Below are 144,179 nucleotides of genomic sequence, written 5' to 3'. Positions count from 1 at the left end.
CGTTCGACTTCCGAAAAAAGTTCACAAACCGGAACACCTAAGGGTTTGCAGTGTTTGGGTTTCAAGTTGTTTGAGTACCAAGGTACCACTGTATAGATCTTTATTCCCACCTCATTCCATTGTAAGATTTCATTATTATTATTTGCCCCCATAATACAGTAAAATTTGAAACAGGAAAAGGAGTGAAAGGGACAACAGAAATAAAGAAAGGAAAGAGAGAAAGATGAATAAGATAAAGAAAGGAAAAGAAACATCAGCAAAAGATGCAAGAGAAGGACTTCGGATTTTCTATCGGCCGGTTATATATATAAAAAGACAATTATTCAAAACCTTCCGTCCATGTGAACATCCGTCTTCTCCTCTTTCTGTTAAACAATATTTCTTTTAAGCCAAGGTGTCTCGGAATCATTCATTTCTTTTTCCTACAAAAAGTCCAAGACAGGTTCCCAAATTGTTAGTATAAATGCTAACCATATTTTATCTTTTAACTTTACCTCTATTAATCCCCACCACCACCATTATTCCATACTGGATAATACTAAATTCTTCCACCCATATCCACATCAAAGCCTCTCCATTGTGATCACGCATTGCGCCAGTATTCCATTTTTGTTTCGTATTACAATCTGCTAGTTCATGTCCAGTTCCGTACGTTCCGTTCCATTTCCTGTTCTATTTCATTTCATAAAGTCATAAAATCATAGAGTTGGAAGGGACCCTGAGGGTCATCTAGTCCAACCCCCTATGATGCAGAAATCTCAACTAAAGCATCCATGACAGATGGCCATCCAACCTTCAAGGAAGGAGAAGCCACAACCTCCTGAGGGTCTGGTTTCACTGTCCAACAGCTCTTGCCATCAGAAAATTCTTCCTGTCGTTTAGCCAGAATCTCCTTTCCTGTTGTGTTTATGATAGCATCCCAATCTCCTCCTCTGGGACTTTTCGTTTTCAATTCCCCCCCCAGTCTCTTTCCAAAGAGAGCACCATCACCTTAAGAGCATCATTCTCTCCAATCCAATCCAATTTGAAAGGAAATTATGTTCCAACCAAAGAAGAATAGCTGAATAAATTATGCGAATACTTGGAATTAGCAAAGTTGACTGATTTGATAAGACAAAAACCAAAAAATATAATCCAGAAACAATGGAAATTTTTAAATGATTATTTATGTAGACAAAGATTAAATGTAAAGTATTGGTTGTGTTTCGAATAGATTTATGAATGATTTAGAAAATTTATTGATTAGAATATTTGTGTGAGATCGTATGGGGAAAATACAGAATAACAGATACAATCTTGCTTAAAATGTATATAGGAAGTGCAGTGTAAGCGATGGAGGTCAATCAATGAAATTTTATTCATATTTTCATATTGAGATATTTGTAGAATAAATTTGGGAAAAATTCTTCCAACTTTCCTTCTTCTTTTTCTCTCCATTTTTTCTTTTTTCTTTTTTCCTTTCTTCTTTTTTCTCTTTTGTTCTTTTTTTATTTGTGTTCTTATCTGAAATATGTATGTATGTATGTATGTATGTATGTATGTATGTATGTATTTGCAATATTTTGCTTACATTTTGTAATAATTATGTTAAATAAATTAAATTAATATTTTTTTTAAAAAAAGAGCATCATTCTCTGAATCGACTCCGGATTGGGTGCAAAGTACTTCCTCTCTGCTAGAAGTAAAGAAAACCAGGACTGATTGAAAGGAGTTGGAGCTTAAAGTACAGTGGTGCCTTGGTTTTCAAACGTAATCCATTCTGGAAGACCATTCGAGTTCTGAAACTTTCAAAAACTGAAAACCCAATAGCCGACAGCTAGGCCTCAGGATCTTGCCCTCAGTGGAAGCCGTGTGGCATGTTTGACTTCCGAGGCGTGTTCGAAAACCGAAGCATGTACATCCAGGTTTATGACGTTCGAAAACCGAAATGTTCATCAACAGAGACGTTTGAAAAACGAGGTACCACTGTAACTGAGAATATGACTCTGCAGTCACTGTTATGAGTTACTAAGTCAGGGATGGGAAACCTGTAACTCTCCAGCTGTTGTTAAGGCTACAACAGCGTGGTGTAGTGGTTAAGAGCAGTAGACTCGTAATCTGGTGAACTGGGTTCGCATCCCCGCTCCTCCACATGCAGCTGCTGGGTGACCTTGGGCCAGTCACACTTCTTTGAAGTCTCTCAGCCCCACTCACCTCACAGAGTGTTTGTTGTGGGGGAGGAAGGGAAAGGAGAATGTTAGCCGCTTTGAGACTCCTTCGGGTAGTGAGAAAGCGGGATATCAAATCCAAACTACTACTACTACTACTACTACTACTACTACTTACTACTACTACTACTACTACTACTCTTCTACTTCTTCTTCAACTCCCATCGACTCGGCTCATCAACCATGCTGACTGGAAGCTGATGGGAATTGCAGTCCGACAACATCTGAAGGCTCCCCACCCCTTCTCCTAGTAGAAGAGGTTAAAAAAAGAGAAAAGAATATATAATGTATATTTTAAAAATCTATATTTAAAGGAATATATAATAATAAGTGAATAACAGTGGTGAGCCAGTCGTGGCTGCAGGGTCCTTGCTGGGAAGCACAGCACCAAAGCTGTTCTGGGCTAATTTCAGACCCCCCAAGTGTCCCTGTTTTCCAGGGACAGTCCTGGATTTGCAGAAGCTGTCCCAGTTTCTGAGTTGATCCTGGAATGTCCCCCTTTTCCTTAGGGTATTGTCAGGGAACTGCCATCAGTGCCGGAGGGAGAGAGCAAGCTCCAGAGGGATCCCAGAGAGCGTCCCGGGATTGGGAGAGGCAGCCCATCTTCTGGGGAAGGGAATCAGCTTAGCTCCAGTGGAGAAGGGGGGCAGATGGGGGAATCAGAGAGGCAGTCACATGATTCCTTGCCAGGGACCAGCGGGGAGAGGAAGGGTCCTCCGCTGCCTACGCCCTCCTTGTGCAGAAGGCTTCCGCGCAGGGAGAGTAGGAGGAGATTGGGCGTCAAAGAACTTCTTTGCTGGAAGAAGTTTAAGAAACGCCCACTGACGGATTCTGCCAGCGATTGAGACAGCCACGAGTGAGCGGTTGTCCGGACAGGAAAGGTTCACTCAGGCAACCCAGCCAAGTGTTGCCACAGGCTTACGCACGAGCAGCCCCTAGAACCATTACAGGTATCTCTGTTTTCATCGGAGAAATGCTGGAGGGAATGGAGTTGTGAAACCCCCAGCTAAGGAGATGAGTAACTATACCACCTTTTGAAGAAATCTGACGGCAGCCCTGGATAGGGAAGGTTTTTTAAAAATAATAATAATGTTTTATCGTGTTTTTATATACAATCGTATCTTGGATCCCGAACAAATTGGCTCCCGAACGATCAAAACCCAGAAGTGAGTATTTTGGTTTTTGAACGATTTTTGGAAGCCGAACATCCGGCGTGGCTTCCCTGGCTTCCGATTGGCTGCAGAAGCTTCCTGCAGCTAATCAGAAGCCGTGCTTTGGTTTTCGAACGTTTTGGACGTCGAACGGACTTCCGGAATTGATTGTGTTTGACTTCCAAGGTACCACTGTATTTTGGAAGCCGCCCAGAGTGGTTGGGGGTAATCCAGTCAGATGGGGGTGTGTGATAATAATAATAATAATAATAATAATAATAATAATAATAATAATAATGATGGAAGAGGGTGGCCCTATTTTCATCAGAGAAATGTGGAGGTGGGGTGTGCAATTTGCAACTTTAACCATGCAAGTGTTGGGTTTCTTAAAAAATTTTCCATCAACTTTGCCCATGAGAGGGCAGCACCATCTCAAGGAAAGTAGCGGCAGAGGAAGGAAAGGGGAGATTCAGAGGGAGAAAGGGAGATGGAGAGAGACAGGGAGGGAGAGAAAGAGAGACTTGGACACAGGTCAGACAAGCATGCCAAGCTCATTCTGCTGTAACTGGGGCAGCTCCAAAAGCATCCTTGGCCATTTGCTGCTGAGCCTTCAGTCATCATTTCCACTAATCTCAGCCTTCCTTCACTTTCTGTTTGCTCTCATCTCACTAATGTCTCAACAAATGAAACTGATACGTAACTTGGAAAAAGAGACATTGCACATACTTTTGTAAACCAAGAAATCTTTAGTAAAAAAAAATGTTTAAATTAAATTACAAAGCAGAGCCCTCCGAGAGCCAAGCAGAGAACACAGAGCAAGTCCTTGCAGAAGGGATGGTAGGGCGGAAGCCCTGTGCTGAGAGGTGCCACAACGTGGTGCCCGTGGGCACAGCATCACCCTCGAGGCCTCTGACTGGTGCCTGTGAAGCCCCTGAGCTCCCCATATGTGCTGCCCCCCTTGTTCGTGAGGCGGTGAGGTCGGTGTTAAGTTGTGGGTGAACATATCAGACGACACAGCAACTCTTCAAACAGCTCTTGTTTATTCACAGGCCAGAACAGAACTGGGCTGAAGGGTTCAGCCAGCCTGCTTATATAGAGCTCCATTACAACGCAACAGTAACCACTTTCTGTAACTATCCAATCACTGAATGTCACTTCTATCCCTTTTTTGCATATGTGGACCTGACTGAAAACTATCTACAGTATCCCCCTGCTGGCCCAGAGTGAGAACTTCGGTACATAACAGGTGGGTACAATTTTCTCCTTTGAAAAGTGCATAGGAGGAGGAAGATGGAAAAGCGGCGCTCCGTCCCACTTCCCCTTTCAGCTCTATGTGCCTTTTGGGATTCGGATTAATTCTACCAGATGCAGGTTTTGCCAGGGAAAGCAGAGGGTGGGAACATGTGCTTTCTCTCTTTCTGCCTCTGGGAGGGAGGGTGAAGAGACTAGAAGGAGTGATACTCAAAAAATCCAAATGTGATCCCCGGGCATCAAAAAAGGTTGGTGATCCTGCACTAGATAAGCCTTGAACATCACAACTTGTCTTGGCTCTTGGCTTCATGATCCAATCTCAACATTATTTTGCCTCAAAACAGCCAGCCACTCTCTCAAGCCACAATTCCCAAAGTGCAATAAAACCAATGAACTTCAAGTTTTGTGTGTGTGTGTGTTGTGTGTGTGTGTGTGTTTTAATTGCATAACTTTCTGCAAATGTCACATGGTCAGGTTGGAAAGGAACCCACACGAGCCTCAAGGCAAGCAGTCCTTCTTCCCAGGGAATTCTGGGAATGGTAATTCTGTAGGGGGGTCTCCTAACCGCACCCAGCACCCTTAACAAGTTGCACTTCCCAGGATTCCTTGCGGTGGTGGTTGGGGGAGTCATGACTACAGTGGTACCTCAGGTTACAGACGCTTCTGGTTACAGACACTTCAGGTTACAGACTCCGCTAACCCAGAAATAGTACCTTGGGTTAAGAACTTTGCTTCAGGATGAGAACAGAAATTGTGCGGCGGCAGCAGGAGGCCCCATTTGCTAAAGTGGTACCTCAGGTTAAGAACAGTTTCAGGTTAAGAACAGACCTTCGGAACGAATTAAGTTCTTAACCCGAGGTACCACTGTATTTAAAGTGGTATAATACTGCTTTACGGGATTCTTGCCCACAGTAGTAGATAAGATCATCATCCAAACTGAATTCACCCATTCCCGTCCATTTTAGTTTGCTGATGCCCAGGATGTCAATATTTATTATTGCCATCGCATTTTTGACCACATCCAACTTACCAAGGTTCATGGTTCTTACATTCCAGGTTCCTATGCAATATTTTTCTTTACAGCATTGGACTTTCCTTTCGCTTCCAGGCATATCCTTTCGGCTTTGGCCCAGCCGCTTCATCAGCTCTGAATCTACTTGTACTTGTCCTCCACTCTTCCTCAGTAACATGTTTGATGCCTTCCGACCTGAGGGGCTCATCTTCATAACTTTTATATGCCTGTTGCTTTATATGTCCATGGAGTTTTCTTGGCAGGGATACTGGAGTGGCTTGCCAGTTCCTGCTCCAGGTGGATCACATTTAGTCAAAACTCTAACTATGACCTGTCCATCTTGGGTGGCCCTGCACGGCATAGCTCATAGCTTCTCTGAGTTGTTCAAGCCCCTTCACCACAGCAAGGCAGGAGGCAGTGGAAGACAGAAGTGCCTGGCGTGCTCTGGTCCATGGGGTCATGAAGAGTCGGACACGACTAAACGACTAAACAACAACGACAACAACAACAATACTGCTTTAAATGCATAGTGCAGATGAGGCCTAAGACTCAATGGCTGACCCAGTTGGCTTCCTAATATGGAGCAGGAAGAGAACGCCATCTTCTTCTCCTTCAACTCAGGCAGCAAAACGTCTTGGGGCTGGATGACAAAGCAACTTGACTGATCCTGGGTGTTATACAATGTGGGACTGGGGAGGGGGCTGCCATTTGCTGCCTTGCTTCGACAACGAAATGTACTGGGGTACCCCTGCCAGCATGTTATCCCCAAACAGAGAGAGAACCGCCAACCCGACAACACTCTCCTCACCTTAACAAAACAGCACTCTGCGTGTGCTCATTAATAAATTTAAAAAGGAATCCTCTTATTACTCTGCATGCCTCAAGCAAGTTTTAGCACTCAGGCTGAGAGTACAAATTAGAAAAATTTTGAGAAGGGAGGGAGGAGGGAAAAGAGCTTTCATAATATCATATATTTCCAGCACAGTCTTAGAGGAAGGCTGAGGCTGCAAACACACCATTTCAAGCACATTTGACAACTCCCTCAAAGGTGCTGAGAATTGTAGTTCTGTAAACTAAAGTTCCCATGGCAAAGGAGGAGAGAGAGGCTTCAAACACACGTTGTGTATGCAGCCTTGTAAGAGTTGGGCTTCAGTCTTGAAATATGTTTCCAAAAGCATGGGCTCATTTCTGGCCATGTAGTAGGGTGCCCATCTGCCCTACTTTTACGGAGCCCAATCCTTTACTTGAAAGGCTGCCTAGTGCTAAAGAACAGGAGACATCAGGAGCCTTGAAGCTACTCATCAGCAACATCCAGGTAGCAGAATGAGCAGCCACAGAGGTCCAAGTCCTCTCCAGTAGGGAAAAGATGTCTCCCATTTCTATTTAGAGCAGGGGTAGGCAAACTAAGGCCCGGGGGCTGGATGTGGCCCAATCGCCTTCTCAATCCGGCCCACGGATGGTCCGGGAATCAGCGTGTTTTTACATGAGTAGAATGTGCCCTTTCATTTAAAATGCATCTCTGGGTTATTTGTGGGGCCTGCCTGGTGTTTTTACATGAGTATAATGTGTGCTTTTATTTAAAATGCATCTCTGGGTTATTTGTGGGGCACAGGAATTCATTCATATTTTTTTTCAAAATACAGTCCGGCTCCCCACAAGGTCTGAGGGACGGTAGACCGGCCCACGGCTGAAAAAGGTTGCTGACCCCTGATTTAGAGCAATTGCATCAGCATTTGCAGCTATTGGCACATGCAGAATTTTGCAAATCCTCTGGCCCACCGAGCCAAGCTTGTCCCCTCAGGGGATCCAAACAGGCCCATGAGGTCATTTCCTCTCCCCAAACTACGCTCACCTGCCAGTCAGCTGTTGTCACTGAGTTATGACAGCTGATGGGCAGGAGGGCAGAGTTCGGTCCTGCTGGGGTCTGTTTCCCTGCAGGGAACGCACTGCCAAAGCAGACCCCTGATGAGTGGAAGGTTCAATCCTGCTGGGTGGAGGGTTCAGTCTTTTCCCTGCATGGTACAGGCTGGCAGGAAGCCTCTCTCCTCCCAACCCCAACTTTGGCAAGCAGGCATGGCCACCTAGATGATTCACCCAGCTATCCAACTTGTCCGATGAGGCTGAGGAGGGGAGATAAATATCTGACCTGCCAGGCCAAAATCGTGCCCAATCCCTGAAGTAAGGAGTCTGCTGGACATCAAGTCTCTGTTCAGGGCATGGAGAGAAGATAGCAAGCTGTTCATTGGCGTGGGATGGGGTTAGTGTGCTGTCTGGATGCTTCTTTCCCTCATCCCTTCCCTCCGTGTTGTTGTGACACGTCTGATCTGGCTGCGGTGGGTGGGGCGGGTGTAGTTTAGATATCTTGTCCCCCAAAATAGGAGCAGCCACCCTGCCTCCATCTGAGCCACGAGCCTTTTTATTATTATTTATTATTATTATTATTATTATTATTATTATTATTATTATTATTAAATTTTGTATACCCACAGGTCTCAGGGCAGTAACAACATCACCACACAGTCAATTTCACAAACCTAGCCAGCTCTACTCAGAAGTAAGTCCTGTTGAATTCAGCGGGTCTTGTACCCAAATGAGTGGGGTTAGGACTGCAGAACGAAGCTCTTTTGTTCAGAAAATGAGGGAACGTGTGTGTGTGTGTGTGTGTGTGTGTGTGTGTGTGTGTGTGTGTGTGTGTGGAGTGTTTCTGAGCATGAGCAGAGTATCTCTGGTATACAGCTGAAAGCTACATACACAGAGAGAGAGCTGGGCTTCAGAGGCTTCAGGCTTTGTTGACTCCGTATGTTCTCATTAAGAACAGCCTCAGAATTAAGGAACGTCTCATTTCCTCTCTCATTTTGAAATTCGTTTTGAGAGGAATGAGTTAACCCTCCCCCTCCCCCATTTTCTGTTTACTATAAACCAGTCAAACCTGGTCATCGCTGAACGCTTCTCCGAGCTGAAGGGCTTTTGAAAATCTCTCTTAAGGCCACCCAACAGGTGAAATGGTTTGTGATGAAATATTGCACCAGCCGCCGTCGCTGGCTCCCTTTCCAAAGTCTATCTCTAGGGACCATCCATGGGGGAAAGAGCAGCAGGTGTAATAGGCCAGCTAAAAATGGCAGACAGGTATTTGTGTGTTATTTCTGTGACCGTGCTGACATAAAATTAAACCTTCCAGAAAAATAAATAAACCCTCGCCAGCTGATATTTGCCGGCAAAGACGGAAAGGCTCTGGTCAAGGCCAGTTTCGTCTTCACAATACTGCCTCCTTCTCTGCAGTCTCATTTCTAAATTGATGTTATAAATAGACTTGCCAACATTTAGCTGGTCCCTTTAGCACACGACCAACACCCATATCTTGATGGGGAACCTATACGTCCCCTAGACATCCCCATCAGACCTGACCATTGGTCATGCTGTCCGGGGCTGATGTGAACTGGAGTCGAACACCATTTTGAGGGCCACTGGTCCTCAGTTCCTGCACTAGAGTTCACCCCAAGCTTTTCCTTTTCCCAGTACTCAGCCTTGTAAGCTGTGATCTCAAACTGGAGACCCACCTCTAAGCATGTGCAGAGTATTTTCCAATCCTCGCCAAAGTAGCAGCGAGCAACTCACCGCTCCCTTCCTCCACTCCAATATCTGAGATTTACGGGCAAAACTCCCAAATCAGAAGGCAGAGGTTGAAAACGTCGAGAGCTTAAGCAACTGTGCGGTGCAGTCTGGTTTTTATTTGCGCAATTGATGTGCACGTCTCAAACCGAAAAGGGTTTCTGAGGCTTAGCGATGGGGCCGATTCGAAAACTCAATGAGCGCATTTATTGAAAAGCAAGAGTGATGAATTGGTTTGGATCTGGCGTAGGCCAAACCATTTGGGTTTGTATTACCGGTATATGCTTTTGACTGATTGTCTTTGTAGCGCCGCGAAGCCCTTGGCCATATAATAAAACTTGACTAAATTAAACAACAACAAAAATGTACTATCAAGCTGTGAAGTCATTTGTAATATTCAACGGTCTCTAGAGGTGCGACGCAATTAGGCTGCAGGTAGTTTGTTTGGCTGATCTAGGAATGCTCTCTCTCTCTCTGTATTCCTCTCCCAGAGAGTTGTGCATTTCACAGCTGCACTGCAGGCAGAAATTAAACAGGGGCATCTTTCTCTCTCCCCCCCCCCCCAATCTCCATGTAGGGAAAGGGTCCACCTTCTGAAATTTCACCTGGAATGCAGCTGGGAAGGAAACTAAAGCCTGTGCCATACAAACAGGAAGCTGAATAAGGTCGTTGGTCCATCCAGCAGAGCTTCCTCTGCACCAGGGATGGAGCACTGGTGGTCCTCTGGATACTGCTGACTACAACCCCCACCAGACCCTCCAAGTGTCCCTATTTTCCAGGGACAGTCCCGGATTTACGGAAGCCATCCCAGTTTCTAATTTGATCCCCAAATGTTCTGCTTCTCCTTAGGACGTCCCTGTTTTCATCAGAGAGATATTGGAGGGTGTGGAGTTATGCGACCCCCGAGCCAAGGAGAGAAATAACTCTACAACCTTTAGAAGACATCTGAAGGGCACACCTGTATAGGGAAGTCTTTTAATGTTTTATCATTTTATATATTTATAAGTTAGAAGCTGCCCAGAATGACTGGGGCAAGCCGGTTCAGATGGGTGGGGTATAAACAACAAAATTATTATTATCATTATGGAATAAAAGGTAAAGACCCCTGACAATTAAATCCAGTCGCAGACGACTCTGGGGTTGCAGCGCTCACCTCGCTTTACTGGCCGAGGGAGCCGGCGTTTGTCCGCAGACAGTTTTTCCGGGTCATGTGGCCAGCATGACCAAGCCACTTCTGGTGAAACCAGAGCAGCGGTACCTATTTATCTACTTGCATTTTGACGTGCTTTCGAGCTGCTAGGCTGGCAGGAGCTGGGATAGAGCAACAGGAGCTCACCCCATCCTGGGGATTCGAACCGCCGACCTTCTAATCAGCAAGCCCAAGAGGCTCAGTGGTTTAGACCACAGCGCCACCCGCGTCCCATCTATCATTATGGAATACGACATATCTATTTTCAACGGAGAAATGTTGGAAGATATGCCCCACCATCCCTGTCTGGGGTTGATGGAGACTGGAGTCCTGCAACATTTGGATGGCCACAGATTCCCTAATTTCCAATTTGTGCACTGTTTCGCAGCAACTCTTCAAGATTTCAGACTGAGGCCGTTCCCAGCCCTCCCGGAGGATGCCAGGGATTGAACCTAGGACTCCTGGCATGCAGAGCACGTGATGCACCTCTAGGCTGTGAGCCTTCTCGGCTACAGAACATCTGAGCCTGCCGTATACCTAGTCAAGACAGTCTCTTCATCTGATCCTGCCGATCCTAACCAAGTGGGCATTATGCTATGTGCTGCAACACTTTATGGCCTTAAAGGAGGATTAGACAAATTCATGGAGGCTATCAATGGATACGAGTCTTGACTGCTATGTTCTACTTCCTCTGTCAGAGGCAATTTGCCTCCAAATGACAGCTGCTGGGAATCACCAGTGGGTAGAGGCACTGCTGAACTCTGGCCCTTCATACAGGCATCTCATAAGCATGTGGTTGGTCACCATGAGAACAGGGAGCTGGACTAGGTAGGCTCTTCTCTGGAGGGCAGGACTCGAACCATTGACTTGGGATCCCTTCCAACTTTACAATTCTATGATTCTGATCTTACTGGGGTGTCTGTATCTCTGTAGATATACAAACTAATCAACACAGTTGCTGGCGGTTTGGGGTTTTCCCTTGGGACAAGTGGCTACGGGGACTTTCATGCTGAGCTTCTGAATTTTAAAAATGTACTACTCCACTGGGTTCAGGGCAGCCTTTGCCAAAGAACTGGAGATTGGCAAGTGAAGCTCTGGATCCAGCCCAAGGATTTACTTTTCCCTTCAGGCTGGCACAAGGCAAGCCTGGTCTCACACCTTCATATAAATTCTTTGAGAAAGTCCAAAGGTGGGCTTCCGAAGGAGGCAAGGTGAGGCAGCTAGAATCACAGTCTTGTACACAAGGGTCATCTAGTCTAACCCCCTGCAGTATAGGAATCATTTGCCCAACATGGGGCTCGAACCCATAACCCTGAGATTAAGAATCTCATGCTCTACAAGCTGCGCTATGGTGGATGCCCCCATCAAGCACGGCAGACAAAACTGATCTGACTCCCTATTATTTATGTGTATTAAAACATAGACACTTTGTCACTTGCAAAAGATGCTCAACCAGGCGTGGTGATGTGGAGGGGGGGAGACGAGGGACAAAAACACAATTAAAAATCAATGCAATTAAAAGCCAGCTTAAAACATTAAATGAGAATAGAGCAGAACCTTGAGCGGGAGGAGGACAGGAGCTCAATCAATACCAGATCAATCAATCTGGGGGAGCAATTAATACTGGAAGCACATCCCATATGGCCACAGCCCAGCGGGAAGTTCTCCTGTGCAAGCTCCATTGAAATGACTGGGAGCTGGGCAAGAGCACAATTTGCTCGGGTGAGGCTAACCTGGGAGATGGATGGGGACCCTCTGTTCAGAAGTGGGAGGCAGAAAGCAGTGCTCCGATTTTCCCTCCCAGATTCCAGGCGCTGCAGAAAGTCATCCTGGGATTCAAATGGGCAGGATGCAACCGGGATACATCATTTTAAAAATAAAAGACTGGATGTGGCAGATCTGAAGCCTGTTTGTGAGTCATACAGTCTGCCCCAAGGGCTCTTGTCTTTAACCTACACCCAGAGCAGCTTTGCACATTTGTAAAAGGTACTCCCCTTTCCTTCTTTTATCGTTGTTTTTAATCGAAAGGTTTTCACGGAGACAAAGGTATAGATAACGTCTCTGTTTTCAGGTCAGCTGCTTTGAACCTTCCCAGACCAAGGACACAGCCTTGTCCTTGAAAACAGCTTCTGGAGTCCGCCCCTGACTCAGATTAGGAACTTCTCTTTCCTCCTTGCCAAGCATCATCTTGGAACAACAACACGACTCCACCCCCCCCCCCCAGCTTTCACATCCTAAAAGCAAGCTCCGGCCACAAGACCCTGGGGACATCGGCACCCTCCTCGCTCCCGACCTACCTGCAGCCGTTCTTCCCAGGATGCTGGCCTAAACTGGGCAAGGCAGAGGCAGAGCGCAATCTTCTCTAGGACGCTGTTGCCAACTTTGGAGCTCTGCGCTGAGTTTCCAAGTTTGCCAGGCAGGCAGGCAAGGGGTTAAGGCAGGGCTCGTCGGCTCCAGTGGTGGCACCTGTCAGTGGGAGGGAGCTAGTGGAGAGAGGGAGAGAGGGAGAAAGAAAAGAGCGAGGGACTGGAGTGAGTTTTGCCAGAGTCTCCGGCAAAGCAGGGAGCAGACAGGAGGCAGCCCCATGGAGCTCTCCAACTGCAGAGGCTGAGACAGTGGGGCTGTTCCTGCTTCCCTTTTTCCTGTTTTGCCCATCCATGCCTGGCTGGATAGAGGCGGCCAGATGGAACCTGGAAAGGGGAGATCCTAGGAAGCCAGAGGCCAGATTATAAACAGCAGCAGCAGCAGCAGCAGCAAGGATCACAACAGATTTAGCCAGATATCGATAAGAGGAGGGGAAAGGAGGAGGAGAGGCTGAAAAGAAAATGCAGCTGACACGGTGCTGTTTCATATTCCTCATCCAAGGGAGCATCTATCTGCTGGTGAGTGAGCAACGGACAAGGGAAAGGGGAGGTTGCGGGGGGGGAGAGAATAAGGATAGTGGCATGCCCTTGGCGGTGCCTGAGAGCAAAGGGGCGGCTTGAGCAAAGCGCTGCTTGAAATTAGTATGTTCCAGCAGTTTTGCGGTCTGCTGCTTCCGCGTAGCACTTCTTAGCATGCACCGGGCTTTGCCTGGGCTTAACAATTGTCCTCGCATCAACTTTGCCAGGCAGGGTCGGGGCACAGGAGATTTGGGAGGGGGGATCCAAAGGACATCTAGTCCAACCCCACAAGGCAGGGCTACCCATCCATCTGCCTATCAATTAAGGTTGCCATTTTCCTTTTCTTTAAGGTCCTGATCTAGGGTTGTAAACAGGTGCCTGGTTAAGAAAAGCGTCACCTGCCAAATCTCTTCCTTAATTGCTTGTCTGTTTGAATCTCTCATTGCTTGTTTGTTTAAATTGGTTAACCACCCCGGAGGAGAGTTCTCCGGGCAACGTGCAATAAAAGTTCAAAACGAGTTATTAAAAAAAATGACAAGGAATGCAGTAAAAAATATACTGCAATAAAACACAAAACAGCGCAGATTTTTAAAGATGAGAAATAAATCCTAACTCCTCCATTTGAGCGTACCTAGTCATTCAGAATGCTTGAACAGTCTTATAAAGCTATCTGATCACTTTTTATCTCATTCTGGGATCGGATTCTGCTCAATAGCAGCTTTGTGGCTTTATGTCAGGATGTAGTTAAATGCACTACAGGGAGGAGAGACAGAAGAGAGAGAGAGAGACAGAAGAGAGAGAGAGAGAGAGAGAGAGAGAGAGAGAGAGAGAGAGAGAGAGAACAATTTGGCTACCCCTGGAACAAACACAAATACACCTTGAAGAGGCAAACAGGTTGCACCACCCAAATAAATAAGCAATTCTAGCTGGCTCAAATAGGCGAGCCAGGCTGCAAGTAAGGAAACCACAACAAGACAGGGGGAGAAAGCTGTATCACATATTCATTCACAGGCAACCTGGTCCTGGGGAGAGAGGTGCTTGCAAGTGGCAAGCTATCAGATCCTAAGTACAAACAAAATCCATCCTGCAAGTTTCCCCGAAGGAAACTGGAAGGCCACCAAACAAACTAGCTCTACTTATGGCAATCCCTTATGGGGCGAGAAGGCAGAACTCAAGGGAGTGAAGATTCCTCCCAAATCCAATGGGGACACAAAGGGAGGCAGATGAAGAGAAAATAATAAGAGATGGTTGAGGTCACCCAAGTGAGCTTTCCTGATGATGGAAAGATCTGAATACAGGTCCAGAGTCTCTGCCGCACCTAATCGACTCTGGGCTGGTAGCAAATGATCATTTCTGCCCCCCATCCCCTGCAAGATGGGCAGGTTCCCCACTGACCCCTGTTTAAAACGGTTGCCAAAACTTACAAAAACTAATTAGCAAATCAGGCCTTGAAAACGGCACGGGTTTTTAAAAATGCTGCAGCAGGCTTAAGAAGCTTTGTTTCCCTATCAAGCAGAGAAGAGGCTTTTTTTCCGGTCACGCTATCCCAATGCATGTCTGCAAGGTTCTGGTTGTTGTTGTTGTTTAATCCTTTGCCCGGGGCTCTGGAGCTGTGTATTCAAGAGGCACTGCTCACCCCTTGGTTGGCAGGAAGGGTCTAAGAGAAGACCTCTGCTTGGATGCCCAGAAGGTGACTTCTTAGATCATTGTTATCATCCCCCGGAGGAAAAAACAAACACGGATTCTGAGATTTCGCATGCAGCATTTATATTTAAGAACCTGGCAGGGTGGGTTGGCATAGAAGGGTGAATAACAATTGATTTCCAGCGGGGAGCGGCAAAGGTGCCGACACAGACACACCCTCCATTTACTCTCCGAGCCCATTGAAAAACAGAAGTTATCTCACTGGAATTGTGGGTGGCCCAGGTAGCAAACCTCATCTCCTGGAGAAGACACTAGGAACTCTTCCCACTGCCCTTTGGGGTACACAGAGCTCCTACCAGCTCCCCCACTAATCATTTTGTTGTTCTCTGAACAGAGGGGAGGGGGAAAACCCCCACACATTTCATGTCCACACGGAAACAAGCCCAGAGTTTTCTTTGGCAGCAGAGTGCCCTTAATCCCTGCCGAACTGGCGTAGAAACATCTTCCTCCAAATACTGTGGGCATGGGAGCTGGCAGCTGGTCTGAACCGGGTGGCTTTGTCACTGTGCTTGCTTCTCGCCTGGTTTCCTCCCCATCCAGCCACCCCACCCCTCATAATGTATTTTCCTTCCTCTCTTAAAAAAAATTAATAAATGGTTACTCCCTATGCCAGTCAATGGGGCACTTAAAAATCCGTCTGCATGTCAAGAAATCAAATTAGGATGGTTCTGCGGTCTTCTCCTCTCTACTTAAAAAGGCGGTTGTGTTTGTTTGCGTTAATTACAGAACTCAGAGTCAGCAGGCACCAGGGGAAGGTTGCCTATTACGGTGAAGCAGAGGTTGGAAAGCTTTGGCCCTCCAGCTGAGCTACAACTCCCATCAGCCCTGGCAAGCATAGCCAATGGCCAAGGATGTTGGGAGTTATAGTCCAACAATAGCCAAAGGGCCTAGAGGCTTCCCCATCCCTACAATAAACATACAAAGCCTGCCTTGTCCTCTGGTGCATTTGGTCCAGTATCATCTGTTCTGAGTAGCTCAGGGAGTGATGTTTCCTTTTCCCTGGGGAGGAATTGTGGTGATCCAAAATTCTTAGGCTACAATTCCCATCGCTCTCGATCATTGGCCGTGGTGCCGGGACCTGATGGGAGTTGTAGTCCAGCCATATCGGGGAGGGCCACTGGTTCCTCCCAATGCCTGTCCTGTACACCTTACCTGCCTCATATTGAACCTTAATCCAATTAGCAAAGTACCGTCTCTACCAACTAGCATTCGCTCTTCAGAATTTCAGGTGGGAGACATTCCCAGCCCAGTACCCTCCAGCATTCCTCAGATGAAAATAGGGACATATACGGCATGATGAATGAACTGTATTAGTTGATAAAGAGAGATTAACTCTACAGTGGCACCTCGGGTTACAAACACCTCGGGTTACAAACACTTCGGGTTACAGACTCCGCTAACCCCGAAGTCGTACTTTGGGTTAAGAACTTTACCTCAGGATGAGAACAGAAATCGCGCAGCGGGAGGCCCCATTAGCTAAAGTGGTACCTCAGGTTATGAACGGTTTCAGGTTAAGAACGGACCTCCGGAACGAATTAAGTACATAACCAGAGGTACCACTATATTTGATCAATTGGGAAATGGTTAAATAAAAGTCCAAGCAGGAATTGAACATGCGCAGTCAATGGAAAGAGACAATGGATGGGAAAGAATTAGAAATTAAGGAAATGTACTTTATTGCGAGCAGCAAAGGAGGGAGGGGAAAGAAGCATCTTGAAAGGGGGTGTGTGGAAAGTCCATTTTAAAATATGTGTTAAATTTGAATTGATTTCATGTTAATCTGTTTAAAAATTGGGAAATTAATAAAAATTAATAGGCAAAATCATGGAAAATAGGGACATGTTCTACATCAGTGTGCCCACTCCCTTGCATCTTCCCCCTCTGAGGCTGGGGCAGGGATGCAGTTGCAGCAGCTGAATGAAGGAAGCCGGAGTGAAGTGATCAGCAATCCCTTGGTGCCCCTCACAGTCATGGCGATGGCCTTGCAGACAGGCCCTGCCCACTCACCACTTTCTTGATGGGAGACTGACCAACTGAGTAATAATAATAATAATAATTTATTATTTATACCCCGCCCATCTGGCTGGGCTTCCCCAGCCACTCTGGGCGGCTTCCAACAAAATATTAAAATACAGTAATGCATCAAAGATTAAAAGCTTCCCTAAACAGGGCTGCCTTCAGATGTCTTCTAAAAGTCTGGTAGTTGTTGTTCTCTTTGACATCTGGTGGGAGGGCGTTCCACAGGGCAGGCGCCACTGTCGAGAAGGCCCGCTGCCTGTAGTAGTGGGGAAACAGCGGGAAACTTTCTTCAGGGCATTGGAGTGACCCGGATCTTGTTTTTTCATAAAAACAGGAAGTGACGCCATATTGAGTGTGGTAGGATGGGGGTGGGGAGCAGGAGGCATAGATCTAAGAGACATGTTAGAAGGATGTACAGATCTGAACTTCCAGTAACACGTTGAAATGTTGGACTGAAGGGAAGGCCCCTTGGGAATTCGGGCTCCACGTGAAACAAGTGAGAAGCAGGGTTTTCGTGACGGTCCTGACATTTTCAAGGAAGTTGGAGGGCATGCAGCCTTGCCTGGAGATACTAGGGACTGGACCGCAAGGCTTTCGGCATGCCCCCTTCCCTGATTCAGAAATACCCATGTAATAAGAGCTCCAGCTCCTAGTTTATATACAGTGGTACCTCGGGTTACAGACGCTTCAGGTTACAGACTCCGCTAACCCAGAAATAGTACCTCGGGTTAAGAACTTTGCTTCAGGATGAGAACAGAAATCCCGCTCCGGCGGCATGGCAGCAGCAGGAGACCCCATTAGCTAAGGTGGTGCTTCAGGTTAAGAACAGTTTCAGGTTAAGAACAGACCTCCAGAACGAATTAAGTTCTTAACCTGAGGTACCACTGTAGAGCCTTCTTACTTTCCCAGATCTCGGAGCGAGGCCCTATGTTTGGTGCCCTCTCTCATACAGGTGCAGTGAGTTACCACATAAAGGAGGATCTTTATAGGAGAGGACAGTCCTTTGCACTGGAATTTTCCCATCTTTGCCTGCTTCTAGAATTTAGAATCAGTTAGGAGGGATCTTGGAGGTGATCGAGGCCAACCCACCCTGATCAATGTTGGATCTACCACACAGGATCCCTTATAGGATGACCGCCTAGCCTCTGCTTAAATATTCTTGGTGAAGAAGAACCCGACGTCTCCTGCTCCACTGTCAAATAACTCTTACAACTAGGAAGCCTGACACTCCACGCCATGCAAAGAATCATGGGAACTGTAGTTTCCCCCCTTACAGAGCTTCAAATTCCCAGGAACCTTCGCAAACGACAGTTCCCAGGATTCTTGCGGGAAGTAATGTGCTTTAAATGTGCATCAAACAATCCTTCGAATTTATGGTGCATGTCTGCCCAATGTTTAGTTGAAATCTGCTTACCTGAAAGGTGATCTAATTCCAGAAGGCTGTTAGTTGTTATCATTTAATCTGGCACTTACGATTCTGTATTCTGGTTCATCTAAACAAACAGATACAAAGAAGCCTGAAGAGAGAGAGGTGTTGATCATTCTATAGTATTTTGTATGATTGTTCAGCAGTATTGATTCTTTGGGGGGGCAATTTCATGAAAATAAACCGACACCCCATGTGGTTGGCAGCTATAATTCCCATTTCCCAGCTGTGGACACTGAGGGCGTTGGATTTCCATCAGCCCCAGCTAACATGGCGAATGGTAAAGGATTATGTAGTCCCAACAACATCTGGAGGGCCATGCTGAGCAGAGCTTTTTTTAAGAAAAAGAAAAAAGGTTGGCTTTCTTTTCCCCCTAATGAAGTTAATTTTTTTAATGCATTTTCCAAAATTTGATACATACTTTTGCATTCTGGTCAGTGACCGAAATCAATCAATCAATTAAATTAAATTAAGATATATACCTCTTACAGTTACCTTTAAACATTTCATATCTCAAGACTTCCCAGTCCATCAGCTTCTCAGTCCAGTTAATTCTTTAAACTATGCAGCAGCAATTAAATTGCAGCAGCAATTAAAAGTGCCAGAGTGAGAAGCATTTCATCTCCTCACTTGGGCATGAAGCTGTTAAAATGCCCCTCTTCCTAGACACAATTACCTGGGAGTAATTTCCATTGAATTCAATGGGTCTACCTCCTGGGTTAGACATGCATAGCCCTGCGCCGTACCCACAAATAAATGAATTAGAAAACAAAGCTCAGATGGAGAGAATGAGTAATACAGCATTCCCACCATTTAGTCATCCTGACGACAGTGCCGCAGGCTTCTGCACACATCACCTTGCAAATATCCTGGGCCAACATTTCCCTAACCCTCACACTGTCCTTCCCCAACCCCAGGCAGAGCGGGGGGAAACTAAACTTTATGGCAGAGTAGAAACAGCGCAAATTGTTCCATACCAAAGGCCCCACAATCCAATACAGTGGTACCTCGGGTTACATACGCTTCAGGTTACAGACTCCGCTAACCTAGAAATAGTGCTTCAGGTTAAGAACTTAGCTTCAGGATAAGAACAGAAATCCCGCTCCGGCGGCATGGCAGCAGCAGGAGGCCCCATTAGCTAAAGTGGTGCTTCAGGTTAAGAAGAACAGTTTCAGGTTAAGTATGGACCTCCGGAACGAATTAAGTACTTAACCTGAGGTACCATTGTACCAATGTTGGGGCAAGCAGGCACTGGGTGGATTGTGACCTATTGAGAAGCTGTTTTCTGCCGTTGGACATTTTGCTGTGTCTGTTTATTATGGGTCATTGCGATGGTTGTATTGCAACATCGTTTTGTTTCTATGTGATGCTATTAGGGTTGCCATCTTTGTTCTGGCAAAATACAGGACAGGGTGGGCTGGTTTGGAGGCGATTTCTTTTACCCTTTCTGGTGCTGAAGTGACTTCAAAGCAATCCATTACAATCTTTAGAAAGGTAAAGGTAAAGGACCCCTGGATGGTTATGCCCAGTCAAAGGCAACTATGGGGTTGTGGCGCTCACCTTCTTTTCAGGCCGAGGGAGCCAGCGTTTGTCCACAGACAGCTTTCTGGGTCATGTAGCCTAATGGTCATGTGGCCAACTGGGTCATGTAGCCTAATGTTTCCTGCTTGGCAGGGGGTTGGACTCGATGGCCCTTGTGGTCTCTTCCAACTCTATGATTCTATGCTTCTAAGGTTACTAGATGTCTCAGTTTCCTGGGAACAGTCCCCGGATTTACAAATCAGTCCCCATACAAAATCCATTGAAGTTGTCCCTGGATTCATTGAAAAAAATCTGGTAACCTTAATGTAGCCAGTATGACTAAACCGCTTCTGGCGCAACAGGACACCGTGACGGAAACCAGAGCGCACGGAAATACCGTTTACCTTTACCTTTATTACAATCGACTGCGGCCTAACAGTATGGCCCCTTTGGAAGTTGTCACACACACACACACACACACACACACACACACGGACGCACACATGAATTCGTAAATCTGTCTGTGCTCGGCTACCCAGAGCTCAAATACATGACCTTTCTCGCATCCTTTCAAACACATGAATTGGAGAGCATCCCCAACTTGGCAGAGAGAGAAAGAGAAAAGACCTGAAATACAGGACTAAACCGTATCAATACAGGACGTAGCAATTTACACTGAAATACGGGACAATCCTGTATGGTACAGGACAGGTGGCAACCATGCCCTTAACTGTCGTTTGTGAGTCGCTTAGAGAGCCTTTTGCCATGAGCAATTAATACGTGAAATAAATGTGCATAGCTTGGACGGAGAAAACCAGCGTGGGGGACTGGTCAGTGTTGGACTAGGGCCTGGGAGAGCAGTTTCCAACTCTGCTGTGTAGCTCACTGGGTGACCTTGAGCCACTCCTTATCTCTCAGCTGGGTAAGACACCTCACAGGGTTAAAATGTGAGGGTTAAAATGGGCTGGTGGGCTTATCGCAGCTGTCTGGGGGAGCAACCATCGGAGCCAACTCCTAGAGCTGAGGTCCCTCCGTGCTGCGTCTTGCGATTGATTCTACAGGGCGGGGCTTATACTTGCCCCGCCTCCAACCTGTTATTCAAGTTGGCGCCCCTGGTGCCCACTGTGAGAACAGGATGCTGGAGTAGATGGGCCACTGGCGTGATCCATCTGGGCTCTTTTTTATGTTCTGATTGATTGATTGATTGATTGATTGATTGATTGATTTTCCCTGCATGCCGCTTTTCCACAACGGGCTGCACCCATGCGTTCAAAACTTCTAGAGAGCAGAGGAAATACAAACATACAAAAAAAATACAAAACAGGTCAGCCAATTCAAAGTAACAAAAACCAACAATTCAGCAAATGCAGAATAAAGTCAATATTAGGGGGGAAAATAAAAGCAATATAATAAAGTTCGCAGACAATAAAGTTTCTGATCCTGGTCTTCCTGCACTCCAAGGAGCCTGGCGTAAATGCAATTCGAGGAGGGGATGTTAGATGACATATTACAGCAGGGGTCAGCAAACTTTTTCAGCAGGGGGCCGGTCTACTGTCCCTTAGACCTTGTGGGGGGCCGTACTATATTTTTGGGGGGGAAATGAATGAATTCCTATGCCCCACAAATAACCCAGAGATGCATTTTAAATAAAAGGACACATTCTACTCATGTAAAAACATGCTGATTCCTAGACCATCAGCGGGCCGGATTTAGAAGGCGATTGGGCCAGATCCGGGCCCCGGGCCTTAGTTTGCCTACCCAATGTATTACAGTTTCCCAGAGGCGGCTGACACAGCACCAAAAGACTAATGTCAGGGAGAGCAATGATGGCAGGTCTCTTTCCCAGTCTCCTGGAAGTGTCAACTGTTGGTGCACGTCTTACTGTTCTTATTAGGAGGAAAACTATGCATGGCGCCTTGAGAGCCTTCCAGCAAAGGTGAGGTATAAATTTAATAATGGATGGATGGATGGATGGATGGATGGATGGATGGATGGATGGATGGAGAGGAAGCACAGTTCATTAGCAGAGCACCTTCTTTATCTGAAGAAGGTCTCAGGTTCAATCTGCCGAGTCTCCATTTAAAATGAAAAGGTCATGGGAAATGAACTTCTTCCTGGGTCCCTACAGAGCTGCTGCCAACCCGTCAGGACAGACAGTATAGGGCTGGATGGACTAGTGTAACTGGGTACAAGGCAAAATAAAAAAATTCCTTCCAGTAGCACCTTAAAGACCAACTAAGTTAGTTCTTGGTATGAGCTTTCGTGTGCATGCACACTTCTTCAGATACACTGAAACAGAAGTTGCCAGATCCTTCTATATAGTGAGAAGGTGGGGAGGGGTATTACTCAGAAGGGTGGTAGGAATGGGAGATTGGCAGATAGCTGAGATGAGCCTGTTGACGACTCTTAACGACTGCAATAGGTCTTACAGGAAAAGGCAAGGGGTGAGTACAAGGCAGCATCCTAGTACAGTGGTACCTCGGGTTACAGACTCTGCTAACCCAGAAATAGTACCTCAGGTTAAGAACTTTGTTTCAGGATGAGAACAGAAATCGCAGGGCAGCGGCAAGAGGCCCCATTAGCTAAAGTGGTGCTTCGGGTTAAGAACAGTTTCAGGTTAAGAATGGACCTCCAGAACGAATTAAGTTCTTAACCTGAGGTAGCACTGTATGGCATTAAGATAAAATATATACCAACTGGGAGATGTTAGAGGGCAGCTGGCCATGGGGCACATTTCGCAAAACTTTACAATATATCAGTTCTGGGGGGGAAACCTCTCAGATGAGACTATTTGAATATTTGCAATCTTTTACGTTTTCTTTTCCCTATATATATATATTACTCTGTTAAAAGAAAACCAGGCAGGTGGTCCCACCAGGCAGAAAATCGAAGACATTTTCACCAGAGGGGGTGGAGATATAGAAGAGGAATCTGAATCGGTGCAATGAGCCTTTTTAAAGGGTGTGTGTGTGTGTGTGTGTGTGTGTGTGTGTGTGTGTGTGTGTCCTATTTGAGTTCCATTCCAGGCAGGCAAATGTCTTCAGATGTATACGGTACAGTAAATGTCAAATGGGAAGGGTATGCCATCTCTGTTTTAAACATCGATGTTAAAAAGACTTTGAAAAGCCAACTGGGAAGTGTCAGAACCCTCTTGATGAGTATTGATCCTTTTCTTTCATCCTCTTTCTAAACTGGTCATCTTTTACTGGTTTAGATGATGATGGTGATGAAATTTGGTCCCTTACCAAGGGCACTGGCTTGTCCTTGAGACTTACCAGTAAATAGCAGCAAATTTCCTAATGGCGCAGCCCTGATCGTGCAAACAGCTGCACACAGAAGCAACATGTGGAGACACTGCAGCCACCAATCGGGAGAAATTGCATACTGTGTACGACTCATACACAGGAAGGCTCTGTTCTGACTACAGTATAGGATTGAGGCACAGAAGTTACATGTTGAGACTGGAGCGGGTATGTTCATGCTCTTTGTGTGTTGCGTCTATGCACATTTGCAACGAGACAAACCTGCCTGGTGGCTTCTCAAAAACAACCGAAAATCCCACGACCGGTAAATGTCAACATTTACCATAAGAAATACACTCAGCGTTACTACATGTGAGCGCCAGTGTGGTGTAGTGGTTAGAGTGTCAGACTAAAACCTGGGAGAGCCGGGTTCAAATCCCCACTCAGCCATGAAGCTCACTGGGTGATCTCGGGCCAGTCGCTGCCTCTTTGGCCCAAACTACCTCACAGGGTTGTTCTGGGAATCAGTGCCGGATTTACGTATAAGCTAAACAAGCTGTAGCTTAGTGTCAGGGAACTGACATCGGCGCTAGAGGCGGAGGGAAGGCTCTCAAATGATGCTGGAGAAGGGCCCAGCAGGGAGAGAGGCAGCTCCGCAGATGGGGAAGCAAATCAGCGCAACACCAGGGATATAGAGGGGCTGATGGGGGAATCGGCGAGAGGGCTCCAGGACTCTTCACCGGACACCAGCGGGGAGAGCACGGGTCCTCCGCTACCCACGCCCACCCTGCGCAGAAGACTTCCCCGCAGAGAGAGTAGGAGGAGACTGGGTGTCAAACAACTTTTATCTTGGAAAAGATTTAAGAAATGCCCACTGACGGATTCTGCTAGCGACTGAGGCAGCCACGAAGTGAAGGGCTGCCCAGACTGAAAGGTTTAGCAAGGCAACAAAGCCTGGAGAGGCGGCAACTTATGCACGAGCAACCCATACACATTACACTTAGGGCCCCACTCTCTTGGGAGCCCCCCAAAAAATTAAAGGAAAAAACTGGATGTACATTCCAAAATATAAGATATAAAACAAATAAAGTAAAACCTACATACAGCGACAGTGTTTTGTGTTGTGTAGGCACCTATGATGTAAGTCATGGGCCCCGCCTGCTCCCCAAAATATCACTGGTTTGCTCATTTCTATATATAGGGTGCCTACATTCTGCATGTGCAAATGGCTTTAGATACCTATGTGGCCCATAAATTACAATGTAGCAAATAATCAACACAAAAAACAGCGACAATTTGTTGTTGATAAAGGACAGCTGGACATATAAAGGGCTCCATTACCTTCAGTAGCTTAGGGCCTCATCAAACCTAAATCTGGCCCTGGTGGGAATAAAATGTAGGGAAGAGAAAAATGTATACCACCTCAAGCTACTTGGAGGAAAGATGGGGTAATAAATAAAAATAAAACAATTAAAAAATACATTTGTTATTGGCCTTAGTTAACATTATAATTTCTGGGACTAGTGGTTTAACGATAGCTAGCATGGGTGAGTGATTTCAGCTGAACATTGAGGTTCTGAAATTATGTTTCCCTCCCTTGGCATGATCTTGTAAAGACCCGGGAAACTATACTGAGCTAGCTGGACCACTGATCCAACTAGTTCAGCACTGTCACTGCTCTCCAGGGGAATGTGACAAAAAGTCTTTCCCAACTTTACCTTGAGATACCAGAGATTGAACCTGGGCACATTTGCACAGAGGTATATACAGAGCCTGACTTATTAATTTAAGCTTCTTGCACATAACACATTTATAGCCCATCTTCCCCAGGAGTATCCTGGAAACTGCAATTTGTGGAAGGTGCTGGGAACTGCAGTTCTGTGGGGGTAAACTAGAGTTCCTGGGAATCTTTTTTTTTTTTTAAAAGGGGGTGCTTTGAATGTGATTTACATGCGTGGTTTATTTGCAGCCCTGGAGAAAGGGAGGTCTGGGGCTCCAGGCAGTCTACCGACCTTGCTTTCTTGTGCAGAACCTCCCTATAATAATACTTAGGGAATGTTTAGGGAAGCTTTTAATGTTTGATGCATTACTGTATTTTAATATTTTGTTGGAAGCCACCCAGAGTGGCTGGGGAAGCCCAGCCAGATGGGCGGGGTATAAATAATAATTATTATTTCTACTTAGCACTGTATAGCAGTTTCTGGTACAGTCCTACCTTGGTTTTCGAACAGCTTAGTTCTCGAACATTTTGGCTCCTGAATGCCGCAAACCTGGAAGTGACCGTTCCGCTTTGCAAACTATTTTTGGAAGCCAAACGTCCGGCCGGGCTTCTGCGGCTTCCAATTGGTTGCAGGAGTTTCCTGCAACCAATCGGAAGCCGCACTTTGGTTTTCGAATGGTGAGGTATGTCTCTGCTATAAGGTGAGACTCTATTATCCTTCCCTCTCCCCCCAGTTGCAGATGGTAGGACAGAGACTGGGAGGGAAAGAGGGGAGATTGCAGGAGGCAACCCTGGTGAGTTCGTGGAAAAGGCAAGATTCAAACCAGGAGCTTCCAGATTCCCAGCTCAATCTCCTGGCCACTACACCAGCTCTTGGGGGGTGGGAGGGTATGTCCTTGAAACTAAACCTGGTGGGGGAATAGACACTAAGACTAAGAGGTTCTTCCTGCCAAACCTGCTGCAAGGGCAAAACACCAGAGACTGCAATGCCTTTTCCAGCTCAACAGATAAAGCAAATAAAGTGCAGTGACTAAGTTAAATACTCTCTACACTCAGGTGCAGTTTGTAAAATCCCAGAAGGAGCTAAATGCGCTCTTATTTCTCAGTGCATATGGAACTGAACTTCCAGGTTTCTAAAGATCCCATGATTTCATTCTGTTTAGTTCAGTATGGGAATGGCTCAATCCGTTTTGGTTTCTTTCAGTTTCTCATTGTTCCGTGCTTAAACGCAGTTCATATTTCTGCCACAATTTGTTTGGTAAAATCTTAATGATAATTTACAAGCATACTACTGCATCCTCACCCCACCCCCGGAGATTTTTTGCAAGCAATTTAATATAATCCATTTTTGGAAATTGTTTTCATGAATATACACACTTCTATGTATTCTTTTCTTTAACTGTATGCATTATGTACAGATTGCTTGGCTGGAGAACCACATTGCAAAATTCGGAGAAGTATGAATTTGTGAAACGATTGCTGTTTCGGTTCACGTATTGGTTTGAGCGTGTGAATTAGGCAGTTTCTCATTAAAACACAAACAAAACTGAATGTTTCCCTTAGCCCTAGTATTGATCCTGAACTGGCTGATTCTAGTAATAAAATAATTAAAAAGTTCATATGGAAACAGAATCATAGACAGAACCATTTCCCCCCAGGATTATACAGTGGTACCTCGGGTTAAGAACTTAATTCATTCTGGAGGTCCGTTCTTAACCTGAAACTGTTCTTAACCTGAGGTACCACTTTAGCTAATGGGGCCTCCCGCTGTCGCCACCCGATTTCTGTTCTCATCCTGAAGCAAAGTTCTTAACCCGAGGTACTATTTCTGAGTTAGTGGAGTCTGTAGCCTGAAGTATCCGTAACCTGACGTACCAATGTACAGCAATGGGGGTAGAGGACCTTGAAGATACCTGGGTCCTGCACATCATTTTAGGGTGTGCATGTTGTGGCTGATAAGTGATATTGAACATGTCCAAAGTACACTAATCTCCTTACAAGTTTTAGGGATGAGAGACTGATGCTGAACACACCCTGAGGCTCCTCACACTGAGCCCTGTTCAGAAGAGGATTCACAATCACATGCATAATACCCCTTCTTGGGACATACTAAAATGAACAGGAAAGAACAGCCATTGAAACAGAGTGGTTCCTTTAGGGTAGCCTTATTGAATTTCAAAAATAGCCACTGGAACATGTTAAACACAGTGTGGTTGGGTTCTTATATGGGGTGGGGACTAGGCAAGGTTTTTTGTTAATCCTGTGGATTTATTTGTGGGTTGGATATTCAACCCACCTTGATGCAGTTAGATGGCCATCCAAAATATGCCATACTATTTTGTGTGTGGGGAGGGGCTATTTGTGGACAGTTCCTAACAACTAGACCATTAAGGCAGAGCAAGACAGCTGTCTCTGGCAGATAATTTTAGTCATCACGAAAAGGCAGCAAATTGATAGTCATTTAATTTATTATGATGATATTTTTACTCCTGAGGAGAGGCGCTTGTGGGCTTTTCCACCTCTGGTGTTGAAGTAATTCATCTGGCCTTGGGTGCATATATACATAGAAATATTCTCTCTCTCTCTCTCTCTCTCTCTCTCTCTCTCTCTCTGTGTGTGTGTGTGTGTGTAGGGACTTACCATATTAATCTGATTGAAAATTGTTTTAATTGTATCTAGTATTATACTTCAGTACCTTATGGTGAAGGGCAAGTAAGAAATCCAGTAAATTATTATTATTATTATTCTATTGACGTAAGAAGGCAAATCCAGCTGCTTGGGCAGCAAAATGTCTTGGGGAGGCTGTGGCCACATACATTCAGGGTAGGCCCATTGAGATGAATTGACCTAAGCTAGTCATCTTTATGAAGTTCAATGGGTTGTATCCAATGTTAGTTCTAGTCAAAGTAAAGCCATTTTGCTGATGAGCTTTAGGGCCACAGATTTCAACAGCTCTGCTCTGGGTAGAATGTTGTTGGATATAACCCATTACGCAAGCAAGGAACCACTCTGGCTTTAATGAGTTCCCATGGCCATTCCCAAAGTAAATTTGAAAGGATTTCAACGGCACCATTATCTAGGGTGTGTGTGTCCTCTTGCCCTCCAGTTTGCTCTTCAGAAAACACACTCCTGAACCCCAAGGATGATGGTGATTGCCATTCCACCCCCATCGTTCAGCCCGCACACTGAGATCCAGCGCCGAGGGCCTTCTGGCAGTTCCCTCATTGCGAGAAGTGAGGTTACAGGGAACCAGACAGAGGGCCTTCTCGGTAGTGGTGCCCGCCCTGTGGAACGCCCTCCCATCAGATGTCAAGGAAATAAGCAGCTATCCTAATTTTAAGAGACATCTGAAGGCAGCCCTGTTTAGGGAAGTTTTTAATATTTAATGCTGTATCATTTTTAACACTCGATTGGGAGCCCCCCAGAGTGGCTGGGGAAGCTCAGCCAGATGGGCGGGGTATAAATAAATTTATTATTATTATTATTTTATTTTTATTTATTATTATTATTATTATTATTATTCCATGAGAAACATTCACATCGTACATTTAAAGCGGTATCATACCACTTTAAACAGTCATGGCTCGCCCCAAAGATATCTGGGCACTGGGAGTAAAATGACCTAAAACAGCAGAACCCGCTAAAACTCTGGGAGTTGAACCAGGAACCCCCAGTCGCTGAGGCTGGACTCTCTAACCTAATGAGACACCTACTTCAAGTACAAAAAGGAATATGATACGCACTTTAAAGAGTCATGACTTCTCCCAAAGATTTATGAGATTTGTATGTTGTTAAGGGTGCTCAGAGCTGTTAGGAGACCCCCTGTTCCCCTCACAGAACTACAGTTCACAGAATTCCCTGTGGGAAAAGGGTTGATTGCTAAGCCACTCTGCGAATTGTTATTTCTGTGAGGGGAAGGGGGGGTGTCCTCTGAACAACTCTCGGCCCCCTTAACAAACCACAGCTCCCAGAATTCTTTGGGGCAAGCCATGACTGTGGCACTGTTTTAAATGTATGGCATGACTGCGGCCATCAGCAGTGGTTTATGACACGCGCCGCGACCCATTATTTCTGTCGCTTCTCAGCTTTCAAGCCATTCACTGGAGCCGTCAAGCTATTAGAGGTCTTTCAATCAATTAACTGCCTGGCCTTTTACTGATTAATTGAATAAATGTTAGTGCGCCTGTGGCAAAAGCTCAGTGGTGCGCCTGTCTGAGGAAAAAGGCCGTTTCTCTTAACTGTGACAATTCAATAAACAAAAGTCGTGATCCGCCGTCAGAAGGAATGCTTCCTTTCCCTTTACAACGTGGAGGGTGGGCTGTGCCCGACTGCAGTGATATGTCAAAGCCAAAGGAGCAGCTTTAAAAGATAAAAGCAGAGAGACATATCCACAGAGAGGAGGATGTAAGCTTTATTTTATTTTTTTAAGGGAGATTGCTGCTTATTGTTTCACTAAGCATCTTCCAAGTGTCTTGTTGAGCTTCAGAAAAGAGTCACCCAGAGTGGCTGGGCAACCCAGTCAGATGGGTGGGGGACCATTATTATTATTATTATTATTATTATTATTATTATTATTATTATTATTATTATTACTTCTTGAAAAGAGGCCACAGTTGTTTCACCCTGAAAAACACCAGGGTTCAAGCCCCCAACTCAGCTATGAAGTTCACCAGGTGACTTTGGGCCGGTCACCACCTCTCAGTCGCAATTAATCTCCACAACAACCCTGTGAGGTGGGCTAGGCTAAAACTGGTTAATTGGGTGCGGTGTTGGGTGGGGGAGGGGGAAGGGAAGAGCATACAAGCTTTTAGCAAGGCTAGGCTCATTCCCAACACAATAAACCATAGTTTATCCTAATGTCTCTTTCCAAATGCATTCTATGTGACTTTTAGCACAGTCTTCCATCTCCCATCCAAAGTGAAGTCTAGGTAGGTTCGATTCACTTGCTAATTGTTCTTCCATGTCCTTTAGCTCTCCCTTTTGTAAGTTTCTTGAGGCAGGGACCTGTCTGCCTATATATATACAGTGGTACCTTGGATTGGGACGCGGGTGGCGCTGTGGGTTAAACCACAGCGCCTAGGACTTGCCGATCGGAAGGTCGGCGGTTCAAATCCCCGCGACGGGGTGAGCTCCCGTTGCTCGGTCCCAGCTCCTGCCAAGCTAGCACTTCGAAAGCACGTCAAAGTGCAAGTAGATAAATAGGTACCGCTCCGGCGGGAAGGTAAACGGCGTTTCCGTGCGCTGCTCTGGTTTGCCAGAAGCGGCTTAGTCATGCTGGCCACGACCCGGAAGCTGTTCGCCGGCTCCCTCGGCCAATAAAGCGAGATGAGCGCAGCGACCCCAGAGTCGGTCACGACTGGACCTAATGGTCAGGGGTCCCTTTACCTATACCTCGGGTTGCATACGCTTCAGGTTACATACGCTTCAGGTTACAGACTCCGCTAACCCAGAAATAGTACCTTGGGTTAAGAACTTTGCTTCAGGTTAAGAACAGAAATCACACAGAAGCAGCGCAGTGGCAGCAGGAGGCCCCATTAGCTAAAGTGCTACCTCAGGTTAAGAACAGTTTCAGGTTAAGAATGGACCTCCAGAATGAATTAAGTACATAACCAGAGGTACCACTATATATATTCAGTATTCCTGAACTTAGGAGTTTAAACTTGCCGATTCATATACATGAATTGCTCACAAGGTACAGCCCAAACTTTCACTGACAGTTGCTCAACATCTTTCTACATTTGTAAAAAGGCTATTCAAGAAAGTTTCCATATACAGCTGGAAAGCAAAAGCCCACTGCAGCACAATGAGGCAAATCCTCTAGATTAGGCATCCCCAACCTGCAGCCCTCCAGATGTTTTGGCTACAACTCCCATGATCCCTAGCTAACAGGACCAATGGTCAGGGATGATGGCAATTGTAGTCCAAAACATCTGGAGGGGCGAAGGTTGGGGGTGCCTGATCTAGATAACCCATTATCTGCATTCACCAAGGAAGTGACCATGGGAACCAGCTTACCCGAGAGGGTTGCCATAGTGCCCACTTGGTCATCTGCTCCCCTCCACATCAGATAACCAAGGAAAATGCCATGCGCGGTGCCCAAGTCTCCTTGGGCTGCTCAAAGGTCTCTGTTACACATGCCCACTTCCATTCTGGCTGGACAGCAGCAGACCTTTCGACTGGGTGGTGGTCAGAGAGAGAAGGCTGGTTGTGGCTGCGTGTTTGTGGATTGGAAGAGGGAAGGTAGGAATTCTGGAGCACGGAGGGGCAGAAATTGGGTGGGTGGTGCAAGGTGGATGTGAAAGTAACATGGCAGAGAGGGAAAGGGTGAAGCTAGAGTCATGGGAGGAGAGCAGAAAACAGGGTGGATGGGGGAGCGAAAGGACGTTGGTTGGGGCAATGGGAGGAAGGAGGAGCAGAAAAGAGTGTGTGTTGGATATTTTGGGCGCATGCTTGTGATTGGACAGATGTGGGGGTACATATGAAAGCATGAGCATGTGCAAGAGAGTGCACAAGTATTCTGAGGGTCATTCCAGCCAATGGAGAGAGAGAAACCAGGGGAGTGAATTTACTTAGAGCTGATTTGGAGAAATTAATTTTTGCCTTCTGGGTGTTCTGGTGGACAGAAAATTGACACTTCAAATGAGACCGCAGGTCTCTTTGTACTCAGGCAAGCTACTAGTGTTTTGAAACTGTGGGAATGTTGTGGATAGGAGGAGAGGATATATTGATTAAATATTATCCTTCCTCTCTCACGCTAGGGAGCTTGTAGCAAAGCACATTCCCTTGTACATTGCAGGAAGCTAGTGGATGGATTCATGAGAATCATTTGAGTTAAGCAGTCGAGCCTGGCTTGTCATGGTAAATTCCCTTTAGTTCCCTCTTAAAAAAAATAATGACACAACAGTCTTCTTTTAAAAGTAATGACTGTTACTTACATCCAGTTCACAGTATGGTCCAGAAGGGAGGCTTTAGCTTGTAGTAACAGTTATAGAGAAAAGTGTAGGCTCATCCTCTGTGAGGGATGAGCCCATGTGCTGCTGGCTGAGAGCCAGCAGACAGCAAAAGGCATCAAGAGAGTCAAGAGGAAGATGGCTGCATGACTAGCCCCTAGTCTGCCAGGGTCAGACCCATCTCCTTGGTCACACGCAGGGGGAGGATGCTCCAGACCAGGTGTGATAGGGAGTCCTCCTGGCTGGAGCAACATCCCCCTGCGTGTCCACTCTGGACAAACAGGAAATGTTGTATCTGACTGCTTCTTCGGTGATGTTACATCCCACAGCAACTAGCCAGGCCGCTGCAGCAGATTGCGGTGATGCCCACAACAGATTTTCAAATAGCCAAAGATGCGCATGGTTCTCAACCTGTGAGTCATGACCCCTTTGGGGGTCGAACGACCCTTTCACAGGGGTCGCCTAAGACCAGGGGTCGGCAAGCTTTTGGGGGGTGGGTTCCTCGACCGCCGACAGCCTCTGCTGCTCACAAGAGCAGGCACAGGAGCCACGCTTAGCAGAGCAGCAGCGGCACGAGCGGCAGTGGCAAACAACTTGCTCCGATGAGGGACTGCTGGAAATGTGCTCGGCCAGCTCAGCCCAGCCCTCTTCCTCCTCTCGGCCACGCGCAGCCACCGCTCGCCCATTGGCCAGGGCCTCAAACCTTAGCAGGCGATTGGCCGGCGATTTGCTACACTGGGAGGAGGGGGAGGTTCCGCTGTGGTGAGGGAGGGGACAGAAATGTCAGTGGGGGGGGAACGGCGCCCACACCACGGAAAATATATATATACATATATTACATACTGTTTTTGTGTTTAATCACTATGCTTTATGTTCAATTTGTAACAATGAAAATACATCCTGCATAGCAGATATTTACATTACGATTCATAGCAGTAGCAAAATTACAGTTATGAAGTACTGTGTTTTTCACTCCATAAGATACAACTGACCATAAGACGCACCTAGTTTTTAGAGGGGGAATGCAAGGAAAAAAATATTCTTTAAAGGGAGCACGGCTCTTGGGGGCTTTTCCGGGAGTTGGGGGAAGGGACTGAGGGGCTATCCCAGAAGCTAGAACAGCAAGAGAAAGCGCTGCGCAGCGATCCCTCTCGCTGTTCTGGCTTAGCCGCGCAGCCTGCATTCGCTCCATAAGACGCACACACATTTCTCCTTACTTTTTAGGAGGGAAAAAATGCATCTTATAGAGCGAAAAATATGGTAGCAACGAAAATAATTTTATGGTTGGGGGTCACCACAACATGAGGAACTGCATTAAAGGGTCGCGACATTAGGAAGGTTGAGAACCACTGCCATAAAGGAAGGCAGGGGAGGGGGTAAGTAAAACAACAACAGCCATAAGAAAAGGCAGTGTTTTAGGACATCATGATCTCATCTTGTTCCATGCAGGTGATTTGTGGCCAAGACGAGGCAACGGAGGAAGAGGAGGAGGAAAGTGGGAAGTCACCCAAAGAGCAACCAAGATCCCGGGTACAAAAGAAAAAAGGCCAGCTCTCCTTGAAACCTTCTGCAGCCCAGTCTCACTTCCAGAACACCAGTCTCCTGGAGTTGGCCTCCAACAACGCCCAAGAGTTTTGGGACGTCTTAGAGAGCTTGTCCAAGCACAGCCAGGGTGTGCAGCCCCGCGGCCGGAGGGACTCCGTCGGAAACCCCGGCCGGCTCAAGAAAATATTTGGCTGGGGTGATTTCTACTCCAACATTAAGACGGTAAAGCTGAACCTCCTGATCACAGGGAAAGTGGTCGACCACGGGAACGGCACAGTCAACGTCTTCTTCCGGCACAACTCCACCGGGCAGGGAAACATCTCTGTCAGCCTGGTGCCCCCCAACAAAGCTGTGGAGTTTGACCTCGAACAGCAGATCTTCATCGAGGCCAAAGAATCCAAGATCTTCAATTGCCGGGTGGAGTACGAGAAAGTGGACAAAGCCAAGAAGACCACCCTGTGCACTTATGACCCTTCCAAAACCTGCTACCTGAACCACACGCAGAGCCAGGTCTCCTGGGTTTGCTCCAAGCCCTTCAAGGTCATCTGTATCTATATCACCTTCTACAGCATAGACTACAGGCTCGTGCAGAAAGTGTGTCCCGACTACAACTACCACAACAATGTTCCTTATTACCCCTCCGGGTGACCATGTACCTTTCCCATCTCAGAAGCGTCCTGTATCCCAAGTACAACTTTGATTTGGGGTTGGGCGAGGAAGGAAGGGGGTGGGGCTGCAAGTAGAGAGGAGGACCTCTGCAGCACCAGACACAGTGGCAAAGCCTCCAGCATCTGCTGAAAGGCAGGGGGGTTGGGGGGGGAGTTTGAGAGTCCCCAAGCAAGCATACCATCCTGGAAACACCTTTCCCACCCACTCACCTGTCCGCCAGCTTTCATGCATTCCGGGCTAGCCCAAAACATGCAAGTGCTCCAAGTGGGAAACTCAAGTTGCGCTCCTGCCCCCATCCCTGCTGTTTAACAAGTGGGACATTTCCTCCCAGCAAGGGATTCTGCTGTGTGAGCCTCAAATGGGGCTTGCGCAGGAGGAAACCGCTCCCTGCTCCCAGAGCAAGGCACGGCCTCTCCGTTCCTCAGTCGATGGGTGTCGTGGTCTTGTTGCTGAGCAACAACGTGCAGAGCTTAGGGGAGTGGGAGACCAGCCAACCAGAAGTGTCTCTTAGAGGGAATTTGCCTGGAGGCAGAGTCAACATCCAAAGTCAGGTCGAGTCCTAGGATTGGGAGAGCAGCAATCCACGTGGTCAGACGGTCCAGGGGTCAGGAAACCCAAAGATCAAGGGTCAAGATGAGCAACAAGGCAGGGCCAGGAACTACAAGTGTTGTTTCCGGCACCTGACTGCTGCTGGAAGCTCTGCTGAAGAAGGCTGAAGCCAGCTGGTTCTCATCAGCGCCTTCTCCTGTGTCCTGGAAGGCTGGTCAGCTGCAGATGGAGTCACTCTGCCTTCTCCCCCTTCAGGCTGCCGTTGAGCAGGTGAAGCTGGCTCCTGGCCCATGATACTGGGCAGTGGGAGGGCGCCCAGCTCCAGCAAAGGGAACACTTAGGAGCTCACTTTAAGCTCCTTCAAAGATACATCCACCCTACACCTGAAATCACATATGATGTCAGATGTGGGGTGGATGGGCATGGTTTCAAGGAGAATGGACTTGCAGGCCAAATTGGGATTCCCGGTGAGCCACAATTGGCCCATGGTCAGAGGTTCATCACCCCTGGAATAAAGGATGGGTCAGATCACTTAGTCTGCTGACCATAATGGCTCCCAAAAGACATCACTTTGGGCTTCATGTGCCTCCACCCACTGGATTGGAAACAGGAAAAGTGGATTGAATTACTAGAACATTTCGGGTTCCAAAAGGGCACTTGCTGAATCATACACCGCCCATTCAGTTCCCTGGTATATAGATGGGAGAGCCTGGCTTCCTTCTTTTCCCATTTAATTGTCCCTAAGCCGCCCCCCTCCTCTGAACTTGTTATGGCCAAGTCCTAGCTACCTTGACAGGTAAAGTTTTCTAGCAGAGGCCTCTGAATATAATCTATCTGCTTCTACAGAATATCCATCAAGCAACCAAGGGCTTGGGGGCAAGGAGCAGCGCAGGAAACAAATGCGACCCAAATAAATTAGTAGCGCTGTCACTCCATTTAGAAGAAATCTCAGTTCGTTTAGTACGAGGAACTTAAAACAAATGGTCGGCATTTGCATAAAGCCAAGTGGGACGGAGGCACTGAAAGGTGGGGCAGGGATCACAGCGCTCTAACTCAGATCTATCACCCCCAGGGGCCCGGAAACCCCAAATCTAATTTCCGTGGTGATGAGAAGAAAGCAAGGAGGAAGCCAGCTCCTGATTCTGCAGACTCATGCTGTGCTGGCGAGTTGGCAATTTCCACTTAAACGAAGGCATATGCTTCCTCCTTTCTTATGCCTACCAGAGAGTATGCCTTTTCAAGATTTTGCCACCCTCCTCCATTGCTGCTGGGTGATGTTACACAGACCACAGCAAACACCATCTAAGGTAAAAGGTAAAGGACCCCTGGACGGTTAAGTCCAGTCAAAGGCAACTATGGGGTTGCAGCACTCATCTCGCTTTCAGGCCGAGGGAGCCGGCGTTTGACCACAGACAGCTTTCTGGGTCATGTGCCCAGCATGACTAAACCGCTTCTGGCATAACATAACACCCTGATGGAAACCAGAGCGCACAGAAACGCTGTTTACCTTCCCGCCACCGTGGTACCTATTTATCTACTTGCACTGGCATGCTTTTGAACTGCTAGGTTGGCAGGAGCTGGGACAGAGCAATGGGAGCTCACCCCATCACGGGGATTAAAATAGGCTCAGTGGTTTAGACCACAGTGCCACCCACGTCGGGGGGAAAGAGAGACGCAGGTGGCGCTGTGGTCTAAACCACTGAGCCTCTTGGGCTTGCCGATCAGAAGGTTGGCGGTTCAAATTTAGTCGAATTTAGGTCAGACTTAACTGTCCAGGGGTCCTTTACCTTTAAACACCATCTAGAAGCAGGGGAAACAAAATATAAAAAAAATCCTTCCAGTAGCACCTTAGAGGCCAACTACATTTGTTATTGGTATGAGCTTTCGTGTGCATGCACACTTAAGCTCATACCAATAACAAACCTGGTTCATCTCTAAGGTGCTACTGGAAGGAATTTTTTTATTTTGTTTTGACTATGGGAGACCAACACGGCTACCTACCTGTAACTAAAAGCAGGGGGTCACCTTTGGCTCTCCAGATGTTGAGGGACTACAATTCCCATCGGCCCCAGTCAGCAATAGCCCATGGTCAACAGCTGGAGGTGCCACAGGGACTCCATTCCTGGTGTAAGGCATCCCTATTAGAAGAGGCATCCCTCCTTCTCGGAGAAGGAATGAGGAAATGCTTCTCCCCAGTTCTGTCTTCCTCTTCTAACGTGGTGCCTGGTGTCAGGGTTGCCTTGAGGAAAAATGACACGGTGGGGCATTTGCCAGCCCTCCCCCCCCCCCCGCCAAGACAAGCAGAAGGCCCCCCACCCTCTCGGTGCTACCATTTCTAGCTGACGTATTCAAAAGAGCAGTTGCCTACAATAACTCGGTTTGCACAACTCAACTCTACCAGGTTAGGAAGGCAAACTGGAGATGCCATGCCAACCCACTGGAGCTCATGCGGTCTGCTGCCCTCATCTTTTAACTACATGTATTTTATTTTAAAACCACCCTGATTCTATTAAAATAATTAATGGACTGGGTGCCACAGTTCTATCAAAGACTTATTATTATTATTATTATTATTATTATTATTATTATTATTATTATTATTGCTACTACTACTTCTACTACTCATCCTTCACCCTAAGGTCCCACGGTGGATTACAGCATTAAAAACAATATCAAAAACAACTTAGAACCATAAAAAGAAGGTGGGTCCTACAAAAATACGCCTCGCAAGTGTTAAAAGCCAGGAGAAAGAGTTACGTCTTCAGCGAAGGCAACAGACAACCCTCTATGGGGCGAGAGGGAGCTCCACCGCTTGGGGGTTGCCGTAGAGCAGGGATGTCCAACAGTCGATCACGAGGCATTCCTGATCAATCGCGTGATAGTGATGGATTGACTCTCCCCCAAAAAACGCTCAATAACTTTGGTCAATCCAAAGGGTAGATCACTGCCAGTGTTTTTACAGCAGGAGTAGATCACAGTCTCTTGGGAGTTGGACATCCCTGCCGTAGAGAATGCCTGGGCCACTGCCACTCTGAGTCTCTAAGGGCAGAGGAAATAGCAAGAGGACCTTCTCTGTGATCTCAGCACCCGAGGGTTAGATCAACTTGATTTAATGCCAGCAAAACCCAAACTATTGCCTTTGAGCGTGACCGGGTAGCTCGGGCTCAAAGATTTGGTGAAGTCTCTAGCAGAAGGAAGTGGCAACACACCCCTAAGAATGGGCACCTCTGCATGCTCTTAGACTTGGCTCAGAGCATCCCCTAGGAGCACATCCTCTTTCTCGTGGACAGATTAGGAGGGACCACAAGGGAAGCAGGTGCTCCACGATTGAACCAGATCACAGGCAATAGATGCAGCACAGTGCCTGCCCAGGACGATCACCGAAGTCTCTAAAATTTGTATTCGGAAGGAAGCTAAAAGGAACATGATGTACCGAGGTCCCTCTCCCATTATTTCCAGTAGCAGCTTTCTCTTTTGAATTGTTCAGTCCAGGCCACCATAAGCAAACACCGGTTGGCCAACCACTCATTTAGGCATCTTTGAAACCTAGCTGGGATACTTTGGGGGATGCCAGCCTCATGTACTTGCCAGTAGCATCAACCACCATGGAGAAAAAGGGAGGTGGGGGGGAAGGACTTGCCCTGATGGCTCGGCCAGGAAGTGGCTCTTTGGTCAATCTAGTGCAGGGTTTCCCAAACCTGGGACCTCCAGCTGTTTTTGGACTACAACTCCCATCATCTCTAGCTAGCAGGGCCAGTGGTCAGGCAAGATGGGAACTGTAGTCCAAAACCAGCTGTTTATGCAGAATGTGAAATTTGTAAGAGAGGAAGGGAATACGGAATTTCAAATGTGAATGCCTGTGCCTTTCTAAGCTGGATGTTTAGCTGGGTGAATTCTTATGTGGATTTCTACTTTGGATAGCGCCAGCTCACATTCAGTGGGAAGAATCAGGGTTCCACCCAATCCAAAAAGAGAAGTGTTTGGGCTCCTCAAATAATTAAAAATTTGAAACACACATTGGGGGAAAGTTGCCAAATTCGGTTGAAATTTTATAGCCAGCATTGTGATGCTCTCCTGACATTCACTGATGTTGACAAAGTGTCTCCGCTATTGTGCCCTGGAATCTGAACACAGGGGGGCCATACAGGGAAGTTGTGTGCGCATTACCAGGTTGTTGGGTGTGGTTTTCAGTCATTCACACATGCTGGGTGAGTGGGGAGTCCACACCCAGCACAGCAGATCCACCCATGGAAGCCTATTCCCAGGTGGGTTTTGCGGTTGCAGGATTGGATCAATGGACTTCAATGCAGAAAAGCAGGGTTTAATTCCTAGCTTCCCTCTCCGAACCCACTGGATTGCTACAAGCAATTCACCCTCTCCCCTGCAAACATTAAGGACCTACCTCAGAGGATTGTTGTGATGATGGATGAGAGAAGGATTATAAAGCATTCGGTGCTATAGATATATAGTATATAAATGTCTCATAAGGGTTCCTTCTCTCCCGCCTTTCCCAAGTTTCTCTGCTTGTCTCGTTGCCTCACCACCTTTTGCTTTCTTCCGCTCTCTTGTGCCAGATCTTTCTCTCTCTCTTCTGCCTCCACTATGCTCCACGCTTTCCTCTTTCTGATTCAAGGATGGCCACGTCTCTTTGCATCATGTATTTATTTTTAATACTGCCCTTGAAATGGAGAATAAAGTTTCCCTCTGCATTATGGAGGGGCAGAATGATGAGTGGCTTATGGTTTTGTTGTTAGATTTCAGAAGAATGTCCTTTTCTCTCCACTAATAACTCTAGAAAGGGGAGGGGTGTCGATAATAATAATAATAATTATTATTTATTATTTATACCCCACTCATCTGGCTGGGTCTCCCCAGCCACTCTGGGCAGCTCCCAACAGAATATTAAAAACACAATAACTTCCCTAAAGAGTGCTGCCGTCAGATGTCTTCTAAAAATCAGATAGTTGATTATTTCCTTGACATCTGGTGGGAGGGCGTTCCACAAGGCGGGCGCCACTACCGAGAAGGCCCTCTGCCTGGTTCCCTGTAACTTCACTTCTTGCAGTGAGGGAACCGCCAGAAGGAACTTGGAGCGGTACCTCAGTGTCCAGGCTGAACGATGGGGGTGGAGACACTCCTTCAGGTATACAGGACCGAGGCCGTTTATGGCTTTAAAGGTCAGCACCAACACTTTGAATTGTGCTTAGAAATGTAGTCAGTCACTCAAATGCTTCCGTAAATGAACAATCCCAATGGTGAATCGGTGACAAACATGCTCACAAATCCAGTTACCACCTCCTGCATTTGAAAGCTCCCCAAAAGGATGGTTGGTGGTTACAAATAAATACAGTAAATGGACAAAAGTACCAAAAACATGCATTACTTCATGAAACACCACACATTCCACACTACTTCACACATTAAACGCTCTCTTCTGTGTGAGAGTCAGGAAACACCGTGACAGGAAATGAGGCCGCCATCGGGGGTAGCAACGGAACTGATGATTCACCGTGCTAGAGAAGGAACTAAAAATTTAAAAAAAAATTAGTTTCTCCTCCCGTTAGATTCACAAAATGTTTAGGGGTATGCGTGCCCCCAGAAAAAAAGCACTGACAATGGCTACCAAATTCTAGCTGGGCTTCACAGCCATTTCTGCATAGCATTGCTCTTGGCCAACTTGGATGGCTTCTGATGAGGATCACGCCAATTTGTGGAGGGTATCGCCGTCAATAGCTACTAGCCATGACACACGAGAAGATAAGGAGAGGCTGCTGGATCAGGCCAATGGCCCATCTAGTCCAGCATCCTTTTCTCACAGTGGCCAAGCAGGTGGCTCTCCCCGTTGGTACACTGTGGCTTCCAGCAACTGGTATTCGGAAGCCATCTTGCCTCCAATTGAGGAGGCAGAGCACAGCAACCATTGTTAGCCCTCTCCCCCACGAATTTGTCCAATCCTCTCTTAAAGCCGTCTAAGTTGGTGGCCGTCAGCATTGGGCAAGGTGGGTTTGATTTAAATCAAATTGATTTAAATCATGATTTAAATCGCTAGGCATTAAGACTTGATTTAAATCTTCTTTTTTTACAGAAAGACTCGTTCTTGCTGGTATAACCTTCATATTTACAACCAGATGAAGCTTTCATTTTTGGAATAATAAATTTTCAGAGTAGTTTTTTCAGTTATCTCAAAAATTACGGATGTGGTTATATTATTCGAAATACATAGATAATTATGAAATTACTCTGAGGTTTAATAGGTTAACTGTTTATATTTGGACAACTTTTCTGCTGTACTTTATTGGAAGGAGAAAAATAATCATTTCCTTAATAACAATTTAAACAATTTATTTAACTAAAACAGTAACATTATAGCATATGTATCCACGTTTGTTAACTGATGTGGTTAAACAATTTTTTTAAACAACAGCAACTTAGACTGAGTTTTAGCACACATGAAAAACTTAAAACAAATCCTTATTTCCCAATGAATAGCCTTTGGACCATAATGTAACTTAAATAGAAAACTATCTTTAGAAAGATTTTTCCTCCAAAAGCATTTTATTTTAAAAATCCAATTTAAATTTAAAAAATCTGATTAAAAAAAAAAAACACACATTGATTTTTATCCACCCTGCCATTGGGACATTAAAATGGTGGCCAAAAGCAGCCCAGCTAGTATGGTTCAGAACGCTGCCGCCACCAGGTAAATCTCTCTAGGTTGGACAAAGGTGGTCCATAAGTGTATAGTTAGTCCAGTGGGGACCCTTAAACCTGAAGCAAAGCCTGCATTTGAGACCCTAAAGAAGAGAGTGTCTGCTGCTGACCAAGGATTTGCAAGCTGTCAAGGCATTTTGGTTTGTAAACATAATATATATGGCGGGGGGGGGCAGGAGGAGACAACTGGCGAGGGGGGGCAATGATTTATAAGATCGTTGTCGCAATCCAATTCCAGAGAGCGGCAGAAGGCTGCACAGATGCTCGGCCATCGTGGCTAGCTCTCAATTGTGCAAAAGCAACTACACGGGAAATGTATTCGCTTTCGGGTTTGATGTGCATTATGCCATTGCTGAATGCAGTCTGTTGTGTACACACACACACACACACACACACACACACACACACTGCAAGCAGGTTGTGGGGAGCATGGAACAGCAGGCCTTTGTGTTACATCAGGGTGCATGAAAAGTCATAGCTGTTGTCAACGTTTCCCTTTTTTTAAAAAGGGAAATTCCCTTATTCCGAATAGGATTCCTCGCAAGAAAATGGAAAAGTTGACAGCTATGTGAAAAGTGCAAAGAGGGGGGCGGGAAGGCAATCGCTCTCTAAAGACAAGAGACTGGGCCATCCAACGAACTTTGCAATGGAGAAGACTTAACACAAAAAGAATTTAAAAATGTAAGGTGAAGCCTACTGGATTATTATTATTATTGGTGCTTTAAAAAATAAAGGTGCCAGAACTCACCATGAACACACCTCCCTCGTTCTCTTAGAATGGCAATGGAGCCCACCTGAAAGGCGAGTTACAGCTGGAAAAAAGCCCTGATGGTGATGATGACGATATTATCTTATATTCATTTATACTCTGCCTTTTCCCCCTGACAGGAACTCAAGGCAGCTTACAGATAAACATCAGAACCTTTAGAAACATTGGGGGGTGGGGAACCAATTAAAACTATATAAACATATAAAATCTATTAAAACCATATCAATTATTACAATAAATACAGCACAGCAGCATTAAAAGCAGCCGGTTCCCCAAAACCTCTTTGCAGAAAGAAAATCTTCACCTTCCGGCGGAAGCACAACAAGGAGGGAAACAGTCTACGTTCTCCAGAGAGGGAGTTCCAAAGTCTGGGAGCAGCCAACAAGATCAGGCCGGGTCAGGCCAGAGGCCCAACTAGTTCAGCTAACCCATACCGTCCAATTTTTTCCCCAGACCCCAAACTGAGACATGCTCCCAGGCGAGTCACATGACCTATGCCTCACATTCACCCCGAAAAAGAACACTTTTTTCGGGATAAGAACGAGAGTAAAGGTAAAGGGACCCCTGACCATTAGGTCCAGTCATGACCGCCTCTGGAGTTGCTGCGCTCATCTCGCTTTATTGGCCGAGGGAGCCGGCGCACAGCTCCGGTCATGTGGCCAGCATGACTAAGCTGCTTCTGGCGAACCAGAGCAGCGCATGGAAACGCCGTTTACCTTCCCGCTGAAGCGGTACCTATTTATCTACTTGCACGTTGACGTGCTTTCGAACTGCTAGGTTGGCAGGAGCAGGGACCGAGCAACGGGAGCTCACCCCATTGAGGGGATTCGAACCGCCTACCTTCTGATCGGCAAGTCCTAGGCTCTGTGGTTTAACCCACAATGCCACCTGCGTCCCTAAGAACGAGAGTACAGCACCCCAAATGGCCACCACATGGGGAGGGGGAGAAAGGTATGTCCTTTTTTTCGGGACACTTGGCAGGTATGCTAACCAGATGTCTATATTGGAACCCTCAATGTAGGACCCAAGTGCATCAGCAGTCTCTCAACTTTAGGGTTGCTATGCAACTTTAGGGTTCCCAGACACAGCCAGCAATTGCTGAAACGTCTGGGAAAATCTGGACATATAGCAACCCATGTTGGTGGTGTCGTTTTTGGCGATTTCCCTTTAAAAATAGCTCAAAAACTTCAATTTTGTCTTTTGGAAAAAAGCTCAGCAACTTTTCTGTCTGGAATTTTGAAAAAAGCTCAGTACTTTTCTATCCGGATTTTTACTTTTTGACATATGGCAACCCTACTCTACTTACAGTTCCCAGAAATGGTTATTCAGAGGCATCTAGCCTCCGACATAGGACTTGGCCTACAGAACTTGTTGCCCAGGGATGTTGCTGCGTCTTCCGGCGGTTCACCAAGAAGGGACAGAAATTGCCATCGTAGGCAGAACATGAGTGATTTATTGGTTGGACTTTGAACAGCTGCTCTCATGAGTAATTCTACCATTTTAGCATTTGTTCAGAGTCCCATTTCTCCCACTGTTAGGGAAGGCAATCAACGTGAAAAGCAGAGCAGTTCTGTTTAGAGAATTCAATCCCCCAAGCTGATGTGACCAGACCAGTGCCGGATTGGTACATATAAGCTAAACAAGCTATGGCTTAGAGCCCCACTCTCTTGGGGGCCCCAAAAAAATTTAAAGGAAAAAAACCTGGATATACATTTCCAAAATATAAGATGAAAAACAAATAAAATAAAACCTACATACAGCAACAGTGTTTTGTGTTGTGTAGGCTCCTATGATGTACGGTAAGTCAGGCTTCCTCAACTTTGGCCCTCCAGATGTTTTTGGCCTACAACTCCCATGATCCCTAGCTAGCAGGACCAGTGGTCAAGGATGATGGGAATTGTAGTCTCAAAACATCTGGAGGGTCGAGGCTGAGGAAGCCTGATGTAAGTAATGGGCCCCCAATCATTTTAAGTTGGAGCTTAATAATTATTTCACTGTTAATATACTTCTTCTTAATTGTATTTCACTAATAATATACTTCTTAATTGTATTTCAGTTCAACAATTACTTTGATAAAACACATATTTTGTTATGTGCCAGTGGCTTTAGATACCTATGAGGTCTGTAAATTACCATATAGCGTATATTCAACACAAAAAACAGCAGCAATTTGTTGTTGGCAAAGGACAGCTGGGCATATAAAGGGCCCCATTACCTTCAGTAGCTTAGGGCCTCATCAAACCTAAATCCGGCCCTGGACCGGGCCTCTGTGAGGAGAATGGCTTGTCACTTTTAATGGTGCCACCGACTTCCACTTGTATTGAACACCCAAAAAAGAAAACAAGGGTTGGACACAGGGTAGTAGAGTTCTTTGTTTACACATCTGGAATATAGGGCTCTTACTATAAATGCCCCCAACTCCTAGACATATGAAATCCTAATTGCATTTCACACCTTAATGCACCTTTTTTCTGCACCTTAACACTGCCTTCTCTAAAAGGGGGGGGGGGGGCGGGACACAACAGTCATGCCTGCAGGGGTGCTGAGAGCGAGATACAAAGTACAAAGGCAGCAGCCTTCCCGGGATGAAAAAGAACAGTAAACCTAAATGCAGCAAAACACATTGCAAAGACTGAGAGGTATATTAGGGTCTGGGACTCACAGCTCATTAGAGAGAGAGAAAAAACTGACCTGCTGCCCAAGAGGGGCGCGAAGAAGAGACAAGAGAATTTGGTCTCCAAAATTGAAAATGTCAGGGCTTGATTGCCTCTCTGCTGCTCTGATCACACCATAAGCAGGGGGCGAATTTACTTCCATCTACAGAATATGATGCTTGCCAGTTTTGCTAATAAATAGATTCCCTCGTCTCACTAGGAAAAAGAGGGGGGGAATTTCCTCCTCTAATTTAAATTTAATGAGCCTCAAAAGCTTGAGCCTCCAATAACCTTTGCTCCTGCACATCCAGAAAACCAGCCACTTAGAACAAACACCCAAGTCAAATCTACCATGCTTAACTGTTAACAGCAAAAGGGAATGGGCACATCTGCCCACGCTGCAACCATCTGCCTGGCTGAACTCCGCATAAAGGACGAGGAGAAGGAACAAAAATCAGAAACAGCCAAGAGACCAAAGAGAAAGATGCTTGTGTACAACAGATGACTTATTTTTGCGCGGGCAGAAAAATAAATATAATTACTCCGAATGCAAAAATAAACAATAAAAATCATTTCTAATAGACCAGATATTATATCCTATACTCACAGGAAGGGGGTGATCCAGGGGGGCATGTTTTGGGATCTGGTGCAGGGCCCAGTTGTCCTTCCTTTAAAGAAAGGGGCTAGCAAAGGCGCTAGTCCTCAAAGCTACTGAGAAGAGACCGAGAACGCGTAGATCACATCCAATCAAATCTCAGAGCCAGTGGGTGGTTCAACAGCAGTTTCAGTTTCAGCAGTTTCATCAAGCCTTGGCATACTGGGGTGTGAACTTTGGGTCGCCTTCATTCAACTGACTTAGGAGAAGAACCATTGAAGTTAATGGCTATTCATGCCAATGGGTCAATTGCAAGCACATGTCCGTGGACCTCAGTCCTGCATTCAGTTGTGCAGAACTAAAGCAATGCAGAATTAAGTTCAGAGAAAGCTGCCTTATACCACGTCAGGCAATTTGTCCTTCTCTAGTCCAGCGGTTCCCACACTCCGATGGTCCCCTTGAAAATCACTGATGATCTTGGTGGATCCCTTCAGACTTTTTTCCTGCCTCTTGCAGCAGTTGCAAGGCACTGTGCTAAATGCTGCATGGTTTTTATTTGTGTTTGGATTGCTGCTTCTATCTCCTGCACATTGCATTTCGCTGCCCTACAAGAAATAAAGGGAGCAATAAAATGCAATCAAAAAAACCAACATGGATATTTAAATGCGGACCATAGTTTGGGAAACCCCAATTTAGTCCAATACAGTCCACACTGAGTGGAAGCAGCTCTCTTGGGAGTTCTATGGAGCCTGCATGGGACGCGGGTGGTGCTGAGCCTCTTGGGTTTGTCGATCAGAAGGTCGGTGGTTCGAATCCCCGCGATGGAGTGAGCTCCTGTTGCTCTTTCCCAGCACCTGCCAAGCTAGCAGTTTGAAAGCACACCAGTGAAAGTAGATAAATAGGTACCTCTGCGGGGGGAAGGTAAACAGCATTACCGTGCGTTCTGGCTTTTGCCTCGGTGTCCCGCTGTGCCATAAGTGGTTTAGTCATGCTGGCCACATGACCTGGAAAGCTGTCTGTGGACAAACACCAACTCCCTCGGCCTGAAAGCAAGATGAGCACCCCAACCCCATAGCTTCCTTTGACGGGACTTAACCTAAGGTTACCAGACGTCCCTGTTTCCCAGGGACAGTCCCCAGATTTACAAATCAGTCCCCATACAAAATTCATTAAAGTTGAAAAGTGTCCCCAGATTCATTGGAAAAAATCTGGTAACCTTAACTTAACCGTCCAGGGGTCCTTTACCTTTTACCTGTTACCTCTACGTGGCCAAGGTGCCTTTAGCCCGCTCAGTATCTGTTAGGAGGGGGCTGGGCCCCCTCAATATTCAGGTGGTGGAGGAGGCCAAGCGTGGAGCTGAGCAAATGTCCAGTTCTTCCTGAGTGTGAGAGAGGAGTTGCTGGTCAATGAAGCCTTGTAACACTGGGCTCTGCCTCCTCCTGATGATGCAACGTCCCATGCACAGTGCATGCTGGGAGCATGACGTCGCACATATGTGATACGCGTTGCCTGCATGCTGTCACACACACGCAATGCATCCTGGACCCCTTCAATCTTGGGTGCAAGTCGAGGCCTCTGATCCTGGGTTTAGGGCAGAGGGTCTTTTCCATCACCGGTTGACTGATCCGTTCAGGGTGAGATGCTAGGGACTGAATCTAGGACCTTTTGAACACAAAACAGGTGCTCCACCTCTGAGCTGCAGAACAAACAATTTCCCCCGGATCAATCATCCGCCCGTTAACTGATTGAAGTTAATTAAATGCAAATAGATGTGCATGTTACCAAAAACTTAATATAGGTGGATTTATGAGATACTGAAGCGAGAGAGATAACTCAAAAGTTTTAACAAGCAGGGTTGTTTCCACTCACTGCTAGAGAGAAGAAAAACAGCCCCCTTTAATTTCCCCCCTTTCCTACTATAACACACTGTAATGTGTATGGGTTGCTCGTGCGTAAGTTGCCGCCTCTCCAGGCTTTGTTGCCTTGCTAAACCTTTCAGTCTGGGCAGCCCTTCACTTCGTGGCTGCCTCAGTCGCTAGCAGAATCCGTCAGTGGGCGTTTCTTAAATCTTTTCCAACATAAAAGTTGTTTGACACCCAGTCTCCTCCTACTCTCTCTACGCGGAAGTCTTCTGCGCAGGGTGGGCGTGGGTAGCGGAGGACCCGTGCTCTCCCCGCTGGTGTCCGGTGAAGAGTCCTGGAGCCCTCTCGCCGATTCCCCCATCTGCCCCCCCTTTAACCCTGGTATTGCGCTGATTTGCTTCCCCATCTGCGGAGCTGCCTCTCTCCCTGCTGGGCCCTTCTCCAGCATCATTTGAGAGCCTTCCCTCCGCCTCTAGCTCCGATGTCAGTTCCCTGACACACACCAAAAAGAGACAAGGGCTGTGCAACATCACAGCCTGCAATTGGCAGGCGGTAAGAACCTTTTTTTTTTTGGTTAACCAAGACTAATAACCCATGAGATCTTAATTCACCATCCCTGGTGATTAACTGCCAATAAATAAATCAACTACAGCTCAATTTATTCAGTTGATAAATCAGTAGTAGCAAATTCAAGCTCGCAAGTTCTAATCATCTTAGGGCTGAACCATATTGTTGTTGAGCATGGACTGTAAGATTCCTGAACCTCCATTAATTCTCCTCTACCCATATGGTGGTCTCCTCCAAATCACTACCTTCAAACACTTTCTCCATCCTGCAATCCAGATTTTCTCATACATCAAAAGCAAGAGGATAATAATAATAATAATAATAATAATAATAATAATAATAATAATTTATACCTCGCCCATGCGGCTGGGTTTCCCCAGCCACACTGAGCGGCTTCCAGCAGAATATTAAAAATACAATAACTTCAAACATAAAAACCTCCCTATACAGGGCTGCCTTCAGATGTCTTCTAAAAGTCAATTAGTTGTTTATTTTATTGATGGAAGGGCTTTCCACAGGGTGGGCGCCACTACTGAGAAGGCCCTCTGCCTGATTCCCTGCAACCTCACTTCTCACAATGAGAGAACCGCCAGAAGGCCCTTGGAGCTGGACCTCAGTGTCGGTGCAGAACGTTGGGGGTGGAGATGCTCCTTCAGGTATACTGGGCTGAGGCCATTTAGGGCTTTTAAGGTCAGCACCAACACTTTGAACTGTGCTCAGAAACGTACTGGGAGCCAATGTAGGTCTTTCAGGACAGGTGTTATATAGTTTCAGTGGCCGCTCCCAGTCACCAGTCTAGCTGCTGCATTCTGGATTAGTTGTAGTTTCCGGGTCACCTTCAAAGGTAACCCCATAATTTGAGCATGCACCACTCTGGCAAGGCAGTCCACGGGCCGGTAGGGTCTCAGGATATTCATGGATGGCCTGCAAAAAGCCTCTTCCAATTTATAATCCCTCCCCACTGACACATTCCCAAAAGGTTAGGAACATAAGAAGTTACCTTACAGCCAGTCAGACCATTGCTCCCACCCAGGTCAGTGTTGTCTACAACTGGCCGACAACAGCTGTCCAGGATTTAAGGAAAGGTTTTCTCCCAGCCCTATCTAGAGATGCCAGGGGTTGAACCTAGCACCTCCTGCAAGTGAAGCAGATAGTTTTCCACTGAGCTATGACCCTTCTCCACCTGCCATGGACTACATCTGATTAACCTGCAAGTCTTGCACAACATATCAGCATTGTCTTTGTAATATAGATTTTACCCTGCGACGTTTTGATCAGCAGAGCAAACATTTTTTTAAACAATTAGAAAACAGCCACCACCAACCCAGACTCAAATTCTTGAACAGCTGCAAAGTGATATTTAGAAGCCAAGATGGATTATAACATTGATTTTTAACAGCACCTAGAACAAAGTAGAGTTAGTGATATGCAGGTGGAACTACAGAGGACATTTCAGAGATGGGATAATAATAATAATAATAATAATTAATAATTATTAATAATAATAATAATAATAATAATAATAATAATAATAATAATCTATTTATTTATCTGGCCGAGCCTCCCCAGCCCCCAACAAAATATTAAAAACATGTTCAATCATTAAAAACGTCCCTAAACAGGGTTGCCTTCAGATGTCTTCTATAAGTCAGATAGTTGTTTATTTCCTTAACATCTGATGGGAAGGCGTTCCACAGGGCAGGCGCCACCACCGAGAAGGCCCTCTGTCTGGTACCACCACTGAGGAAGCCAGATCTCTGGTAAATCCCCTTCTACAGGTATGGTTATTATGTGTTCACGTGTCTTCATTTCCACAGCAGAATTCAGATTTACCTGCACCCCATCCAAGAAGTCACTTGCATAGCATTAAGACTGACATCTGATGGAAAATAGGGACGTCTGTTGTTGTTGTTGTTGTTGTTGTTGTTGTTGTTGTTGTTGTTGTTGTTGTTGTTGTTGTTGTTACAACACCCCATCCATCTGGCTGGGTTGCCGTAGCCACTCTGGAAGGCTTCCAACATATATAAAAACATAATAAATATATATTTTTTAACTTCCCTAGACAGGAATGCCTTCAGGTGCCTTCTAAAGGTTGTATAGTTACTTATATCCTTGGTTCAGGGATGACATAACTCCATACCTTATAACATTTCTCCAATGAAAATATGGACGTCCTAAGGAAAAGCGGGACATTCCAGGATCAAATCAGAAACTGGGACGGCTTCTGTAAATCCAGGACTGTCCCTGGAAAATAGGGGCACTTGGAGGGTTTGGGTGCACGCTAGAGATATTGGACACTGGAAATGGAAATGTGAGCAGAAATTGCTGCAATTAAAATGTTTGTTGGAGGTCAGGAATAGAAATCATGCCAGCAAATATGAGCAGTCTTTGCTATGTCATTCGTTTGCTTTTTTTTAAAAAAAAAAGTCTGCAAATGTTATGTTAAATGTTATGTAAATTACGTTATTGCCTGCATTGTTTCTGACACTTCCTTGTCATCGAAATGCAGCCAAATTAATCACACAATTAATTTCAGTCATAGCCGATAGTGAGGTGAACAATGTCGATTTTAGCAGAAGCTGAACTGTAGTGGAATGCAGACAACGCTGATTGTGATGAACAGAGGACAGGATGGAAAGCATTGCTTCTTACCTAGGTGCACACTCACAATCTTGAAAACAAATATCCGGAATGGAGGTAGCAGAAAGCAGGAACCGCCCTTGGTGCAGAAAGCAAAGCCACTCCCGACCTAAAGAGGGGGGGGGGTTGCGGGCTCACACCCCCATCTACAATCTCGCGGGGCTGGCGTCAGCCCTGCGGGACTCAGGGATTCCCGTCTCATTAATATTCATCGCCCTCAGCGCCAGCGGGCGGGCTTACCAGGTGCTCTTAAGGTCGGGGCAGCCTTGGCTCGCCCCTTTTCTTTCCTACAAATGAAGTCGGGGGGGGGGGGAGGAACGCCATCACCTCCCCCAAATCTTGAAGGGTAGTTCGTTAAAGGACTCCGGGGGGCATCACCTCGTCCGAAACCTACGGAGGCTAGGGCCTAAAGCGTGCTCCCGAGCGGTAACCCCTTGGGGAGCGCCTAGGGATGTGCATCTCGGGGGCTCCCCCTGCTGGTGCTTAACCCTTCCCGGTTAGACCGGATAGTCTGTTAGGGCCAATGCCTAAAGCCAATACCGCTCTTACCTGTAATCAATAAATTTGTGGCCATTTTCGCCCATTAACCTAAATTCTGGTGTCCGGTGTCTTTATTTACTCCATCTGTGGGAGGGGGCGGGAATCGCCACGCAACAGATGGGCAAACTTTGGATTGGCAGGATCTATTTGTTTTTCATCAACCCCAACCAGAGCCAGGAGCAAAATAGGACGGCAAACATGAGATTGCGGAAAAATATGGCTGAAAGAATTTGCTCAACCCTGGAACTTGCTTTCAGCACCAGAACTCAAGCTCGATCCACTCCTATTTCACCCCAACATTTCTTAATTTCAGCAGCCTGATTTAGGTGAGGGAAAGAGTGGGTTTTCTGTTTTGGGTTGGTGCTACTGCTACACCATTCAGAGTCGAAAGTCTTTGCTGATCTACTGCCATTTGTCTGGAGGTCTACCAGGACATCCCAACCCACCTTCTGTCCACCCCGGAAGAGGGACAGCTGGAACGTAAAGGAACTTGCACATCTCAGAGTAAGCCAATCTTTGATTATACTGGGGCCAGACAAAGGATAATTCTCCCATCATGCCCTGCTTGTGAGTTATCCAGGGCCATCTGGCTGCCCGCTTTTCAGAGGCAGCTCTGGAATATATGGAGTCTGGATCTAATTAAAAAAAAAAAAAAACCTGTTTGAGCTACTCCCTGAATAAGAAGCTGTTGCCAAAGCGATATGTCACATTTGCAGAGAAGAAGAAAAATATTATCCGCCTCCACATCTGGAACTTTTTTTCCCCCGTTTCTGCGGAAAGGCCAAGGAAGAGCAGGGCACTGGTGGGTCCGCCTCTGCGTGCCTCAAAATTGGCGAGACCCCTCTCACCTCTCAGAGGGTGGAATTGGCTAGCTGCCGTCTCTTACCTTGCGCCAGTTTGCCTGCACCTATTCCGGCTTGTGCAAACTGACCCTGAAAGGTCACTTCCCCCAGAGAAAATGCTAAGAATCCTTATTTGCCTCCAACAGAGAGGGTTGTGGGGTTTGGGGGTTTTTTTTGCTTTCTTTCTTTATTACTTTCTCACACTTTTGTAACATGAGATTACAAATTTGTGCAGCATGTAAAACGGGGGAGCGGCCATTTTGAATTCTAGTGAGGGACTCCAGACCGAGAGATGTTACTACTATATCTAACTCATTATTGAGGAACCTCTTTTGGCCTGAGGGCCAAATTCAGATGTAGCTAACATTCTAATGGTGGGCAAGATCAAAGGTGGAAGTAGGCAATGGCAAAGGCAGACTTTTTTCAGGACTTTTTTACCAACTCATCGGTACTCGGTTCCAGTACCTCTCAGGAGGGCATCATTGCCATTATAAGAGAACAAGGTAATCATTAATGCTGAATTCCGGCACCTCTTTTTCTAGAAAAATAGCATTTCTATAAATAATAAATAGTTGTATATTTCCTTGACATCTAATGGGAGGGCATTCCACAGGGCGGGTGCCACAACCAAGAAGGCCCTCTACCTTGTTCCCTGTAGTTTCACTTCTCGCAGTGAGGGAACCGCCAGAAGGCCCTCGGAGCTGGACCTTAGTGTCCAGGTTGAATGATGGGGGTGGAGATGCTCCTTCAGGTATACTGGGCCGAGGCTGCTTAGGACTTTTAATGTCAGCACCAACACTTTGAATTGTGCTCAGAAATGTACTGGGAGCCAATGCAGGTCTTTCAGGACAGGTGTTATTATTATTTATACCCCACCCATATGGCTGGGTTTCCCCAGCCACACTGAGCGGCTTCCAGCAGAATATTAAAAATACGATAACCTCAAACTTAAAAACCTCCCTATACAGGGCTGCCTTCAGATGTCTTCTAAAAGTCAATTAGTTGTTTATTTCTTTGATGGAAGGGCGTTCCACAGGGTGGGCGCCACTACTAAGAAGGCCCTCTGCCTGATTCCTTGCAACCTCACTTCTCACAATGAGAGAACTGCCAGAAGGCCCTCAGAGCTGGATCTCAGTGTCGGTGCAGAACATTGGGGGTGGAGATGCTCCTTCAGGTATACAGGGCTGAGGCCATTTAGGGCTGTAAAGGTCAGCACCAACACTGAGTTGTGCTCGGAAATGTACTGGGAACCAATGTAGGTCTTTCAGGACAGGTGTTGTAGCACCCTGCTTGTGGTTAACGCTTAGCTGGAATGAAATATTCAACGCAGCAACAGAGAAATTAAAATAATAATTTATTTGTCAGACAAATAAATGAGAGGCACAGTGGTATATGGTTACCAAGCTCTGGCCTGCCTCCTGCCATTATGGCCAGCCCTTATATTTCCTTAATCCACCCCCCTTTGCTCCTCCTGTTCAATCAGCCTGCTTGAATTTCCTATTGGCTGATTGCTATAACCAATTTTTAAGATACACCCATATCCTTCTGTCCTTATATGGCAGACAAAGAGCTATATATTGTTACATCTATAAATGACAAATAAGTAGTAATATATCTTACATGTGTCTCAACAAGGAATCTTAATTACCAGCTCACCTCTTGCCTTCCTTGCCCTATTGCCTTCTAAAACAAATGGTTAATCTTAAATTTTTATCTTAAACATATGTCAGAGACCTTGGGTTCACATCAACATTGAAAGATCTCCTTCATTTGAAGGTTTCTAAACAAATGTCTGACAACTAATATATCTGGATGGCGTCTCATTGTCTAGGAGGAAAACACTGTCAAGGTTCTCTAAAAACAGCTGGCCTGCCTGGCATGAAACTTTTGAAAATCTAAGCCCATTTAATTTAGGAACCTGATCAAGATATAAGCCAATATATGCCTTGATTAAAAATGCAGTCTATATTCAGATGCCACAGTGTCATATGGTCTCAGGGGCCACTCCGTCACCAGTCTAGCTGCCACACTCTGGACTAGTTGCAGTTTCTGGGTCACCTTCAAAGATAACCACACATAGAGCGCATTGCAGTAGTCCAAGCAGGAGATAACTAGAGCATGCACCACTCTGGTGAGACAGTCCGTGGGCAGATAGGGTCTCAGCCTGCATACCAGATGGAGCTGGTAGACAGCTGCCCTGGACACAGAATTAACCTGCGCCTCCATGGACAGCTGTGAGTCCAAAATGACTCCCAGGCTGTGCACCTGGTCCTTCAAGGGCACAGTTACCCCATTCAGGACCAGGGAGTCCTCCACACCAGCCCGCCCCCTGTCCCCCCAAAACAGTACTTCTGTCTTGTCAGGATTCAACCTCAATCTGTTAGCCGCCATCCATCTTCCAACCACCTTCACCGCCTTCACTTCAGCTTCGCCGACGTGTGATTGAATCCCACCCAAAAGCAACAACTGTCTGGAAGCGCCACAGTGAGGGAATTTGTGGAAGGGGGCGGGGAAGGAATTCGGGAGAATGCAAAGCAAGCTTAAAAGCAGGAGAGGGAGAACGAGATAAATCAGCAATTAAAATGTTTTCAGCCCCTGCAGCTGCACTGCCCAAACCTGGTCCAAAAGTCCCATTAGATGCCAAGGGAAAGGGGAGGCTTCAGTCCCACAGGGGTGCTGTGCTCGTAACACAGTGTCCCGAAGATAAACCTGCAAACCTCCTCAGTGGGCAGAGAAGGACGAGCTTTCCCGACTTGATAGATTTCTCTGTGATCACCCATCTGCTCTGCTACCAGCTTCTGCCTCTCCTGGGACCAAGGAGGAGGGAAGGAAGCCTGGATACGGTTGTGTTTTTGGGTTGTTGTTTTTTTAAAAAAGAGGCCTGTATATAGAGCTTCCCCTGCCCACCTCCATATGCCCTGAAGCAAAAAAGGAACAAGCTTTATCTGTTTAACATGTATAAATAATTTGTCAAGACCTTATCAAGAGATGCTTTCATATATCTCTGTACTGCGGATTTTCCTATCATCTGTCTGTCTGTCTGTCTGTCTGTCTGTCTGTCTGTCTGTCTATCTATCTATCTATCTATCTATCTATCTATCTATCTATCTATCCAGTGCTTTTTTTCTTTAAAAATGTTTAGGGGTATTCTCATTTTGACTCAAGAAAATCACCATTTTATAGTTCAGATCAGGAAAAATAAATACAATGAATGGACATTGGGGGTAGCAATGGAACTGACAATTGATCGTGCTAGAGAAGAAAGCATTTTAAAAAACAAACAAACATGTTAGTTTCTTCTCCCATTAGATTCACAAAATGTTTAGGGGTATGTGGACCCCTGTGTCCACCCCACCCCCCAGCACTGTGTGTATGTATGTACAGTGGTACCTCGGGTTAAGAACTTAATTTGTTCCGGAGGTCCGTTCTTAACCTGAGGTACCACTTTAGCTAATGGGGCCTCCCGCTGCCGCCACGCGATTTCTGTTCTCATCCTGAGGTAAAGTTCTTAATCTGAGGTACTATTTCTGGGTTAGCAGAGTCTGTAACCTGAAGCGTCTGTAACCCAAGGTACCACTCTATCTATCTATCTAGCTATCCATCTATCCAATATCAGAGATTAGGAAACTGCCAAGATGGAAGAAATCAAGAAAGCAAATATTTACAAACTTGGTTGTCCTTGCTGAATTTGTGTTTGAATCAGAGAGAGGAAGACATCCTTTTATTGCCTTAAAAACAAACCAAGAAAGAAATAATAAAGAAAATTGGCAACCAGTTATTAATTACTGGAAAAGACTCAGGCAGCTGTAAATATCGATTGCGGATTTTAATATGCAACATCTGTGTTTTTATGAAGGACGAATTGCTCAGTATTATTAATTTTTTTTATAAAAAGAGTCAAGCCGTGCAACACTCCCCCCCCCCCGCTGCATCCTCCAAATCAATGGCAAAGTTTCCACTGATACAACTGTATCCGCACATAGACATCCTGCCACAGGCAAGCTGCCAGGAACACATTTTTTACCACTGCTCCAGCATCTGCTCTCGTTCCTGCTCGTCTTCTAGCTTTGACCTCAACAGCCAGAACGATTTGGGGTCAGCTCGCCCAGACATCTCATTGAAGTTTCTTAGGAAAGTCAGAGAATCGTAACGTTGGAGTGGGCCCCGTTGGACATCCAGCCTGACCCTTCTTCGTAGAAAGAGTAGGAAGCTGCGGGTGCCTGATTATCGTCTTCCAAAGCAACTACAGTGGTACCTCAGTTTACAGATGCTTCAGGTTACAGACTCTGCTAACCCGGAAGTAGTACCTCAAGTTAAGAACTTTACCTCAGGATGAGAACAGAAATCGTGCGGTGGCAGCGGGAGGCTCCATTAGCGGTACCTCAGGTTAAGAACAGTTTCAGGTTAAGAACGGACCTCCAGAATGAATTAAGTTCTTAACCCGAGGTACCACTGTACTCTATTCCGAACTTAAAAATGGGAAGCGTAATGCTCCCGAGGGGGGTGTGGCACGGAGGGTGCCCTCCCAGGTGCAGGATTGGCGCTCGGGTGCCCAGAGCTGCGCATGACCCCTGCAGCCAGAGGTGGAGCGAGCCACCCCTGGCGGACATTCGGCATGCCACCCGCCCACGACGCCCAAGCTGTCAAAGCGAAGGGGGAAGGGGGGACTGTCTCCAGCAAAGCAGCACAGCTCCCCCCCCTTACCCCGACGGCTCGGGGTAGGTTTGGGAGTCGTGGGCGGGCTGTGTACTGAATGTCAGGAGTTCAGCCTACACTCGAGCAGGACCCTGGCAGAGACACATAATAATAATAATAATAATAATAATAATAATAATAATAATAATAATAATTTATACCCCTCCCAGGGTTTTCCCAGCCACTCTGGGCAGCTTCCAACACAATATTAAAATAAAGTAATGCATCAAACTTTAAAAGCTTCCCTAAACAGGGCTGCCTTCAGATGTCGTCTAAAGGTCTGGTAGTTGTTGTTCTCTTTGACATCTGGTGAGAGGGCATTCTACCGGGCGGGTGCCACTACCTCTGCCTGGTTCCGTGTAACTTGGCTTCTCTCAGTGAGGGAACCTCCAGAAGGCCCTCGGTGCTGGACCTCAGTGTCCGGGTAGAACGATGGGGTGGAGACGCTCCTTCAGATATACTGGACCAAGGCCGTTTAGGGCTTTAAAGGTCAGCACCAACACTTTGAATTGTGCTTGGAAACGTACTGGCATGTTCTCTCCCTCCTGGTCAATCGTTCGGGAACTTCAGAAGCTTTCTTCAACCCGAACATCACAGCGACCAATGCCTACAGACACCAGCACACTTAAGGATCCGCAGAGCTTGTGCATCTTGCGTGACAAACCTCAGCATTTTGGCTAATCTACCTTTATTTGCATATAAACACACACGGAGCACTGCATCATGGCTCCCTCTCTCTCTCTAGCATCAGACACCAAAGAGAAAAAGAACAAAGGACAATAATCCCACTTCACGGAACACAAACATCCTGCCTCCATCACTTCACTCTGTGGAGTCAAAACATACCATGTCATGTGAAAGACAACAATCCTATGACTGAAATCGCGGAGCAGGAATTCTAACACTGAATGTCACCCCCTTCAGTGAGGGCACCCAGGGCGGTCCACCCCCCCCCCACATACACCTCCCTTTCCTACGCCCCTACAACTAGGTGAATGAGGCAACATCACAGGTCAAAGACATATTTCAGCTACACAAAAATACTCAGAGGGGGGCATGGAACAGGGACGAGTCCCCAAGGCTGAGAAGAGAGGTCACATTTGGCTACCATCCCTGAGATTCTCCACCTGCCAGACAACACCCCTTCTTCAATCGCAGCACCTAGGAGCAGACACAGTATTCTAGATGTTTTGACCGGTGAAAGATGAAACGGAAATATCTCTTCCCATGACTCCACCCATTCTTTCACATACATATGTACAGTATTTGTGTATGTGACTGCAGCAGCGAGGGTTCTCTGTGCTCAGAAATGGGAGGAGGGAACCCCCTCCAAGAAAGGTTAATGAAAATCTTGGGATATGCAGAGATGGCAAAATTGACAGAACTGATAAAAGATACCAATTTAGAATCTTTTAAAGAAAACTAGAAACCATTTCTAGTCTGCATAAAAAAATGTTATTTCCCATAAGCAAAGACCTCAGTGTAAGGAAACAGCAGAATATATTAAGAAACGTGTTAGAGAGGATGAAATTCAGTGCTATTTTTCTAGGAAAAGAGGTGCTGGAACTCACCATGAACACCTAACAGAACGACAATGCCACCCACCTAAGAGGTACCAGAACTGTCTTCTGGTGAGTTCTGCTGGAGGGAAAATGAAATTTGAGTTATAAACATTGATGCTGGGTTGTGTGGGAAGTCCCTGGTTTTGTTGAATTGGAATACAATTGTTGAGTAACAAATGTAAGCTTCTATATGGAGAAAATAATAAAATATTACAGTTGTACCTCGGAAGTCGAACGGAATATGTTCTGGAAGTCCGTTTGACTTCCAAAACGTTCAGGAACCATGGCACAGCTTCCGATTAGCTGCAGAAAGCTCCTGCAGCCAATCGGAAGCCGCGCTGGACGTTCAGGTTCCAAAGAACGTTCGCAAACTTGAACATACTCACTTCCGGGTTTGCGGCACTCGGGAGCCAAAACGTTTGTCTCGCAAGGCGTCCGACTTCCGAGGTATGACTGTATTACCAAAAATAAAAGAAATTTTGTGGGGTTTTTTACATATGAAATGGTATTTAACCTTCTTCTGTTTTAATGGCTACGACCATCTTTATAAATGAAATTGAGCAATCGTTTTATTGGTGGACTTTTCCTTGCGAAATTGCGTTGAGATATCTATGAAAAGCAATTTATAAATGGAAATACGGTGGTACCTCGGGTTACATACGCTTCAGGTTACACACGCTTCAGGTTACAGATTCTGCTAACCCAGAAACATTACCTTGGGTTAAGAACTTTGCTTCAGGATGAGAACAGAAATCATGCAGCGGCGGCGCAGTGGCAGCGGGAGGCCCTATTAAAGTGGTGCTTCAGGTTAAGAACAGTTTCAGGTTAAGGACAGACTTCTGGAATTAATTAAGTACTTAACCTGAGGTACCACTGTAAAGGTAAAGGTAAAGGGACCCCTGACCATTAGGTCCAGTCGTGACCGACTCTGGGGTTGCGGCGCTCATCCCGCTTTATTGGCCGAGGGAGCCGGAGTACAGCTTCCGGGTCATGTGGCCAGCCTGACTAAGCCGCTTCTGGCGAACCAGAGCAGCGCACAGAAACGCCGTTTACCTTCCCGCCGGAGCGGTACCTATATATCTACTTGCACTTTGACGTGCTTTTGAACTGCTAGGTTGGCAGGAACAGGGACCGAGCAACGGGAGCTCACCCCGTCGCGGGGATTCGAACCGCCGACCTTCTGATTGGCAAGTCCTAGGCTCTGTGGTTTAACCCACAGCGCCACCTGCGTCCCTGCTATAAATAAATAAAAATGCTGCAGCTCTTGGTTGTGTCCTCCTAGCAGAAGCTGCTGGTCAGTGCCACCCTGGAGTAAAATATCAAGGATGGGTGGGACTCAGACCCACCCCACCATGGAGTCAACTTCAAAAGGCAGGGCGGATGACTCTTCCCCTGGAGCCTTCGTAAGCAAAGTCTTCCTCCCATCGGTTCCTTTTTTTCGTTAAGTCATTTCAGCAGCTTCCAGGGATCTGTTCTTGGCACATTCTCATTGGCTGCGTGTTCTTTGCTTATCCCTTCTGCAGTCAAGCCTCCTGCTCCCAGCCTCCATTATGGTAAACACGGTATCTTAATTAAAGGACTCTGCTGGCTTGCTCAGCTCCGACAGATGGAGTCTTAATTTAATTAGTATACTTTAATTACCTATGATAATAAGACCTCCACCTGTGTCCAGTTCTCCTCCCCCACCCACCCCCCCGCCGCCTCACCTTCCTGAAAACCGGCTATCAGCAAGAGCACAGCCCTCGCCAGTAATAAGCTGCAAAGCAGTTGTTAATTTTAACAGTGGCCTGTGGTGGGAAGGATACCTGTGAAACACATTCCTGTTGTTATTACACACGAGCTGTAGCTACAGGGAAGCCAGCCGGGATTTTTGCCCTGGGTGAAACCTCCAGAGGAGTGCCACTGAGGTCCCCAGCCTGGTGTGTGTGTATGTGTGTGTACACAAATATGTGTGTGTGCCAAACTGAGTTGTTGACCTGGGTGAAATAAAGCCTAGTTTCTCCCCTGCACACCCTTCTCATTTCACAAAGATCGCTTAGAACAGGCATAGGCAAACTCGGCCCTCCAGATGTTTGGGGACTACATTTCTCATCATCCCTGACCACTGGTCCTGCTAGCTAAGGATGGTGGGAGTTGTAGTCCCAAAACATCTGGCAGGCTGAGCTTGCCTATGCTTGGCTTAGAAGGTACCTGCACATCTTGCCCCACAACTTTCTAGGAGGACTAGAGACCTACTGTATTTTTCACTCCATAAGACGCACTTTTTTCTTCCTAAAAAGTAAGGGGAAATGTTTTTGCATTGGGTCACCCCAAATTCACCATCAGATCCCATAGCATGTCCATGGCTACAGCCTGCACCCAAAAAATCGCACACCCACTGTTGCGTGGGGCCGCAATGGCACAAAAACGAGGTTACAAAGCATGGATCCACATGGATTCTCAGGATTTTTGCATTGGACTACCCCAAACTCACCGTCAAATCACATGTCTGTGGCCACAAAAACCATACATCCAGTGTTTCGTTCAGAATATTTTTTTCTTGTTTTCCTCCTCTAAAAACTAGGTGCGTCTTATGGTCAGGTGCATCTTATGGAGTGAAAAATATGGTACTCTTTTTTTTATTATTACGAAAGTTCAGAGTCTGGGGCAGCTGCCGAAGGGCAACACCGGAAGCCTCCTCGGGTGCCATGGTGGGCTGTCTCCCTTGGCTCAAGCATTGCAGCACATTGCTGCCTCGAGAGTTTTGAGAGGAAAGGCGAAATACCAATGTTAACAGCAGTGAGGCTCAGAGACTGTTATCTCCCTCCCTGTAGTTTGAAGGGGCACACAACCCATTCTGTTGCATGTGTCATGCTGCGGTTTGGAGCATGGCTCAGCAGGCACAATTATTTCCCTTTCTAGCAATCAGATAACTGGATGAGAGTTGAGGCACCTGCCCCTTAGGAACCCCTGTGAAAGGGGGGGTCTCTCTCCATGCAGGGATGGGCAGCGAGAGAGGCGGCTGTGAGGAAGGCAGGGGTAGGATGGCTGAGCCGCTCGCTTTGCTTTTGAGCTCGCTATAATTAAAGCTTCGCTCGCCAGCTCCGTCCTGCAGAAACACGGCTTTTTTTAGCTGTACATAAAACCACAGAATCCGACAGGCTAGAGCTTATTAAGAATCATTTCAACTTGTGCTTGTGCGAAGGCGCACCCCCGAAAAGCGTCGACAAAAGGAGACACTCGGTGGCAGCTGCGGCGATCCTCTTGGGGAGGGAGGGGGATGCAGATATATCTGTCGGCAGCAAAGACCACCAAGTTGTTCTTCCAGAAGTCACTCGGCAGCCCAACAGATGGCCGGGGCTTTGTGCCGCCACCGGGGGATTGCAACTGTACGAAATACCAAGCCGCATACAAATGAATAGCTGGCGTTCCAAAAAAACACACACACACGCAATGCCTTTCACAGCCGTTCGGCAAAGAGAACTTTGGCTACTCTCCTGCGCTCTCTGGCTACCAAGCGCTCAGGGAACGGATCAATTCGAGGCTGGCGTGAGGAGCGCATCCAGCGGAGAAGTACCGGCCCATCTGCCGCAAAAAGTCGCCATCCGCTGCCACCCTGCCACCTCATCTCCAAACACCATATGGGATCCAACAAACCAGTGCATGGTCTGTTATTTGCTAAGCTGACAACCTGTATATACATTGCAGGAGGGTGTTGGAGGAACCAATAGGTTCAGGTGAACTTAAGCAAGTGAGCCCAGTTACATCATCATCATCATCATCTTCATCATTTCTATAGTGCCCTTCGTTCAAAGTTCATAGGGTGGTTTACAATATAAAAACAAAAAAATGCATGCCATAATAAACAAAAACAAAAACAACCTCCCAAATAATAATAATAATAATAATAATAATAATAATAATAATAATAATAATAATAATTTATTTATTTATACCCCACCCATCTGGCTGGATTTCCCCAGACACTCTGGGCGGCTTCCAACAAAACACTAAAATATAATAACCTATTAAACATTAAAAGCTTCCCTAAACAGGGCTGCCTTCAGATGTCTCCTAAAAGTTTGGTAGTTATTTTTCTCTTTGAAATCTGGTGGGAGGGCGTTCAACAGGGCAGGCGCCACTACCGAGAAGGCCCTCTGCCTGGTTCCCTGTAACTTGGCTTCTCGCAGCGAGGGAAATGCCAGAAGGCCCTCAGCGCTGGACCTCAGTGGGTTAAAAGGCCACAATTAGCCAAAGACCTCAGAGAAGAGGAATATTTTTGCCCGGCGCCTAAAGATATGGAAGCAAGGCACCAGGCTTCACAAGCAAGGGGTCACCGCAGGAGGTCTGGAGAGTGGCAACATGAGAACGGGGCCTTTTCTGCAGTGGCTCCCCATTTGCGGAATGCTCTCCCCAGGGAGGTTCACCTGGCGCCATCAATTATATATATTTTAGGCGCCAGGTGAAAACATTCCTCTTCAACCTGGCCGTGGGCTGGTTAATATTCTATAGCCTTTTAAATGTGTCTGTGGGAAGGGGGGTGGGTATTGTTTTGCTGTTTTGTTTTTAATTGTTTGCATGTTTTTATCCTGTATTTTATACTGTGAACCACCCTGAGTCTGTATGATGAAGGGCGGTATACAAACCATTCAATCAAATGAATAAATCTACTCAGAAACCTAGGAAGAAAGAGTAAAGAGTAGCTCTGGGGATAGGTGGAGCACATTTCGCTTGCCCGTGGAAAACCACAAACCAAGACTGTCTCACTGCAAACGCATCTCAGATCTGCAATTAGAAAGACAAGACTTTGAGGCAGTTTAGACCCCTGCATGAGCTATAGCAAAAATTAATTATTATCAGCTGCCCTGGGAGAGACAAAGGGCAGGAAAAAAATAGCCTCTGAAACAGCTGAGCTTTCTTTCTTTCTTTCTTTCTTTCTTTCTTTCTTTCTTTCTTTCTTTCTTTCTTTCTTTCTTTCTTTCCACTACATCTCTCTATGCCTTACAGATATATATATACACAAAGATTAATGAAACACTTTGATATCCGCGTTTCCAAATTCTCGATATCTGTGTTTCCAAATTCTCCACATCCGTGTTTCCAAATTCTCAGTATCCATGCTTCCAAATTCTCTCTGCCAAGCTGACATCAGCTCTGCTGCCTTTTTGTAAACAGTCAGATTATTCAGAGAATCTGGACTTACCAGAAGCTAAACAGATCAGTTTGCATACATTTGGCAGCCCAGATAGGAAGCAGGCAGTAGCCTCATCTGTGCCCCACACCTCCCCCCAAACAGCCGCAATAGGGGCTCCTGCCATTTCCAACCCTGGCAAACCCGAGAAACTGAAAACCTATTCGTACAAGGACACCTGTGTTTAACATCTCACACCTGACTTGCGCAGGAGCGAAGTACATTCAAGTTCAGCTTTCTAATGAACCAGCACAACAGACAAGCTAAAATCAAAAGGACTGATAAGAGATTTGCCGCCTGCTCTACCTGCAGCCAAATTAGTTTCCTGGCAAAGCGGAAGCAGCCCATAGCAATTCTACCGGGGGCTGTGCATGGGGCTCGGGTCAGATCCTGTTAATGGGCCAACCAATCTTTGGGGATTGGGGAGAAAGGAGGCACAACATATAAACTGGGGATAGGCAGGCTTCGCCGTAATCCGCTCTGGAAACAAATCTGAAGTAACTGGGTTAATTTCCCAGAAGTCAGCTGGAGGTCTGGAAGAAATAATTTGAAGCCTGGATTGCGTTCCTCAGCAATACTGGCCAGAAATCCTTATATAGACCCCAGAGCGAAGCAATGACATGATTATGGCACACCAGGGCTCTGAGGCCTCAAACCTGCTTGCAAACCGTCCTGCTCCTCACAACCTCCCCACCGCAATTTCATATTACTGATTAGAGGAATTCTGTTTTTGAAAACACATTTACATCCTGCCATTCGGATAGAGCTCAAGGCAGCGTAGCTCAAGGTTCCCTTCAGCTTTAATCGCCACAATAAACTTCCGAGATGTTAGGCTGAAGGTTGGTGAGCCTGGTTGGCACATTTTTGTCTATTTGTTTGGCCTTCGGTTGCTTTGGGTTGCCCTGAGCAAGGCAGAATGACCAACAAATTTAAAATTTAATGAATAAATAACATTAATGCCATGCCATAGCACACAACCTGTGGCTCTGCATGAAGTCCTCAAACTTCCTATCCAATCGGTTTATGGGTTTTTATTTCTTTTGTTCGTGATTCTATCATGCACTTTGTGTTTTTATATGGTATTTTGGTGTTGTGAACTGTGCTGAGAGCTATGGGTGAAGGGCAGGATACAAATTTAATAAGAGTTCTTCCTTCCTCTTTGTTTCTGCCATATTTTTCCTGGCGTTTAGACGCACCTCCCTCCTCTTTCAATGTTGTGTCAAAACCATCAGGAACATAGAAAGCTGTCTTATACATTGTCAGATCATTTGGTCTGCCCAGCCCACCAGTGCTGTTTTTCACCATGAACACTTCCCATTTTCTCTTATAATAGCAATGGTGCTCACCCGAGGGGTGTCAGAACTCAAAAACTGGGTTTCTTCAGTCACAGTCTGACACTTTGAACACTGCTCTCCATTCATTGCCGTATGCCCTTTTTTTGAGATGGCTCTGGGAGCCTGATGCCTCTTTGGCACTGGTTTGGAGTCAATCAGACGAGGTTGGGTTTTGGGGTGTCCCTATGGCTCCCAGTTTGAGTGCCAATTACAGTTGTACATCGGAAGCCGAACAGAATCCGTCCCAGAAGTGCATTCGACTTCCAAAACGTTCGGAAACCAAGGCACGAGCTCCTGCAACCAATCGGAACCCGCGGAGGACGTTTGGGTTCCAAAGAACCTTTGCAAACTGGAACACTCACTTCCAGGTTTGCGGCTTTCAGAAGCCAAAACGTTGGACTTGCAAGGCATTCAGGATCCAAGGTACGACTGTACTCAGTTTGAGGGTGGCATAGAAAGCATGGTTTGTGGCACAAAACGGCACAAAGCCAGCACACCACTTTGGTGCCTGGTGAGAGAGAGCCAGCAGATACCAGGGCCTGTAAATCTCTGAGCAGGGTTACTGAAGGGGTGGATTGAGATTTGTGCCAAACTGGACATAAAGTTGAGAGACAGTGTGGAGTCCAGAATAATCTGTGCATCCTTGATTTGAGGAGTGAGTGCACACACACACAGTAGATTTAAAGCAGTATTATGCCACTTTAATAGTAACGGTTTTCCCAAAGAATCCTAGGAACTATAATTTGTTAAAGGCACTGAGAGTTGTTAAGAGACTGCCATTCCCTTCACACAGCTACAAGTTTCAAAGAGGTTTAAACAACCTGTTCCTCTTCACTCTGGGAATCATAGCTCTGTGAGAATAAGGGGTCTCCAAGCAACTCTCAGGACCCTGAACAAACTACAGCTCCCAGGATTCTTTGGGAGAAGCCATGCCTATTAAAGTAGTATATTCTTTAAATTTAAGGTTCAGGTGAGGCCTTGTTTTAGGGTCTAGTAAGGACTCTACATTTGAAAAATTCCTCTAAGCTTCTTTGGGGTTGGGGTAATCTTGAAGGTCCAATAACTGTCATTAAATTTAGCAGTTCTGGTGCAGAATTCACATGGATGGCGCTGTGGTCTAAACCACTGAGCCTCTTGGGCTTGCCGATTGGAAGGTCACCGCTTCGAATCCCTGCAATGGGGTGAGCTCCCATTGCTCTGTCCCAGCTCCTGCCAACCTAGCAGTTCGAAAGCACACCAGTGCAAGTAGATAAACAGGTAACACTGCGGCAGGAAGGGAAACAGCATTTCCATGCACTCTGACTTCCCTCACATTGTTCTGTTGTGCCAGAAGCGGTTTAGTCATGCTGGCCATGTGACCTAGAAAGCTGTATGCAGACAAACGCCGGCTCCCTCGGCCTAAAGCAAGATGAGCGCCGCAACCCCATAGTCGCCTTTGACTGGACTTAACCATCCAGGGGTCCTTTACCTTTTACCTTGCCTCTAGTCACCATTAATTTGATTTTAATTAATTTTTATAACGAAATGTTTTTAGAATGTTGTATTATTTTATTGTTGTTAGCCGCCCTGAGCCCGGCTTTGGCTGAGGAGGGCGGGATATAAATTATTATTATTATTATTATTATTATTATTATTATTATTATTATTATTTAGTGGGGAAAGACATATAGAACTGCAGAGTTGGAAGGGATCCTGAGGATCATCTAGTCCAGCCCTCTGCAGTGCAGGAATATCCAGCTATCCCACACGGGGATCGAACCTGCAACCTTGGTATTATCAGCGCCACACTCTAACCAACTGAGCTGAGCTGTGTAATAATGCAAAGCTGTATCCAAAATGCGTTCCTTTCTTCTTCTTCTTGTATATAAAAAAAGCCAAGGTAATTAGTTTAGCATGAGAGTCTTTGTCAAAAAGACTACAAATGCTCTTCTGAAAGAAAAGGGAAACAAAAGGAGTCAACAGATTTCTCCCATATGCAGATTCATATAGGCATATAAGGAGGGCTGTCTAAACCGCAGAACAAAAGCTTTAAAGAGAGTTTTCAAAAGCACAGCCGTTCCCTCTGCTTGGTTAGATGTTTTTTTCTGGTAAATGGACAAGCTGTTGTCTTTCATAAGGGGAGAAAGAATTGAAGGTCGGAGAAAGTAAAATAAACTCTCACAATAAACAAGAGAAATACCTCAGCAGAATCCGCCAATAATAATTTAAAGCCCAAGGGAGCCGGCAGTGAAAGATCTCTTTAGCCAATAATGGTTGGTTCGCCGTTAGACTGATCGTTGGAAACGCTCCGCAAAGCTTCTGGGGCTTGAAGTTTGCTGTCTGCATTTATTGTTTGCCTGGAGGAGACAATGGATTCACCGGCGAGTTTTTCATTTCACCAGCACAGAAAACCAAAACCCTCCGAGTGAGGAATTCACTTGCGAAGGTACGATTTTTAAAAAGTAAAATGACTGCATGGGTTTAGAAGAAGAAACTGGTCATCTCTCTTCTCTCTTTCTCTAGCACGTAACACTAGAACTCAGGATCCCCCAAAGACATGGACTGGCAAAGGATTTCTTCAGGACAAGGTGGAGAAAATAAAAGTACTTTACACAGTTCGTAATTCAGTTATGAAATTCACAGTTGCAAGAGGCGGCAATAGGCCCCAGCTCAGGCAGCCTTCGAGGGGGATTAGACCAAGTTGCAGAGGAAAAGTCTATCAAGAGCTATTCCGTACCCTCCAGCATTTCTCCGATGAAAATAATAATACAACTTTTATTATTTATATTATGCCCATCTGACGGGGTTGCCCTAGCCACTCTTGGGCGGCTTCCAACATACAGTGGAACCTTGGGTTGTGGATGTAATCCGTGACGGAGGCACATCCGCAACCCACAGCGTTCGCAAGCTGAAGCGCCGCATCTGCGCAGGCGCGAATTGGTCTTCTGCGCATGCGTGAGTGGCAAAACCTGGAAGTAACCAGTTCCGGTAATTTCCGGGTTTCCTGTGGTCCACAACCCGAAAACACGTAACCTGAAGCAAACGTAACACGAGGTATGACTGTATATAAAAAGCATGATAAAACATTAAACTTTTTTTTAAAAAAAACGCCTCCCCTATACAGGGCTGCCTTCAGATGTCTTCGAAAGGTTGGAGCTCCTTGGCTTGGTGGTTGCATAACTCCGTACCCTCCGATGAAAATAGGGACGTTCTACCATACCCTCCAGCATTTCTCTGAGGAAAACAGGGACATCCTAAGGAAAAGCGGGACATTCCAGGATCAAATCAGAAACCAGGATGGCTTCTGTAACTCCGGGGCTATCCCTGGAAAACAAGGACACTTGGAAGGTCTGCTATTCTTCATGGTGGCTATATGGAACCTTCCGGTTTTGGAGGCTAAATGTCTCTTCATACTGGTTGCTGGTGTGGGACAGGGCATGGAGCCAGTGTGGAGGGGTGCCTAATGAATGCTGGATCAGGCCCAGAGACATCCAGGTTCAAATCCCCACTCAGACACTGGGAGACCCTTGGCTACTCAGCACACCTCAGCTTAACTTGCATCAGAGGGTTGTTGTGAAGGTAGTGAGAGAAGTGTAAGCCAGCCATGTACACTGTCTTCAGTGACTTTGGGGGAAGACAAAATACAAACGTAACAAACAGGGGGTTGGACTCGATGGCCCTTGTGGTCTCTTCCAACTCTATGATTGCGTGGCAATACTCCCCCCCCCCCCCGGTTGTGAAATGAAGACACGGGACACAATATTTTAGGTTAATGGGCATAAAAAGGCCACAACTTTATTGATTACAGAATTGAAAGGTATTGGCTTTAGGCATTGGCTCCTATCGACTACCCGGCATGGTGACCGGGAGGGTTGTCCACAAACCGGGGGGGGGGGGTCCTGTTGAAGTACGCCAACTAGGATCCCACAGGTGTCACCGCTCGGGGGCGTGCCGGCGGCCCTTACCTCCGTAGGTTTCGGACAAGGCAACGCCCCCCGGAGTCCTCTACCGGACTACCCCTTTATTTGGGGGAAGGTGATGACGCTTCCTTCCCCCCCTCTCATTTGCGTAACAATTCCCCCTGCCAATGCCTAACCGCCAACACCGGAGAAGTTGTGACGTTTGCTACGAGGTAGGCGAAAATGAAGGTAGTGAGAGAAGTGTAAGCCAGCCATGTACACTGTCTTCAGTGACTTTGGGGGAAGACAAAATACAAACGTAACAAACAGGGGGTTGGACTCGATGGCCCTTGTGGTCTCTTCCAACTCTATGATTCTATGATTCTATTCTAAGGCTCGTTGCCTTCAGTTGGAAGCCGCCCAGAGTGGCTGGGGAAACCCAGCCAGATGGGCGGGGTATAAATAATAGATTATTATTATTATTATGCTCCAGTTGGGCACTTTCTGGTTGGCCACTGGTTGAAACAGGATTGACCTTCCTTCTTATCCAGCAGGGTACATGCTCCCTTGTTTATATTCTCTCTCTCTCAATTGAAGGGATGCAGGTGGCGCTGTGGTCTAAACCACAGCACCTCTTGGGCTTGCCAATCAGAAGGTTGGCGGTTCAAATCTGTGAGATGGTGATGAACTCCCATTGCTGTGTCCCAGTTCCTGCCAACCTAACCTAGCAGTTTGAAAGCACACCAGTGCAAGTAGATAAATAGATACAGCTGCAGCAGGAAGCTAAATGGCATTTCCGTCCGCTCTGGTTTCCATTACGATGTCCCGTTGTGTCAGAAGTGGTTTAGTCATGCTGGCTACATGACCTGGAAAGCTGTCTGTGGACAAACGCTGGCTCCCTCGGCCTGAAAGCAAGATGAGCACCGCAACCCCATAGTCGCCTTTGACTGGACTTAACCATCCAGGGGTCCTTTACCTGTTCTCTCTCTCTCTCTCTTACACACACACACGAAATCTAAACCAGAAGTGGGCAATCATTTTCAACAATGCCTCTTAGACAGTGGCAGGTGAGGCCCGAGGCAAGAGTGAGTACCACCACACAAAGCTGGATAGCTCAGCTGATTAGAGCGTGGTGCTGATAATGCCAAGGTTGCAGGTTCGATCCTTGTATGGGACAGCTGCATGTTCCTGCACTACAGGGGGTTGGACTAGGTGATCCTTGAGTTCCCTCCCAACTCTACATTTCTATGATATCCATGAAGATATTCCTGCACCAGTGCCTTTTCTCAAAACATCCCACTTTCTTAACTCCAGCCATGCAAATGTCATCGGTTTACACCCACCCCTCTGCATCCTCTATTCAGGAAAGGCACAGAGTGCTAAACAGGGAAGTACTTGATGAATAAAAGGCTATTCTAAGCAAAAGGTGCAGAATGACAGGAGAAGGGGAGGAGGCAAAAGGGGCTGACAAGTAGGCAAGCCTGAGCAGTGTCTGGGGATTTGAAAAGTGGCCTACATGACAGACAGGGGAGCAATACAGTCAGGAGGAGATAGGAGAAAAGAGCCTTTGCGGAGTAGAAAAAATCCCTTTCAAATCATTGCTTCCTGGGAGATTCCCCATGCAGCCTGGAATGAAAGACTAGGAAAACAGAAAGGAAAAGGAAGAGGTGAAATGGGAAATGGTGAGACAGGAGATACAGGAAGAGAGTAATATTACACAAAGCACTCCACACCTAACCCTGTAAACCAGAGGAAATGCCCTTCTAGGTTCTTCTGTGGCTATGCTCCAGATCAGGGGTTATCAACCTGGTCCCTACCGCCCACTAGTAGGCGTTTCAGGATTCTAGGTGGGCGGTAGGGGGGTTCTATGGCACAAGCTGAATCCTCCTTTCATTGAGCACTGGTGGGCGGTAAGGAAATTTTACCATCAAGAAAGATGCATTAGTGGGCGGTAGGTATAAAAAGGTTGACTACCCCAGTGCTAGATGATCTCCCCGCCTCACATTCAAGCTTTCTCCCACAGCAATACAGTAAAGGCAATCAGAATAATCTCCCGGAAATCAAATGCTATTTTTTTGTGGAGTAAAACCACACAACACGGGCACAGGACTTGCATGGCTCTTAACCAATGGAAGGGGAAAGGCAGTCCAATGCATAAACATCCCTAAATGACCTCGGCCCAGTATACCTGAAGGAGTGTCTCCACCCCCATCGTTCAGCCCGGACACTGAGGTCCAGCTCCGAGGGCCTTCAGGCAGTTCCCTCCCTGCGAGAAGTGAGATTGTAGGGAACCAGGCAAGGGCCTTCTCAGTAGTGGTGCCTGCCCTGTGGATAATTCTATCTATCTATCTATCTATCTATCTATCTATCTATCTATCTATCTATCTATCATCTATCTATCTATCTATCTATCTATCTATCTATCTATCTATCTCATCATCCAGACACCCAAGAGCCCTGTGGTACCCGAAAGCCCAAAACACACACTGCAGAATGAGGCCTACGGGCCAGAGCTCACGAGGCAACGCTTCTACTTAGGTGAAGTGGCTTCTGGCATGCAAAAGCTTATGCCACAACACACAATAGCCTGGGCTTCAATCTGCATAGGACATTGAGGTTTATGCTGCGACAGTTGAGCATGAGCATCGCTCCCACATCTAGACCACCATCCTGTTCTCACAGAGATACCTGTGGGAGGAGCACACAAGCTGGACCCGGGCACAACAGCCCTCTCCCCTCTTGGTGTTCAGAAGCACACTCCCTCTGGCAGCAGACCTAGAACAGAGCCATTTCATTGCTTCGTCCTCTGTGAGTTTTGTCTGCTACTCTTTTAAAGCCAAGTTGTGTGAACAGGTGCTTCATTCCGTCTGCCCTGCATCTCTCAACAATCAAATGTTAAAGAAGGCCAATGTGAGTTTTAATCTATTCTTACAGTCTACTGATATTTTAACTTTTTGAGCGTTTTAAATTTTCGCTGTCGATCTTCCTTTCTGATAATTTTGTTTAATCTTTTTTTTAATTGTAAACCGCTTTGAGGGGCTTTTTTCCTTTTTTCTGACAATCAAGTAGCGTATACATTTTGTGAAAGAAATTAAATAATTGGCTGCCCATGAGTCCTTTCCTATTATCAACTTTCTTCATACCATGCGTAGTTTTATTCTTAAAATATTATTAAATTCCCCCCCCAAAAAAAATCAACAAAAAATTCCAATACATTTTTTTCTAATTAAAAAAATTATATTGCCAACTTACCATCCCATTTCCCGTGATGTTTCTCTTATCCCCCAATTTACTGGATCCTGTCTTCCCTCTTTTTTTTTTAACAGTCGTAACACAACAATCTTTAATTATTTCTGCTGCTCATAGTTCAAAACTTGCTCGCGGATTCTTCATACTGTAGTATTTCCCCCAAAAAAATAATAATAAAGGTTTCCATTCTTAAAAATAAAACCCATGCATAGTTTTGTATACATGTGTCAAATCACCCCTTTCTCACATTTTTTCTACACTAAAAGCCACACATGTTGCAACCTTCCTTAAAGCAGAGTTATTCCAGTCCCTTGGTCATACAGGATTGCTCTTTCCTGAACCTTTTCCCAATTTTACAGTACCCATAACACAAGTTCACAATAGAATTCTAGCTTATTTATATGAAACTCCCCTGCTGTTCAACCAACAGGGCTCCCATATATTTCCTTTTAAATAGAGCAAATACGAAAGGAGCCATTGCAACCAAAGCCAGCCGCTCAAACTGGAACTCAGACTTCACCTGTACTCAGATCTGTTCCCGAACTGTCGATGTTCCGATTTGAACTTTCTCTCCGCTCCATAGTTCCTGAAATTTTACGTTTTTGATTCGTCGTATCTTGCAAATACAAATTGGGGGTGAGGTGGGATGCTGTTTTCAAATTCTTCCATATATGTACTGTATTTTTTGCTCTATAAGACTCACTTTTTCCCTCCTAAAAAGTAAGGGGAAATGTGTGTGCGTCTTATGGAGTTAATGCAGGCTGCGCAGCTATCCCAGAAGCCAGAACAGCAAGAGGGATCACTGCTTTCACTGCACAGCGATCCCTCTTGCTGTTCTGGCTTCTGAGATTCAGAATATATTTTTTTCTTGTTTTCCTCCTCCAAAAACTAGGTGCGTCTTATAGAGCGAAAAATACGGTGTATGTTTTATAGTGGAAAACCTTACATTTTCATCCTCGTTGTCAAAACTGTCTTGTCTGGAGCTACATTTCTGGGTGGAACATAAGAGATTAAATGATGGCACCATATACACAAGAGAAGCTGTTGGCTAGAAAGACGCCTTAGGGGAACATCCTACAACAGAGAAAGCCATGTTTAGATTGCAGAGCACATCAGCAAAAATGGCTTTTCGAAAGAAAAAAATAATAATGTTTATCTGGAATATTGTTTAGATAAATATACCCTTCCCTTGCGGAGTTTGGCTCTCCCAGCTGCTCATCTGGCTCAAAACTCTCTGCAGCAGCACAGCACAGACTAGAAAGATGCAGGGAGCGATGTTAGTGGGAGGTTTATGAACAGCATGCAGCAGCTCTGATCCTACCATCGCCAGATGACTCCGGCTGTATCAATTACCGTTTATTAAAAAGGAAAAAAAGGAAAAAAAGCCAAGAGAAACCCACACACAACACAAAATTGATAGATGAAGCATCAGCTTGCAGAGAAGCGATGCCAACAACAGGTTGCTCCTCTCTGAGGTCTTTAACAAATTCAAAACATTTAAAAAAACAGCACTGCAGTGAACCTGCTTGAGTTCTACTAGTCCCCACGTAACAATGGGACAAAGATGTAAACCATGCGCATCTGCCCACCTCTGAAGAGCATGATGCAGATGTACATGTACATGTGGATCTGATCCCAGGCATGGACCTCTCTTGCTGGATCAGAGCTGATGTTTGCAATGGCTTTTTATAACCTTAGACATAATTTGAAGTAGGTAAAGGACCCATGGATGGTTAAGTCCAGTCAAAGGTGACTATGGGGTTCGGCGCTCATCTTGCTTTCAGGTTGAGGGAGCCGGCGTTTGTCCACAGACAGCTTTCCAGGTCATGTGGCTAGCATGACCAAACCACTTCTGACACAACGGAACACCCTGATGGAAACCAGAGCGCACAGAAGCACCGTTTACCTTCCCGCTATAAAGCGGTACCTATTTATCTACTTGCACTGGCGTGCTTTCGAAGTGCTGGGTTGGCAGGAGCTGGGACAGAGCAATGGGAGTTCACCCCATCATGGGAATTTGAATTGCCGACCTTCCGATCGGCAAGCCCAAGAGGCTCAGTGGTTTACACCACAGTGCCACTCTGAGCCTTGGGCTTGCCGATGGTTGGCGGTTCGTATCCCCGCAACAGGGTGAGCTCCCGTTGCTCAGTCCCAGCTCCTGCCAACCTAGCACTTTGAAAGCACATCAGTGCAAGTAGATAAATAGGTACCACTGTGATGGGAAGGTAAATGGCGTTTCCGTGCGCTGCTCTGGTGTCAGTGTTCCGCTGCACCAGAAGCGACTTAGTCATGCTGGCCAAGACCCGGAAAAACTGTCTGCAGAGCTGACAAATGCAGGTTCCCTCAGCCTGTAAAGCGAGATGAGCACCACAACCCCAGGGTTATTCGCGACTGTACTTCACTGTCAGGGGTCCCTTTACCTTTACCTTTACAGTAGCATGGGTACAATTCAGAAGCTGCCTTCTTCCTCATGTTCCATCTCAATCCGTATACAGTGGTACCTCAGGTTAAGAACTTAATTCGTTCTGGAGGTCCGTTCTTAACCTGAAACTGTTCCTAACCTGAGGTACCACTTTAGCTAATGGGGCCTCCCGCTGCCGCCACGGCGCAATTTCTGTTCTCATCCTGAAGCAAAGTTCTTAACCTGAGGTATTATTTCTGGGTTAGCAGAGTCTGTAACCTGAAGTGTCTGTAACCTGAGGTACCACTGTAGTTTCTCAAGGACATCAGCACTCTCTAAGACGTGAGGGTGTCCAGAGTGACTTTTCCAGTGCCGGTTCGCCAACCTTGGACCTATTGTCCACCAGAAGTCTGAAAAAGCCCAAGATATGGGGCAGAAGCAATGAGAGATGTTTTGTGGACATGGATGATGAGCAGGGAGTGCTTCCAGTGTCTGGTTTGTTTAGACAGGGGCTAGGCACCTGAAGGCTTCGAGACAGGCCGAAAAACTTGGCAGACATTTAAAAGGGACACAGGTTATGCGCTATGCAGGGGCAATGCCTTGCAATAACGAACACTTGACACCTTTCCTCCGGCTGGGTTCCTTTGACAGGCCTCGCTGCATTCTGAAAATCATAGAGCCCAAAGGGACCACAGGGGTCATCTAGTCCAACCCCCTGCAATGCAGGAATCTTTTGCCCGACACGGGGTTCGAACCCACGCCTGTGAGATCAACTGCCTCATACTTGCAGGGAAACAGGCAGGAAATATATGTGGCTAAGTATTCACAGGTGAGCTTGAACAGGAGCCTGGGTAGCTCAGCTGGTTAGAGCGTGGTGCTCATAATACCAAGGTTCGATTCCCATAACAGACAGCTGCATATTCCTGCCTTGTAGGGGATTAGACTAGATGATCCTCAGGGTCTCTTCCAACTCTACAGTTCTATGACTCTATGAGCATCAGCCACATGAACTGGCAAGGCCCTGCGCACCTGGAACAGCCTGTATCTTGTTTTCTCCCTTCGGACGCCACAAAAGTGCATCTTCACCCAGCACTGGTGAAGGGAAGCGCCACACAAAAAGATTCTGGAGCCCTATCAGGCTTTCATGTATCCAGTTAACACCTGACCCTTCAAACAACACAAAGAGAGCTTTTTAAGCTTGTACCTTCAAGCATCCGAGAGGAAAGAGCTTCTGTAAGAAGCCCAGAGACAGCAAAACATTTGAGGTCATCAGGTGAAAGGGTTGGATGTGGTAAACATAGGTTCAAATCCCAATTATCCTTTCGGCTTCACAGGGTTGTAAACAAAGCCAAGTCTTAAAAGTGTATTGTGTACAGTGGTACCTCGGGTTAAGAATTTGTTCTGGAGGTCTGTTTTTAACCTGAAACTGTTCTTAACCTGAGGTACCACTTTAGCTAATGGGGCCTCCCACTGTCGTCGCACAATTTCTGTTCTCATCCTGAAGCAAAGGTCTTAACCCGAGGTACTATTTCTGGGTTAGCGGAGTCTGTAACCTGAAGCATCTGTAACCTGAAGCATCTGTAACCTGAGGTAGCACTGTATACCGAAAAGCAGCATGGTTTCAATTATTTTACTGGCTGTACGAAGGGTATAGTAGCATAGCTGCCCAGATACAAATTTCAGTCAGTTCCACCTGTACAAAAGCCAGGCTCAGACTTGAGTAAGCAGCCCCAAAGTCTGTGGAAATGTGGGGTATATTGGGGACGGAGTGTAGCGAGAAACTGCTTTGGCAAAATGGAGGCTTTTTCTCTTGACCATAGCCGCCCAGTAATTAAACTTATATTGCCTCTTCTATGGTTCATGAACAGCTGTGAATTTAGCAGTTCCCATACACTGAGGGGAAATTTTATTTATACCCCGCCCTCCCCAGCCAGAGCCGGGCTCAGGGCAGCTAACACCAATAAAATAAAATCACAGTAAAAACATAATACAGTGGTACCTCGGGTTACATACGCTTCAGGTTACACACCCCACTAACCCAGAAATAGTGCTTCAGGTTAAGAACTTTGCTTCAGGATAAGAACAGAAATCAGGCTCCAGCAGCGCGGCAGCAGCAGGAGGCCCCCATTAGCTAAAGTGGTGCTTCAGGTTAAGAACAGTTTCAGGTTAAAAACGGACCTCCGGAACGAATTAAGTACTTAACCCGAGGTACCACTGTAGGGGGAAAAGAGAGGGAGAAAATAAAAACCAATTTAAAATACAGGTTAAAATGCAGCCTCATTTTAAAATAGCTGATAAATCAATACCATAAGGGGAGGGAAACATAAGGGTCAGACCGAGTCCAAACCAAAGGCCAGGCAGAACAGCTCTGTCTTGCAGGCCCTGCGGAAAGATGTCAAGTCCCGCAGGGCCCTAGTCTCTTGTGACAGAGCGTTCCACCACGTCGGGGCCAGTGCTGAAAAGGCCCTGGCCCTAGTTGAAACCAATCTAACCTCCTTGAGGCTCGGGACCACCAACGTGTTGTTATTTGTGGACCTTAAGGTCCTCCTCGGGGCATACCAGGAGAGGCGGTCCTGTAGGTACGTTGATCCTAGTCCAACCACCTGCAACACAGGCATCTTTTGCCCAATGTGGGGCTCGAAGCCACAATCCTGAGATTAAGGGTCTCATGCTCTACCGACTGAGCCTTCTTTCCCACAAAAGAAACAGCTGCTTACGTAACGCTCAAATGGTGCTGCAGTGAAGTGGATGTGTGCAAAGCCAGAAACCTGCTTGCGTACCAGAAATAACTGGTCTGAGGTAGGTGTGTGTGTGTGTGTGTGTGTGTGTGAGAGAGAGAGAGAGAGAGAGAGAGAGAGAGAGAGAGAGAAAAGGCCGTCCCATTGGTGCCCATCTCCCTTGATCCTTTGCTTGTGTGATAGGAATTTTATGGTCTTAGATATATGGTAATGTTCATAAGTGTACCAACCAAGCACATACATAGATCAGCACAGGAAGGCCAACCTGGAACCATTTTGATTCCCAAACTGACCAAATGTTTTCTCTGCAAGGTCAAAGTAGAAAACCTTTCCATTGTCTCTTTCCTCACAAATCCTGTCTTAAGATATGAATAGGGTGTGAGCCTGTGACCTGGCCCAGGAACTACTGTATTTTTTGCACCATAACACTCACTTTTTTCCTCCTAGAAAGTAAGGGGAAATGTCTGTGCGTGTTATGGAGGAAATGCCTACGGATTTTCCTCCTCCAAAAACTATGTGTGTGTTATGGTCGGGTGCATGTTATAGAGCGAAAAATACGGTAAGTATTTATCACTACAAAAGAATGGCCAGGCTCCCCAGGCAATCCAATCAAGTAACCTGCCAGACAGGAGATAAACAACAACAGGAGAAAAACAATATTCAAATGTTCTGTTTTAGACCGCCTTTTCTGTGATGTAGGTGTGATGTATCTGAGGGGTGGTCTTAGGTTACACCCCTTCTGTGATGTATGTATGATGTTTCTGGGGGTGGTCTTGATCTATAGGATGGGAATTCCAAAAGTCTTTATAAGGCCTTGCACGCCATTTTTCTGGGTCCTCTTCCTCTCCTGCGGGTGAGGGGAGCACCCTGTTGCAACAGATCAATAAAGATCAAGCTTACTAGCTGCTTTTGCTTCTCAATATTCTCTGGTTGGCCTCTGTTATTCTCTCCTACCAATAGGGAACCTATGTAAGGAGTCTATATGGGCTCTTGGATACCCCATAAGGGAAAAGGGCAATTTTTGTTTACAACACCTGTCAACCAGGAGGTGGTGCTTCCCAGAGGTGTAATATCCAGAACCCATTCTCGACCTCATGTAGATGCTAGATCACTTCCTGCCACTGAAGGGGAAAGCTCCTGTATGCATGGTTTTTCCGTGTGTGCATCTACACACTGGGTGTGCAACTTTAAAACTGTGCCCCCATTCCCATTCGTAAGCTCCCCATCTGCGCCGCTGGTTTTTGTTCTCGCTTTCCCGACTTTTTAAAGAAACAAAGCAGGCTATAAATCTAAATGCAATCAATCCACTTGCTTGGGGGAAATCTCACAAAGGTGCAGAGGACATCCATTCTGGGTCTCTTCTTCCCTCGGAGGGGAGGAAAAAGGCCACACAAGTCCCTGAACAGATTACCTTTTCTGCCTGTGTGTCTCTGGCTCCCCGGGGGGAGGAGATTGCCAAAACCAGCCTCGCTTTCCAGTCAAGCACCTCCCTGAAGAAAAGGCAAGGCTGGTGATGTCAAGGCCCGTTTAACTTGTTGCAAGTGTGTCTTGCATCCTGCAGCTGGAAGCCGAGGCGAGAGACTCCCTGAGCAGTTATAGCTGCTCCCGCAAACCCAATGGGGATGAAGTCTTTGTCATGTAGCAGCGAACCTTTCAGTAAACAACACAGCTCCTTCCCTTGGAAAAAATCAGCCAGCTTTCTTGCTCATACCTAGAGACAGAGATGCTACACGATCCGACACGAGAAAACCTTCCTGCTATCCGAAAACTCAAAACGCTGTTTCAGACTGTATCTAGGTGTCTCGCACTCACACCAGTGATGCATTAAGAAGAGGCGGGGGTGTGTGTGTGAAGCGAGAAGAACCAGTTTTCAAAAGGACACACCGCCATGTTTTTTTGCCTGACTTAAAAACCACTGCTAAGAAATGACTGTGTTGGGTCAAAGTGAAGTTTCACTCTGCCTCTGGAACCAGTGTGGGAAACTTGTGGCCTTCCGGGTGCTGCTGAACTACAACTCCCATCATCCCTCAACACTGGCCTTGCTCGCTGGGGTTGATGGGAGTTGTAGTTCAGTTGCACGTGGACCACCAATGGTTCCCTGATACATCTTAGAAGACATGGAGCAATGGTTACTCCAGAATTTGGTGAGCGGAGGCCATGAGGTTTCTATTTTTTTGTGACTGACACCTAAAAGCTATTCATAGACCTACCTGCCATATATCTGCCTAATACTCTTTTTCCAAGCAGGGGAACAGGCTGCTGGAGTCAGCATAGGGTACGGGTTCGAGTGCCAAGACTACGACTGGCAAGACCCAGGTTCAAAGTCCCGAACATCACCTTGATATCCCTGGAGGAAAGTCAGGCTACAATTCTAATACAGTGGTACCTCGGGTTAAGTACTTAATTCGTTCCGGAGGTCTGTACTTAACCTGAAACTGTTCTTAACCTGAAGCACCACTTTAGCTAATGGGGCCTCCTGCTGCTGCGCCGCTGGAGCACGATTTCTGTTCTTATCCTGAAGCAAAGTTCTTAACCTGAAGCACTATTTCTGGGTTAGTGGAGTCTGTAACCTGAAGCGTATGTAACCTGAGGTACCACTGTAACAACGTCTTCTTGGAGAAAAGCTAGAGTGTGCTGTATTTCCAATGGCAAATGCAGCCTGGATTAAAAAGTTACCCTGGCTGTAGAGTACCTGGTTGTGAACTGTCAGGGCTGTTTCAGGGCCATCGTCATTGCTTCATCTTAAAAGTCCTCGCATGCAACTCTCTTTTAACTTCTCTTTCAAGGCAGCATAGCACAACATCATGTTGGTAGCGTGTTTTTTTACTGTGCTTTTCAACTGTGCAAAATGTTCCACGTACAAAAAGGCATCAGCAAAGCTCAAGGATGCAGGCCAGCCGGGGAAAACATTCAAGGAGAGGCAAAGCAGGACTAGTGAGGGGTGTGGCTCAGGAGGGAGTTATGGCCTGGCAAGAGTCCTCTGGGGCTGCATTTGGCCCTTTATGCTGTGAACTGCCCTGAGATCTACGGGTGAAGTGTGGTATACAAACAATAATAATAATAATACAGTGGTACCTCGGGTTGCATACGCTTCAGGTTACGGACTCCGCTAGCCCAGAAATAGTACCTCGGGTTAAGAACTTTGCTTCAGGATGAGAACAGAAATCATGTTCCGGCAGCACGGCGGCAGCAGGAGGCCCCATTAGCTAAAGTGGTGCTTCACGTTAAGAACAGTTTCAGGTTAAGAACAGACCTCCGGAACGAATTAAGTACTTAACCCGAGGTACCACTGTATTACATTATTAGCTCAGTAACCCTTACCACCAACCCTGCAGGGTGAGTCAGTATTATCTGTGTACTGGAGATGGTGAAGGGAAGAGGCTGAGACAGAGAACAGAGGCAGCAGCCCAAATCGTTCCCAATTATACTGTCCCACTCAGTTATGATAACCTTACTCCCAATTTACAGTTCTTTGCATCGGCTGCCAGCTGTTCCGCCCACACCCAAAACAAGTTGCGGCTTCTTACATCTAATTACCTATTCCTTCTCCTCCTCTCCTTTTCTCCTCTAATCTTTTTTAAATTCTCCAGCTTGGTCTCTCTGTTCTTCTGATAACTGTTCTACTTGTTAATTTCTACTTCTCTTGCTCATTTGCCTCCCTTTTCCATCTTGCTTCTTTTTATCGTTTGGGATTTTCCTCTCTCCTCATCTCGTGTCCTGGTGGCATACTCTCCTTTCCCCAAGAACTTTCTCAAAACCTTTTTCCCTCCTAGAAGCAACCAGTATGTCTGGAAATCAGCAAGAAATCTCGTTTATGTTCATGACACTTTTATATTTCCTGTTTCAACTTATTCCTCCCCCCCCCTCCACTGTGCCTTGTTTTGTTAAGACTGTGAAACTGTTGCCATAGACTTCCTTTGAATTTGTACCAAACCTGGCATAATATTATATGTATAATATTACTCGCCGCTGTCTGACAGCAAAATTCCTCAGGGAAACGGCAAGACACCAAATATACATTTCAAAAAGCAAGTCTCTGGCCTCTGCTCCCCATCTATAGAAAGTGGGAGCAGAAAACTTATTCACAAGGGGCCCGAATACAGAAACTAGGGTGTGAAACACTCTAAACGTGACCCTGATATTCTGCTCTAGAGTCACAGTGGAGGCCCCTAAAATAGTATAACCCCAGAAAGACCTTATTGGATTTGACAGCAGGCACGCTGTACAGCCTGAACACTAAGAGAACAGCTTCAGAACTTAACTCTTACGTTCTCCTCTCAACTCACCTTAACTGAGAACATGGGGACCTATTTACAGGGGAATCTTCCATAGAGAGTGATCTCCACCACAAGTGATTGCTACTAAAATCAGAGCCAAAATGTATTCAAACTCCAAGGTTCAGGAAAGCACAACCCATCTTCAAAACATGAAACAGCCCTATGAGGAACAAACATTTGTGGTAGCTGTCGAACGCTGACTATCAGTGAGAGAAGAAAAACTAAAAATTGCCGCTGGTGGTGAAAGAATGGAGAAGACGAGAATGCTCTGCAGCTATCGGGATTCCCTGCAACATAAAACTTTGGGGTGGGGGATGACCCACCCACCAAGTTCATTCATCATCATCTTTTCCATCCCGCCCAAACTTATGTTCTTCCACTTATTCAAATGGCAAATTGAGATGAATGCAGCTGTTATCCAAATAATTCATATTGAGATATTGGTCATACTGTGCTGCTGTTTCCGGGAACTTCTCCTCAAGCTTGGAGCTGAAGATGGTTGTGAGCACACCTACCACCCTAAAGCTTGCTGCTTTAGGCAAAGTGAGGGGATTGGAAGAGGCTGGACCCCTGATTCTTGGTCCCAGGGGGCGTACTGAAGGGTTGGCTGGGTTGGCCCCTGCCAATGGTGCAGGCCCAGGGAGGGGGACGCAAAAATCTCGTCTCCACTCTGGCCATCCATGTGCTCCCCAGGCTGCTTTTCCGAGGAAAAAGGAAGGAAAGCAGGAAGGAAGGAAACAGACGGACCAACTGATGGAGGAGAGGAGGTGGAACAGAGCAGACCCGACCCCGGTGGCCATGGAGGAAGTCATTGGCACAGCGCAAAAGGCAACTAAAAGTAAACTTTTGAGATTCTTGCCCATGGCTTCAGAGGACCAATACATCTCCTTGCCAAGGATGCAAGGGAGCCTAGGTACACCTCTGCTTGGTCCAATCACTTTATGCAAAACTGAAGAGGGACAAGCCAATCAGGAGCATTGACCTCCTCTGCTAAGTCCAGGAGTGTTGGTGGGAAAGGTTGCCTCCCAGAACTAGCTCTGACTGAAATAGGAAACCAAAGTATCTTGGTGGCAGCTGCCCCAGTTCCTGGACTGCAAATAACATCAGCGTAAATAAAGCAGACACATAAACCAAATATGAATTTGAGGGGAAAGGTCTTTCTCTTTTTTTATATAAAAAAAGTGAAAGAAAGCCATAAAGACAAGACAGAACAACACACAGTACAAAAGAGTAATTATATTTTCAAAAAGAAAAGGAAAGGGGGTGAAAAAAAGAAAAGCTTTACCAGTTATTTTGGAACTTCTTGCCTGTAAAAGGAAACTGGCTTAGAACGGAGAAGGACCAGAATCTTCTACAAAGCAGCGGATTGGGTACAAACACTCGATAAGAATCATTTTTGCAACGCAGGACAAGAAACCTTTGACACAGTGTTCATGAACGATAAAATTTCTTTAAAAAACAAAACGAAACAGAAAAGGATGTGAAGAAATCACAGGAGTTCAGAGGAAGTAAACTAAAACAGGGGAAGAGAGATACCAAAAGAACAAAAATTCCCACAATATCTAAACAGGTAACCATCGTTCTTGGACAGCCAATTCCAAGTCCAGAGCATCACCAACAGTTCCTGAAAGCCGGTCATGGCTGTCTCCATCCTATCCAAGCCGTCCAGGGAGCGTATCCTCACACCAGCCCCCTCATCACTTTTTAAAAGTTGCCAGTTTGTGAGAGGGGCTCGCTTTTGCCGTCCATGTACACAAGTGCTACCGAGAGAGACCGTCGTCGCCTCATGGCTGGAAGGCGGATGGAGGGATTTCACGGTGGCCGGGAGTCTCTCCCTCTCCCAAAAGTCCCGATACAAATCCCATGGATGCTCCCGTGAGTGGGCTTCATCTCATCAAGACAGAATCATTCCCCACCCCACCCCCGCATACCCCGTTGTCATTTCCGGAACAAAAGAGAGCGTCCTCCTCGCTCTGATCATGCCCGACTTCTTGTTCTGTGCTGTCGGATGCGGAGGCCATAACGTCGTCCCTTTTCCTCTCGCCGTAAATTCCATTTAGCACTGTTGGGATCTGTTGTCTCAGGCCAGCACCCGGCCAACTCCTTAAGTTCTTGACTTGGCCAAGTCAAAAGGGAAACACACAGACATTGCAGCAACAGGGATATATTAGGTTGAACAGTCCCCTTTAACCCAAAGTCCACCCCTCCCCATTCGCCCCAAAGTTTATTTGCTGCTGATTTTTTGTTTCGTTTTAAAAGTCTGCACGCCTCAAAGCAGTCTCTTCCCCCACCCACCCACCCCCACAACAGAGTTAAAAGCTCCACAGGTTGCATCGTCTACCTGGTGGTCAAGGTTTGGAAAAGCAACTTGCTTCTGTTGCTACTTCCATGTTTTTTCTTTGTTTAAAAAGCCACACATACACACACAGGATTGTGCGATGAGGTCCGGCCTTAGGATTGCTTCAGCCGCTTGCGTGGGGGTCCCAGAAAAGGGCACTGCGCAGAGGCCAACGAGCGATACGCCTCGGCCACCAGATGGGGGTGAGACACGACCATCGACTTCCATCCTGAAGTCTCCATGACGTCGGAAGCGTGGCTGGAAACAAACAACAAAGGAGCCAAGGTTACCAGTTTTGGGGGGGGGGGGGAATACACGCACACAAAAGTTGACAGTGAAAGGCAAAACACAGAGAAGGGAAGGGGAAGTTCTCAAGCTATCAATCGTATCAATACTTCTACTTTAGGGTTTCAGCAGCTGCTTTTATGTCTTGTACAAATGCCTTATCATCTGCTGTAGAAACTCTGTGGTGCAATGTAAGCAAGATGACACTACCTTGGCCTGAAACATGGGTAGGCAAACTAAGGCCTGGGGCCCGGATCCGGCCCAATTGCCTTCTAAATCCGGCCCGCAGACGGTCCAGGAATCAGCGTGTTTTTACATGAGTAGAATGTGTCCTTTTATTTAAAATGCATCTCTGGGTTATTTGTGGGGCCTGCCTGGTGTTTTTTATCATGAGCAGAATGTGTGCTTTTATTTAAAATGCACCTCTGGGTTATTTGTGGGGCATAGGAATCCGTTCATTTCCCCCCCCCCCAAAAAAAAAATATAGTCCGGCCCCCCACAAGGTCTGAGGGATAATGGACTGGCCCCCTTCCGAAAAAGTTTGCTGACCCCTAGCCTGAAAGAATCGAGGCTGCTTCAGGGGCTATCACCCGCCCCCCACTTGACCCCAAGTCAGAGGTGCTGGTTTTGCATTTAGCAACTCACCATTCAGACGCAATGGGTGTGACATCTTTAAGAACTCAAGCAGTTCTAAAAGAAACATCCAATTCACCCAAGAAAGAGAAAGAGAGAGGGTATTTTGCACTGGTTGTCCACTGCAGAACACCCCTGTCTTCTCTTCTCTTACAGGATTTGCTTTCCAGGCTCCTTGTTTGTTTCTTTTGGGATGCTTAAGAGAGAAAGAATATGAATGGAGCTACCACTGTCCCCCTTGGCAGAAAACAGTGGGGCAGAGTGCTCTTTCAGTAAAGTGCCTTCCACACTCCTCACAGGAGGAGCATGCAACAGCCACTACTTGATTCTCCAGCCCAAGGGCAAAAAGGGAAGAAATTATGTTTGATAAAAAAGAAGCTGCAGATGCACCAGTGAGAGAAACCAAAACAGAGGGAGTGGGATAATTTTTTTGGGTGCACCAATTTTAGCTGGTTATGAGAGTGCTTGAACACAAAGAGGTGCAATGGGGCTTTGTTCTCTAGGGTTCTTACTTGTCAATTTCCCCACATTCTGAGGGGAGAAAGGATAAAACCTGCTTACTAGTTGATGAAGTCAACCGCCTGAGTTTTTAACTGGTCAGCGCTGTGTAGATCAGCCAAGATGAGGATCTCCGCTGCATTTTCTACGGACAGGTTGCTGCACAGAGCATCCTCGCACATCACCTTCAAGCGTTCCAAAGCATACTTAAAAGAAAAAAGAGTACAGAGAGGTACTGAAATGAGCTTGCCCTGAAAGAGGAAGACCCAAAAGAGGCTGTGCTGTGGTGGCAAAACTCCCTACAGGTGGGTTTTAGCACTGCTATTTTGAATGGCTTTTGTAGATGTGGTGCCCCACTTCCCTTAATCCTATAAAGTCTCTGTGCTAGCAGTCTTCTCCTTGTTGGAGCAAATGTTCCAAGTCTTGTGCAGTGCTTCTGTAACTATAGCATAGCACTGATACATGCAAAGTGTATTGTACTGTATTATTATTTTTTCAATTATTCAGTAGTAATGTTTGGAAGCACAATATTCAGGAGGAAGAGAGATGCATATTCTGGGCAACTGTCAGCATATCTCACCAAAGTCTGAAGCCTTCTGGCTGGGGAGAAAAAACAACGAAGAGATATTTTAAGTTCTTTTGCCAAAAACACGCATAACAAGTGCCAAACCTAACTGGAGAAGCAGAATTATGCAAAATTGTAGAAGGTAATCTGCATAACTTAATTCTGCTTGCAGAGCTTGAGAGGGCTGGGCAAAGAGAACACACAAGCCCAAGCAGCTGGACAAAAGGTCAATGGAGTCTGGATCTTTAGGTACGACAACATCCTTTCCCATCCTCCTCAATAAACACTTCTGAAAGACAAAGCCTAACTCTCTAATCGCATCTTCACCCAAGAGCCCAATGGCAGGTCTCCAGGGTTTAGGATATGCACTGTGTTTTGTTTATAGTATAATTACGTATTTTCCCCAAGAGACTGGAGGAAGACAGAACAAGCTGTTCCCAAGCCTCTCGGGCAAATATTAAGAGGCTTCATGTGCTGCCATAAAAGGTTTTGCTTTCTGTTCTTATACAGACACCCTGGAAGGATTAGGGGGTGGGGAAGAGCTATATAAAAAGTCACAATTAAAGACCCCCTAAACCTTACTGTCTGACCAATGGGCTGGACAACTGCTGTTGCTAGGCAGGGCTGAAAATTAACTTGCCACTAAACCATCCCCAGAGGCCAATATGGGCTTCTGCTGGGCAAGTGTGCAAGACTCACTTGGCATCTGCTGCTGCATGGTAGTATATTTTGATTTTGTGAAGGGGGCACAAATTTCTATACCCCCCCCCCAATTAAAACTGCGATATTCCATCCTAAATTCCCCGTGCTGCTTTTCTTCCCTGCATACATACGGCAGGGGCTTTTAACTGCTATTCTATTAACGACTTGAACCAAGGGTTGGAAACTCCAATTCTGAGAAGCCCAGCTTCTTCACCTCTGCCCTTTTGCCCCAACCTGCCACACACAGGTAAGGAACAGCACAAAACCTCACAATTCAGTGGCGTGAGATGTGACCTTGAAGCATCAGCATAGGGTCCTTAACTTGCAGGTACCCCATATTCCTGGAGTTGTGAGAGGCTGGCTCTGAGGCTTTTTCACTGAGGCAGTGAAGTCTCATTTCACAGACATCACATCCCTTTTAATCAACTCAGTGCTGGGTCCAGAGGGTGATAGTGATTTACTTAAATGGCAGTGTACAAGAGGGGCACACGCACAACAGAGCAGGGCACCCCTCTCTCTGTGCAATGAGGGGTGTACCTAAAGATTGCTGTCTCATCCGAGAAGCTTCTACAGCAGACTGTTCATCTTTCAGTGCGTTCCTGCAAAGATCAGGAAGCAAGAGTTTGTCTCTATTGGCCCTGCTTCTCCTCTCGCAGGTCAACACCTTGAGGATGGGACAGACTAGGAGGAGAGGGGTTAGCAATGCCTCATGGCTGACCAGGCCCTGGACCTCTTGACAGCAGTGGGATGTGGCCCGCCTCAAGTGTACAGCCACCCACAGCTTACAAATAGGCTGGGCGGGCCAAGGAAATCTCTTTGAACTGTGCCCAAAGACCCAGGAGTGAATCTGGTAAGAAACCAATGGCATGTTCATGCCAGCAAGTTCCCCACAATTTCGTCTCCAGGAGATGAAAACTCCTCTGGTTTAAAAAAACCCACAAAACCAAAGGCCTAGGTATCAAGTATAAACACGATGAGGTTGAAGCCCCGGCTTCTGTGCTGGTCCCCCTCTCCCTTTTCACAAGAGGGGGAAAAAAGTCAACGGCCGGCCAGCCAGCCAAGCATCCTGTGTACCTTATCAGCAGCTGCAAGCAAATCGTCGGCCATTTTGTCAAGGTTAGGCGCCTTTCCCGTGTAAATGAAGCACATCATTTCTTTAAAAACTTCAGGTTCCACATCGTTGATTTCAACTCGATTCTGCACCAGGGGGGAAATTAGGGTTACTCTTCTGACACTCAGGTAACAGACCCAACTGTTGGTCTCCTCCCCCAGATCTCTCTTTTTTTTGGGGGGGGGGCGCAAAGTGGAACTATTTGGAGAGAACACAAATATTTGGGGAAGAAGATGCAGAAGGAACAGAAATGTTCCAGTCTCCTTTGCCTCTTCCAACTACAGAAGAGAACGTGGTGAGACTTTTCCTTAAAGCTTTGCTTTTCCACTGTCTCAGGCAGCAGCAAGAAGCCAGCGTTTACTGTTACATAAATGCCATCACAACTGTAAAACGCTGGCAGCGCAGGAGTATTAACTCCTCCTACAGTGCTTTCCAAATTTCTTTTCTGGTCTGTCTTGAAGGTTCCTGGTGGCTTACAATATGCCCATCTCTCAAGGCTTAGTTTCACAACAAGGCTGCAAGGTAGGAATGGTGGGGACAGTGTATCTTGGAAGGAAGGGCATCAGCTAGTAAGCTTCTCAACTGAACAAGCCTTGGACTTGCACCCAGGGCTCTAGCTCTGGCTCCCTGAAATTTAAAAAACTGGAAGGCAAATGTCCACCTACAGTGAATTCTTTTAATGCAGAAATTGGAAAGGGTAAATGCCAAAATACATATTAGGGCAATGCCTTTATTAGGTCCAGCAAAATGCCGCAAGATTGATGAAGGTTTCTGGAGAACTCGCAAGCTTGCACATTATATTGTGTGATATTTTGGTTGGCCTAATAAAGGTATTCCCCGACTTGGTTTTTGTTTCCATTGGCAGTGCTTGTTCCCCAGCCATTCCTCCGGTCAGGACCTATCTATCTAAAATACAGTTCACAACGTCAGCTCTCTAGCATTCCTTCCCATAGCAAGAGGCCTTGCCAACCTGGACACATGACAGCAATGTATTTTATTTCTGCTTTGAGCCTCTGTGCTGAGCAAGACCTTTGCAAGTGGAGGTCAAAAGTCTGCAGTATTTTTCAGCTACTTGCTGGGGGAACCAAGAGTTGTTCCAGCTCCTGAATTATCTCTCCCAGTCTGCAGATCAGCAAATGGCTCTTCCTCACGACCAGAAAGCTGCTCTACCCACTTACCTTTTTACTCTCTTCCATCTCGTGTTCAAACATAGCGCTGAAAACCGGAGAACGTGCTGCGGCCAGAGGGGTGGGGTGGGGAACACAAGAGAGAAGAGAGAGAGATTGGGGAGGAGGGAAAAGAACACCACAAAATGCAATTAAAACTATGTGAAGAGATAACCTTCCTCTCCAGAGAGGAACTGACACATGCAATCAGTACCTGCAAATAAAGGTACCAATATAACAGGGCGTAAAAAATAAATAAAACGATCATGAGAGAAATGTTATCAAATGTCTTCCTAGGGGCATATGCACACTAGAGAAAGGAGACCAGCTTAAAACTAGCTTTTCCATCAGCCCAGCCCACCCCCCACCCAAGAGCAGCTCTGAAAATTGCAGTTTTGTGAAGGTGCAGACCACTCACAGACATTCTCGGCTCCATTCCCTCCCACTACAGTTCAGAGGGTTTTCCTCCAGGGAGCCGTGGTGGTTAAACCGGCTTGGAACAGAATATATACAGGGCTGTGTGCACCCTCTGCTTAATAAGAGAGACAAAAAACGCTCTGCTCCCAGGCAGACATCTTTCTGCTCCGAGAAAAGCTAGGTTCTGCAACACGCATGAATTATGCAAGTTGAACAAATTTTACAAGCTTGTCACAATTCATTCCGGTTTTGCTAGCCGCACGAAAGTGAAAAATCTACGCAGGGGCCTAGCTGAGGGGGAACACAGGAGAGCATACTCCTAAACTACTCGGAAATCGCATTGAGCAATCCGTCTGGGATTCCAGCAGGAATTGCCTCACACTTTCAAGTACAGTCGTACCTTAGTTGCCGAACACCTTGGAACTTGTATGTTTTGGCAACCGAACAATCAAAAACCAGAAGTGAGTGTTCCGGTTTTCAAACAATTTTTGGAAGCCGAACATCCGGCGTGGCTTCAACGGCTTCTGATTGGCGGCAGGATGCCGCGCTTTGGTCTTCGAACAGTTCTGGGAACCGAACGGACTCCCGGAATGCATTCTGTTTGAGAACCAAGTTAAGACTGTATATCTCTGCAGTCGTAAGACACAGAAACTTGCCTTTCTAAAGGGAGGAAAGAAAGCTGAATGGTTTATCCTGGGCTCCCACAGAAGTGCATTATATACAGCAGGAATGTCCAACAACTTTGGTCAATCTAATGGGTAGATCACTGCCAGTTTTTTTTATAGTGGCAGTAGATTGCAGTCTTCTTGTGAGTTGGACATGCCTGATATAAGTCCTAGAAGACCTCTGGCAAAGCAGTTTTTACAATTTGCACCTTCCCCACCCTCCCAATAGCATTAAATGGGTTTTTTAATCTGAGGTTTCAGTATGATACATTCCCATTGCCCCTCATTCCCCGGTCAAATCAATTGTTCCCATCTTATAGGACCCGCTATTTGGAGCCCCTTTCTGGAAAAGAAGGGAAGCAACCTCCAAAACACTCATCAAGGCAGTCGGCTTGTCCCTGATCAGTCCATCCGCCATCCTGCTAAGCCTCGCGCCCATGTCGATACCGACCTGCTAATATGGCTTTGTGAGCCTGGAACTCCTGGCCTGCCACACACAGGCAGCAGTCTGTGAAGCGAGAGTTTTCCCAGAGGCCTCCCAACTCATCAGCCAAGCGGCATTCAGGTACCTTCACCATGTTCATGGAGTTCTGGCCGGAGATATTGACAGAGTCCTGTACTACACTCACCTGCAAGGAAGTACAGGGGGTTAACAAAAGAAGAAGCAGCAGCACAGTGAACTTTAAAAAAAAGTGGGGAGGAGCACAGGGGTTCAGTGGGGTAGGGTGGAGGGAAACAAAACCCCACAGATGCTCTTGGTTAGGGATGTTTAAGAGAAAAACAGCAATGCACTGAAAATAAACTCTGCCCCCACCCACATACCGGCACGGCTGCCTAAGGATTCCCACAGATTTTGATGGAATCAGAAGTTCATCTAAGTTCTCTCCTTTGGGATAAAAGGCAGGGCCATCCATTTCTACAGATTGGTCCAAGGCACTACTTGCCGCAAGCAAGGAGCAGAGATGTCAAAAAAAACAAATCTGCCGAGCTCCACATGGCTCCAGAAGACAAAGCTATCAGGCCACAAGCGACAAAAACCTCTCTACAGATGAATACCAATGAACACTTACTATATGGCAACCTACAATGGGGTACAGACCAACGCCAGGGAGCCCAGTCTTCTGTACGCTCTTCCTGAACCTCCTTGTTCCTCCTGATTTCATGTCAGGTATATGGAGGTGTAGTAAAATAAACGTCATCGCTTGGCAGAGTGTCACAGGTCAGCTTCCCAAGCAATTACAGACATACTGCAGCAGATTACCACTGTATGAAGTCATTTCGATTCGGCCAGAGTCACTAGCCAGATTCCTTCCTGACCGCACCTACATCTGTTTTATCAGTCCCTAACCTTGAGCACAACCCAGGCTCCAGGTCTTTCAAAAATGAAGGCTCAAGTTAACTAGTTCAGAGGTTCACAAACTTCCTCACCTGGAGTTATAAGCTATTTCGGAGGTGATTAAAAAAATTAAAATTAAAATTAAGTGATATAAGAATATCCCTGGAGCATAGAGGTACCATATGACTATCATGACTGGTTGCCTCTGATGTGACTTATCCTCCAGGAATGAGCATATTGCCCATTTTTAAAAGACTTCCAAGCACATGGCCATTACGGGAAAGAAGGGGAAGCTGATGTTGTTGACAGGCTCCCAACTCTCATCAGTTGCAGTTGGCGTGGCCAACAGCCAGAAATAGTAGTTGCTCTGAATCCTGCAGTGCAAACATGGAAAACAAAGAATCGGGTGCCTGCCTCTTTGAGAAAGCAGCCACTTCAAACTGGAAACGGATGCTGCAAGGATCTCAATGTAAGCTAACTGGCAGCTCCACAGGTACTAGACAGCAAAACAGGGGCTGTGCAAGAGCAGGTGTACCAGTATCTCATGTGATCAGGCCAAACTTGCAGCCTATGTTGCTGCAGGTTGACAGACGGAAGACCCGGCAGAACTACAGCGATTTTTCATTTTTTTAAGACAGACAAACCCTCTTCCTCAGCAGTATTCCAAGTTTTAAATAAAAACCCTGGTAACAGTCTCCCAGCTCACCAAATGTTATCAAATCCTTAGAGAGCCTCAGCAGAGGGGAAAACACACACTCTCTCTCTCTCTCTCTCTCTCTCTCTCTCTCTCTCTCTCTCTCTCTCTCAAATGGCATTCCTGCCAAATAGAAACACAGCTGTAAGCACCTGTGGCAAGAAACGGGGGGAAATTCGCTGAGCATATGGCACTAAATGGCAGGAAAACCTCCTGGCATCAGCAAAAACTAGCACAAGTTTTCATTTCTATGCATAACTTCTGGCTTGCCAGATCCAAAAGCTTTTTTCTCTAACAAAAGCCTGATACTTTCCAAGAATGAATCCCATGCTGTGCGGGGAACAGGCCTTGTCTATTGACGAAGAAGCCCCACACAGAGCGATGCAAAGGCCTGGAAGAAACATGATTTTCTCTACTGTGCTCTACCAGGACCCTCCCCCCCCCCACCCCCAATCTATCCTACAGAAAAACTGAAAATGTTGGAGATCACTGACAATACTCCATCAAAAGTTGCTTTCTCTTTTGGCACGAGTCAAATGCTTTTTAAGGCAAGATTTTTTACTCACTCAAAATGTGAAACATGAAGGTTCTGATGTTAAGGCTCCCTAAAGAACATGGCAAAAGTGTACGTATGTGACACTCAAACCCAAGATGCATTTCAACTCCTAGAGGTGCTGCCCTCTTCATCAGAGGACCATGTGGGGCCTTTGTTTTCTTGTACAGTGGTACCTTGGTTGTCAAACTTAATCTGTTCCGGGAGTCCGTTCGAAAACCAAGGCGCGGCTTCTGATTGGCTGCAGGAGCTTTCTGCACTCAATCGGAAGCCGCGTCAGGCGTTCGGCTTCCAAAAAATGTTTGCAAGCTGGAACACTTACTTTTGCACCGTTCGGGAGCCAACTTGTTTGGGAGCCAAGCCGTTCGGCAAACAAGGTACCATTGTAAATTGCTACTTCCTTTCTTCTGGGAAATTTTGATCTAGTGTGAAGATACTAGAAACTAATACCCTGGCATCTACTGCCCTGGAGGAAAGGAAAATGGCGACGGAGATAGCAGCCTAGCCAGAACCTCCCGTTTTTAATTAAGCTTTTAATTAGGTTTTAGCCATCTTCTGACCTTATGTTTATATTTTTAGTCGTTACTTTTTACCCTCTCTGCTTTTAGCCCAATGGTTTCTTGTTTTATGGTTTTATTATCTACTGTTTTATGGCTCAACTCGACTTAGCGTAACAAGGAACGCTAAAGAAGATAGATTGCAGTTTTCGCATCTAACACACAGCTTTCATCTATTGAAGGGAGGCACGAACACGCTGTATCGTCAAGGCCGAGGTAAATTATTCCCCTTTCCAAAAATATTTCCGCGGTGAGCGTTGAAAGCCTTAAAGCTGAGAACTAAAGACGGAAAAAGGAGCAGAAACCCTAGAGGCCCACCGAGATAAGGGGCAAGCATGAAACCTGGCTTGTAAAACAACCCTCCCTCTCGAAGGTGGGAAACTGGAAGATAAACATAATCCGTCTTGTGAGTGAAATAAGTGAAGCCAAAAAACCCAGGACTAAGAGACTCCAGCAAACTGCTCCCAATTACCTTTTTCCACGCTCAATATGGTCCTTACAAGAAAGAACTATATGGACCTGGGAATTGCACCAATATCACCTCAGGGGGAGTGGGAGCCCCGAAGGACGCAAAGTAAAATCACCAATTACTTCCCCCATAAAGAAGGGAGTAAGAATCCACAGCACGAGAGCACCGCAAAAGAAATTGCCCCTACTGTGCTGGATTGGTCATTACAACGCAAAGACTTACAAACAGAGCTTGAAAGACCAAATTATTCCATGAGCTGGGCGCAGGAACTGGACCTAGCTGAGAACACCCTGATGACCAATTCCCCCAACCCCAATAACCTTGAGCACCAAAAATTAACCCAGAATCTTAGGGAAAACCAGCAAGACCCTCAGAATCTCAGGGGAAACCAGCAAGACCCTCAGAATCTCAGGGGGAACCAGCAAGACCCTCAGCCCACAGCGATTGCCAACAGCATAGAAGAGAGGGGTGACCAGTTACACGATCAAATAGATCAGATACGCACAGACCTCTACAACATAAAAAACTACCTAGCAGTAACAAATGGCCTACTCCTGACGCTTGTGGAGAATTTCAAACAAGTAAAAAGAGCCACAGATCAGTCCTTGGACTCAGAGGCTAGAATCCACATACCACCCAAAAAGAACTCACGCAAAAGAAAACTGGAACCCAAGATGAAGAAAACTAAAAACATCAAAAAATTTAAGCCGTCCAAAAAAACCCAACACATCAGTAAAAAACAGTGGCAGAAACTCTTCAACTTATTATCATCACCTCCTATATCCACGAAAAAAATCAAAGCTCAAGGCACCAAAGAGTTCGACAAGGGAGACTCGCCAAAGACCAAACCCCTCCCTATATGTGAAAATAATTCCCCAAGTACATTCAAAGAAATAAGCCCCCCCCCACGGCTGTTCTCCCCCTGTGTTCGCCCAGCCTGACAAAAGCAACCAAACTACAGCTGGATGTTCCTGTCTTGAATCCACCCAGGACCCCTGTAGCAACTGCAAACAGAAGTAAGTCGGGGATCTCCAATATAGATGGGAACCCGCGGGAACTCCAAGCCCGCAGTAGAAAGAAAGAATGGATCCTGGTCCTAAGCCCGGAAAAGATGGTATTCACGAACTATCCAAAACCACTGGGTCCTCGCACAGGGACAGACCGCGTGAGGCACCTGCTGACTATTATAAACAACATTCTACCTGGGGCAGTTAAAGCAACTGACATAGACAGTATTGACTACCTATATCAAGATGGACATTCAGTCCGTGCCTTGATCACTTTCACAGATCATAATCTGGCCAACTTCATCTTTAGAACAAGAAATCTATTTTTAAAGAAAGGAATAGATTTATTAAGAATCTTTGAAAACAGAGCCCCGCTAACCTCCCTACTGGCGGCCAAGGGGGTAGGGAGACCAGGAACAGAGGTACAAAATGATAGAGTGCACATGCAACAAAACCAGCAAAACCAGAGCCTAGTGCACCAGCAGGAAAACATAGCTCCTACTGAGACTCAACTTCATTTGAACGACAGAGAGGACTCCCTTTCCATAGAAGAACATGCCTTAATAAATCAGTTCTGGTCACTGCAGATGCCAGCCCAAAAGGAAATCTTGGTCAGACTGGACATCCTGAGAAGCAGACTGACCAAAAAGGAGGTCCATGTTGAGACTACGGAAGGCTCACACATACAACCTATATCCCCCAAGTGCCTAGTGGACAAGAGGACGGTAGGAGGTGCCTTTAAATGTGTAGATTCGGAAGTCCAATCACAGCCCCCGCTGGTGTATGGTAAGGCAAAACCCAAACAGACTGTCACATCCCCGAGTACCTGGTTCAACTATCTAAAACTCTCCCCAAATGAATTAGCAACTCCACCAAGTCCAAACCACCCCCTTAAGTCCTCAAGAGCTATGGATAATCACTCCCTTATGCAGCAGATGCCTATCGACAAACTTAATGGGAGTGTTTTTTTAGATGTAAAGGGGTCACTGGACACCGTGGACCCAACAAATTTACACCATGGAGGGACAGAGAATTAAAGCTGCTGTCCTGGAACATTGCAGGATGGCGCGCTAAGAAAAACAATCAACAACTTGCAATGTTCCTTAAGCGATTCGATATCATCCTCCTGCAGGAGACCTGGCACAGCGACCCCATTCTGTTCAATGGGTATTCTTGTCACTCCCTATTTGCTACTCCATCTGTGAGGGGAGGTAGGCCTAGTGGAGGTTTAGCTAGCCTTATCTCCACAGAGCTTGAACATTCCTTAAAAGCCCTCCCAAACTGCAATTCACTCGCCACGGCAGTCCTACTCAAATTCAAGAGAGATGCACTGGTAGTGGTCAATGTCTATCTGCCCCCCTGCCAAAAAAAATCTATAGTGAAAGCTAACTGGGCAGAGTTAGAGGCATTTCTAGAGTCCATAGAATCTTCCCACCCTTCTACACCGATTATAATTGGGGGGGATTTCAACGCCCGTATGGGAATTGATGACAACAATCTTTATAGCCAATATAATCAGATTCAGGACCCTGAAAGTCCAACCGAAGCAGGCGTTTCACGACTTTCTAAAGACAATAAATGCAACTTCTCAGGGCTATGTCTAGCCCAGGTCGCAAAAAGAAGGGAGCTGATGATAATAAACGGTAGTAAGGAAGAGGATCGCCCAGGGGAGTATACCCATTTTTCAAAGATGGGAGGAAGTGTGATAGACTATATTCTGATATCAAGATTCGCCTATAACTCTGTGTCAAAGTTTCAAGTGGGACATAACACCGAAAGTGACCATCTCCCACTAATTCTAGCGCTCAATGGCCCATCGTTTAACAAACCCACGGCTAACCTTTACTACACCCCCATCGTTAATCTGGGATCACTGGCCCCCAGAAGAATTAAATGGACCCCTATGCTCAATACAGAGCTAACTCATCTCCTCCATTCGGAAGACGTGAAGACCATCTACACAGCCATTGTATCAGGTAATACTGGGGAAAAGGCCATGGACTCGTTCAACGAGTTATTAGCAAGACTAAAGACCTTTCTAACAACTGAGATACTTAATTCTGTTACAAAGCGGGCAAAGGATCAAGAGAGATGGTTTGATTTGGAGTGTAGACAAGCAAGGAAACGTCTGAGATCAACCTACCGGAACTACAGAAACACCGGAGCACCCTTGCTATTTATGGCTTACATCGATTTAAGACGAAACTATAAACAGCTATTAAAGGCAAAAAAACAAAAAGCTGAGAGATTGGCCTGGTGTAACTTAGTGAAGGCCTCGAATGAGAAAGATTCAACCTCCTTCTGGCGTACCATTAGGGGGCTCCTGGGCCAAGAGCAGATTGGTCCCACATGTACTGTAGAACCCCAGGAGTGGATGAAATATTTCCAAACCCTCTTCTTCGGCGACAAAGCTCAGAACAATTATCCAAGTGCCTACTCTGAGAACTTACCATATTGGCCTCCTGTCTCCATAGAGGAGGTGGGGAACCTAATTGCCCAACTGAAAAACAACAAAGCCCCGGACATAGACCACATTCCAGCAGAGCTCAAGAAGAACAACATCAGTTGGTGGGCTCCTTTAATGGCGTCAATATTCACATACATCAATTCAACAGGCATAATCCCTGGCTGCTGGACAGAGGCAGTAATCATCCCAATCTATAAAAAGGGTCCTATGGCAGATCCAGCGAGCTATAGACCCATTAGCCTCCTTACTATCCCCAGCAAATTGTATGCCAAACACCTCCACATCAAACTAATTGACTGGATGGAAACGGAGGCAGTTCTGGCAGAGGAGCAAGCCGGCTTCAGACAGGGCAGAACAACAATAGACCATTGTTTCGTTTTAGCACATCTCATTGATAAATACGCCAATAAAACACGTGGGATTCTATACGCAGCATTTATTGACCTGAAGGCGGCCTTTGACTCGATCTCACGAGTCAAACTTTGGGCTAAACTCAATGTTACCAACATTGATAAAAGATTACTATTCTTGATAAAAAGCCTATATAAAGACTCCAAGTTATATGTAAGAACCTCAGTAAATGGACAACTAATTGGCCCTGTACCAGCCACCAAAGGAGTCAAGCAGGGCTGTATTTTAGCCCCGGCCTTATTCAACTTATATATAAATGACATGGTCAAATACCTAACATCCCCGGAGTTTCATGCCCCCAAACTGGCCGAAAAACCAATTTCAGTACTCCTCTATGCAGACGACGCGGTTCTCTTATCACGAACTAAAGTAGGCCTCAAAAGGCTACTAAGAGAATTCTCAGCCTACTGCAGGAGAGATCAATTGGTGGTTAATCACCAAAAAACCAAAGTCATGGTCTTCGCTAGGAGACACAGACATCATAGATGGGAGATGGACAATCAGCCAATAGAACAGGTCAAAATTTTCAAATACCTAGGAGTGGTTTTCCAGTCAACAGGGGCCTGGGAGGCCCATCATAAATATGCTAGGGAAAAAGCATCTCAAAGTGCCAAAATACTGTCTCGCTTTTACTTTACGAAAGGGGGCAGACATATCCCAGCAGCTCTGGAGGTCTTTCAAGCAAAACCCTTGGCGCAATTACTCTACGGGGCCCAAATCTGGACAGGAAATCATTGCCGCACACTTGAAACGGTCCAGTCTAAATTCTTAAGACAGATTCTAGCCGTTCCACCATGCGCACCAAATGCGGCCCTACGGCTGGAGACTGGCCTCTCCGTCGAAACCCGAACCTGGTTAAGAACATTTAACTATTGGCTTCGCTTAAATTTAAACCCATCCGGACTACTACCTCTAGTAGCACGAGATGCACATAGAAGTCGGTGGTCCAAAGTAGTGCATCAAAAACTACTTATATGTGGCCTCCAAGCACAGCATCTCCTGAAAATGGGTCTCCCCAAGGCAAAAACTATTATTGATCAGCGCATGAAGGATATTGAGCAGCAAAATAATCTGGCCTATATTAAGAAATTTAGTGCTTGGTACGCTTATCTGCCCCGCTCCCACTTTGATTTTCGGGCACCTTATTTGTCTACCTTAACCATTCCAAAACTCAGACGGGCCTTCACACTGGCCAGACTAAATATGTTACCCTCGGCTGTTCTTGAGGGTAGATATCAAGGAACTTCATTTGAGAACCGGCTCTGCCCCTGTGGAGCTGGCTGCGTGGAGACTGTGTCACACGTCCTCTTGTCTTGCTCCCTATATAAAGATCTCAGGGACGAGACCATCGCGCCGCTCCTGTCTGCCATCCCAGGCCACTCTTGCGAAGCCAAGCTGTTCTCACTCCTGGCCGACCAGAACGGCTCGACAACAGAGAAGGTTGCCAAATTTGTCGAGAGAGCAATGAGATTGAGAGCTGCTACCTGAGTGACATTAGCGTCGTCGCCCAGATTCCTCTCCTAGGATTTTACTATTATTATCGTTATGTTTTGCTACTATTATTTTGTCGTCCCCTAAAATGTATTTTATATAATTGACTTTTTAGTTTTATTCTTCTTTGTATTCATCTACTGCCCTTTGGGCATGTACAAAACCAACACTGCAATCCAGGAGCCAAGGTTCACTGAATGGGGTTTACTTATGAGAAAACATGTTTTAGATTTCACTTTAACGCACTGATAGTTTTTGAGGCTGCAATCCTATGCATGCTTACGGGGGAGTAAGCTCCACTAAACAAGAGTGGGTCTTCTGAATAAAGATGTACAAAACTGTTTTATAAATTTCATAAAGGCAAAAAAAAAGGTAGTATTCCCCCTCCCCCCGGATTTATGGAACTATACATTTCTAGTCACACATCTGCTTCCTCCCTCCCCCTCCACAGGTTAATCCACGTAATTCACATGACAGCATGCCACAAGCGAGAAAAGGTGCTTGCAGAGAAATAGCTCCAGACAACTCAAGCAAGCGAGCCAAGCCACACCTTACGGAGGGAGTTACAAAAGGCCCCTCTCCCAAACAAAACACTCAGGGTCACCATTCGACTCCAACTACTGTGCTCAGTTCAGAAGGAGTGATGGACAAAGGGATTGGACATGCGATGGGAGCTGAGAAACGTCTTTGCAGCCCTTCTGCGGTTTTCTTCCAAATGAAAGAAAAGATTTCGCGTCGTTTTCCCCTCCTTACCTCACAGAAGAGAGTGAGCTTGTCATCTGGGAGGAGTCCGTTGGCCTCATCCAAGAGAAAATCTCTTCTAATAAACTTCTTGAATCCCCAGTCTTTGCCTTGCACAAACCGGTAGGCTCGCTGACTCTCTGGAAATATATAAACAAGTGGGGGCTCTTTTTTGAAAAAGGAAAGCCAAGAGACACACAAGCAGGGCTCTCATTCGCTCTCGCTGCCTGTGTTTAAACGGCAACTGAAGCGCAAGGAACCGGCCACCAACTCTGCGTACCCATTGCTTTCGTTTCTTCTCCTTTTGCGTTCAGGATGGAGAACTTGAATTTGGCTCGGACTTCGCTCTTTGGACAGCTGACCAGGAGCAGGTAGAGCGAAAGGTAATCTTTACTCTCTTCGTCCAAGCCCTTTGGATTCACGCGCAAACACCTGCAGAAGCAGAAAGATAATCTTCATCTTCTCGATATGGTCTTAAACCTGCTGGCAGAAACAAGTTTCCACACACAGATCTGCTTGCACTGGGTGCACAAAAGAAAATGCAATGTAGGGGACAAGGGAGGCACAACCTCTGATAAGGCGATGCTTGCGGTTACTCCACAGAGATCCCAAAAGAGGAAAAGAGTTGTTTGGACTTTTTTTCTCTCCCTTGCATGGGATTCGTGCTCCCACATCCTTAGCTTTCTTCTGGAGGAGCAAGGACAACCAGAACTAGATATTAAATAGGATGGAGATGCACCCAAGTGCTCTTCCTTTGGATTCCTCACTAGGTTGGATTTATCTTGTACAGGTCCCAGTTTAAACTGGCCAATGCGCATGGATTACAAGTATGGCTTGGCTCACTTGCTTGAGCCATCTGGAGATATTGATCTTGTGGTGTGCCTGTGGCTTAGATGGCATGGTCATGCCTTGCTGCAATCTGTTAGACAACACATTTTGGCCCCTTGCAGATGATAATATAAGATTTCTTAGCTAAATTTTCATTTTTTAAAAAATAAATGTTAAAAATATTTTTTCATTATTACAGTTTCCAGAACCACATTTACATTGAAATCAACGTTTCCCTCATTCATATCTTACTTTATAATAAGACAATCATTTATGACTTCCCTTCTTGCCTTTTCCTGGTTCCTTTGATTTCCCCATTATTTCTGCATATTCTTATATAGCAATTTCGTTCTCTTTTCCTGTTATTATGCCTTTATTTTATGTTACACTGTTGAATTTACCTTAATCCTGCTAAATTTTTCACATATTTACAGTTATTTCCCAAATACTCCACAATTTTTTTCCATTTCTCTTTATATACTTGGTCCTCTTGTTCTTTTATTCTACTAGTTAAACCTGCTAGCTCTGCATATTCAATCATTCTTAGTTGCCAGTCCTCCTTGTTAGGAACCTCGCTCACCCTCCATTTCTGTGGCAACAAAATCCGAGCTGCAGTATGGGCATACATAAATAAGTTTTCCTGACATCTGGGTATTTCTGCCTGTACCATTCCCAAAAGGAATGCCTCTGTTTTTGGGGGGAAAGTTTTTTAAAACATTTTTCTCATCTCATTGTATATCATTTCCCAATACCCTTTAATTATTTTGCATGTCCACCACATATGGAAGAATGTTCCTTCTACTTCTTTACATTTCCAACATACATTGATTCCGATTTGTACATCTTAGCTAGTCTACTGGGGGTTAAATACCATGTGTGAACCATTTTCAAACAGTTCTGTTTCAACACATAACATGCAGTAAATTTTAAATCTTTCTTCCATAATTTCTCCCAATGGTCAAATTCTATACTATGCCCTATGTCTGTTGCCCAATGAATCATTGATGATCTTACCAGCTCGACTTTTGTTTCTTATTCCAATAACATCTTATACATTCTAGATAATAACTTTTGATTATTTTCTAATAAATCTCTTTCAAATTGCGAGCTTTGGTCTGAAAATCTGTTTTTCTTATCCATTTTGAATCACTCATTTAATTGATAATATTGTAACCAGTCTGTTACCTGGCTACTATATTTATTTCCTCCATAGTCTTGAGTCTAGGTTCCCTTTCTAAAAAATCCAATAAGTCTCTTTATGTCGTCTTGTCTATCCATATTCATTCTCTTCTAAACAATTGCTTCTATTGGCGATAACCACAAAGGTGTCTTCCTTTCCAGCAAGTTCTCATACTTCTCCCAAACTCTATATACCTTCTTTCTAACCACATGGTTTGAAAAACATTTACCGTATTTTTCGCTCTATTGGACGCACCGGACCACAGGACGCACCTAGTTTTTAGAGGGGGAAATCAAGGAAAAAAATATTATCCCTCCCCCCAGCCACAAAGAGCAACGGACAGGCTGTGCGCAGCCTGTCTGCTTCTCCCAGAGCTTCTTGGGGCTGCGGGGGAAGCCCGGGTTCCCCCACCAGCCCCAAAGAGCAAAGAAGCCAAGACAGCGCACGGGATCCATAGCCGCGCAACCTCTCCAGCCAGGAGCTAAACCTCTCCAGCGCGGCTAAAGAAGAAGACAAGGCAGTCCAGGGCAGGCACCCACTGCCCTGGCTTCCTCTTTAGCCTTGCACAGCATCTTTAGTCTTGTGCAACGGGATGGATTGCGCCCGCTGTCCACCGGGGCTGGACTAGATGACTCCTGGGGTTCCCTTCCAACCTTGCAATTCTATGACCTCGGAAGGTGTTTGGGGTCTCCACCACTGGAGGCTTTTAAGCAGCGGTTGGGGGACCATCTGCCTGGCGTTCTTTAGCTGTGATTCCTACATTGTGAGGGGGCTGGGCTAGATGACCCTCAGGTGGCCCTCCCAACTCTATACAGTCCTACAGTTCTGCAGCAGGAGATCCACAGCCACTTAGAATCATAGAATCATAGAATTGGAATAGACCACAAGGGCCATCGAGTCCAACCCCCTGCCAAGCAGGAAACACCATCAGAGCACTTCACACAATGCCCACTCCCAATTTTCATCTGAGAGACATGTGGCTTCAGTGTCTAGGTAGGTACCCCCCTACTTGCCACACTTCCCCCACCTCACTTAAGCTGAGGGAATTCCTGCCCAGAGAAGCTCCCAGGTGAGGCAAGGGTTAAGATCTACCTCTGGTAGATCTCTTGCGGCTGGAGAGGCACGCAAGGCTAAAGAGGAAGCCAGGGCAGTGAACGGGATGGATCGCGCTCGCTGCCCTGGCTTCCTCCCACCCCCCCCCACCCCCGGAGAGGCGCGCAAGTCCAAAGGGGAAGCCAGGCAGCGAACGGGATGGATCGCGCTCGCTGCCCTGGCTTCCCCTTTAGACATGCGAAGCCTCCCACCCCCCCCCACCCCCGGAGAGGCGCGCAAGTCTAAAGGGGAAGCCAGGCAGCGAGCGCGATCCATCCCGTTCGCTGCCTGGCTTCCTCCCACCCACCCCCCACCCCCGGAGAGGCGCGCAAGTCTAAAGGGGAAGCCAGGCAGCGAACGGGATGGATCGCGCTCGCTGCCCTGGCTTCCCCTTTAGACATGCGAAGCCTCCCACCCCCCCCCACCCCCGGAGAGGCGCGCAAGTCTAAAGGGGAAGCCAGGCAGCGAGCGCGATCCATCCCGTTCGCTGCCTGGCTTCCTCCCACCCACCCCCCACCCCCGGAGAGGCGCGCAAGTCTAAAGGGGAAGCCAGGCAGCGAGCGCGATCCATCCCGTTCGCTGCCTGGCTTCCTCCCACCCACCCCCCACCCCCGGAGAGGCGCGCAAGTCTAAAGGGGAAGCCAGGCAGCGAACGGGATGGATCGCGCTCGCTGCCCTGGCTTCCCCTTTAGACATGCGAAGCCTCCCACCCCCCCCCACCCCCGGAGAGGCGCGCAAGTCTAAAGGGGAAGCCAGGCAGCGAGCGCGATCCATCCCGTTCGCTGCCTGGCTTCCTCCCCACCCCCACCCCCGGAGAGGCGCGCAAGTCTAAAGGGGAAGCCAGGCAGCGAACGGGATGGATCGCGCTCGCTGCCCTGGCTTCCTCTTTAGCCTTGCGAAGCCTCCCCCCGGCTGGAGAGGTTGTGCAAGGCTTTTCTAGAGGAGGGAGAAGGGACTGACTGGCGGCGTCAGTCCCTTCTCCCTCTTGGGGAAAAGCCCGCAAGAGCCGCGCGAAGCTTGTGTGGGGCTCTTGAGGGCTTTTCCTGCCTGCCTCCTCCCTGCATTCGCTCTATAGGACGCACAGACTTTTCCCCTTAGTTTTTAAGACGGGAAAAGTGCGTCCTATGGTGCGAAAAATACGGTATGTATTTTAGTTTTCCCATACCATAGACATGTATGGCAGCCAAATTTGAGATCATGACCTTCCAAATGCAATCAGTGGGTGTTTTTCAATACAATCCATTCCTTTAGCCAACAAAGACACGCTGCCTCACAATATAATTGTAAATCTGGCAGAGTGAAGCCTCCTCTTTCTTTACTACCTATCAAAATTTTATGCTTAATTCTTGGTTTCTTCCCCTGCCAGAAAAATCTAGTGATATCTTTTTGCTGTTCTTTGAAGCAGTGTAAATTGCTGACCACTGGGATGGACTGAAATAAAAACGTTTTAGGTAATATAGGCATTCATTTTAATGGCTGATATTCTACCCACTAGGGAAAGTTTCATTCTCCCCCATATTTCCAACTCTTTTTTAATCTCCTTCAACACCTTTACTTAATAATCTTAAAATAAGTTGAGATTCCTCACAGCCAGCCATATCCCTAAGTACTTCACCTTTATACATATTCTTAATCCACTCACTATTTCCAGTTCTTTTTTTGAATGGTCACCCATGTTTTTACTAATATCTTAGTTTTTTCTGCATTTATTTTAAGGCCTGCCACCTTCCCAAACTTTCTTATATCCTCTAATGCCTTAGGAACCCTTTCAAGTGGCTGTTCTACTGTTAATACCACATCGTCAGCAAAAGCCTTTAGTTTATAGGATTGTTGTCCCACTGAAATTCCTTTCACTTCCCCGTTCTTTCTTATACCCTGTAACATTACTTCCAGCATCAATATAAACAACAGCGGGGATAATGGGCAGCCTTGTCTAGTGCCTTTCATTATTTTACAGTTATCGGAGAGATTATTATTTACAATTATTTTCGCGGATTGCTCCATAAAGGTAAAGGGACCCCTGACCATTAGGTCCACTCGTGACCAACTATGGGGTTGCGGCGCTTATCTTGCTTTATTGGCCGAGGGAGCCGGCGTACAGCTTCCGGGTCATGTGGCCAGCATGACTAAGCCGCTTCTGGTGAACCAGAGCAGTGCACGGGAACGCCATTTACCTTCCCGCCGGAGCGGTACCTATTTATCTACTTGCACTTTGACATACTTTCGAACTGCTAGGTTGGCAGGAGCAGGGACCAAGCAACGGGAGCTCACCCAGTCACGGGATTCGTACTGCTGACCTTCTGATTGGCAAGTCCTAGGCTCTGTGTCCCGCGGATTGCTCCATATAGTTTGCTAATTCCTGTTAAGAAGGTATTACCCACTTGCATCTTTTCTAACACCTTGCTCTTAGCTGCATTTTCAATATGGATGGATGGTATTGAGAGTCACAAGTAAACCACAGGGATATTGATATGAAGCATGTTTGTATATCGTTTCTCCTTTCCCCTGAAGGTCAGGGCAGTTCATTGCCTCAGTCATTCTGAAGACAACCCCACGAGTCAAGTCATTATTGTGCCATTTTACAGAAGGCAGGATTGAGGCTAAGCATTAGCAACCTCCCCAAGGCCTCCCAGTGAGTGTGCACCTAAGTAGGGGTTTTGAACCCAATTCTAAGCACCACAAGCTACCAAATGCCGTGTTCGTTGCTGGTCCCCATTGTGCACTGTATAATGATCCTTACCACTTCAATTTATCATTAGCTCCTGATGAAAATGTCGAACTTTTGATGACCTCTCCCATTTCCTCCCGGCAAAAGCTGAAGTTGTTGATGGTCCACATGTAGGAAAATTTGACCACTTTGATCTTAAGGGGGAAAAGAACAGCAGAAAGACAGTTACAAATAGCAAGATGATGGAAAGACAACATACCTTATTTCCAATGATGATACGTTAGACAAGCCTTTCTCAACCTGTGGGTCCCCAGATGTTGAACTACAACTCCCATCAGCCCTAGCTAGCAAGGCCAGAGCTCAGTGATGATGGGAGCTGTAGTCCAACAACATCTGGGGACCCACAGGTTGAGAAAGGCTGCATTAGACCATTAGATGGCTCAAACAGACCTTAGCATGGTATCCAGAACATGGAAAGCAGGGCAGCCATTCCTGGGAAACTTGACACTAACATCACACGGGTCACGGGAGTCCCTGCTTTTACACATCAGATTCATCACTGTTAAAAGTGGGCAGAACTGAAGCTTCAAGTTTTAGAAAGCATCACACGCTGCCCAAAACACTGGCTCGGGACCGTGACAATTTGAACAAGGCACCAAAGATGCCAGCCAGTATTGCTTTTCACTAAGATATTCTTTGCCCCTCCGTGGGGCAAACAAAAGGATGCTAAAATGCGGACTTACTTGAGTGTAACACCAGCTCTCAGCAACAGGCCCACTTGACATCTCTGCCGGAGGAGGAGGACTCGGTACCCTTGACATCGCCAGTTTGGAGGTCAGACAGGATTCCACAGGTTAGTTAAAGAAATCTGTGTGTACAAACTTCACCCTGATTAAAGAGGAAGAGGGATATAAAGGTTAGTTAAAACTTCCCAGCAATTGTTAAGTTACCTCAGAATAGCATGGGTTCTGGCTAGTTTTCCAGTGCTTTGTTTTTAAAAAATTGTCTTATTACTGGAAAAGGTTAGGCACTGCAGATTTCCCCACCTCTGTTACCTTACTATACTGTCTCTACACCAAGTTGAATTTGCGGAAGGAAGATAATGCTTCGCAATGTTTACTACTTACCTTAATGCCCCACTGCGGGCCACTAGTTTCTCAGCTACACTAGTCAAATAAGGGTGTTTTAAATGCATTATAAACATGCAACACCAGATTGTGCTACTGAGCACGAAACATTTCTATGTAATTTTACATAGGGTTTCCCCACCCTCCCTTTTGCTATAACGATTTATTTTATGACTTATTTATAGCGGGGGTTTTCCTGTGCGTAGATCAGGGCTCCTCTTTTACGTATGCACCACGTATGGGTCAAATCATGCACCACGTATGGGTTTGCAACTTCAAGAGAACAACCGAGAAAAACAAGAATTATGAGCCTACTGAAAAATATGGACCTTGTTTTCGATCCACAGGAATAAAAGGGGACGAGCAAGAAACAAGGTAAGAGTCATGGGACAGGTACAAGGTCTTGCACCACTCTACGTACAGAGACAACTATAATTGTTTTATCCCACGCTCTACCTGAGCTTTTTCAAACACAAGCTGACATTTAGCAGCGTTTGAACAAAAGGAACCTGGGGCCAAACCACCATCACAAATAATTCAAAGATTTTCAGTAGCAGCCCTGTGAAGTGTTGGCTTGCATCCAAACAATACAGCCCTGGAGACATGAGATGCATTCTTATTCTTGCCCACAAGTTACCCCTAAACCTAAAGGTAAGGAATATCACAAGGCTCCCTTCCAGAGTCAACTACTGCACCTTTCGTAGCACTTGTACACTGAGACAATATAAACCCACTTCAGACTCACTCTAGCTAGCTAACTCAGGTGCTTCGCTAGCTCCAAACTTTGCATCATTAACATTCAAAATAAAGAGCACTGTTAAGGTACACTGTGCATTACTTTAGAGAGATGGCAGGCCTTGCCCCAAGGAGCTTACAATTGGAATTTTACCAATATGTGAGGCACTAGATTATGGGGACTGAAGAGACTGGCAAGAACAACAAAAGCTGCTGCGTGCTATACAATTATATGAGTCTATGAACCAAGTTGAGAGCTATGTTCAATTAAAAATAAAGTAAAATTAGCGAACTCTTGCAAATGAGAGGCTGGCTGCTCACTATTCAATGTCTTTGGAAAACCATTATTCACACAGGCCTTTCTTTGCCAGTTGGCTTTTACTGATGTTTTTGACCTCTAGGTTAGATTAGTGAAATGCGTTATATGTGGGGCTGCCTCTGAAGACACAGAAACTTCAGCTAGTGCAGAAATCAGCAGCCAGGTGGCCCACTGGGGCAAGATGGTTTGAGCATATTACATCAATCCTGGTTTGACTGCACTGGCTGCCAATTAGTTTTGTGCCCAATTTAAAACACTGCTCACAGTCTATAAGCCTTAAATGGCTCAGGACTGCAATACTTCGAGGACTGCCTCTTTCCATATTAACTGACCTGGGCCCTGCAATCATAATATGAAGCCCTTCTACATGTGCCTCCTCCACGAGAGATCCGGAGGGTGACAACATGAGGCTGGGCCTTTTCTGCAGTGGCTCCTGTTTGTGGAATGCTCTCCCTGGAGAGGTTTGGCTGGCACCTTCATTAAACTCCTTCAGGCATCAGGCAAAATTGTTCCTCTTCAACCAGGCCTTTGGCTGATTGACATCTGATGCCCTTTTAAATGTGTCGTGGGAAGGGGAGGGATTATTGGCTTGTTTTCCCCCCTTATTTTTATTATGTATTTTGTGTTTGTTTGCATTGTAATTTTATGTTGTGAACTTGCCTGAGATCTACAGATGAAGGGTGGCATGTATGTATAAATGTTGTAGTTATGTTTTTAGGCTGTGCACCGCCTTGAGATATTGAATATGAAAGTGTCTAAGCATAAAAACTTTCTTAAAAAATAAAATATGTGGCTCACTTATGTTGGGAAGATTATACAGTGGTACCTTAGTTTTCGAACGTCTTGGAAGTTGAACGTTTTGATTTTCAAACACCAAAAACCCAGAAGTAATTGCTTCAGTTTTCAAACGCTTATTGGAAGTCAAACGTGCCACACAGCTTCCGTATTGAGTTTTCTGGAAGTAAATGCTTCAGTTTTCGAATATTTCGGAAGTCGAATGGTCTTCCGGAATGGATTACGTTTGAAAACCGAGGTACTACTGTACTTTAGATTTGCTCCTCAAAGCCTTGTTCACATGCTTTGGTGGAGTAGCTCACATAAAGAATTGCAGTTCCTTTCCTTTGTGCACTGTGGCTTGCTGGTTCCCTCTACAACCAGCACCATCCTTTTCTCAGACTTGCAGAACGATGAGCTACCTGCCCATCCAAAGCAATCTGGGTCCTCTGGGAGAAGCACAAGGCTCTCTCTTCCCATCCCTCGTGGCTCCCTAACACACTTGGCTGCTAACAGCTGGCAAAATGTGTGTATCCACCAGCCCGACAAAATCTAAAATTAAAAAAAGGAAAAACACACCAAAACAGTCAAAACTGCCACAAACAGCAGAGGTGCGAGAGATAAGATAAGAAAAAAACAGATGTTCTCATAGAATTTGCAATGGGGGGGGGGAAGGGGAGAAATGAACAGAACTGCTGTTTTTTGTTCACGTTCCAAAAACAACAAACCTTTCTCATATATATATTTTTAAAATTGGCACATTAGTTCCAAGCTCTGATACAATTTTCAGATGCTTTCTACCTTCCAGGGTGCCGAAGATATAAACACATTCTTTCTCTATTCTAAGTAGAAAAACTGACACAAACTCCTTAAATAACAGATGTACAACCATCAGCGATCCAAGACAATTGCCTTCCTGTACACTTTGCACTCTCCAGAAGGCTGGTAATGAGATGAATGCTACCTCTACAAAAATCTTCATGTTAAGTAAGGAATAAGCCTGTTTTCCTACTGCAACAACAGTGTTTTGATATAGCACCCTAGTTGGGGTGTATCAGGCCTCATGCACACAACACCTGGACAAATCTGTTCACACCATCCCGCAAAGGGTCAAACCTGCACATCAGAGTGTCATTTTCCCTTTTGCTGGGAGCTACCACTGGCAGGTCTTTAATCCAAGCACTTTTTCCACTGCCATGTACAGTGGTACTTCGGGTTACATACGCTTCAGGTTACAGACTCTGCTAACCCAGAAATATTACCTCGGGTTAAGAACTTTGCTTCAGGATGAGAACAGAAATCGTGCTCCGGCGGCGCGGCAGCAGCAGGAGGCCCCATTAGCTAAAGTGGTGCTTCAGGTTAAGAACAGATTCAGGTTAAGTACGGACCTCCGGAACGAATTAAGTACTTAACCTGAGGTACCGCTGTACTTCTCAATAGCCATGCCAACAAGCCAAAGCACTACTGAAGCCCCACTTTTATTCACTTATGTCAGCAGCAGTTGCTTTAGCTGCCGTCACATATGCTGCAGTGTTTAGGCCGTGCTGCACAGTGGTTGGAGTGCTGAACAAGGTTTCGGGTAAGCCGAGTTCAAATCCCCTCTCAAGTATAATTCATGAGGCTCACTGGGTGCCCTCAAGCCTCTGCCACTTCCCCTTCCATCTCAAAGCATTGGTGCGAGATGAAAATGGGGGGGGCGGGGGGAGTACAACTCTGAGCAACCTGATGAATCACAGAATCATAGAGCATTGGAAGGGGGCGACGAGGGTCATCTAGTCCAACCCACTGCAATGCAGGAAACTTTCACCCATCGTGGGGCACAAACCCACGACCCTAAGATTAAGAATGGGCATAGGCATAGGCAAATTTGGCCCTCCAGATGTTTTGGGTCTACAACTTCCATCATCCCTGACCACTGGTCCTGTTAAGCTAGGAATGATAGGAGTTGTAGTCCCAAAACATCTGGAGGGCCGAGTTTGCCTATGCCTGATTATAAGAGTCTCATGCTCTACCAACGGAGCTATCCCGGCTGACAGGGTGGGACAAAAATGCAATAATGCCACAGCTGGGCACTCTCTACACACAGAAATCGAGCAACTTGAACTAGGAATGGAAGATTAAAAATTCAGGTAGGTAGCCGTGTTGGTCTGATGCAGTCGAAATTAAAAAAATTAAAAAATTGTCCAGCAGCACCTTAGATACCAACTAAGTTTGTTCTGGGTATAAGCTTTCGTGTGCACGGTATCTGAAGAAGTGTCATGCACACGAAAGCTTATACCCAGAACAAACTTAGTTGGTCTCTAGGGTGCTACTGGACAATTTTTAAAAAATATATATATTAAAAACCACTGCTAAGAAATGACTGTGGTGGGTCAAAGGGAAGTTTCACTTTACCTCTGGAGCTGGTATGGGAAACTTGTGGCCTCCCAGGTGCTGCTGAACTACAACTTCCATCATCCCTCAACACTGGCCTTGCTCACTGGGGTTGATGGGAGTTGTAGTTCAGTAACATGTGGAGCACCAATGGTTCCCCCAAATGTCTTAGAAGACGTGGACCAGAATCTGGTGAGCAGAGGCCACAAGGTTTCCATTTTTGAGTGATCGACACCTAAAAGGTATCCATAGACCTACCTGCCATGTATTTGCCTAATAACTCTTTTTCCAAGCAGGGGAACAGGCTGCTGGTCCCAACATAGGGTACGGGTTTGAGTGCTTAGCTGTAAATGGACCCCTTCATTTTTTTAAGTAAAGCTGCATGTTTTAAAATTCACGAAATAATACATTTAAACTACACATTTCTAAATATTCTCTCAAATAAACACTTTAAACTTTTTAAAAATACTTAAAAAGAACAACAATGCCCATCTACACCACAAAGAACTCATAACCCACCTACTTTCAGCAGCCAGAAACACCATAACCAGACACTGGAGAGACCTGTCAGGAGTAAGCATGGACCAATGGTACCAAATAGTATGGGAAACAGCCCTACTAGAAAAATTAACTAATAAACTGAAACTGACACGGGGACAAACAGAAGAAGACGCCTTCACCCCGGTATGGCTCCCCTTTATCACATACACAGCCCAACAGGACAATGACAATAATCCACCAACAGCATACAAATCAATATGGCTAACCTGATCCAAAACACCCACCCACCCCACTCACACACGAAAGCAAAGATCACCACAGCCAATCACAAACAAACAATCACACGCTAGGCCAACCCCAACCTCTCTCACCACCAAAGGAACACAAGTGAACAACACAAGCAACGCTGACACCAACCTCTCCATACATTAAGCATAATAGAAACACTGCCACCCGACCCCACCCCCATCCATCTCCCCTCCCTCCACCCCCCTTTCTTTTTTTCTTTTCTTTTTTTTCCCTTCTCCCCCTAATGCCTCAACAAATGAAACAGATTTGTAAAAATGTTACATGGGGGGGGGGAATACGAGGCATTACACCTACCTCTGTAAAACAAGAAAATCCTTAATAAAATATTTAATAAAAAAAAATACTTAAAAAGAAGAAGTCAAAAACTGTTTCAGAACATATGAGAATTGCAAACGCCAAAGGGTAACTAAGTTCCAATCAACACATTGGTCCAAGAGATGCAGGTCAGGTCAGACTGGAACAGGCAAATTTCTAATTTCTCAAGCATCCCTAGTTGGAACATAATGCCTGGGGCTTGCGTGACAGGCAACCTATGACCTGATTCTCAGGTGAAATGAAACCACTGTTTAAATAAACATTAACCAAAGCCTATGTCTGAACCCAACACAGTACCTTAACTATGGTTTGTTCAGGAAAAGAAACCATTATTTGTTGCTGGCTTACTGAACTTAGCTATGGCTTAGCACATGCAAACCCAGCCTCCTCCTTAACCCATAGCATGTGGTCTCTTTTATCACCCTGCCCAAACAGCACACCAAGTGACAGAGACATCAGGCAAGAGTGGCTGGAAAATAAAGCCTCTCTCCGTGCTCAGATCCTCTTCACTGGCACTTTCCCTGAAGCCAACATTGCTGCTGCAACACACACACCATTGACAACCACACCTGCACTCCCCCCACAACACCTGCTGCTAAAGTTTCTTAAGCCACACGTGTCTCATCCAATTTCCAAGTAGCATTCCTGCACAAAGACCTTTGGAGCGTCACGTTTGTGCTGCTAGGGTGGGCGCTTCAAACAGGAAGATGTTCACACCTCTGCAGAACTGGGCAGCTTAGCAGGGTTGGGATTTTGCCAGACTTTTTAGCAGCTGGAAAAAGTGTGCGTTTTAACACGCACAAAGAGAAATTGTACGGGTCAGAGGGTTAAGATACAGAGGGGCGGCGAATTTCTGTTTCCAAACAAATGCACTTTCCCCACGTAGCTAAAGGTTCTCTGCGACTTTACGCTTTGATAGCAAAGTACAGAAGAGAGTCTGTTGAGTAGGGTTCAAAACCTCAGGTTTGGATCCTGAAATTCAAGCCAGCCAACAGGTGAAACGACTTAAAAGTTTGCATTAGTAAAAGCAGTCTTTCAGCAGCAGAGTGCTTACTAAGCGCAAAGCATAAATTCATTATGACACTTGATTGCTGGTTGGGGAAAGGAAAACAAAAACGCATGGTTGTACAGGGGAAGAAAGGGGTTTGAAAAACTAAAAGCTGCAAAGGAGTAGGGGCATTTGTTTATTGGGAGAATGGAAGGGGAGAGCAGCTGCTTAATGGCAGCTGCACTGAAGATCGCAGAGATTTCCACACCCTCGCTCTCACAGCCAACTGATAGGAAGGGAAATGGTGACACTGTGAGGCGATGCCGGTCTATGAGAAACAACAGACTTAAGGGATGTAAAGAAGAGAGGCAGCTGAGGGTGGGCAGAGTATGACAAAACAAGCCATAGTTACTTTTGCATTTCACATCACACTATGTTCGTTTATATAATCCAGAATATGCACGGCTGACAAAGCCCGGTTGGGCGAAACAAGGAATTATCCTGGAATCCTTGTCTTATTTTCTGCATGTGCCATTCTTCCAAGTTTTTTGTCTGATACCTGCATACAAGGAATTCTTAAAAGCATCTTCTCGTGGAGCACGACAAGCTTGATATAAGAATTCCACACCGTGGATATTGCCAATATAAGAACTGAATACAGTGGTACCCCGCAAGACGAATGCCTCGCTAAACAAAAAACCCGCAAGACGAAAGGGTTTTCCGATTTTTAGAGGCTTCGCAAGACGAATTTCCCTATGGGCTTGCTTCGCAAGACGAAAGCCCATAGGGAAATCTCCTGGGACAGCGGGGAAGCGCAGCGCACCTTCTCCTCTGTTCCCAGACCTGTCCTGAAGGCTTGTGGTGGGAGGTCCGGGAACAGAGGAGAAGGCGCGCAGCGCTTCTCCTCTGTTCCCGGGGCTTGCGGTGGGAGGAGGGTTTTTCCTCCCCACCGCCAACATTCAGAACAGCATTCTGAATGTTGGCGGTGGGGAGGAAAGCCCTCCTCCCACCGCAAGCCTTCAGGACAGGTCCGGGAACAGAGGGGAAGGCGCGCAGCGCTTCTCCTCTGTTCCCGGACCTGTTTTGAAGATTTGCGGTGGGAGGAAGGTTTTCCTCCCCACCGCCAACATTCAGAAGGCTGTTCTGAAGGCTGGCGGTGGGAAGAAAAGCCCTTCTCCCCCGCCAGCCTTCAGAAGAGTTCCCGGAGGGCTGCCTAGGCTGCGGATATCAGCATGCTGCCCCGCGCAAGGGGCGCTCTTAAGCAGAGCGCCCCTCGCGCGGGGCAGACATTCGCAGCTTGGGGAGCCCTGCAGGACTTCCCCGCAGGGCTCTCCAAGCTGCGGATAGCAGCCTGCTGCCCCGCACGAGGGGCGCTCTTTAGCAGAGCGCCCTTCGCGCGGGGCAGACACCTGCAGCTTGGGGAGCACTGCAGGACTTCCCTGCAGGGCTCTCCAAGCTGCGGATAGCAGCCTGCTGCCCCGCACGAGGGGCGCTCTTTAGCAGAGCGCCCCTCGCGCGGGGCAGACATTCACAGCTTGGGGAGCCCTGCAGGACTTCCCCGCAGGGCTCTGCAAGCTGCGGATAGCAGCCTGCTGCCCCGCACAGAGCGCCCCTCGCGCGGGGCAGACATTCACAGCTTGGGGAGCCCTGCAGGACTTCCCCGCAGGGCTCTGCAAGCTGCGGATAGCAGCCTGCTGCCCCTCACGTGGGGCAGACACCTGCAGCTTGGGGAGCCCTGCAGGACTTCCCCGCAGGGCTCTCCAAGCTGCGGATAGCAGCCTGCTGCCCCGCACGAGGGGCGCTCTTTAGCAGAGCGCCCCTCGCGCGGGGCAGACATTCACAGCTTGGGGAGCCCTGCAGGACTTCCCCGCAGGGCTCTCCAAGCTGCGGATAGCAGCCTGCTGCTCCGCACAAGGGGCGCTGTTAAGCAGAGCGCCCTTCGCGCGGGGCAGACATTCGCAGCTTGGGGAGCCCTGCAGGACTTCCCCGCAGGGCTCTCCAAGCTGCAGATAGCAGCCTGCTGCGCCTATCTGCAGCTTGCAGAGCCCTGCGGGGAAGTCCTGCAGGCCTCCCCAAGCTGCAGATGTCTGCCCCGTGCGAGGGGCAGCAGGCTGCTATCCGCAGCTTGGAGAGCCCTGCGGGGAAGTCCTGCAGGGCTCCCCAAGCTGCAGGTGTCTGCCCCGCGCGAGGGGCGCTCTGCTTAAGAGCGCCCCTCGTGTGGGGCAGCACGCTGCTATCCCCAGCTTGGAGAGCCCTGCGGGGAAGTCCTGCAGGGCACCCCATGCTGCAGATGTCTGCCTCGCACCGGGCAGCAGGCTGCTATCCGCAGCCTAGGCAGCCCTCCGGGAACTCTTCTGAAGGCTGGCGGCGGGACAAGGGCTTTTCTTCCCACCGCCAGCCTTCAGAAGGCTGTTCTAAAGGCTGGCGGTGGGGAGAAAAGTCCTTCTTCCCCCGCCAGCCTTCAGAAGAGGTCTGGGGACAGACTGTCCCTGGACCTGGTCTGAAGGCGGTCTCCATAGGAACACATTAATTGATTTTCAATGCATTCCTATGGGAAACCGTGCTTCGCAAGACGAAAAACTCGCAAGAAGAAAAAACTTGCGGAACGAATTAATTTCGTCTTGCGAGGCACCACTGTAGATTGTATTTCCTGATCAGTCTGCTGGACTTTAATTTCTAATACAGTGGTACCTCGGGTTACAGACACTTCAGGTTACAGACTCCGCTAACCCAGAAATAGTACCTCGGGTTAAGAACTTTGCTTCAGGATGAGAACAGAAATCATGCTCTGGCAGCGCGACAGCAGCGGGAGGCCCCATTAGCTAAAGTGGTGCCTCAGGTTAAGAACAGTATCAAGTTAAGAATGGACCTCCGGAATGAATTAAGTACGTAACCAGAGGTACCACTGTAATATGTTTTGTTTATATGATAAGTTGGTCTATAGAACCATATATTTTGATATATGTTGAATTGCATTTAAAAATATATATATATAGTTACATACAGCCTGTTACGTATGTGTTGTTATCAGTACAGTGGTATCTTGGGTTAAGAACTTAATTGTATGTCACCCGAGGTACCATTGTAGTTACTTTTGCCTGCAGAGAATGACGTCTGGTTGGTGCAATAAACAACTGTTAAATAAGTCGTGGTTTAAGAATGGCCTAGCATGACATGCACACTGCACCTATGGCTTATGAAAGGGGCACGTGGTGCCGGTGCACACTGCTCAGATTGCGCACACCCAATCTTTCCTGTGTCACGCCGGAAGGAAGGAAACCAGAGGGCTAGCTTAGCATTATGTGCAAACCACAACCTGCGGCTTGTGTCTGTCCAAGCAAACCCCCTTTTGCTTGTTTACTTGTGGTAATCCACAGTTTGGCTTTCCATGGCAGCAGCATTATTATTATTAAACTGAATTTATATACCGCCCTATACCCCGAGGTCTCAGGGTGGTTCACAGAATAAAATCAAAATATAAAACCACAAAATATGTAATCAAAATAAAAGCAACAACCCAATAATGCTTCCCCCCTCCACAAAAACCCTTCACATTTTAAAAGGGCATAGAAACCAGGCCACTGTAGTTTCCTAAAAATACCAGCTTACATGTAACGTGGTATCCCAGCTCAGAGAAGCGCAGAGACAAAGCTGAAAGAGAAAGAATGCCAAAGGCTCAGATTTCAAATGTGTGGCTTTCTGCAGCCTCTCCCACATTTCCATAAAACTATCTGCCTGCATGTTCAATGGTGAGGGCTACTGAATTTGCCATGTGGTATGTGCCTAGTGTTGCTATGAAGGTAACACCACTAGCCTATAAATCTGACTGGATTAGTGTGAACTGTTCCGAGAATTGCTAAGGTTGAAAAATGGTATATATTTTATACAAATATCCCCCAGAGTGGCTGGGGAAACCTTGTCAGTTGGACAGGGTAATAATAATAATAATAATTCTACAGGTAAATACTTACAGAAGACACATAGGAAATAATCCCTCTTGTGGTCTTTATTTTTTGTTACTGCTAGTAGTTTTTACATCCCACTTCTGAAGCAGAAAAGCATTCATAAAGCAACTCACAATACAGCTAAGATTATAGATGCATATTTATAACATAAAGCGTAATAAGAACTAAACAATACAGTTGGTAGTGTTAAACTAAGTTTTACTCAAATAAGACCCACTGAAATTAATATTCACAACTTAGCCATGATCACATTTGGGCTTTAGAGGCAATCCCCAGAATGTAACGCCCATGCAAATTGCAGGCTTACTGAATTTTTGCAAATAATGGGAAATTCTAAGAGCAGGGAATTCCAATGCTCCAGTCAGGAGGTATGAAGTGGCAATGTCTTCTGTTTGATTCTGCACATAGTTTAACCAACAATTTGCAGAGTCATTTGTGTATGTTTGTGTGTGTAAGGGAGGGATGACAAGATCCACCTTTGGATATGGAATGGCTCAGATTTTTTAGTATATAAAGGTCTAGGGGCATATTTGGGGCATGGTTTTTTAGTCAGAAGTTGGCCACAGGAAGGGAGGGAAGCCAAGTCCTTCACGTCACCAGGCTAAAGCTGGGAAAAGGAGCTCCTGGCCACAGGAGCTTCCTGCAGCCAATCAGAAGCTGCCCTTTGGTTTCCAAACGTTTTGGAACCTGATTGGACTTCCAGAACGGATTCTGTTCGACTTCCAAGGTGCAACTGTATTCCATATAACCACCCTGAGCTAACCAACTCTCATCTTCTTTCCTAAGTTGCTGCTCCATCTACCAATCCAGCTTCTTGCCCCAAATTAAATCCTACACTAAGGACACTAAGAGGAAGGTGGGTTATCCTGCGTGTCTGGGGAAGGAAAACTAAGGAGGAGATTCAGGACGGGTTTCTATTATATCATATAAAAGGAAGATTTGCTAAAAACCAAGAATTGTCAACTGTGTACCCCCATTGCAAACCACACAGACACCCACCCACACCATGTTAAAACAGAAAAAGGGGGGGTAGTGAATCCCAGCACTGTGGAAAGAAAAGTAAGAAGTAACCAACAGAAGGTGTTAAAAAAAAATCCATCACAAAACAGACAAATCTGCACATACCATACACATCTGGCTTAAAGCAAGCTGATAAGAGTATTATCAACACAGTTCTGAATCACCAAGAGAAAATTAAATAGATTTTTCAAAAGGCAACAAAGCTTTCAGAAACACAGCAGATATCGAGATTAGCCTGGCACAGAGAGATTACCCGCCACGCTGCTTCACTCTCTGAAAAGAAGATTTCACACACTGCCATGCCAGGGCATCAAATTACTACTTGGAATGAGCCATTAATTTGAATCCTGCTGTGCAGGACTCTGAATAAGCAGAAGCTTCCTAGGTTTTTACACACCCTTAGGACACCACAAGATCCATGGAAGCTTGCTGTGAGATGAGGGAAGGGAAACCTGTGCAGGCTCAGGCATTCCTCCCACTCCCACTAAGTGCCTGGCGGTGGGTGGGGAGGGTGGCAAGAGCAGCAAGAACCCAACAGGGGTTGGAAATGGGCAGCTGAAATCAAGCTTACAGGCTCCTGAAATTTCCCCAACCAAGTCCCAACAATAATAGGGATTCGGACTCCAATTTCAACTCCTAACCACCCGCTAGGCAGGACAAACCAAGAACTAAGGTGTGTACTTATTGTAGACACACAAAGCCAATTTGAGATGCTGACATTCGCCTGAGTGAGGCCAAAATGCAAAGCAGGTGGATTCTTCCTGGATTTGATTATATCGAGAAGCAGTGTTGGGGAGCAAATGGAATGCCAGACTAGGATCTGGGAGACAAGGGTTCAAATTCCCACTCGGCTAGGAAGCCCACTTGGCGGCCTTGGGCCAGACACACACTCTCTCTCAGCCTAACAGAAGAAAACAGGAGTAGGGAGAACCAAGCATGCCAACTGGAGCTCCTTGCTAGAGACACAAATATAACACATAAAGGATAGATCCTGTAGAACAGTTGAGACTGCTCACAGGGTCCTTGCTACTCCCTATACTTGCATAAGATAACAATTGCAGACACAAAGGTACAAAGCAAAGCCTGACGTTGAAACTAGTTCTGGGGCTCAAATTAAGACCTGCTGCCAGCAGGATAATAAAAAATGTCATGCAAATGTCTAGGATTCCTCCGGATTATAGAGGGGGCTATGGCGTGGCTTGCTCTGCATGATCTCAGGAAAAGCACTGATTATGTCAGTAAAGAACACCCCCCACTCCCATGCCAGTGTGAATCCCTAGAGGACTGTACATTAGAAATGACCCTGGAAGGAATAAGCCCCCCTCATCTGTTCCATTAGCACTTTTGGCAAATTTGGGTGGGTGAGATGCACTAGGAAGCTGGAAGGGAGATGTGGTTTTAGGGACTAGCAACAGGTTGTATGAGAAGGAGAACAATCTGAAGAGAGGAGGGAGCAGTGGAAGATGGCCCATTAGGAAAAATGGAAGTCTGCTCTCAGCCAGTCTGCTTACTTACTATCAGTCTAAGTTTCTTCCACTTTGGTTTCAGTACTGGCCTTGTAGAACTTGGCAAGGAAGAGGATGGCAACAAAACGAATTAGTTGGATCTGCTGCCATCCGTTCTGGCTGCACTTACGCTTGTCTTCTGCCCTACCAGCCCCAACTGGAACCAACAACCACTTAGAGAGAGTTACATCTAAAAGACTGTAAGATTTTTGCATTTGATCACAATGTTATTAAAGACTTGCCTGGCTTTTAGAGTTCCTTCTTTAATTGAAGCCCATGACGAGAGAGAGAGAGAAATTCTCAAGGTGTCTAAGTCAGGCTTCCATTAAGACGTGCAAGCATTTGTTAGGACATTGTGCCTCTCCCATAGGCAGAAGGAAGCATTAGACAGACTCCACTATCCAAGAAAGCAGAATTGGGGGAAAATATGTCCAAGCCCTTGGCACCAACCAGCATCTAGTGGCCAGGGGAATTTCACCATCCTGACCAAACTGCTGTTGCACTATGTGGGTGGACACTTCTGGCAGACGTTTGCTTTGCTTTGCTTCCTTTGCAAATTGAGAGCTGGCCTCCTGCTAATATTTCTGACATGGCCCTCAGTGCTGCACACAGATCACGGCCATGACTTATATCCTAAGCATTTCACAGAAGCTCTCCAATGAATTTCCCCCTGATGGTTCATTTCCCTTCTTCAATTACATGGTCACCTATTTCAGGCTGAAGATCGCTGAAAACAACAACAGATATGTTTGATAGCTAGGTTCCTAAGAATGTTTTGCTGACATCCAGGAATTTGGACTACTGCTTCAGGTTTTTTTTAATTATTGCTTAAAAGAATTTTATTTATTAAAAGTGATTCCTAAATTCCCAAACGCAGAGGGAAAGAAAAGTCCTTGCTCACTAGAATGCCTAGAAATTTGAACAAAGAAAAATCCAAAGGTAAAGCTGAATTTCTCCACCCACACCCCAAATAATGCTTATACATCTTTAAGTTTCTAATCAGGGGTCCACAAATGCACTTGTCAGCAGAAAGCATCTCTTTTACTTGGAGAGAAAGTCTGTGATGAGAGCAAACTGAGCGATGAGCAGCAGAAGCTCATCTGGGACCTCACAGTGGTCTTCAGAGACAACTGGAAGTAGCAAAACTTCTAGCTGGTCCAAATGCTTTCAAAGGCCAAGAGAACTGCAGGGAGCAACCTCCATGCCTCCCCTGAGCTAGGAGGGCAGACGGAACTGACAGAAACCACACATTTTGGCTGGCTAACCAAGAAAGTGTGCAGATTTCCTGTTTCGCTGCAATTTATAAACTACCTTCAACGCAAATCTTATACTGAGCAAAAAAGAGAGCCTATAATACTGGGTACAGTAAAAGATGAAAAAGGTAATGGTACAGTATTGCCCCTGCTGACAAACTCTGATTGTGATAAAACACAGATGCAGCTAATGACTATTAATAATACTGGAGGACTTCAACAACGCTCAAATTAGTTGGGTAAATGCAATTTTGGATCATGAAAGGAGACACAAAACTGTCCAGGCAAAACAAACAACTGTGCCTTGGAACAAAGTCAAGAAACCGACAAGGAGAAGACGTGTTAAGGTAAAAGGAAGCTGAAAGGTATAATTAAGAGGATCGAATCTCTGCAGAAAGCTTAGAGGTTATTTACAAACAACCTAATCGAGACTTAAACGACATAGAAAAGAAAAGACACAAACAAGGCCACAGGTTTGCCGGTTAAGTAGATGAATGGATAGAAGGTTGCTTTATTGTATACATGAAGAATCTTTTTTCTTTTTAAGAACAAATTCTGGAAAACCAGATAAGAAATGACAATAAGGAAGTTATCTAAGGTGTAAAACACTAAAAAACAAAACCCCCTTAAATTATTGAAAAGCAGGAAACCAGTCAGAGGCAGCGAAAGTGTTAAATGAGAAAAAGGGAGAAATGAAGGAAGATGAGGATATTTAGACTGTGTACATACTGCTGTTTGCATATATTATGCTCCCACTGTTGGTTTGGAAGCGGTGTCCGCATGATGTTAACCACAATCCATCCTATATCTATTTCATTGTTTCTTATGAAATACTGAATTTTGATGTTTCCCCACAAATCACCTTGGTTCAGAATTGGAAAAAAGAATCACCTACCTGCCTTTTAAACCAGTGATAGGTACACAGTCCCCTTTTCTCAACTCAGACTGAAGCTGGGTTGGGGGGTGAATGCATCACAATGCATTATTTTGTAAGAAACTGCAGGTATGAATTGCAAATGATGTTGTGCGCACACCAATTCCCAAATCAGCAGCAGAAGCGTACTGCATGCAGAGTAAACAGGTGTGTGAACAGAGCCATAGGCTATATTTATTTGACTCATAAAGGTGAGATATGAATGAGCTTTTTGGCCATGCCATTGGTCCCTTTGCTTCTTTCTTTATGTAAGGAAACCAGAAAGTCTTCCATTATCTATAGTTTCGCAGTTCATCCAAAGTGGGAAAAGATGGTTAATGGCCAGAATATGAAGCCAACTTAAAACTGTGCCTTCATAGCCTGGCTTGTTCTGAAACAGCTAACAACTGTTTCCCAGATTCAGGTAGGTAGCCCTGTTGGTCTGACACAGTCGAAATAAATAAAAAAATTGTCCAGTAGCACCTTAGAGACCAACTAAGTTTGTTCTGGGTATAAGCTTTCATGTGCATGCACATACCCAGAACAAACTTAGTTGTTTCTAAGGTCCTACTGGACAATATTTTTGTTTATTTCAACTGTTTCCCAGTTTAGATGAAACGGGAAACTACAGATCACAGAAGGTTTCCTGGTTTGCTTGCTTCCCTGCAATGGAAGGAAGATCAGAAAGGCAGTATGCACCTCCATACTGCTTGTTCATCTCTTGGCTCATTAAGATATTACTGTATTGTCCAAATTAGTCCATTATGTGCACTACGCTGGCAGCTGAATCATAAAAATAGTATCATGAAACTAGAAAATGTACAAAAGAGGCTTTTTAAATCCAGAAAACGTGACCCTGGGAGCGCATGAAAGAAGTATATAAAACCATAAAGAAGAGAAATTCCTCTCTTCCAAAAGACCTGAAGTCTGGATCATTCCAATGAAGGTTCACAATAAATGGAAGTCCTACTTCATCCCAAATTAACTTGTGGAATTGAGTGCCACAAAATCCAGTGATGACCACGAGAGAAGGTGGCTTTAAAACAGATTAACGGACAACAGGTGTCTCGACAGCTAAATAGAACTGTGATGTTCAAAGGCGTTATGCAGAGGCTGGAGATGGGGGTAAGTATAATAATGTCCACCATTTCCTGCTTGTTAACTTCTTAAGGGCACCTAGCTGCCGCACTTAGAAACAGGCATCCTTAGGTCGGATCCAGCAGCGTAATATTTTATGTCCTTACAATTAAGCTAGCTGTGAACAGCCATGTATTCCTAGGTTTATTTATAGTGATCGGCTTTGAAACCGGGGGGGGGGGGGAGACGGGGACTTTGGTGCTTCATTTTGCGCTGAATGTTCTGAAAACAACAGAGATGTCTTCAGCAGAGTTGTATCACTGGTCTGCTGCTGTGAGCTGTTCATCAAAAGCTCAGTCAAACTCTCCTCTTCCACTTCCTACCCATGATCCTTTAATTGTTGGTGTCAGTGATTTTATCTAGAGCTCATATGGGCAGTTTTGTACGCTGGAAGCATGCTTCTCTCTGAATAGTTTCCATTGTCGTATTTCTTTCAGATCCTAGTATTCTGAAGCCTATCTACATATCAGAGCAATGCGTGAAGTACTGTATTTCCACGAGCAATTTTGGGGGGGAGGGGAAGGGGGTTAAAAACATAAACATGTGATCCTTCGCTTTCATTCTCAAGCACAGAGAGAGACTGGTCACATTCTGAATGATCAGTCTGATAGTTTGCTAGGCTTTTTCTTTCCTTTGCAACACAGGATTGATGAAAAGGATATGTGCAGAGTACCTTTTATTTGGTACGGAGTAGCCACAGAAGATTGGTGGAGTGGGCGGAATTCTGGATTACGGAACATATTTATTCTATTCATTTCTAAACTGAAAACTAAAACAGTAAGTGTATCTATGCGGTAAACAAAATCTCAGTTAAAACCAAAACGTAATGAATGAAACCAAAGAGCATAGCTACAATGTTGAGGTGGTGTACATAAAGAAAATCAGAGAGTTAAATTCTAGATGGGTCTCAGAATGCAGTGGTACCTTGATTTTCGAACGTAATTCGTTCTGGAAGACCGTCTGACTTCCAAAACATTTGAAAACCGAAACCCCAATAGCCGACAGCTAGGATCTTGCACTCAGCGGAAGCCGCGTAGCATGTTCGACTTCCGAGTTTGAAAACCGAAGCATCTACTTTTGGGTTTTCGGTATTCGAAAACTGAAACATTTGACTTCCGAGACTTTCGAAAACCGAGGTACCACTGTATCTGTCTTATTTCCCTGCTCCCCAGTAGTCATGGGGCAGTTCTTATTCTGGGCTTCTCATGGTTAGACAGACAGGTTTCAGGAAGATACAATCAGCAGGGCAACCGGATCCACCAAGTTCTCTCTCCAGGTTTTTACTGAGCACTTTATTTTATTTGGTGGGGAAACAAGTTTGACAGTTGTGCACAAAGTGCTGGTGACTCTGCTTTAACTGTGAGCCAACTCTGGATTTCTCCAGAGGCGAGGGCTGTTGTTTTGCATCTCGGAGTCCAGAATACTGACAGAACATGGGACAAGGCAGCTTACACAAGGGGGTGGTGAGGCAGCTTGACTTTCTACTCTTAACTTCTGTGGCTTGGCATGCAACCACATACCTTCCTGGCCTGTCCCCCTGGCTTCTTCTTCTTTTTTAGCAAACACCTGGTGTCCAAATTGTTTATCAAATGCCCGCCTTGAAGCCTCTGTGCATTCCAAGCCCTGTCCAAAATTTGCAGCTTGTTCCCAGAGAGTAGATGTCAGCATAGCTAAGGAGAAGGGGGAAGAAAACACCTCAACAGATGAATCCTAACCAGAGGTCAAAGTTTCTCTGGCCAACTTCTAGCAGGGAGAGAAGACAGGAACAGAGGTAAGTTCTCCCTCTCCCTGCGGTTGTTTATTATTTCAATTTAGATCCTGCCTTTCTGCACATAGCACTCAAGGCAGCTCGCAGTAATAAAAATATAAAAACAATTTTTAAAGTCAATAACAATCTCTGTAAAAGTGAATCACCAATAAAACGAAGAAGAGCAGATAAAACCAATTCTCTCTACTCCTGCATGCCTCAGATTCCTTTTTTTTCTTCTCGAGAACTTGCGGCAACACAACACTTGAATCGCCAAGAGCACTGTTCGCCATGCTGCCGAGGCATATCAGAGATGGGGTGAAGCAATTTCAGCAGCACAGCCCCTTCTCCCCTAAAGTAAAACAGTTTATGCAAGGAGGACGAACGACTATCAGCACAATCCTAAGCACGTCTATTCAGAAATAAATCCTAATGAATTCAATGGGGCTTAACCTCAGCTAAGTGGGGTTGGAACTGCGGCAAAATCAGTAGTTTGTGGCTAACTACAGTACTTTGTTACCAATATTATAAACTCAAATCTATAATCTAATTACCAAATGGCAACTTAAACCTAGGCTGGGGTCGCCACAATGGAATGAATGTCTAGGCACTGTTTCCTCTGGGTTGTTGTTGTTGTTGTTGTTGTTGTTGTTATTTCCATTTCTATACTGCTTTGTATTTTAAAGAACAAAATTACAAAGAGGTATACCACATATTAAAACATCAAATAAAGCAATCCAGAATAAAACAAATTCAAGCTTCAAGGAAACTATTTCAGATCCTTCTCTAAGTGACATTTTGCTTTCCCCAGTTGCCAGCTTGGCATCCAGAAATCTCCACATGGTCACAACTGGACTGCGCCAGTTCCAAAACGCACCTGGCGCCTGGCTAATTTCGAACACTGTCATCCTTCAACACAGGGGCTGCTCAGAAGCAATGGCATACCTTTCCAAGTCCTGATTTAATTCCTCTGACACATTTAGCTCCCACACCTCTTCAAAGCTATTTACAAACTTAAATAAAGCACCAGCAGTGTAATCCACGATTCCAAAACTAGCAGAGCCAGCAGCCCTATTTAGTCATTACTCACAGAAACAGGCAAGACAAGCGGGGCTACACTTTTAGCCCCACATCTGCTGTCATGTGGTGCCTTCCAACTTCCCACAAGTTCAGAGCAAACCTTTAAGAAATCCTTCCAAAAGTTCAGGGTAAATGTCTGCAGCAGGGCAAGTTACAGTGGACTTATAAAAGCTGGAAGAAGCTGCTCAACAACTGGCAGGGGGTTAAATAAAGGCAAAGCCCTGCAACCCCTTTGTGCCCTTGTCCCATCATATGAGTACCGACTGAACGGCGCTGCTTAAAACAAACTCTGTACAATTGCAACTCAGACTTTAAAAGCCTGAATCTTCAGAATGAATTTTCTGGGTGCACATTCCACAGCACTGGGACTACAGCAGAGCAGACTCTGCCCCCAATGGCTGCTGCCCCATAAGGACAGGATTCTGTGCATCACCTTGTGGGCCAAGCTACTGAAATCTATATCCAGGTGAGAAGCCTGTTCTACCTTTACCTGGTGTTAGATGCACATTTTGGATTTTTAGCAGACGACCAATGTGAACTCCAAACTTATATGTGTCATCTTTTCCTCTAAGCTTGCTTCCATAGATTTATTATGTATTGACGGAAGTAATATTTCAGTTCTCCTAAACTTATCGCCAATCAGGTTCTCCAAGAGATCCTAAAAACCAGTCTCTATACTATTTGCCATCTTTTCCACAAATGAATATGGGAAACCGCCTTAAACAAAGTTGGTCCGTGTAGCTCAGTACTGTCTACACTAACTGGCAAGGGATGCAGGTGGCGCTGTGGTCTAAACCACTGAGCCTCTTGGGCTTGCCAATCAGAAGGTCAGCGGTTCGAACCATGCTGGGGTGAGCTCCCACTGCTCTGTCCCAGCTCCTGCCAATCTAGCAGTTCGAAAGCACGCCAGTGCAAGTAGATAAATAGGTACCGCTGCGGCAGGAAGGTAAACAGCGTTTCCATGCGCTCTGGTTTCCGTCACGGTGTCCTGTTGTGCCAGAAGTGGTTTAGTCATGCTGGCCACATGATGCAGAAAGCTGTCTGTGGACAAAGGCCAGCTCTCTTGGCCTGAAAGCGAGATGAGTGCCACAACCCCATAGTCGCCTTTGACTGTACTGTACCGTCCAGGGGTCCTTTACCTGGCAGATGCTCTTCAGCATTTCATGCAGAAAACACTCCCAGCCTTACCTTGAGATTGAATCTGGGACCGTCTACATGCAAAGCAGATGCACTACCATTGAGCTGTGGCCCTTCCTCAAACTATGAAGTCTAAACTACAGTTGGCAATGCCATTTCCACCAATGTGGAGGCTTGCCAGAGTTCAAAACAGACTTATTTTGGCAAGAGCAGGAATGGGAAAACTGTGGCTCTCCAGACAGTGGTGCTAGACTCCAATTCCCACCAGTATGGTCAGTGGTCAGTTCTGATTAGAATTAAAATCCAGCAATATCTGTAAGGCCACAGCTTCCCCACCCCTGGATTAGAGTCTCATTTTAATTTCTGATGTGGGAAAGTCACCATTTTTAATACAGAGGACATTCCTTCTCCTCAATGTGCACCCATGTAAAATGACTACAGGTATGTCACGTTCTGAACAAGTTTAAGAAACCCACATTTTCTAAGGTATGATAAATCTAACTTAAGTGTCATAAGTTTACCATTTTGGGGATGTAGGAGATGCAATTACCACCTAAACATTAGAGCATGATTTTAATTGGCTACCGTTTCCATTTCAGAGCTGGCTTTTCAGACAAAGCTTTTGAAATGGAGCAGAAACAAATAAACAAGCACTGATATCTAGAGAACACGGTTGGCTGGACCCAAACAACATTAGCAGAGACAAATGGATCTGGGGACCGCCCACACCAAAGATAGTGAAATCACTCCTAATGTGAAACCTTTAATAAAAGAGATAGGTGTTAGGGACTCAGGAAGGGGGGGGGGGAATATCACACAAAAATGAGAAGTATCATATTCCATAGATAATGGGAAGGTGCAAAGGCACTAATGTGAAAGACACAATAGAACCAGTATGGCAAAAGCAAGAGGTTTGATGTATAATTAGGAGAAGGATGCACACTGATGAAATAGGAAAAGGAGTCTGAACGTCAAGCTGTAAAAGAAACCAAAGAAAAAACAAAAAAACACTGCTCCATTTATAAGGAGGATTACTTAGCAGGCCGGAAAGGAAAATTGCTGTTAATGCTGTTCTTCAGCGTTCCCAGAGCTATATAATTTGGTATAAAGCTGTTGCTAAAAGAGAATGAGAGACAAACGTAGCAAAATGAGAGGGATGGGGAGAAGAGGTAAAGGGGAAATGGCACCTAGCTGTATCCCTATGGAAGCAGCAACCTATGATGTTCGGTGGCAATGCTTTTGGCTGCTCTTGGTGGCTAAAGGATGCCCACATGTTTCACCCTTCTTGGAGCAGCAGGGAATACAGCTCAACCAAATGTAGTTGCAAAGGGGAAAGAACCAAACCAAAAGGACAGATGGAAGGTAACAGCATGGAGCACATTTGACTCTAAACATGCATGCCTTGCCAACATATTTTCAGACTTCATGGAAAGAACTTGGTGCATCTTTCAAAAGCAAAGTTTCCAGTGTGATCTCCCCAAAGTGGATTGGGAATTTGGTGTGTGCGTGCGTTTGAACTTTCAATGCTTTGACTTTACTACAGACCTGAAATGGATCAGGGCCCCCACACCTACTATTTACATGGAGAGAAATCTCCTGCAGAAACACAGCTGGGGGTATTAGATCATGGTCCTCCTGTATGATGGATGTGTATATTTAGTTGAATAAACTAAATAGAGTAAAAGATTATGAGTCACTGGGGGGAGTGTGCATGTATGAACTTATTTCTAGTTGCTATTTTGTTAATACTGTTTTATTAGATTTGTAAATGCCTTATTTATCTGTTAATCATGTAATATGACTTAGGCTGTAATTGTGATGTTTAGCTTATTTTTTAATTGCTGGTTTGTTAACAGTGTTTCACAGATTGCAATTGTTTTGATGATTTGTTAATTATATGATTTACGCTGTATTTGTAATGTTCCATTATATTGTTGTTATTTATGGTTTGTAAGCCAAGTCATTTGAATGGGAAGAAATACAATCAATTGACTTCTGGAATGATAGTCATGTTCAGTGTTAAAAACTCTAGATATATAATCTAATTGACAAATGGCACTTTAAACCTAGGTTGTGATTGCCACAATGGAATGTCTTGGAGCCATTTTTTTGTTTGCAGTGGAATTATTTATCATCATTTCTATACCACTTTATATTTTATAGAACAAATCTCAAAGCAGTTCACAACACATTGAAACATCAAATAAAAGAATAATTCAAGCTTCAAGAAAAATATTTCAGATCCTTCTCTAAGTGACATTTTGCTTTCCCCTGTTGCCAGTCTGGCATCCAGAGATCTCCACATGGTCCCAACTGGACCTGCGCCAGTCGCAAAATGCACTTGGCTAATTTCTAACACTGGTCCTGTTTGTTGTGTTATCTGCAACAGATGAAGTCAGCGGTTCTCAACCTGTGTGTCCCCAGATGTTGTTGGACTACAACTCCCATCATCCCTGAGCTCTGGCCTTGCTAGCTAGGGGTGACAGGAGTTGTAGTTCAACAACATCTGGAGACACACAGGTTGAGAAAGGCTGGACTAAGTCTTAGAGCCCCTCATCTTTAAGGTACCCCAACACTGTATTTTTGCTTTCAGAATTCATGACCTGGTAACACTGTGATCACTGGGTAGAGAAGCAGATGCCTTGAATCAAAGCAGGAGAGAGACATTCCTCTCTTTAATGCATCAGCAAATAAGTTATTCTTTCCACAGCCTCTTACCAGAAGTGCACCCTTTGGCAAAGTGAAGTTACACAAAAACCTCCAGTAGGGCCATAGAAGTACATCGTTTTAACAGTCCACACCCAATAAGGATCTTTACAGACGCACAGAAAGACTACTTGCCGTATGCATCTTATTTCTTATTACGAAATAAAAATCCGAAGGCTCTATCAGGGCAAGCTGCAGTTCAAGATAAAAGACAGTAAAACATAAGCAGCAAGTGCTCAAATGCCCTAAGGAACACGCCTATCTGGCAAGAAAGAGGTTGCGGGGTCCAAAATTAAACACACAAGACTAGGAGCGAGAAGTTGGCCTGGCTCCAGCAAACGTTAAGAAAAGCTCTTATGTAGGGATCGCCACATTAACTTCAGCGTCACAGAGCTGTCTTGGAAGGTAATAAAGTGATCCACATATGTGAAGCTGCGTGTGCGCACACGTTCCTCAGGACCTGGCCAACAAAAAGGGTGTTAATTAGCTCCTCAGTTGCAATACATCAAGTATCTGTAGTTAAAGTTGCTGAGGTTGCAGGCTACAGTTGCGGAATCACGTGGGATTAAGATCTATATAACAGCTGCATGTGCACCATTTAAGTCAGTGGTTCCCAAACCTTCTTCCCATAAACCGCTTGAAAATTGCTGAGGGTCTGGGTGGACCACTTAATAATTTTTTGGCCTCTTGTAGCAATTGTGGTGCACTTGCCAGATGCTATACGATCTTCAATTGTATTTTTACAAGCCACAGACCACCTGAATGAAACTCGTGGACCACAGTGTGGGAAACCCTGATTTAGGAAATCTGAGTTCAGTGATAATCAGTTCCAAAGTTAACAATTTCTTAGGACACACTCATTTTTTACAGTGTGCCTTTAATTACTGGCCTTCACCAGGTTCTCCAAGTACTTGCTGGGAAAACTGGGTAAGTTGAGGAGGCAACTATATTAATCTTTCAGTGATAAAGAACCTCAACTAAACCTTTACGCTAGCAACTGATTTTTTCGTAGCTAATACAGTGGTACCTCAGGTTAAGTACTTAATTCGTTCCGGAGGTCAAACCTGAAACTGTTCTTAACCTGAAGCACCACTTTAGCTAATGGGGCCTCCAGCTGTTGCCGCGCCGCCGGAGCACGATTTTTGTTCTCATCCCAAAGCAAAGTTCTTAACCTGAAGCACTATTTCTGGGTTAGCGGAATCTGTAACCTGAAGCGTATGTAATCTGAAGTGTACCTGAGGCACCACTGTACACAGCCCTCTCAGTTGCCACTATCAGGCAAGTGAATGATCAGCATTTGTGACACTGAAATCTAGTAGGGGCCTGTTGATTGATTGATTGTTAAAACGGCTTCTAAGCATTTAAATGGGGGGGGGGAGTAATGGAGCTTGGGCCCTCCCCTCCCCTCCCCTCATTCACTTGCCAAAGTGGGTTTCTAGTAGCTCAAATCAGCTAGAAAAGGAGAGCTTCCTGATTAAAGATTAAGTCTAAACTAAATGAGCCATATAGTCCAGAGAGTTCCCTGTATCTTGGGCTAGCTGGCCACTCAACTTAGCAACCAGTGTTAGAAACTGAGATATATAAGCTAGGTGCCAAATGGCTCCTTAAGCCAGGGTTGCAGTCACCAAAACAGAATGCCTAGTTGCCATTTTGGGGTCAGACACCTTGAAAGTCATAGTTTTCAGTACAACTTTTTGGTTTCTGAAATTTGTTCTGATTGTGCAGATAAAATATAGCAATTGTGGTGCAATTGTGGTGCACTTGCCAGATGCTATACGATCTTCAATTGTATTTTTACAAGCCACAGACCACCTGAATGAAACTTGTGGACCACAGTGTGGGAAACCCTGATTTAGGAAATCTGAGTTCAGTGATAATCAGTTCCAAAGTTAACAATTTCTTAGGACACACTCATTTTTTACAGTGTGCCTTTAATTACTGGCCTTCACCAGGTTCTCCAAGTACTTGCTGGGAAAACTGGGTAAGTTGAGGAGGCAACTATATTAATCTTTCAGTGATAAAGAACCTCAACTAAACCTTTACGCTAGCAACTGATTTTTTCGTAGCTAATACAGTGGTACCTCAGGTTAAGTACTTAATTCGTTCCGGAGGTCAAACCTGAAACTGTTCTTAACCTGAAGCACCACTTTAGCTAATGGGGCCTCCAGCTGTTGCCGCGCCACCAAAGTGGGTTTCTAGTAGCTCAAATCAGCTAGAAAAGGAGAGCTTCCTGATTAAAGATTAAGTCTAAACTAAATGAGCCATATAGTCCAGAGAGTTCCCTGTATCTTGGGCTAGCTGGCCACTCAACTTAGCAACCAGTGTTAGAAACTGAGATATATAAGCTAGGTGCCAAATGGCTCCTTAAGCCAGGGTTGCAGTCACCAAAACAGAATGCCTAGTTGCCATTTTGGGGTCAGACACCTTGAAAGTCATAGTTTTCAGTACAACTTTTTGGTTTCTGAAATTCGTTCTGATTGTGCAGATAAAATATAACGGACAGAGTTCTACAGGATGTGTTGCTAGTGTGTGAAAACTGTCAAGATCCAAGGATCCCCAGGCATGCACTTCCAGATGGTGGAGACATCAGGCACCATTCTGGAGCCCAGGCATCTTTACTTGGTCGCAAGTGGGCCAAATGCGCCTGGCAAATTTCAAACACTGTTAGCAAGTATAAAGAATCATGTCAAAGACTGTAATATTAATCATATGTAAAGATAGAAGACAACGGACCAAATGCAGGAACATTTTGAGAGAACTCACAAAGATGAAAATCTGAGGCATCCTCTTAAGCAACTGTTTTGGTACTTGGCTAATGATGCTCAAGTACAATTCAGATGTGCTGGTGATACCATGTGCCAGATACAGGTACATGCATATATAAATCACAGCTTTCCCCTTTAAAACGTGTGAGCATGGATAAATTGGGTACCTGCCTCCAATACCTAGATGCAAATATGGCATCTTCCCAAAGTGTCAGCGCCTCTTCTCCACTGAAAAATGCTGGCAGGTTGTGATCAGCTTGCAGGGAATAAAATGGGAAAGATGGGCTCAAGCCTTCCCACACTCATCACTGGAGACAGAGAGATTGCAAAAGTGGTGGGCATGGGAAAGGGTTAAGCACTCCCACTCCTGTCTACAACTACTTCTGTACAAATCACACACTCTCTCTCAATGCTACTCTGAAAAAGAGAAATAGAGGCAGCTGGGGCTTGGAAACATGACCTGCTGACAATGTGTAGTTCCCCCACCCCCATTCTTCTTCTTTTGTATATTTTTATAACTAATTAGCAAAATATTGTAACAGCCACATGTTGCTCCAGCTTAAGAAAGCAAACATTCTTCGCAAGCCCTGCAGTTTTGCAGGGTTTTCATCAGCCATCATTAAACCAGGCTAAAAAAGAATGCAGCCTAATGGATATTTAATTTATACCCTCAGATGAGAACTCCAAGTGCTCTCCTGCAAGGCTCCAGTATTTCAGCTGTTTCCCAAAATGTCTTGATTCAGGACAACCCGCTGCTCTTCTTCTGAACTAAGCACAGCAACTCTCTAGTGCCTACTTGTGTTCAGACTTTGACACAAGTTCTTTCCCTTAAGCCGTGCTAACTTATTTTGTAGCATTTAGCCAACTCACTTTTTGCAAGCTACAAATGAGAATTTCTACTTCTTTTCCATCTGCAGAAGAGCTATGACCTATTACTACCACTGCACATTGATTCAGAGTCGGTGCTTCTGTGGTTACCTTGACAAAAGACCTTACACTCTATTATGTGTTCGACAAGACAGAGGTGGAAGGGAGAAGTTACGGATGGAGAAACTGTGATTGAGAAAGAGTTTGCTAGAGCAGTCAATGAAGGGAGATGAAGGAGTTGCTTGAAGGAGGCGCAGGAGGCATAGGGAACAGAATGGAAGAAGGAACAGAGAGGAAAAATCAAAGAGTAACTCAGGGGTTGGCAACCTATGGATCATTGGTCACAAGTGGCCCACGGGGATTGTTTAAATGGCCCACGAGCCGCCCCCGAACCAAGCCGCTCGCTTGGTGAATCCCCGCGCGCTGCGCTAAACCAGTGCAGTGCGGCGCAGGGACTCGCTTCCGCAGTGCCTGAAATCATGGGCGCGTGTGCTATCTGGCCTACAGAGGGATCTCCGCTGGAGTGAACCAGCCCAGGCGAGGTAAACCTTGCAGACCCCTGGAGTAACTAGTAGACTACATAGAGCAGCCTTTCTCAACCTGTGGGTACCCAGATGTTGTTGAACCACAACTCCCATCGCCCTAGCTAGCAAGGCCAGAGCTCAGGGATGAAGGGAGTTGTAGTCCAACAACATCTGGGGACCCACAGGTTGAGAACCGTTGACGTAGAGAAAGTGAAAGAGGTGGAGAAATTATACACACACCCCTATATGACACCCTATAACATAAAAAGTACTCTGGGCACTTTACAATAAATAAGTAAAAAAATCAACTGGCATTCCAAGTAAATAAATATAAAGGAAAATAAAACAATTAAGTCGGAGGACCTACATAAATACCACACAGAAAGCACAGACGACACATTCCAAATTAAAACAGTGTTTGAAAAAGAGCCTGAGGCTAAGGTATTTAAAGGTCTGGATGAACAAAGAGGTCTTCACCTGGCCCAGAAAAGACCATGACACCAGGCAAGTCTCCCAGGTAAGGTTATTTCACAACCTCTCACTGGTGGTTGCCCGCCACAATTCATTTAGCAGCAAGAACTTCCAGGTTCAGGGAGATACGTGGAAGGATTGAAGCAGGAGATCTGTGAGGAGTAGCCAAAGTACAGGGAGCTGACGGAAAAGGATATTGTGATCACAGCAATTGGAGAAAGATGGATTTAGCAGAGGCATTTCAAACTGACTGGAGTAAAGGAGAGACAGCAGGAGGGGAGGCAAGCAAGGAGGCAATTTTATTTTATGTATTGGTTTTATTTCAAGCGCTGATACCTGTACAGAGCCCTCTTGACTGGGCAAGTTAATCTAAACTAAATAATGTTTGTTCTGGCTGGCTGAACTAACTGGTCCCAGCGGAGGGTCTATATCAACTTTGCCTCCCCAATACGGAAGAATTTGAAGTGAGTGGGAGAAGTGTTATCACAATTAAGGGATAACTAAATGGGCATTTATCTCTTTCTATATTGTAGCAGGAGGAGGCTGGAACTGGGGCGAGCTGACAAGTTGTGAGTTATTTATAGTAGAGCTACAGCCAAGAAGTTGGACATCTTGGCTTTCACTCGTTTAGAATGTGGGCTCCCAGAACATGATTCTTGTTTAATAGTATGAAAAGGTGCCCCTTCCCAAAGCCTTTTGATGGGCCAGGCTATAAAGCTAAAACTCTTGCCCAGGCCAGAGTGGCTAGGGAAACCCAGCCAGGTAGGCAGGGTTTAATTAAAAAAAATATTATTATTATTATTAGTAGTAGTAGTATTAAACAAGTTAGCTACCACTAGATTTTCCCTACACTAGGGCTGGGTGATATCTGCTTTCCAACATCGTAATATCTTGCTAGCTAAACTTCGCGGTATGGCGGTATATTAAGATGTCAGAAAGGAGGCGGGGAGGAAGAAGGCAGTTGCTGGTCAGAGATGTTTGGCATCACCTTGCAACAGCTTCTGCCTCTTCCTGGCAAGGCTAGGTGGGCGCCGCCGCACCAGGTGGAGTGCTCACTCCTACGATAGGCTCGCTGCGGCACGGTCCCGCTTGGTGCAAGGAGGAACAGAGGGAGGAGGTAGCCTGCCAGTGCCTGTGCAGCCAGGGAAAGAAATGAAAGCACTGGCTGGCTGGCAGGCAAGCCACACTTTTTAGGCTGGCAGCTGGGCTGTGGAGGGAGGGAGTGGGTTAGCAGCAGGCGACTATTGGGTGGCCTGATTGAAGTGTGTGGTGTTGGCTGTGAGAAGGGCTGGGGGGGATTCGCAATACACTGCCGGATCGGAAATTCCGTAATCAGTCTCACGGTTTTAACTTTAAATTGTGGTTTCAAGCAATGTATTGATACATCGCCCAGGCCTACCCTGCACTAGCGAGAATACTTGCAATGCTCCTTGAGAATTCGCACATCTCCACTTCTCTAGGACTAGGAGCATTTACAAATCTAAATGCAGTGCAGAAGGCAAGTAGAAACTCAAAAAGAATGAATCCTTGGCAAATAGCTTTCTAGCTTTTCTGAAATATGTATGAGTCACAACAGAAATCATTCCCAGTCAGGGTTGGTTTTTTATTTTGGTTGTTGGGTTTTTTTGCCTGTTTACTTATTTTAATGGAATGCAAAATCACCCTGTCTTTCTCTAAAAAAGAGATCCTGGACAGGTATAATAACAACAACAACAACAACAACAACAACAACAACAACAACAACAACAAATTTTTATTTATACCCCGCCCTCCCCAGCCAAGACCGGGCTCAGGGCAGCTAACAATCAATAATAAAAACAAGTTGATTAAAACACAATTTAAAAGATTAAGACACAATATTAAAACAATTAGGGAGAAATCTTATCATAGGAGGAGAAAGGAAAAAGAAAAAGGGGGAGGGAATCAAACTGATTCTGAGGCAAAGGCCAGGTGGAACAACTCTGTCTTACAGGCCCTGCGGAAAGAGATCAGATCCCGCAGGGCCCTGGTCTCAAGAGACAGAGCGTTCCACCAGGCCGGAGCCAGTGTTGAAAAGGCCCTGGCTCTGGTTGAGGCTAATCTAACTTCCTTAGGGCCTGGGACCTCTAGGGTGTTGCTATATATGGACCACAGATATGTAGAAGAGCACTCCCCGCCCCTTTGCCAATACAGCCACTTGTATGACACAGCATGGCTTGAGTGCTTAATCTGTCATGCTACTTATCCCTCAACTGTTCCCAGGCAATGGATGAGTAGCTATGGGTAAGAGAATGGTAGCCCCCAACAGCAGGTCAATATGTAGGGGTGGGATCACACCATGTAGGCGGAGCTCATTGCAGGGACACTACAACAGGCCTTAGTAGCCACCATTATTTTTCCTCTGACCAACAATTCCTGCCCATGCATGTTTCATTTGTCCTACCCAGTGTAAGTGCTGTAATATCATGCAACTAGCGGTGAGGGTTGCCATCATAACTCACAGTAGTCAGGGAGAGGGCAGTACTTAGAAGTCAGCATTATGTTAGGCCAGTAGTAATGAGCAGGAGAAAACAAAGTTTAGCGTGTAAAGCTTTTCTTTTTTAAAAAAAAGTGTTAGCAAACTTTTAAGAGTCTCTGGTGTTGTCTCATTTGCAGGCCACAATGTATCTAGCGCTCTACTGCCTAAAGCAATTTAATTAGTCCTTGATCTCACAATAAGAGGCAAGAAACAAAACACTTGATTTTTCTGTAGCACAGACTTAAGAACAGTGGCACAAAATGCAGAACTTTGGGAAGGGACGGCATGGCATCTTACTACAGTGGTACCTCAGTTTACATACGCTTCGGCTTACATACACTTCAGGTTACATACACTTCAGGTTACAGACTCCGCTAACCCAGAAATAGTGCTTCAGGTTAAGAACTTTGCTTCAGGATAAGAACAGAAATCCCGCTCCGGCGGCGTGGCAGCAGGAGGCCCCATTAGCTAAAGTGGTGCTTCAGGTTAAGAACAGTTTCAGGTTAAGAACGGACCTCCAGAACGAATTAAGTACTTAACGTGAGGTACTACTGTACTTTACTAGATCCATCAGACAAGCCACACCACCAAAGCCATGCCTTAAAACATGAATTGATGCTAGTTACTAAGCAAATCCAAAACATGAACTGCTGATAGTTACTTAGCAAATCCATTTACTAAGCAAATACCCAGGAGCGGAGGACCTCTGGGCTGCAGGCTTCTCCACTGGGCCCACAACGGGGCCAAGCATATTTAACACCTGGCAGGTGTGAGGCAGGGGTAGACACGGATGGGCTGAAAGGGGGTTTGCAACCACTGATCGGTAGTAGCACCACCACTATCAAAGTTTTGTGCAAAGCCCCATGCAAGACCTGATTTGCAAGACCTGAAAATCAGCTGTTCATCAGTGTATGCAAAATGCAGTGCCTTTGCCAACACGCTGTTTGACCTCTAACTGCATTGGCAAAAATGGGTCATCTAATGCCATTGTGACATCAGATGACTGGCATGTGGGCAGCCCTGCCCTGTTGTCAAACTTGGCCAGTAGAGAGTAGGGGTCATAAAGATCCAGCCCACCAACAGAATGCACTTCCCCATCTTTGATTTATGCCGTATCTACCGTATTTTTCGCTCTATAAGACGCACCAGACCACAAGACGCACCTAGTTTTTGGAGGAGGAAAACAAGAAAAAAAAATTCTGAATCTCAGAAGCCAGAACAGCAAGAGGAATCGCTGCGCAGTGAAAGCAGCAATCCCTCTTGCTGTTCTGGCTTCTGGATAGCTGCGCAGCCTGCATTCGCTCCGTAAGACTCACACACATTTCCCCTTACTTTTTAGGAGGGAAAAAGTGAGTCTTATAGAGCAAAAAATACGGTACTTACTATGGTTTGCTGCTTGTATATCCAAGAGGAGCCCTAATTACACAGACACAGAAAGAACCAAAGTATACACATCTGTTAAGTTAACAGAACTATAGGATTTGATCCAATCCATTTATTGTATTTAGGGCAGGGGGGTGGATGTATAATCGAGTGAACAAAGCAGTCAGATATAGATTAAAGCTCACCTCAGCTACATTTGGGTGCAATACTAAGCCACAAAATAGCATATGCTTAAGCAGACTGGGCGCAAACTGTGTGGTGAGGCAAGCAGGTCAGAGTGCTCCAGTTTCACACCTCCTTCAGTCAAGCAAACCACAGAACAGATAGTTCAGCATTGCACCTGAACCAGCAGGTGTTTCTCCCAAATGAACCACAACTGGGAAGCCAAGGGGGAAACTATGGCTTCCCAATCATAGCTGATCTGGAGAGAAACTTCCAAGTGCTGGTTTGGATGCAATGCTATAAACCAGCTGCTCTGTGGTATGAGAGGAGCAAAGTGGGGGAGCTCAAGCTGCAGGCACCAGCACACAGCTTGTGCATAGTATTTTAAACATCCTATGCGGCCTAGCACTGTGTCTGAACACAGCAACTTTGTGGTCTTGAGTAAAGTCACTTATCTATCAACCTCCATTTCCTATCTAGAAAAGGCAAGCAGCAACAACCTCCCCTCCCAGGCCTCTTGGAAGTGCAAAGGCTATGGAGCAGTTTGAATTATTAGAAGCATTCTCAGATTGATAAATAGCAGGAAGTACTAGCAGCAGGGCAGGCGTTATTTTTCAAAATGGTAGCTCTCACGGCAAATGTGCTTGAACTTCAGTTACAAGAACCATCTTAGCAAAATTGTATTTGCATGGCTTAGCATAAGTTCTTTCAAATTAGATGGCAGCCCCTAAAAATAAATAAATAGCAATCTGCCTTTCCATATATGTAAGTTATATCTATCACATCAATGGCTAGATCATAGAATCATAGAGTTGGAATAGACCACAAGGGCCATCGAGTCCAACCCCCTGCCAAGCAGAAAACACCATCAGAGCACTCCTGACATATGGTTGTCAAGCCTCTGCTTAAAGACCTCCAAAGTAGGAGACTCCACCACACTCCTTGGCAGAAAATTCCACTGTCGAACAGCTCTTACTGTCAGGAAGTTCTTCCTAATGTTTAGGTGGAATCTTCTTTCTTGTAGTTTGGATCCATTGCTCCGTGTCCGCTTCTTTGGAGCAGCAGAAAACAACCTTTCTCCCTCCTCTATATGACATCCTTTTATATATTTGAACATGGCTATCATATCACCCCTTAACCTCCTCTTCTCCAGGCTAAACATGCCCAGCTCCCTTAGCCGTTCCTCAGAAGGCATCGTTTCCAGGCCTTTGACCATTTTGGTTGCCCTCCTCTGGACACGTTCCAGTTTGTCAGTGTCCTTCTTGAACTGTGGTGCCCAGAACTGAACACAGTACTCCAGGTGAGGTCTCATCAGAGCAGAATACAGTGGCACTATTACTTCCCTTGATCTAGATGCTATACTCCTATTGATGCAGCCCAGAATTGCATTGGCTTTTTTAGCTGCCGCGTCACACTGTTGGCTCATGTCAAGTTTGTGGTCAACCAAGACTCCTAGATCCTTTTCACATGTACTGCTCTCAAGCCAGGTGTCCCCCATCTTGTATTTGTGCCTCTCATTTTTTTTTGCCCAAGTGCAATACTTTACATTTCTCCCTGTTAAAGTTCATCTTGTTTGTTTTGGCCCAGTTCTCTAATCTGTCAAGGTCGTTTTGAAGTGTGATCCTGTCCTCTGGGGTGTTAGCCACCCCTCCCAGTTTGGTGTCATCTGCAAATTTGATCAGGATGCCCTTGAGTCCATCATCCAAGTCGTTGATAAAGATGTTGAATAAGACCGGGCCCAAGACAGAACCCTGTGGCACCCCACTAGTCACTCTTCTCCAGGATGAAGAGGAACCATTGATGAGCACCCTTTGGGTTCGGTCAGTCAGCCAGTTACAAATCCACTGAGTGGTAGCATAGTCAACTACTGTTTTAGATTTCACAAACGCTTCCTTGCCCAATCACCTGCCTTTAGCCGCTGGCTGAGTTACTATGGCACATAAAACATTCAAAAATATTTTGTTCTGAAGTTCGGGATGGGCAGGCAAGGATCATCCCATCAATTTTGGCATGCTAGGATCTAATAGATCAGTGGAAGGGACAATCTGGATTATACTGTCCCTCAATCTGGACTCAACAACCACCTAAAATGGTGGTGGTTCTTGAAGTATAAGGCAAACCTTCCTCAGAGGAGGTCACGTTCTTCCCCAACGCCTCCTGACTTACATCACTGGCATTCACTGACCAATTCTCCATTAAGGCTGCTTGTTCAACTGCCCAGGGCAATTGTTAGAGATTACACATGTAGACAGGTGTCTAACCTGTCTATGTTGCTGGGCTGTATCATTTCAGACTGCAGATGAGGATTAAATGCCTGAATGCTTCCCCACAGAAAATACTCTACAACACATTCAGAACTATTATATCAGGGAAGAGATTATTAGCTAGTCTTCTCCCTGACACGTTTGCATTGAATGTGAAGGGCCTATTCTTTTAAGTGGGAGAGTATTCAAACATTTGATTCCACATGCAGTGTCAAATGGTACAGCACAGAAGCAGATAAAGCATGTGAAACTTCTACAATAGCTCTCTGCATCAGGTGTTAAAAGGAAAGCATTTCAGGGGAGTTTCTGTTCTAAGCAGTGTTAGAAACTCAGATATATAAGCTAATCACCAAATGGCACCTTAAACCTAGGTTACGGTTGCCACAACAGAATGTCATTTATTCTTCTTTTCATTTGTATACCATTTGATATTTTAAAGAAAAAAATCTCAAAGCAGTTTACACACAGCACATTAATACATCAAACAATCCAGAAAAAAAACAAATTCAAGATTCAAGGTAAAATATTTCAGATCCTTCTCTAAGGGGCATTTTGCTTTCCATATATATATATCCAGCTGCCCCATAGCAGAAGTACCCTAGGAAGCCAGTGTGATGTAGTGGCTGGACTAGGACCTGGGATAATCCCTACTCAGTCATGAAAATCACTGGGTGACCTTGGGCCAATCATAACTTCCTAACCTACCTCACAGAGTCATTGTAGGGATTGACTGAGGAGAGGAGTGAACCATGTACCCCCTGGAGAAAAAGGTAGGATATTAACGCAAAAAATAAGGTCTTCTGCTTAAGAAAGCTGGAGAGGCCAGCCAGCTGGAGATGTCAGTCGCCAACCTGGCAACCAGAGATCTCCATGTGGTCACAACTGGAACAGCTCCAGTCAGAAAACGTGCCTGGGGAGTTTCTAACACAAATTCCAACATCCTCTTAACCCCCTGCCCCATCCTTTTCTTACAGTATGTTTGGAGAAGGGTGAAAGCTGCCACCCAGAAAGTCAGACACCTTCAGTTTGGTCTGTTATGTACCTCGGAATGTTCAGGCAACCAACACTGATCTGTTTCCTAACATGCCAAAGGGAATTCTACATTCTCTAGACCAACTGCCTTCCCACTTTGAATAGATTTTTGAATGATGCTTTGGTAGTTGTAAGCCCACCATTTTACAACACAGCTTTTAGCTTGGAACATCCCTGGCTCATTAGCGGTCCACAGAACAGGCAACCTACTCCTGTACAGCAGCCATTATTCCAGACCTTTTAAGACAGTCCTCCAAATAACTTTACAAAATTACTAGTTCACACTATTTTTCCCCACTAGCTTTGCTGCCCACACATGTCAATGTTAATGATGTTTGGCTGAAAAGAAAATAAGAACCACTTTACAAAAACTTCCCTGCCTGATCACTTGGAAGCAATTCATACCCATCATGGGTGCCTAGTTGAGTGGCTATTTTTTAAAAACCCTGCTTTTAACTTACCACTCCCACCCTCTCTGCATGCCATGCAGTTGGTAACTTACCCATAAATCCCCTCACAGCTTGGTGAGAAATGCTGACAAGAGTGATTTGGCGTGATGCTAGCACATCATCATCTCTTCCATCAACTCCTTGTTCCAGTAACACTTTACTCTTAGGTTTCTCTCTACTCTCACCCACTTCCAAACATAACTGACTGAGCTAAGCTTTCTCCAAAGAAGTATGCCAAAATACCATGGTAAGGCACACTGAGAGATTTCACACTCACATCTTAGTTATGGTCCTCTTCCCAGAAGTACCATCAGAGCCTAAGTCTCAAAATATTTAGCAAGTGATGGACGATCTTCGTTTAGCCAAGTGGTCATATTAATGAGTAACGAATGTTAACAGGTGTGGGTTTGGGGGTTTTTCGTGGAGGGTATGTCCAAATGGAGCGTTTTTAATATTAAATGCTGTTATACATTCAGAACTTTTGGGGACTGGGTGGCTTAAAATTCTAAAATCTCCTGATTATCAGTTTGCTTTGCACACAACCCTTTATTAAGTACACTCAGTTGCTTATTTTGGTTGTGCCTCCAGATGGTTTGAAAACTGTTTGGATGAGTTACATAGGCGCTACAACAACATAAGCAAGGCAGCACTTTTGTAAGTCAAAAAAAGGCACAGCAACAACAAAGACTGGAGGTGCTGACAACTTCTGTATTTGATGGTTTGTCCAGATGTTACGATGGTCAGTTTCAATACAGGAGAAGATATTCCTAAGTCTTCAGCAGCCGCAGAGCAGAAAAACTTTCAGCAGTTGCAGCTTTACCCATTACTACAAGACTGTGACAGCTGAAGCTGCAAAAAATTCTCCCTCATATGCAACTACCACACAACACAGGAGCCACTTTTGATTCTTAATCTAGTTAGTCCATTTATCTGCTCTCTCAGACCTCTGGGAGTAGTGGTAAGTTAAACTGTGAAATAACTATTAAGCCTCTCTTCTTTTTCTTCCTTTCAGAATCGAACTCACTGCACCGTATTCATCATGAAAATTATCACTCTTTGCTGGATCAATGAATGGGGCGGCAAAGTATACGAAAAGGGCCTCTATTTTGTTTTCTAACTCTCTCCACCTCAAAGGCTCTAAGTTTTCAAAAGTAAACTTACACATTCCACAACTCCAACTGACTTGTGTAGTGGAGGAGATTTTAGAACAAGAGAGGGAACTCAAAAGCCAACTCATGTAAACCTGTCACAGGGCACACCCACCCATTCATTGATCTCTGATCCTAAAGTTTCCGATCCCTACCAAAAATAAAACAAAACTTGATGCTATCATTACCATTTTAACAGGTGTGGGAAGTAGAAGCCCTTACCCACAGAATACCTGGCTTTTTTCTCCCCCAGCCTCCAGGCTTTTACCAGTGATTTCACACCATGTCTCCCAAATCCAAAACCAAAACTCATTGGATCATACAAGATCCCAGTCAAGGTTTCAAGGATCAAACGCCGCTGCTCCAGACAATTCCTTTATTAACAGATCTATTTCTCCCAACCACTTTTTCCATCATTCAGTTAGAGGAGGTGTATCAGAAGGATGGAGCTCTTACCTGTTGGCCTCAGTAAGTAACTTCTGCCACTTTGTTCGCTATCAGAATAATCAGGGGTGGTAGGCCAGTGACCCAGGCAGGTGAGGTGAGTGGGGTATTAACGTAGGCAAAAAAAGACAAGCCCTCCCTCTCTACTCCACCATCATTCCTGGCCCCCTTCTTCCTTTCCCCTTGTAAAAGCTTAGCAACAGCACTCGCGGCTCACTATTTGGCAGCATGTCTCCTCTTGCAATTCTTTCCCCCTTGCGCAGCGGCGGAGGATCATTATTCCGCAAGGCCCCTGCAGCAACATTATGCGCAAGCGCAACAGGAAAGGGATAGGAGGTGCGGGAGGGGGGAGAGGAGATGGGAAAAGGGAAGCCAGGAAGCTGCAGAATGTGGCTGTTGCCCTTCCACTCCCCTTTGCGCAGGCGCAGTGGGGCGGCGTGCTACAAAACTTTTCGCGCCGCATGCGTGCCCTGGACCCCACCTGCGCCTCCTTCTCCCGCACGACGCCGAGTACACAGTAAGGCGCCTGCGCAGCTCCCCGGCAACCGTTTGAACCTAAGGCGCATGCGCCTGCAGTTGCAGCGGCACAGAAACCACACGGCGCGCGCATGCGCACCTGTCGCCCGAGGCTTCTTTCTCTCTGCCCCGCCCCTTCTCCCTGCGTCAGGCCTTTCGAGCTCATTATTTTGCGGTCGGTCGCCCGCGGCCGTTAATATACGTCTCCCTTTATCCCTACGGCACGGCGAGCCACATCCGCCGCCCTTTCCACCTCACCTGACAGCGATATGCGGTAGCTGCGACCGTCCCCTTGTGGTCTCCTCATAGCGCCCTGACCTGACACATCCGGGACTCTCCCGTGACGTCGCCACGACGCTTCATTCACTCAACAGGCGGAGGGGAGGTATTGCGCATGCGCCGCAAGGGACCTTCCCTGGAAAGAAAAATTGGCGGGAAAAACAGCAATTCGTCGAAATGCTGATTTTAGATTAACGGGGTGAGGAAGCGTAAAGGAGAGGTGCGGCAGGCAGGCGGTGCACAGTTGTTCCTCAGATGCGTTTAAAACCCCTGGCTTCCTATTCTGAGTGACTACACGTATTGTGTACGAGTTACATATGTCAAAAGCACAACTCTTTAAGTGCAGACCCTCCAACATTTCTCTGATAAAAATAGAGTCGTCCTATTCTATTTCTTCTATTCATATTAAAATTTATTTATTTGGTTTTTTCAAATTAAAATTTTACAGTCACATATCCAACATACAACAT

At 45.9% G+C, this 144,179-nt stretch overlaps 2 protein-coding genes across 6 annotated transcripts; one reads left to right on the top strand and one right to left on the bottom strand.

Moving 5' to 3' along the window:
- Window positions 1-12,956: 12,956 nt before the first annotated feature.
- Window positions 12,957-38,878, top strand: NXPH3 (neurexophilin 3). Its single transcript, XM_081166858.1, has 2 exons — window positions 12,957-13,301; window positions 33,333-38,878. Exons 1-2 carry the CDS (start codon window positions 13,245-13,247, stop codon window positions 34,074-34,076), a joined length of 801 nt encoding a protein of 266 aa, XP_081022984.1. The 5' UTR covers window positions 12,957-13,244; the 3' UTR covers window positions 34,077-38,878.
- Window positions 38,879-83,427: 44,549 nt separating this feature from the next.
- On the bottom strand, window positions 83,428-143,818 carry SPOP (speckle type BTB/POZ protein). 5 transcript variants are annotated; one of them, XM_081166725.1, is made up of 11 exons: window positions 143,689-143,774; window positions 116,055-116,096; window positions 105,748-105,892; window positions 105,077-105,198; window positions 99,517-99,668; window positions 99,249-99,376; window positions 89,962-90,139; window positions 88,441-88,496; window positions 87,226-87,348; window positions 84,948-85,090; window positions 83,428-83,726 (listed from the first exon to the last, which is right to left on the bottom strand). In XM_081166725.1, the coding sequence occupies exons 3-11, from the start codon at window positions 105,823-105,825 to the stop codon at window positions 83,582-83,584; spliced, it is 1,125 nt and encodes a 374-aa protein (XP_081022851.1). In that variant the 5' UTR covers window positions 105,826-105,892; window positions 116,055-116,096; window positions 143,689-143,774; the 3' UTR covers window positions 83,428-83,581. The 5 variants fall into 5 exon arrangements, with proteins under 5 accessions (XP_081022851.1, XP_081022852.1, XP_081022849.1 ...); XM_081166726.1 differs by lacking the exon at window positions 143,689-143,774 and adding an exon at window positions 142,927-143,295; XM_081166723.1 differs by lacking the exon at window positions 116,055-116,096 and having other exon boundaries at window positions 143,689-143,818.
- Window positions 143,819-144,179: the final 361 nt, after the last annotated feature.

The sequence above is a fragment of the Podarcis bocagei genome (assembly GCF_964188305.1).
Source record: "Podarcis bocagei genome assembly, chromosome: 13".
NCBI lineage: Eukaryota > Metazoa > Chordata > Lepidosauria > Squamata > Lacertidae > Podarcis > Podarcis bocagei.
Note: the sequence above shows the minus strand (reverse complement) of the source record. Positions and strands in the feature narration are given on the sequence as shown.

What these genes read in the sequence shown, in the direction of transcription:
- NXPH3 (XM_081166858.1), top strand. Translation starts at nt 13,245, where the DNA reads ATGCAGCTGACACGGTGCTGTTTCATATTCCTCATCCAAGGGAGCATC. An exon ending in AAGGGAGCATCTATCTGCTG is followed by an intron (nt 13,302 to 33,332) that starts GTGAGTGAGCAA and finishes TGTTCCATGCAG; the next exon opens with GTGATTTGTGGCCAAGACGA.
- SPOP (XM_081166723.1), bottom strand. Translation starts at nt 105,825, where the DNA reads ATGTCAAGGGTACCGAGTCCTCCTCCTCCGGCAGAGATGTCAAGTGGG. An exon ending in AGATGGAAGAGAGTAAAAAG is followed by an intron (nt 87,349 to 88,440) that starts GTAAGTGGGTAG and finishes CCCCTGGTGCAG; the next exon opens with AATCGAGTTGAAATCAACGA. An exon ending in TGCTTGCAGCTGCTGATAAG is followed by an intron (nt 85,091 to 87,225) that starts GTACACAGGATG and finishes TTTTCTTTTAAG; the next exon opens with TATGCTTTGGAACGCTTGAA.